Source organism: Mustelus asterias, chromosome 10 (assembly GCF_964213995.1).
Source record: "Mustelus asterias chromosome 10, sMusAst1.hap1.1, whole genome shotgun sequence".
Lineage (NCBI taxonomy): Eukaryota > Metazoa > Chordata > Chondrichthyes > Carcharhiniformes > Triakidae > Mustelus > Mustelus asterias.
The window spans coordinates 98,815,527-98,959,705 of NC_135810.1; the positions used below are offsets into that span (position 1 = coordinate 98,815,527).

General features: G+C 44.1%; 1 protein-coding gene across 1 annotated transcript; it reads right to left on the reverse strand.

Annotated features, from left to right (window-relative positions):
* Positions 1 to 15,605: 15,605 nt before the first annotated feature.
* On the reverse strand, positions 15,606 to 67,529 carry trpc4b (transient receptor potential cation channel, subfamily C, member 4b). The gene is made up of 10 exons (XM_078222861.1): positions 67,152 to 67,529; positions 60,697 to 61,215; positions 47,211 to 47,547; positions 38,626 to 38,765; positions 34,878 to 35,200; positions 31,593 to 31,788; positions 30,828 to 31,034; positions 30,662 to 30,703; positions 17,921 to 18,010; positions 15,606 to 16,364 (listed from the first exon to the last, which is right to left on the reverse strand). The coding sequence occupies exons 1-10, from the start codon at positions 67,527 to 67,529 to the stop codon at positions 15,606 to 15,608; spliced, it is 2,991 nt and encodes a 996-aa protein (XP_078078987.1).
* Between the last annotated feature and the right edge of the window lie 76,650 nt (positions 67,530 to 144,179).

The following is a 144,179-nucleotide window of genomic DNA, read 5'->3' on the forward strand; positions in this document are numbered from 1 at the left end:
TTCAGCCGGCAGACATTTGATGGGCTGAATTGCTGTCTCCTCTGCTATTATTTTCTATAACTCTATAGCCAATCTCCTCAGTTCATCCATTGAGACGCTCGGAAGGACCGTTCATATGTAGTTAAATAAGACATCCAAATAATTCTGCCATTGACATATGAGATGAGGATGCAGAATCTTGTCCATTGACATATGAGATGAGGATGCAGAATCTTGTCCATCGGGATTGGGGGTGATCTAGGAAATTGGATCAGGAATTGGCTAGCGGACAGGAAACAGAGGGTGGTGGTTGATAGTAAATATTCATCATGGAGTGCGGTTACAAGTGGTGTACCTCAGGGATCTGTTTTGGGGCCACTGCTGTTTGTAATATTTATTAATGATCTGGATGAGGGTATAGTTGGGTGGATTAGCAAATTTGCTGATGACACCAAAGTCGGTGGTGTGGTAGACAGTGAGGAAGGGTGTCGTAGTTTGCAGGAAGACTTAGACAGGTTGCAAAGTTGGGCCGAGAGGTGGCGGATGGAGTTTAATGCGGAGAAGTGTGAGGTAATTCACTTTGGTAGGAATAACAGATGTGTTGAGTATAGGGCTAACGGGAGGACTTTGAATAGTGTGGAGGAGCAGAGGGATCTAGGTGTATGTGTGCATAGATCCCTGAAAGTTGGGAATCAAGTAGATAAGGTTGTTAAGAAGGCATATGGTGTCTTGGCGTTTATTGGTAGGGGGATTGAATTTAGGAGTCGTAGCGTTATGTTGCAACTGTACACAACTCTGGTGCGGCCGCACTTGGAGTACTGTGTGCAGTTCTGGTCCCCACATTACAGGAAGGATGTGGAGGCTTTGGAGAGGGTGCAGAGGAGGTTTACCAGGATGTTGCCTGGTATGGAGGGGAGATCCTATGAGGAGAGGCTGAGGGATTTGGGATTGTTTTCGCTGGAAAGGCGGCGGCTAAGAGGGGATCTTATTGAAACATATAAGATGATTAGAGGTTTAGATAGGGTGGATAGTGATAGCCTTTTTCCTCTGATGGAGAAATCCAGCACGAGGGGGCATGGCTTTAAATTGAGGGGGGGTAGTTATAGAACCGATGTCAGGGGTAGGTTCTTTACCCAGAGGGTGGTGAGGGATTGGAATGCCCTGCCAGCATCAGTAGTAAATGCGCCTAGTTTGGGGGCGTTTAAGAGATCCGTAGATAGGTTCATGGACGAAAAGAAATTGGTTTAGGTTGGAGGGTCACAGTTTTTTTTTTAACTGGTCGGTGCAACATCGTGGGCCGAAGGGCCTGTTCTGCGCTGTAATGTTCTATGTTCTATGTTCTTTTCTATTTGAACATTGGCTAATAGAAGTCTCACAAGGCTGACTTTTGTCATGGCTACCTTGGATTTGAAATTGACCTTACAGAGTTATGACAATACCACACTTTCCATGCCAGTTTCTATATGTGAAAACTGTTAATTAAAGCACCAGACTCTTCCTACATGATTTTGCTTTCTCCTTATCAATGTTTGCCTTCTTGAGAACTGATAATAAAATGTCAATGTAATTCATTGGCACTCTGGGACATTGTGAGGACATGATAAGGTTGATGCAAGAATGCCAGCCTTTTTATGAAGGTTTTTCTTGTCATTTTCTGCATCTATGAGTGAGATGGTGGGCAGCTGGTGACTAGGAGGTACGCAAGGGCTGGTATTGGGGTAATTCTCCCTCCCTGTGTGGGGAGTGTTCACCTTCCAATGATTAGATAAGATTGGAATCTTGTGAGGCTTTATATGTGCTAATCTGAATCTCACTGTTTTACTGCATATAAGTCAAACCTCTAGATTAATGTTCCACCCTGATGCTCCTGTGCTGGGTACAATTTCAGAACCACAGCTCATTCTATTATCATGGGTATGTGTGAAAGACAGAACCATTGAGATGCAGTTGTCAGTGGGGAAAACTACAGGTTTGAATCAGTTATATCACATCATTTAAATGTACATTGTGAGGAACATCTAATTAGACTTATAATCATCGAATCATAGAATCCTACAGTGCAGAAGGAAGCCATTTGGCCCATCGGGTCTGCACTGAGCACAATCTCACCCAGACCCTACCCCGTAACCCCGTGTATTTACCCTAGCTAGTCCACTAAGGGGTAATATAGCATGGCCAATCAAGCTCCTGACACTCAGGGGTAATTTAGCTTGGCCAATCAACCAATTGCACATCCTTGGACTGTGGGAGGAAACCAGAGCACCTGGAGGAAACCCACGTAAACACAGGGAGAATGTGCAAACTCCACACAGACAGTGACCCACAGCCAGAATTGAGCCCGGATCCCTGGCACTGTGAGGCAGCAGTGCTAACCGCTGTGCCACCGCGCCGCCCATAATGAACTAAGGTTTTGGGGAGCAGTTCAGTTACAGGCTTCAATGATTTTTTTTCTGGGTTCTTGCTGCAGTAAAGACTGCAGAGGTAAATCCACAGAGCCAACTCAAAAAGATTGGTCCTGTAAAAGATCGAACATGACGTGCTTCTTTCATTAATGTGAGACTGGGTCATTCATCCTTCGCTTATTCGAAAGAAGGAAAAGTAGGAAATACATTTGAGTGCCAACTGAATGGCTGATCGCCAATTCAGGAGCCTCACGTGCCTGGCACGTTTGGCCTGTCATGGTTCACTTGGGGGCATTTTCTTGAGTTTTATCCTGGTTGAATCCCACCTCAGTATGGCTGCCAGTGCCAGCAGGAGATGCGCTGATTTTCCCACTGGCAGGAGCACTTCAACATAATTCGGGAGAATCACGGCCAAAGTAATTAAACAAAATATTTGGATGAGGTGTGAATGGCTGGATAACAAATGTCCAGATGAAAAGGGGAGGAATAAAGAAGGAAATAAACAAAAACTAAATCAGCAAAAAAAGCAAATTAAAATAGAAGCAGGCAGAGGCTATGAACTAAAATAGTTGAACTCGGTGTTGCGTTCAGGAGTCTGGAGTGCCGAGTCGAAAGATGAGATGCTGTTCTTAGAACTTTGTCAAAATACTGTAACAGGCCAACGACAGAAAAGTCGGAATGAGAATAAGAGGGAGAAATGAAATGACAAGTGACAGGGAGCTCAGGGTAAGCTTGGGAACTGAACAGAAGTGTTCCACAATGCAGACACCGAGTATCGGACTTTCATGCCTCCATCCATGTCAGAGCGGAGGCAGGTGAGATTTAAAAGTGACAAGCGGGCCCAAATCCAGGATTCCATTCCCCATTCCCATCACCAGCTATTGTTAACAGTGGGTGATAAGGATATGGGCAGTGAGCTTGCATGCTGCACTCCCTACCTTGCTGGCTCTGTCAGGAGGCTTGGATTTTAGACCTCCCTCCACTATTTTCATGGAGTCAGACCTGTTTTGGTAGGCAGCACGGTTCATGGCATGTCAGAGGGTTTGTCAACCTTGGAGAAATCCTACTTTGGAGTTGACAACCTTTTGACAGGTAACTTGAAAAGCTGTTGCCTCCTTCATATGTAATAATGTAATGGTGTACGATAATTAGATATGTTATTAATACAATAGTTTTTGACATGGCTTTGTTCAGAATAAGTAAGTGACCATTAAATTGACCAGTACTGGGACAGTGGAAAAGTCTTCAGATGCATTAGGGAACATTATCCCATGGATAAAGTGCTTTACAGCATTGAATGGTGTTAAGATTCAGATTTTACTACGTCAATTGCACCCTGTACTTTGAATGTTTTCATCAACTGACAGGTCGGCCATATGTTCACCCTGTTCAGCAGTAGAATAAATGGTCCCCTGGACAGCTCCATCAGCCATGCTGAGCAATCCTCTGTTGAGGAAAAAGGAAGGCATATCGGAAGTGCTCGTGTGGATGATTGCACTGTCTGAACAGATACAACAGAGATAGAGAAATTGGGAGAATGGAATAGAGTCCTTACGGGAAATTTCCTCCAAAGAGGTGTTAAGCACACTTCCTCCTTTTGATTTTATGACATTCCCAAGCTAATAGACAATTTTACAGGTCATCTGTAGGTGGGAAAGCAGTCAGGTGAACCTGTAAATTAAGGCACCGGGCCATTGATGGTGTGTCCATCACCTGCACATCTGTCCTCCACCGCACTGTGATTTTAAGAGTGACAGGGTAGGCATCTGGTGTGTCATCCACCTGTGGTCTAATTGAAACACTGAAGTGGGCTGTTAATGTCAAGTTAAGGATCTCATCCTGCCACCACTCAATTCCATGGGCTTCTACCTTAGTTAATAGTCTCACATGTGGGACTTTATAAAAGGCCTTCTGGAAGTTCATGTAGACAACGTCTATAGACATTCCCCTGTCTACTACCTTAGTCACCTCTTCAAAAAATTCAATAGGGTTTGTCAGGCTTGGCCTATCTGTCATGAATCCATGCTGGCTTTCCTTGATTAACTGAACATTTTTGAGGTGTTCAGTTACCCTATCCTTGATTATAGACTCCAGCAATTTCCCCACCATTGATGTTAGGCTAACTGATTGGGAATTCCCTGGATATCCTCGTTCACTCTTCTTAAGAAGCAGAGTGACATGAGCAATCTTCCAATCCAGGGGGACGACTGCTTAATCCAGGGAACTCTGAAAGATCCTAGTTAGGGCATCAACAATGTGCTCTCTTACTTCCTTTAACACCTTCAGATGGAAATCGTCAGATCCTGGGGATTTGTCACTCTTAAATTCCATTAATTTTGTCATTATCGGTGTTTTTCTGATGCGCATTGTATTTAATCCTCAGGACTTCTGGCAAACTATCCTCCTTTTTTGCTGTAAGTACTGAGGCAAAGTAATTATTTTACATGTCTGCCATTTTCCCCGGTCATTAAAAATATCCTCACTTTTAGTCTTTAATGAACCAACATTTTCCTGACCACTCTCTTTCCCTTTATATAGTTATAAAATTTCTTCTTATTGATCTTATATCTTGAACTATCTACAGCGGTGACTTTCCTACACTTGTGTCTACTTTCACCCATGTCAACTAGGTGTCTCTCACTTCCTACCCTTCCTTATGTTCCCACTAAATCTAGGTGCACTCCCAGGATCCACAGCTTAGTTGGGGAGGCCTGTTGACATCAAAGCCCTGTTGCCTGAGATGACATTGGTGAGCGTCTCCTTGTGGCCTAGACCTTACGGGTCTTGGCCTGCTTTCGGGCAACATAAGTGTTGCAGTGCTGCCTTTCTTGGTGTGTGGGGCTGGAGTTATATAGCTCACAGATATGGGGGAGTCAGATGGGCTGGACACCCCCGGGGTCTCCTGGGTGGGAGGCAGCGTCCCAGATGATCCCTGTCCCTTTGGGTGCCCGATGACCCCAGTGCTCCTCCATGGGATTGAGGGGGGGCTAGAGGGGCAGCTGGACTGAGGTCCAGAAGCCCTGCCATCCACTGGAGCTGGCGCAAGATTCCCACTAGTGCCTGCACCATGCAGTTGATACCCTGCACCATGGAGCTCATGCCCTCAGACATGGAGGTCATGAGCTGAACCATGGTGTGGGCATCCCCTGCCATGGAGTGCATGTCCTGTGCCAAGGTCCCTACCACGTCACCACCTTCACAGTGTTGGCCTTGTTGCGCTGCATTGATGTCACCGTCTCCTTGGCCAGAAGGTGATGGGACTTCTCCAGTCTGACTTGCACTCCAATGCTCCCATCGCTCAGGACTCTGCCTTTGCAGCTCTAGCAGCTCTGGAATGACTGGACCCAGGGAGGTGACATTAGTTCATTACAGGGGACAAAGGATACTCACTTAATAATCTTGAGGATTCTCATGTTTGTCTGCTGCCTCCACTTCACCAGTAGCGCAGGCATGCTCTTCCTCCTTCTCGGCCATCTCAAGTGCTCTCTCCTCAAAGGGAGTGACAGTTCAGAGCTCCCGCATGACTCTGGCTGGGCATGCTTGCTCATGCTTGTTGTGGTTGAGTTTGTCTTGCAATGACACAGATAAGGAGAGTGTAGACGGGTGTCGTGAGATTGAAGATGGTGATGAGGTGTGGTAGGCGTGGGACTTAGGTGATAGCTGGAGTGTGAGGAGCATAGCAGATAATGGGGGAACAAGGTTGACTGGTGGAAGGGGGAGGTGGGCCTCGTGCCTGGCGTTGGCAACCCCCGAGGTGGCTGAGTGAGAGATGGAGTTGGGGGTGTGAGGGGTGTGTGACAGGGTCCAGTGGGAGACTGGAGGTGGTTCATTTACCCTGGCTGAGGAAAGCAGATCATTCATTTTTTTCTGACACTGCTACCCCGGCCTCTTTTGCAGTGAGCTGGCACTGAAGGGCTGCCGCTGCATCCCAGGTGAGGGTGTGATCTTGCAGGAAGGCCTTCTTCTGGAGCAGTGGCAGAGTGTACTCTGCTTCTGCTTCACATCATCTAGCAGTCTGGTCAGGGTTTCCTCTGAAAAGCGAAGTGCAGACTTCTTGGCTGCCATCACCTGGAATGGATCTGGAACAAGTCCAGTGATTAGCTGTGGCAGAGTGGGTGAGTCAGAGGGAGCATGCCGCAAGCATTGCGTGATTCTTGTGGGCATAAAAGTTTTACTGATGAGGCATAAGATTCAGTCACAAATCACGTCAGAGGGAATCACTCTGTTTTTCACATCGGAACTGACATTTTGCCTAATTATTGTAAAAGTGCACATTATTTAGCAGAGGTTGTCCAATCGCAGAATTATATCTGATGTTGGACACTGTGAATTGTCTTTTTGCAAGCACAGGCCGGTTTCATATAGTCTGTACCTTGTACCTGTCGAAGAGACATGCCTTTTAATACGATCCACCAGTCTTTGGGGATGTATGACCTACATACCTGGCATCATATAGGCACTGAAATTCATATACTACATTATCCATTTGTGTAATCAGCACAGGTCATTTTGACTTGATGACAGCATCCTGTCAGTGGTGAATTCCACTCCTGTTGTTACTGCATTGTCATGATGTGGAGCATTGTAGCAACCTAAAACAGCTAGCTTCACCTGTTCAGGTTTTGAGATATCTTGCCCTTCCAGGATAATCTGAGGTAGACTGGGAACTTTTCAGGGCTGAAAGAGATGACCTTAGGCCCATTCATGAGTTTGCATGACATATATCGCAAAATGATCCAACCAGGGTAGCCATTATCCCGCAGAATGTCTTTGATGGTCCTATTTTGTATTCTTGCAATTATACTGATGAGTGTAAGGTGACAAGCTTTGACAAAATGTATTTCAGCAATACCAATTAATTCTTGACATGCTCTTCTCATGTATTATTTGTACTTTTTCCAAGAAGGTTTATTCAACAGAATTGGTGTCTCACTGGAGGCTACATCAGTTCTGATAAAAAGTCTTACTCCAGCAAGTTTACATGGGACTGTAATTACTTCCAGGTATGGTCATCAATAAATCAGAAGCAGGTTTATATTTTTAAACTTTGCATTGATCCTCAATATTTAGTGAATCAAAATAACATTTCCCTAATCCATTTGTTCCACACACTTTTGAAGTACAAGTACCCTCCAGCACTGCACAGTTACGAGTCTGGAACTAACACATATATCACTGGACTGAAGCTCCTTGTGATCAGTATCATTTCTTCAAATTCATAATTTTCATTCTATTCCACAGATTTTGCAATCATATGTTATTTGAGCATTTTGCCCCTTCATGATGGCAGTTCATCATATAATGAAATCTGAGACACCTTTTAACTGTTCCTTGGGCATTCCTGGCTTTAATTTGCCTATATTTTGCCATTTGAATTCTGTTTTTTTCAGTAATTGGCATGTTTGCTAATGGTGTTTTCATCCTAATTCTGCCATTAAAATCCTCCATTGATCATTCCAAAATCTGGCAATCACTGAGTCATCTATTCTTTGTATGTAATGTCCCATTTGTTCCACAAAGGCTGAAAGAAATTATAGTTCTCCTGGGAGTTTTTTCAAGGCATCTGATCCAACAAGGTCTTCCTCTTCAGGAACTGAACTGCAATTAAAGCCAGGAGCCTCTCCAAAGGAGACACCTTAACACAATCCAGCAATATAAATGCTAGTGCCGATCCAGGACTTGGAGTTTATTGAATTTTATATACGGTATGTTAAAGTCCATGGTATTTTCTTCCATGGAATGAACATTTCTTTTTCAAATCTATCGAAGTCTGACCATGACTCACTTAATAGATCACCTTTCTTCTAGATTTCATCCAAGAATTGTAATAAAAGATCTACACCTCATCAATTTCCAACTGATTGGCATCTAGCTCACAAAATACTTCATTTCTAACTTTACTTCTGTTAGGAAGTGACAGCGCTGTGTTTCCTCTTTGGTAGGGATGTAGTCTGTGTCCATATAACCACTTCATCCTTCCATTAGCCCTATGGTCCAGACTCTGAGAACAGTGGAGGCTAATCATAGCCTGACAATTTACATTTGTTTTCTTCCATTTTCCACATTGGCTACTGGGATGGTAGTATTCTGTCTGATTTTTGTTTCTGAGCTTCCAACTTCACAATTAGACAACCATTGTCTACTACCACATTGTGTCCCAGAAAGTTAAGTTGGTGAAGGATAGATCTGGAACCAATCTTTACAAACTTATATTTATTTACAGGGTTACATATTATAAGCATATACCTCCTAGTCAACAACCACAGTTTGTCTGTGTCTATTTACAGGGAATTAAATGAATCCCCAGTTAATGTCCAATATCCACATACAATTAACATTGACAAACGTACACAAAGCAATGTCTGTGCCATGACCATGGGAAAGTTTGCAATTGAAGCAGTTTGCTTGCTCTTCCTGCTTCTCGCTGGCAAGAAAGAATGAGATGCAGTTAGCTTTCATGAATCGAGACTCAGTGATCTCCCATATGCAATGATGATTGCTACAGGTGGCAGATTTCAGTGAGGATGACCTTACTGAAGCACAGAGCTGAACAAATTGCTTCACTCTGAGATTCAGGTAAGAGGTTGTTCCCTGAACATTCTGGGAGGATATGACCTCTTGCTGAGAGCCCTTCTCCCCATTTCTTCCTCACTTTCCAAACACCTGGTGCTGTTTTTTGTGTCCTCTTGTTCATTCTCCAAGTTATGTTGTATTTTAAGGGGAATGGTTAAGAGTGCATCTATGTGTGAAAACATTTAATTTATGCAGAAGCCTTGAAGCCAGCCAAAAACACTGTGTGCACCAGTCACACCCCTCTCAGCAGACTTAGGCAACTGTATTAACTAGGGAAAGGGCCAAACACTTGTTGAATCCGAGTAACAGACAGAGGAAGTCAACCAGCAACTGGCCTGTAAACAGCTGACAATTCTTTTAAATAATGCTGGTGGAGGGTCCTTCCTGTTGCTGAACGTGTGGGCAGCTGCGTGAAGTGAAGAAAGGTCTTTAGCTGAGCATTGAGTTCCAAAGTAACACCACTAATGTCAAATCAACATTGCATGCTGATTGATGTCATGATCCGCCTGCCCTACACTCTTCCAACTGTTCCCTGCTAACGCCCTCACCGATATGGTCCCTGGCATGACATAAACTAAAGTGTGGGCATGCACCAATAACACCATTTTGGATGCCAATTGGCCCCTGTGCTCCCAACCCGAAATTTTAAATGCTGCTATCATGTTGTTTCTGTGATTTACACATCAAGTTAATAATCGGAGCTTCAGCCAAACAGTTGAAAAGACCAAAATTTAGCTTGATGCTTTTTAAATTGCTGATCTAACACAACAATGATCAGGAAGCATTTGTGTTTTTGCACATAACAGGAGTCACTGCACTTCAAAATAATTTATTGGATATGAAGCACTTTGGGATAATTCTGAAAGATGTCATAAGGTGCTATATAAATGCAAATATTTTTAAAATAGTATATACAGCAAGTTCACAACATGCCCAGTTTTATTAGAAACCGGTGTGATGATTAAAAGTCATGAATGTAGTTTGGATAAAATCTAGTAAAAAATATTGTATATCATCGAACTGACAACTTAATGCACATGGGGAGGTGGCAGACAGGCAACATTAGCACGAGTGACGTAGGAAATAAGAAAATCTAATCTCTGGAATCAATCAGTAAGCCAACATTATCATCACATACTACATTTTGAAAATACTTCAAAGTTTACAGCAAATGTCAGTTGGAATCTTACAGCAAGGTGCATAACAGAGGGTAGAATTTAAGGCACTTGTACATGTTGATAAAAGAGAGGATGCAGACCTTCTTGTGAAAAATGCCAAAGGGTCAATAGTTGTTATAATTGACCATATTTGAAAGATGAACCCATTGATTGGCTTGCAGTGCGCAGAATGCATTTTAATTTCAGAAGGGCATGCACTTAATGTCCACATCTCATATAAATCGATGACCTGTCGCTAAAGGTGCAATGCATACCTAATCTTAGCCAAATGCAAGCATGCATTTTGGTGGTTTTACTACGAAGAAGTATAAAGGAGGCTGATAAAATTAAAAAGGTAAAAGATAGGGACTTAAAATTGAACCATGAAATTCTTGTGGGTGAGCTCCTAATATATTCATTTGAGAACCTTCTCGATGCTATTTTATTAAAGATGTTAATCCATTTATTTTAAAGTCTTTAATGTATCTAATCAGATTCTGGAGATAAGGACCTTAGAAGAATGCATTGGCATTTATCCACTATTTACCCTATTGCGAAACTTCAGAGCCACGGTACTTCAATGCATATAGTTCTGCACTACTCATGATTTCTCTAATGTAACTCTTGATGCTTCAATTTGCTAGATTTAAGAATAAAATATTAAATCACCAAGTCAATACAACATTGGCACAGTAAACAATCGTGCAGCTAAGCTGCTGATCGTACATTACAATAAATTATTATAGTACTGAGGCAGAAATTAGAAAATAGGGTTTTGGCTGGAAGTACTGCACTAATTAGATATGACAGTTCCAAAATAAAGCTTAGGAAGTTTAGTTTAAGGTTTATTTTGAAGGTTTGGGTTTCTCTTTAAACGCCAAGCATCTTTTGAAGGACCCGAAAGTTAACAGTGGTTCAAATGTAATCAAGACGAGGAATGAAAGTACTGGAAACATAGCTTTTGCAAATTATACAAAAGGTGAAAAACTGAAATATCCAAGAGTATTAGCGTTCATATTGTATCTCCTCTCCCAGTTAAATCAACAAAATAAATAAGACTCCCATTACTAGATCCTAACTCCTGTTTCGTTATTTCAATACTAGTTAAGGCCTCTCAGAACTAAAACTGCCAAAGATATGTCAATTACAGGACAATGCTTTCATTCAGTCATAGGATCTATATTTATAAAGCTTGAACTCACCAGCTGTTTTACTAATGGTCACACCTCTAAATTCAGTGACATTTATGCAGGGGTTCCTTATACTCTTGCCATAATGTTGGATCATTGGGAAAATTCCCATGGGAATTCCAGGTTGATGCCTATGATCAGGGCTATGGTCTAATATGTTGCAGTTGAGAGCTTAGTGGTTTAATGGTTACAAGCAGTACTTTAGCATGATGTATTAGAACTTCTCTAACTGCTTTATTAGATACTATTCAAAATTATTAATTTCTATAATTTGGACACCATTTAAAAAATTACACTGAAGCTACTGCATGTTACAAAATGATTGTATATATCCTCATATACATGTACATGGATAATCAGTTAACTTGTACTAGCATTTTAATCTCTCTGAGTATTTCTGTACTCATTGACGGTGTTACTTGCTATAAAACAAATGATATTAGCTATTCCAGCAACTCCAGCATTCACGCACTGGCTTTATGTTGAGATGTTCAATTTGGGAGTTTCACTCCAGTGTTGACTGTCATTTAGACTTGACTATCTCTAAATGTCTGAGTCCTCATGGTTCTTGGCTATTTTGTTGATTGAAGGTCTTCAAAGTGGCAGGACATGCTACCTCAATTTCAGGTGAAGTCAGCAGCAACATATATCCTGTCCAGTAAAATGTATCTCCTAATGAAGCAATTGCAACTGAGACTCAAGTTGTGTTGCCCAATAAGTTGATGGAATAACTGAACGGAAGCAGCAAGTGGGAATAATGCAACCGGCAATTAAGAAAATAAATACATTTTAAAGCTTTGAGTTCAGGATCATGCTTCCAACCGAACTAAACAATTATGATACAATGAAAATTAGTGTAAGACTGCATTGTAGAAGCACTTCTTGTGCACCTTTTGTACAGAATCCAGGAAATCAATGCTACAGTTTGATTCAGGAATCAAACAATAGATTCAGAGTTTATACTTACTTCAGTATTATAGCTAGAAAAGATGTGCGTGTTAGGTCAATTGGCCATGCTAAATTGACCCTTAGTGTCAGGGGGATTATCTAGCATGGGGTTATGGGGATAGGGCCTAGGTGGGATTGTTGTTAATGCAGGCTCGATGGGTGGAATGGCCTGCCTCTGCACTGTAGGGATTCTATGAAATGCAGTGGCTGTGACAGGATTGATCTGCCTGGTCGTTTGCACTTGCATTAATGCCATCCCAAATCGCTGGGAGAGGGGGGCATGTTGTGGATGGGGAATGGCACTCACACCAATAACTATACACCTGGAACACCCACTCCACAGAACCAGTAGGATTTCGGAGTGATGCTGCTCCCTTGCTGATCTGAACATACAACAATTTTTCTTGGATTAATTACTAATTGACTATGACACTGTAAGACCCAGTCCAGCAAACATGCCTGCTACCCTTCAACATTGCTGGTATGATGGGAGAGTGAGTTGGGGCGGGCGGGAGGGTGAATTTGGAGAAGCAGCGCTGGCCTCATTGACAACAGAAATTATCATTCGGGACAAAAAGAAGCAGGAATTTTCTTCAAAACAGCTCATGAATCCCATGCTTCGGACTCAACTTACCCTCCCCCCACCAATATTTCTACCATGATTTTTACTTATAACCTTGGCCACAATACATTATCAAGGTACTTTTTATGAAGGTTTGAAATTACACTATTTTGACCAAATGTTCCCTTGGCTGTGCACAAATTGTGGCCCAGTGTGGCCTTTGATAGATCTTGCCAATGCTACTCCAAGATTGAATGTGAGAACATATCAGAGATGAATGCCATTTGGAGTCTGCTTTGATGCTTTTGAGAAAACACTTGTCATCTTCTTGACTTCACAGTCTGCAATAAAGCTGAGGCCAGGAGCTCATTAGAGTAGGGGTCTGAATGTACAGGACACCACTGCATGACCCAATGCTTCATGTATCACAAACTTATTTTAGAGATGGTTTATGTGTAACTGCTCATGTTTTTGACTGGAAATGAATGAATAATTATCGCCTTTATATTTTTACTGAAGCTGTGGAACACAATGTCAGATCAGATTCAAAATGAGTCTGGAGGAAAAAAAAGAGGTTTAAATTTTGAGGAAAGGTTGCATAATCTTGTCTTTTATGCCATTGAGTAGAGGAGATTAAGGGGTGATTTGGCTGGTGTGTTGAAAATGTTAAGATAATTTGATAGGCTAGATATACATAATCCATTTCCTCTAGTGGGGGAAATCTAGAACAAGGGGACATAAGAGTTAGGCCAGTTAGGAGGGAAATCAAGGAGCACTTTTTCACTCAAAGGTTAGTCATGGCACCCATTAACTCCATCTCCCAGATTGCCTGGATCTACTACAGGTAGCCTATCACTGCAACAGGTTCACAGCAGACGCCATCTCCCAGGCCCTACACTCAACCTTGGGAACACCTGGATAACAAGGACACTTATGTCAGATTCCTATCAGCCTTCAACATCATTATCCCAAGAAAACACATCTCCAAACTCCATGGCCTAGGGCTCAGCTCCTCCCCTCCCTCCACGACTGGATCGACTTCCTAACCCATAGATCGCAATCAGTAAGGATAGGCAATGACACCTCCTCCATGATTATCCTCAACACCGGTGCTCTGCAAGGCTGTGTCCTCAGTCCCTTACTCTACTCTTTATATACTTATGACTGCGTGGCCAAATTCCACTCCAACTTCATTTTCAAGTTTGCTGATGACACCACTGTAATGGATCGGATCTCAAACAATGGCGAGACGGAGTACAGGAAAGATATAGAGAATCTGGTGAAATGGTGCGATGACAATAATCGCTCCCTCATTGTCACCAGAACAAAGGAGATAGTCATCGACTTCAGGAAGCATGTGGAGGATATGCCCCTGTCTATGTCAACAGTGATGAAGTGGAAATGGTTGAGAGCTTCAAGTTTCTAGGTGTCTGCACTGATACTATAGTTAAAAAAGCCCACCAATGCCTCTACTTTCTCAGGGGGCTAAGGAAATTTAGCATGTCCTCTATGACTCTCACCGATGTTTACAGATGCATCATAGAAAGCATCCTTTCCGGATGTTTCATGGCTTGGTATGGTTCCTACTCTGACCAGGACCCACAAGAAACTAAAAGGGCTGTGAACGTAGTCCAGTCCATCATACAAACCAGCCTCCCATCCATTGACTCTGTCTACACTTTCCACTGCCTCGGAAAAGCATCCAGCATAATCAAGAACCCCATGCATCCCGGACATAGTCTCTTCCACCTTTTTCCATCGGGAAAAAGACATAAGAGTCTGAGATCATGTACCAACCGACTCAAGAACAGCTTCTTTGCTGCTGCCATCAGACTTTTGAATGGACCTACCAGATATTAAGCTGATCTTTCTCTACACCCTTGCTATGATTGTAACACTATATTCTGCACCCTCTCCTTTCCTTCTCCCCTATATACTCTATGAACAGTATGTTTTGTCTGTATAGCGCGCAAGAAACAATACATGTGACAAGAATAAATCAAACACAAGGGAGAAATTTTGAACTCTCCTCCCTCAAAAAGTTGTGGATGTTGGGACAATTGGGAGCTTTCAAGACTGAGACAGGTTTTTGTTAGCTAACAGATATGGAGCTAGGTGGGAAAATATAGCTGAAGTGCAAATCAGCCTTGATAGAACCTGAATGGCTTACTTCTATTGCTAATATTCCTATTAAAGTATCATACTATTTTGTATGTTTAAGCAAATGTTTGTGCTTAGATTTATACTATGAGATTTAGTTAAACAATCTAGGAGGCTAATGATTTTTAAGAAAACCTATGCTGCATGCTCATAATGTGCTCCTGACTTGGTACTTGGGCCAAAATATATCCAGAAAATTAGAAGACTTCTACATCCCTCATACTGTTTCCATCTACATACTTACAAATGGTACATGTGCATCACCTGAAAAATAAGTGATAGTTTTACATTGAATTTTTATATCAAGCTTAACAATGGAAACAAGACTGAAAAATAGGGTACTACCGTTAGCAGTTGGACCTCCACTTTCAATGGCTGCAATATTTCTTCGGAAATATCAACTTTTTCTCCCTGATTTCTACCCATATAAATTAGAGATTGTCAATTACATTTTTCCAGAGTTCCACAGACACTCTCAAGAACACAAGTTATGTGCAAAGGCTACATATATGAGCACTGATAGAATAATCAATAACTTAAAGAAACAAGCATTGCTAATATGAGGGTTTACCATATCTTCTTAATATAATTCTTTTATTATTATTCTCAAAAGCAATTTGCAAAATAAATAATATTATAATCTAGTTGTCACATAATCACCCTGTGTCACAGTCCATTGATTCGCACTGTCTTCATTCCCTGAATCCTTTGCCAGAGTATCCTCTGTTGTTTCTGATGAGTGAGCACTGGTGTTGCCATCTGGAGACTGTCTATGTGAAAGTACATGTACCTTTTCTTCCGTATCTGGCTTCCATGTGTTACTCATATTTAGGCCTTTTATGTCTGGGTCAGTCTTGTTGACTGCCATTGGGTCCAGGTCTCTCCTGCCCTCACAGTCAGAGCTTCCTTTGCTTTTCAGTAGGCATTCCTCTTGAGTAATTTCCTCAGAAACTGTGTAAATCCTATTGCTACTCTGCTCTGCATTGCATGGTTTTGTTCTTTTTCGAAAGAATCCTAAATTTTTAATAGAGTCTTTAACAATACTTTTATTGGTTTGCTTTTCCTTGGATATATCAGTTGCTTTGGGTGTGGACCCATTGCTTAAGGTATTACATGCTGCTGGAGTGTCTGATATTTTAGACATTGGCTTTGGGCAAACCAAAGAGGTTAAATCATAAAAGCTTAGCTTGTTCTTCTGCTCATTTGCACTCGTTACTTTCTTCGTTGAAACCGTCACGTGGTCAGTTGCCCGATCTTCACTCTTAAAAACTTCATTGGGATCTGATATTCTGGACGCTGTGCTAAATGCAGCAGCCTGTTTACCAGGGAGCTTGTTTCCTTTCAGAAGACCCAAGACCTCGTAGCGGAAGCTGGAAATATCTTGTTTCAGTTCCTATAACCACACAGCAAAGGTCTTTTACTTTAATGTATTTAATGATATCAAAAGACAGTCAGTAAACAAATATTTTCACAAAACGATCAGGAAATATCCATTTGCCAATAATATTAATACTTCTCCATTATCACTCCGCTGCTAATATCAATAATAATCAGGGAAACTTCAAGTTGCTCAACCACGCTGTGCAGTCAGCATGAAACCCAGCCATAGATAAAATAAATGGTATACGGTTCCACTTTAGCAGTGGAACAGCACTAGTTTCTTTAACCTAACCTATTGCACCACAATAAGTGTTGCATTGCTGGTCTAATCTATGTACATCCACCCCAGCTGAATCGTGATATTTTTAATAATTATAAATCGGCAATGAATAGCTGGCCACCTACTTTATAATTAAGGATAATTGAGACTTCTTCCCACCCTTAGCAGTAAGTTAGAAGCAGAACAAGTTGTAACATCAGATATTTTGTGAACTGCCACTAACGCATTTCAATTCATATTTGAAGTTTTACTGTTGCTATCATATAATAATTTCCTTTCAACTGAAACTGATCACAGAATCCTAGAATCGCTACAGTGCACAAGGAAGCCATTTAGCTCATCGAGCCTGCACCAACTGCCCTGCCTGTCTGTCCATCCTTGGGGTTTTTATGGAGCTCTCCCTTGTTCAGGCAGATCAGCTGCAGGCAGTTTGGGCAAGTCAGGCGCCCGTTAGAGCATTCCAATGAGTTTAATGCAGTTTGTCTTGTTACCATGGAGGGGAAGCCAAGTCAGCGCTTGCAGGTGTGCTGATGGATGAGGGGGTGGGGGCGAGAGGAGGAATTTGTGCCCGTGTTATAGTCGGGGACAGGGGAGGGAGATGGTCATATCAGTCAGCCATCGGAGCCGGGAGGGGGTGGGGGGAGGTGGGGGGGGGCGGTTGGTGGTGATGAGGGGCCATGTGCAAGAGGGTCCTGGGGGTGGAAGTCCGGGGTGGGGGGAGGGGGGGAGGAGAGGGGGGGTGGTAAGGGGTCGGTAATGTTCCGTGGGAGGGTGGGGGGGCGGTGTCTCTGATGTCCGTGGGAAGGGGGGAGAAGAGGCCGTATCTGCCCTGGGGGAGGAGTTTTGTGAGCAGAGCTTTTTTTTCCGGTTTTCCTGCGCTTGTGCAGTTTGTGACTCCGATCTGAGCTGCTGTTTGTCTGGCAAATTAGGCCCTGCCCACTGCCTCGAGCGGCTAGAAACCGTCTAACCCATATTTTCAAAGACTGAGTGCATAAAATTGGGTGTGAAAACTCGCCCGAAAAACGGATCAAGAACTCTCCCGTTTTCAGGCTAGCTGGACACTTAGAATAAAATCTTGCATAATTCCGCCCGGGGAGAATGTGCAAACTCCACACAGGCACTCAGCCAAGGTCAGAATTGAACCCGGGTCCCCGACACTGTGAGGCAGCAGTGGTAACCACTGTGCCACCATGCTGCCCATGATCATTGCTAACTTTTAAGTTATTGCAACTGTCACTGTAGTTCTCTTCCTAGGCACAGAATTTGGAATACAACAGTCAGAAAATTACCTTGAAATTCTCTTCAGTCAACCCTTCCTCAGTTTTGGCATCTCTGATCATTGCAGCGACATATCTTTTCACCAAATTTCTTATAACTTCCTGAAAGACAGGGGTAAACAAAATAGGAATTAATTCATTTTACAGGGTACATCAAAATAAGCCTGTTCTCATTTATGAATAAATGTTTATACAAATGTACTGTTGTCTTTATATAAAACTATCATTTTGAAAACATTAATAAAGTGCTTTCATTATAACAAAAGTTACTGATTTGCTGCAAACAGATGGTTATCATGCCATTTAGAATAAGAGATTGTGAGAAGTTATGAGCTTGTTGAAAAAGGATTTTACCCTGAACCACCCCCCCCCCATGCTTTCGGTGGGGCAGGGATGTGGGGAGGGCACGTAAAATATGTTGGGCGGCTGGCCCACTGCCTTCCCCAACCCCGAACTGGTCCCCTTAATCTGGGAGTGGTAAGACACTCGCTGGCTTGCCTGCCCAAAGGCCTTTTGAGGAACTTAAGAGCCCACTTAAGGTGCTCATTTTGCTTCCACCTGGGCCGCACGGTGGCACAGTGGTTAGCACTGCTATCTCAGAGCTCCAGGGACCCGGGTTCAACTCCCGGCTTGGGCTACTGTCTGTGTGGAGTTCGCACGTTCTCCCCGTGTCTGTGTGAGTTCCCTTCGGGTGCCCCGGTTTCCTCCCACAGTCCAAAAGACATGCAGATTAGGTGAATTGGCCATGCTAAATTCTCCTTCAGTGTACCCGAACAGGCGTCGGAGTGAGGCGACTGGGGGATTTTCACAGTAACTTCATTGCAGTGTTAATGTAAGCCAACTTGTGACTAATAAATAAACTTACACTGTTTCAAAAAAAAATAGACAGTAGCAGGTGGGCAAGAGTGGGAAGGCTCTTTAAACAACCTTGTTGATAAGGTGGGGAAAGTAGAGAAAGCGCACATCACTTGAGGTGAGGGGTGCTCTGTGCCCATTCGGTGCACCCCTCCCCCGACAAGTTGTTATCTCCCCTTTGTTGTTCTCCAGCTGGCCTCCAGAACCCACACTCTCCCCAGGTTTCCTGATCCCACCTTGTCCAAAGTCCAACACTTGCCTTCTTGGCCATGTCCTCCTCATCCCGTGGCCTCTCTCCAATCCCAGCAGCAACCACGATCGAGTTCTGGTGCTGCTGGAATTGCGAGTTCTGCCCACCGATCAGATTCGCCGGCAGCCCTCTTGAGGATTGGAGTTCCTCCCACTGAGGGGCAAATATCCAACCTTCAGATTGATTAGGCTGCCGGCAGTGTGTTATTGCTACAAGGTGGCCTTATTCAAAGTGGACCTTCCTTCCTAGGGGTAGAGCAGTACGCCAGTTCCCCTGTAAAGTTCAACCCACTAATTCAAAGGGTGCGCACATAAAGTATATTCATCAGTTACACCTGGAAGAGCACAACAATTTTCTGCTCCTTGTGATTAGTACAAACAGGGTGTTCTCCAGGTAAGGCTGGAGCACAGCTGATGGCTGCACACTCATCAATCTCAGGAAAAGGGAGACGTAGTGCCATCTTTCATCTCCCGTGCTACTTTAAAGAGTTCAATGCCATCAGAATGAAGGGTCATCATCAACCTGAAATGTTGGGCTGGCAGCACAGTGGCACAATGGTTAGCACTGCTGCCTCACAGGAACCCGGGTTCAATTACGGCCTCAGGTCACTGCCTGTGTGGAGTTTGCACATTCTCCCTGTGTCTGTGTGGGTTTCCTCCGGGTGCTCCGGTTTCCTCCCACAGTCCAAAGGTGTGTGGGTTAGGTTGATTGGCCATGCTAAATTGCCCCTTAGTGTCAGGGGGATTACCAGGGGCTGCGTGGGTGAGATTGTGGTTGGTGCAGGCTCGATGGGCTGAATGGCCTCCTTCTGCACAGTAGGGATCTTATGATATTGTTCCAGTGATGCAGATCCCCTCATTTCACTGGTTGTAGAATTGAAGGGAACCTCTCTTTGCTTCCGAGGAGGAGGCCTGATGCGATTAAGTGCCCATCAGGCACTTCATTGGCCAGTGTCGGGCCTCCCACGCGATCAGGCCAGCAGTGGGGTGGAACTCCTGCCCCAAGGAGTAGAGCTACTGGGAGTGGAGCTGCTGCCAGCAATGCACAGTAGGCCCAGCCCCTGGATGCGGGTGAGTCAGCTGGGTGGGATAGGGGTCACATGGAAGGGGGCTTGCTGGAAAGTGGGAGGTATGGGACATGGTGGCAAGGGCAAGGGGTGGCTTTCACCACCCAAGGCCGCAAACACAATCCCACCCTCTCCCCCACCAGCATCTCATTCCAGTGGGCTCCACTAAATTCAGCTTGTTAACTCTGTTTCTCTCTACTGATGTTGTCTGTCCTGCTGGGTATTTCCAACATTTTCTTTTTATATTTCAGAATTCTAGCATTTTCAGTATCTTGCTTTTGTACTAACACTCAGTTTCCAGGTTGATGAGCAGATTGTAAACCTATCCATCATTTCTGTAGATCTTATTGTACTAGATTTGTATCACAGTATTATATTAGCTTCTAAATTGCTTTGCCATATGTCCTGGTGATAGAAAGTCATGATGCTGCTAGTATTCACTTTATATCACATCACACAGTTCCTTAAGCTACAACAACACACTGCATCTATATAGTCCCTTAAATTTAGCAAAACATCCAGGTTGTATTAGAAAGAGGATCAGATACTGAGCAGGAGTATCTGAGTAGGAATAGTGAGATGACTGAGGTGTAGACAGATGTAAATTTTCAAAAGGACTGGTAAAAGGAGAAGATGTGTGACAAGGAGAGAGGGTTCAAAACGCAGTGGGCGATTCTCCCAACAAAAATCTAAGTGTCAAATATGCATGAAAACGAGTAAATCACACTGATTTTTTCAAAATTAATCTCCCAATCTGTGCACTGCAGAGAGCCCTAGCGTGAATCCCATTGAGAATCAGTGGGCGGAGTTTTTTCCCACTGGAGAGGCTGGCAGCATAGCGCTGAGTGGGGCCACTGCGAATGCGCCGATCTGTCAGCGCCGAGATCAGCACATGCTCAGTGGCCCCGCACTGCCGGCCTCCCGATCGCTATTCCCCCCCCAAACCATGTACGGGCCAGCCTCGAACAAACACCCCCCCCCCCACCCGCCTTGATCTCCTGCACCCCCACCAGCCCCGATCTCCCAATCCCCCCCCCAACTAGCCCAACCAGCAGCCCAGACTCCCACCCCTTGCATTTCTGACCCCCCACCCCAACCCTGGGTAGGCTGACCACCGCCCCCCGCCCCCGATGGTCAGCCCCGATTGCTAGTCTCCAACCCTCAGTCACTTGCCCGACTGCAGAGTAGCAGCAGGACCTCCCCCCCATCGATCACTCCCCAGAGGCCCCCACTCCCATCAGGCCCCATCCCCTTGGCACTGCCCTACGCCTGCTGGGCAGTGCCAAGATGCCCCTGGGCATTGGCACTTTGCCCATTGGGCAGTGTCAGGGGCCCAGGTTGGCACTGCCAAGGTGGTAAAGCCTGAAATCAGGAGGAGGAGGGCGATTGATGGGGTTGGGGAGGCGATGTCTGCTGGAGTAGGCAAGTGACAATCTTCCACTGCACTATGTACTCTTGTATATAATGGGAGATCATAGTGCATGTGCAATAGCACTCTCCAACAGTCAGCAGCCAGCTTCCTGGCATGAATAGACTCCGTCCACTCCTGCTACTGGTGTGAATCACAACTCACCTCATTTATTTTTCTAAGTGTGATAAAATTTCTCGCCAAAAAAAGGGCATGATTCTCTCCTGTGAGGGAGGGTTGTTTTTCAAACTGGAGGCCTGTGACCAGTGGTGTGCCTCAAGGATTGGTGCTGGGCCCACTGTTATATGTCATTTATATTAATGATTTGGATGAGAATATAGGAGGCATGGTTAGTAAATTTGCAGATGACACCAAGATTGTTGGCATAGTGGACAGTAAAGAAGGTTATCTAGAATTACAATGGGATCTTGATCAATTGGGCCAGTGGGCCGATGAATGGCAGATGGGGAGTTTAATTTAGATAAATGAAAGATGATACATTTTGGTACATCGAAACAGGGCATGACTTACTCAGTTAATGGTAGGGCACTGGGGAGAGTTATAGAACAAAGAGATCTCGCGGTACAGGTTCATAGCTCCTTGAAAGTGGAGTCACAGATGGTGAAGAAGGTATTCGGCATGCTTTGTTTCATTGGTCAGAACATTGAAGGCAGGAGTTGGGACGTTGTGTTGAAGTTGTACAGGACATTGGTAAGGTCACACTTGGAATATTGTGTACAGTTTTGGCCACCCTATTATAGAAAGGACCTTATTAAACTAGAAAGAGTGCAGAAAAGATTTACTAGGATGCTACCAGGATTTGATGGTTTGAGTCATAAGGAGAGGCTGAATAGATTGGGACTTTTTCCTCTGGAGCATAGGTGGCTTAGGGGTGATCCTATAGAGGTCTATAAAATAAAGAGGGGCATAGATAAGGTAGATAGTCAACATCATTTCCCAAAGGTAGGGGAGTCTAAAACTAGACAAGCAGGCAGTGCAGGAAGATGCCCTTGAGGAAGACAGCCCCTCAATTTTCCGATGTTGAGCTTGCCAGGTTGCTGGAGGCAGTGGAGGCAAGGCAGGACACCCTCTTCCCTTCAGCAGGATGCCATCCAAGAGGATGAGATGGAAATGCAGCCTGGGAGGTGGTGGCGGCATGCATTGGTTCCAAGGCACTGGCCAGGAGAACTGGGGAGCAGTGCCACAAGAAACTGATTGACTTCATCTGGGCAGCAAGGGCGAGTGTTTTACCTCATCTAGCATCTTCCCCCTCAATGACCCCCCAGATCTTCCTACTCCCAGCATCCTGCATGTTTTCAGCCCGTGTCCTCCAAGCACTTCCCTTCTCCCATTCAAGAGTATCACAACCCTTGCCATCTGAGGGCCATCCCCTGAAACCCGCAGCACTCGTGCCATCAGATTTCACATGGTTCCTCCTGTCCCTACAGGAGAAGAATACCCATAATCGCCGGGAGGGGGCAAAGACAGGAGGTGGTATGTCAGAGGTCCGTGTCCTCACCCACTTTGAGGAGCAGGCACTTGCGGGAGAGGAGGGCATGTAGACCATCAGTAACAGCAAGATCAGACTGGAACACAGAAGTGAGCACCTGCCAGTCCTCCACTTGTTGGAGAAATCTCAAGTATGTTACATGCAGTCTAGATTCCTCTCCCTCCCTTGCACTTAGCCCATTGTACTGTGTTGCAGGAAGTGACTCCGATGCGCCTGGGCCATCTGGCATCGCGGCCCCCACTGCTGTTCCCACCCATCCCGCCCCGGCAGGTCAGAAGATTCCTTGGAGGAAGCAGATGAAGGTCCAAGGTCAGCATCAGTTTTGTCTCAGCTTCCACTTCGCAACTCACTATCTCACATCGGTAGGTACAGTTAGTGGTGAGGCATCTGGATCACTCTTTGGTGCGCATGACACATCTGCTGATTTACAGGAGAAGGAGGGAATGTCCAAGGCCTCTGGCACGCAGGGGCCTGCTGGAGACAAGGACTCAGCTGGCCCCAGGCTACACGCTGGGCCTCTGCGATCACTCCTCCCTCAGCTGCTGAAGGTGCAGCAACAGAGCCAGGGAATGCAGGAGGGGTTGACAGCAACACTGGACCGACTGCAACGCTGTTGGGAGGAATCCCAAAGCTTTCAGGCGGACCAGCTATTGCTTGTCTTGTGTGGTTCCCAGGCCAGCACTGCAAGGGTGGCATCCATGGTGGAAAGCATGGGGCAGGAGATCCTCACCATGAGTGGCAGGCTCCAAGCGATGGCTGAGTCACAGCAGGCCACAGCTGAGGGCCTCAAGAGGTTTTTTAAGATTCAGCGGCCCATGGCTGAGAGGCTCGAGAGCTTGCAGGGGACCCAGCGGGACAGCGCTGAACACAGCGGACTATGCCTGCAGCCCTTGAGAACGTGGCCCACTCACAGAGGGTCATAGCTGAGGGGCTGGAGAGCATGGCCCAGTCTCAGAGCGCACTTGCTGCTGCCATTGACAGGTGGCCCCTGGCTCAGAGGGCCATCGCAGAGGGCTCGACCACCATGGGTAGGACGCAGGTGGTCCTCCAGGACTGGCAGGACCAGGTGACGCTGGAGCTTCTGGAGCTCACTGCAGAAGCACTGCTGACCTATGGAGTGACCCAGAGGCCCCCAGGAACCCAAGGGAGGAGGAAGGGCTCGAGCTTGTGCCAGGGCCTTCCACCCAAGGGACAGCGGCTGTGGCTACACATTCTGACTCTCCCCTTCCTGACATCGGGGCAACCCAGAGGCAGCGTGATGAAGAGGATGTCATGGATATGTCCCTGACACCTGGAAGCTGGCCAGGGCCCTCAACGTCCAGGCCCTCCAGAGGGTGATTGCCAAGGTCATCACAGGTCTCGAGGGTGCGGTAGGCAGCTGGCCAATTCCACCTCCGATGTACATCCTGGGGAAATGGTGAGACGTCATGGTAGGTCACGTAAAGTTAAGAGGTTATGGCAGCACTAAGATGGCATGGGTGAAGGGCAGCACTAGGTAGATAGAGTATTTAGGCACTTTAAAATCTCATGTTCACATATTTTTATATTCTCACTTATTTTGAAAGCACTATTATTGGCAACAATGAATGTTATTTCACCCCACACATGTGACTAAATTGTCTTGCATTAGCCTCTAACAGAGATGTACTTACCCCAAAAGTCACCGGAGGAACCCTACATGCTGAAGTCAGTGGGGGAGGCCCCTCAGCGCACTGCTACTGAGAAAATCAAGGTACTCAAATAATTCACTGGCTACAGCAGGTGGCATGCATTGGCAGTGACTTCCAGCATCTGCCATGGCACCCCAGAACCGATGAGATATTCTCCCCAACCCACCCGCCCCGGGGCGGGGCCCCGTATGGGGGTTTAGTGCTCCCTCTCCCACCACCCAGACGCGGGCCCAAGTGCAGCGTGCATGCGGAGCTCAGGAAGATGTCAGACTAGTTTACACCAGGGCATCATCACAATGGCATGTATCATCTCCCTCCTATCTGCCACAGAAACTCACTAAAACAGCGTATCCAGGCCCACCACTCTGGCATTACAACGTTGCAGGAGATTGTAGGACTCCAAAGAAGAGTGGGGGCGGAATGGAACCCACGTGTGGCAACACAGGCCCCTGGTTACCAAAGCGCATGGTAATCAGGGGCTCCCTTGCCACACTCGCATGCCTGAACCTTGATGCCGCCAGCCCTCCAGCGCCTGGGTAATGTTGCTCGTCGTCCTCCTCCTCCTCCTCTCCCTCTTTCTCCTCCTGCTGGGTGGCCTCCTACCCATTAAAGCCTGGATGGTCTACCTCTACATCCTCCTCCTCAAAAAAGGTCTCCTCACTGCTGTGCCAGGTTGTGTAGGGCACAGCACGCCACCACAATGCAGGACAATATCAAGGGGTATATTGGAGGGCCCCGCCATAGCGTCCAGGCACCTGAACCGCATTTTGAGGAGCCCTATGCACCGCTCCACTATTGAACAGTGGCAATGTGGGCCTATCAGGTCTCCACATAAGTCTCAAACCTCCGCACAAGTGTCATCGGCCAAGTCTGAAGCGGGTACTCCATGTCCCCCACCGAGCCAACCCTGCACCCTGGGCTCCTCTTCAAAGACCTCCAGGACATCAGAACTCCTCAATATAAAGCTGCCATGCATGCTGCCGGCGTGTCTGGTGCAGACGTGAATGATATTCAGCTGATGGTCACACAGCAATTGTACATTTATCGAGTGGAAAGCCTTTCTGTTCATGAATCTTCCTGGACTCTTCACCAGGGCCCTGATGGCGACGTGGGTGCAGTCTATAGCCCCCTGCACATTTGGCATCCCCATGATGGCTGTGAATCCTGCAGCCCGGGCTTCCTGCTGGGCCTGGTCCAGGTTAAATTTAATATACTGGCCAGTCCGGGCATACAGGACATCCGTGACCTCCTTCACACACTTGTGGATGGATGGTTGGGAAATGCCACAAAGGTCTCCACTGAGGGTTTGGAAGGACCCGCTGGCGCAAACGTTTAAGGCGACTGTCACCTTCACAGCCACAGGGAGTGGACGTCCACCTGTGCCCCGAGGTGCCAGGTCATGCAACAGATGTCACAGGTGTCGCACTGTCTCCTTTCAGAGCCGGAGCCATCGGCGGCATGCGATGTCCAACAGTTGCTCAAAGGACACTCGCGTACGGAACTGCCAGGGTATCCGCTCCCTCCTTCTCCTGCCGTCCCCCCTCGGGGCAAATGGCAGCCACGTCCTACCTCCAGTGGCCGTCTCCCTCTAATCCTATGGGTGGTAATGCCTGGGCCTCCTCTGCCAGGAATTAATCCCCTTGCTCCTCCTCCTCAGCTCCAGCAACAGCCAAAAGAACGGCAAGATCAATAGGTTGCATTGCAAAAGTAATGACGGGTGGGGGGTGGGGGGATTTGGGGAAGGGGAGAGACAGATGGAGAGTTTAAAGAACTATGCTCACCCCCAGCCTAGCAATACACACTCCCCATATACCCCCCCCTCCCACAGATTGCCAGCACCATACACTCCCCCATACCCCCCACAGGCCCCAGAAACACACACTCCCCATACCCCCCCCCACAGACCCCCAGCAACACACACTCCCCATACCCCCCTACAGACCCCCAGAAACACACAGAGGATGTGTTTTCCTGACCGATCCGGCTGCAGTGAACGAGGTCGGTAAGGGAGGTGAGTTGGGATGATTGGGAGTGAAACTCGCTAATTACATTGTGGTGAATGCAAAAAAATGAAAATTGACATTTCACTCATTTTGGGCGGGCTCCCGATCATGCCGACTTTATTTTTCTTGGTAAAATGGGAATGGGTGTGAAAACGGGCACCATTCCCGCTAATCGCATCACGCCGGATTTTATAACATTTTCCCGCCACAAAACGGGTCGTAAAATTCCACCCATTCAATCTTTTCATGCTTGTTCAGCACTTAGAATGTTTTTGGTAAGATCGTCCCCTGGGTCAACACAGAGAGCACTGCAAGAGGAAGGGTAGAACAGGCATTCTAGTTTTGGGATAAGTTTATTTTCTCTCCCTCCTTCGGTCCTGTTCGTGCACTGCCAAAAAAGATTCAGGACTGCACAGAGGAACTCTGATGTCCAGAGTTTTAAAATCCTCCTACCAGAAATGCAGGCGAATTATCCAATCAACTCGAATTCAGTATAAAATAAATGACAAGCAAACTCTCAAAGTTCCATCAAACTGAAACATTTTTGGAGCGACTGCCAATTTGCCACATCACTTTCCAGGAAGTTTACTGGGAAGTTAATTTACACTTGTATCCGAGTGAAAACAGATCTCAGGAAATGGCCGGTATTTAGACCTCAAAAAGACCGAACATAAGAAAGTAAACCAGAGGACCACATGGTCCATCGAACCTGTTCATGATGACCTTGGGCTAGAACTCCACTTTTCGGCTCACTTCCCATATCTTTTGATCCCGAGAGGCTAACAATCTCTCTCTTTCAGCCTTAAATACATTCAATGATGGCCCACAACCATCAATGGTAGAAAATTCCAAAGACCCACAAACCTCAGAGTGAAGACATTTCTCCTCATCTCAGTCCTAAATAATTGGTCCCTTATCCTGAACCTGTGTCCCTTTTTTCTCTGTTTTGACAAAGGGTCATCTGGACTCGAAATGTCAGCTCTTTTCTCTCCTTACAGATGCTGCCCAGACCTGCTGAGATTTTCCAGTATTTTTTCTTTTTTGGGTTTCAGATTCCAGCATCCGCAGTAATTTGCTTTTATCACCCCTTCTCTCAATTCTGCGATCAGGGGAAGCATGTACATCTCAGTATCCACCCTGTCAATCCCCTTCATAATTGTGAATGGTTCAATGAGGTTACCTCACATTCTTTTAAGCTCCAGAGAGCATAGAGCCAATTTACTTTGCTGCCCAATACAGGACCACTCTCTCATCCATTTGATAAGGTACTGTACAGATAAGAGTCTATGGTGTTGGGTGTAGTATATTAGTATGGGTAGAGGATTGGCTAACTAATAGCAGGCAGAGAGTTGAGGTAAGAGGGCATTTTCAGGATGGCAACCTTTAACTGGTGGAGTGACAAATGGATCAGTGCTGGGCCCGCAATTATGTGTGTGTGTGTATATTAATATATATATATATATATATGTTATATATATATATAAACAAGAGAGAGAGAAATTTTGCGGATGACACAAAAATAGATGGGAAGGCAAATGGTGAAGATGATACACAGATTCCATGAGGGATATAGACAGGTAAAGTGAGTGGGGAAAAGCTTGGCAGATGGAATATAATGTAAGAAAATGTGAAGTTGTGCACTTTGCTGGGAAGAGTAAAGGAGTTGAATATTACTTAAATGGAGAAACACTGCAGAAAGCTGCAGACAGAGAGATTTGGGGGTCCTGTGCATAAATCCCAAAACGTTAGCATGAAGGTTCAGTAGGTAATAGGGAAGACGAATGGAATGTTGGCTTTTATTTCATAGAAATATAGAAAATAGGAGCAGGAGTAGGCCATTTGGCCCTTTGAGCTTGATCCACCACCATTCATTAGGATAATGGCTGCTCATCCAACTCAGTAACCTATTCCTGCTTTCCCCTCATATCCTTTGACCCATTTAGCCCCAAGTGCTATGTCTAACTCCTTCTTGAAAACATACAATGTTTTGGCTTCAACTGCTTTCTGTGGAAGAGGATTCCACATGCTCACCACTCGCTGGGTGACTAAATTTCTCCACACCTCAGGCCTAAATGGTTTACTCCAAATTGTTAGGCTGTGACCTTGGTTCTGGACTTCCCTGCCATTGGGAACATCCTTCCTGCTTCTACCCTGTCTGGTCCTGTTGGGATTTTATAGGTTTCTATGTGATCTCACCCTCATTTTTCTAAACTCCAGTAAATATAATCCTGACCGGTTCAACCTCCCCTCATACATCAGTCCTGCCATTCCAGGAATCAGAGTGGTAAACCTTCACTGCACTTCCTCCATAGCAAGAACATCCTTCCTCAGATAAGGAGACCAAAACTGCACACAATATTTCAAGTGTGGCCTCACCAAGGCCCTGTATAACTAGCAAGATATCTCTGCTCCTGTACTTGAGTCTTCTCGCTAGGAAGGTTAACATAGCATTTGCCTTCTTCACCATCTGCTGCACCTGCATGTTTTCAAAGGGAATAGAATATAAAAATAGGGAAGTCTTGCTAAAATGTACAATGCAATAGTTAGAGCACACCTGGAATAATGTGAACGGTTTTGGTCCCTTTTCTAAAGAAATATATATTGGCACTGGAAGAAGTCTCACAACACCAGGTTAAAGTCCAACAGGTTTATTTGGTATCACGAGCTTTCAGAAGGCTGCTCCTTCATCAGGTGAGTGGGACATCTCCCCACGCCGGCACCTCCACATCATTGACGCTGGAGGCAGTCCAGAGAAGTTTCACTAAGTTGATACTGGGTATGGAGGGAATTTCTTATGAAGAGAGGTTGAGTAGGTTGGGCCTGTACTCATTGGAATTTAGAAGAATGAGAGGCGACCCTATTGAGGCATATAGGATTTTCAGGGGGCTTGGCAAGGGATAGGGTAGATGCTGAGAGGTTGTTTCCCCTTGTGGGAGAGTTTAGGACCAGAGGGTATGAATGGCTGAATGGCCCACTTCTGCTCCTACGTCTTATGGTATGGTGAATCGTTTCTGTCCTGCCTCCAATGCAAGTAAATCCTTCATTAAATAGCAAGATCAAAATTGGACAGTTTTCCACGTGTGGTCTAACCAATTCAGTTGTAGCAAGATTTCTTTATTCTTGTACTCCAATTTTTTGCAATAGTGGCCAACATGCTATTTGCTTTGATAACTGCTTGTTGTATCTGAGTGCCAACATTTTGGATTCCTTGTATGAGTACACCTGAGGCTCTCTGAACATCAATTCACCAGTTACAAGCCTTTTAAAAAATATTCTGCATCTTTAATATCATGAGCAAAGTGAATAACCTCACACTTACCCACATTTTCTATCTACCACTTTGTCGCCCACTCACTTAACCTGTCTATATCTCTTTGTAGCCTCTTTGTGTCCTCCTCAGAGCTTGCATTCCTGGGGGAATGGCTTTGTATAGTCGGTAATTTTAGATACACCACTTAGACTTTTTGCCTAAGATGGCCAGTTTCTCATAGAAACCTATAAAATTCTAACAGGCTTAGACAGGGTAGATTCAGAAAGAATGTTCCCGATGGTGGGGGAGTCCAGAACTAGGGGTCATAGTTTGAGGATAAGGATTAGAACTGAGGTGAGGAGAAATTTCTTCACCCAGAGAGTGGTGAATGTGTGGAATTTACTACCACAGGAAGTAGTTGAGGCCAGAACGTTGTCTGATTTCAAGAAGAAATTAGATATAGCTCTTGGGGATCAAGGGATCATGGGGGGAACAGGATCAATGAATTCAATGATCAGCCATGGTCAAAACGAATGGCTCGAAAGGCCTACTCCTGCTCCTAGTTTCTATGTTTCTATTAATAAAACAATTAAAGATTTACACAAGTATGGGATCTGTGGTAGCACTTCGTGAAAATAATATGACAGATAAGGAAGGAAGTAGAGTATTTCGCTGACTCACAATGCTTTATTAACTTGATTGTTACAGAAAACCAAAGCATTCTCGAAATATTTCCCTTACCTGGTACTGGTGATTTCGTCTCAGATTGTTAGCTGCGCGCCTCTTCAAAAGATAAAACATACAATTGAGTAAATAAGTAGAGAAACACATATTGGAAAATTGAGCATTTTAGCATTTATACAGTTAACAACTGGTAAAATACGCAGGAAGAAAATAAACTTCCTACCCCGAGAGAGCCAAGACTTTCAGGTTTCTTTCGCTTTTGCTTGCAGAAAATTTTGAGGCATAAGTTTCTTCGAATCCATGTTATTAAATACCAGACTGACTTTGGACTTGGAATAATGTTGAAAGGAGTTGGAAGAGTTCCACCTTCTTCGAAATAACTCATCCAAAGCTTTGTCCTTGCAAACTTCCATTCGATATCTGCATGGTCCTACATAAATCAACCAGATTAGAATGGTGACATTTGTAAATGGTCTGTTGGACTATGCATGAATTGCAGCCTCCCACTCAAATATCTGTTTTACTGCTTAAATATAAACGGGTGTTGGAACCTCCACCATAAAAGCCTGATAATCCTTTCATGTTAGTGGTTTATCATTTCCATATCCTTTTGTGTTAAATTTAATCTGCAACAACCATGTTTTAAACCTGTATGGAAATTCAATTTTGATATCTCCACAATAGCAAATCCAAATTAGCCAAGGTTAAGCTTTAAAAAAACTGGAAAATACTGGAAAAGTACAGAGAATATTCAATGTATGAAGACCCGTGAATATTTCGGTTACAATCAGAAATGATCAACTGGGTCACGTTTGAAATGCACACTTCTCTTTTAAATGCCAATCTGCCCTTTTTGTTTCTATTGTAGACTTCTAGTATTGAATTTTTATTCCTTGATATATACTTCATTTCTTGAATGAAATATATGTTATCATATTTTAAATAATTCTTTCTTTTTAACAGTAGAAAATATCCAGGAAGAACTCACCGCAATAAGTTGGTAAGAATTGTTCATCATGGCTATCAGCATGTTGAGCAAAACCACAAGGGAGATCACACTGTATGTTCCAAACATGGTGGCACCTACAAACTCTGTGAATTCATGACGAGCCTTCACATTTGTCACATAGAGGTTAATGAGACCAAATATTGACCAGAACAGTGATTGGAGAGTTTCAAATAACCTGCAAAATGACAACAATCAGAATTTATAGACACAGGAGCAGTAGGAGTAAGTCGCTTAACCCTTGAGTCTGTTCTGCCTTTCAATGTAGTCACTGAAGGGACTACAAGCAGTACCTGAGAAGGAGAAGTGGAATCCGGACTTAAACGTAAGTCTAACCAATGGGCCTGGCTGGCAGACTCAGCCTGAGGTATTGGGGAGGGAGAAGGGATGTTTTGGGGGGGGGGGGGGGGGGGGGGGAAGAGGTAATGTTAAAGGGAGTATATGAATTTGCGGGGTGCCGCTCAAAGGCAGGGAGGCCTCCCCCCCTCAAAAAGAGAGACACACCCCTATCCTGCCTGACAACACCCTGGACTATCTGTCCTTCCACCAACTTCCCCTGCCACACTTAAGAAACAGTAAGAAGTCTAACAACACCAGGTTAAAGTCCAACAGGTTTATTTGGTAGCAAACGTCACTAGCTTTCGGAACAGGCTGTCCCTTCGTCAGGTGGGTGAGAGTTCTGATTACAAACAGGGCACAAAGACACAAACTCAATTTACATGAATGATGATTGGAATGTGAGTCTTTTAAGACGGTCTGGGTGGGGGCGGGAGTTAGTCGGGTGTCAGGTAAATGGGGACCTGACAGGTGAATTGAAAGCCGCAGAGGCAGCTCCCTGAAGACCGTCAGGAATTGTGCGGAAGGCGGAGGCAGCTGTCTGGAAGGGATTGAATACTGTCCTGTTGTGGAAAGTTAGGGTGCCGTGCACAGATGTGAGACTGGCAGAGAGCCCAAACAGTCATGTCATCAGAAATAGAATTGTCAAAGCAAAAGTGCCCATTGATTGTCCAATCCTGTTGGCACCATGATGCAGTTCTCCATCGTGTGGCATGAAGGAGTGTGAGCAAAATTGAAGTAAATGGGAATCAGGGAGAAAACCCTCCGCTGGGTTGGAGTCAGACCCAACACAAAGGAAGATGGTGGTGGTTGTTGGAGGTCAATCATCTCAGATCCCTGACTTCACTGCAGAAGTTCCTGGCATGGTGTCCTGGATGCAACCATCTTCAGCTGCTTCATCAATGACCTTTCTCCCATCATAAAGTCAGAAATGGGGATGTTTGTTGATAATTGCACAATGTTCAGCATCATTCACAACTCCTCAGATACTGAAGCAGTCTGTATCCATATGCTGCAAGACCTGGGCAATATTCAGGCTTGGGTTAGCAAGTGGCAAGTAACATTTGCATCACACAAGTTCCAGGTAATGACCATCCCCAAAAATCGGGAATCTAACCATTGGTCCTTGATATTCAATGGCGTTACCACCATTGAATCACCCACTGTCAACAGCCTGGGGGGGGGTTCCCATTGATGAGAAACTGAACAGCCATACAATTATTAAGATAAAAGCAAATTACTGCAGATGCTGGAATCTGAAACAAAACAGAAAATGCTGGAAAAATCTCAACAGGTCTGACACCACCACCTGTGGAGAGAGAATAGAGCTAACATTTCGAGTCTGGATTCGGGCCTGCTGAGATTTTCCAGCATTTTCTGTTTTTCAGCCATATAAATACTGTGGCTACAAGAGTAGGTCCGTGGCTGAGAATTCTATGGCAAATAACTTGCGACCCACCAAATCTTGCCGATCATCTACACGGCACAGGTCAGGAGTGTGATGGAATACTTTCTACTTTCTTGTATGAGTGGAGATCCTCTTGAAGAAGCTGTGTATCATCCAGGACAACACAGCCCGCTTGATTGGCACCCCATACACCACCTTCAACATCCACTCTTTCCAATCCCAATGCATTCTGGAGCATTGCATACCATCTACAAGGTGTACTGCAGCAACTCACCAAGGCTCCTTCAATATCAACTTCAACACCCACGATCTTTACTACTTAGAAGGACAAGGGCAACAGATGCATGGGAACACCACCAACTTAAAGTTCCCCTCCATATCACATACTATCCTGACTTGGAACTGTATTACCATTCCTTCACTGTCACTGGGTCAAAATTCTGGAACTCTCTCCCTAACAGCACAGTGGGTGTACCTATACCATATGGACTGCAGCAATTCAGGAAGGCGACTCACCATCACCATAAACACTGGTCTAGCCAGTGATGCCCACATCCCATGAATGACTCAAGAAAAATCTGGTACTGGGTGTTGGACAAGCCATCTGACAATTTAGAAATAATGGAGAGGGTCAAGAGAAGTGGTGCTGGGGTAGAACTGGGTGTTATCATATACATGTGGAAATTGAATCTGATCTCTGTTGCAGGACAGTGTTGTCAAGGGACACGGAGATGAGGAACGTGGTTTCCCAGAATAGATCATTGGGGGACACCAGAGTTAACAGTGCCAGAGTGGGACAAGAAGCCATTTGATTCTCTGCAAAATTAAAGAGTTAACCATTTGATCAGTGCACATTATCTTTTTCATAAAAGAATCTTGCACACTTTACTTCTTTTATCAGTTCATAAATAACCAAGTAACTTGAATGTACTGAAGCTGTGATAAGGCTGATGATAAAACAGATTGTTCCCTTACTCATAGTTTGAACCAGAACAAAATCTGCTAATTCTGTTTATACATTCAATTATGAAGATTTAATGTCAAACTCATGTTGTTCAAAAATTTATATCCATTCATAGAATTGTACAGCACAGAAGGAGGCCATTCAGCCCATTGTGCTTGTGCCAGCTATTGAATGATTCAAGTTCTCCTGTTTCTTTTCTATAATATCGCAAATGTTTCCATATCAAATATATATATATATCCTATTCCCTTTGGAGGTTACTCCTGGGTCTGTTTCCACCATCTTTAAGCTAATTAACTTGAAGCGAATTTCCATACCAATTTGCTGTGTAAAAATATTTCTCCCCCTGCCAACCCACTGTTGGTTCAATTTTAAGAATAGACTGAGACTTTCCCTTATGGTTTCAATACAGAGTCTGTACAGATATGGAGATGATTTACGAAGTGCATGCTCCCTTGTGAACCAACAATGTACAGTGGAAACTTTGGTACGAACTCAGCAAGTTGCTCCCACGAACTTAACGACACATTGCAATTTGAACGAAAACAAAAATGCTTACGTTGAAAAGGCATTGTTCTGCTTTTCACACCTTATTCCTTTGCAGTTATTTGGTTCCTCTGATGCATTTGTCTCATAATAAAAGTATAATTGATTCAAACCATTTGCAAAAGCTAGTAGCACCAGGCAGTATATGAATAAGAACTTCAGAATGTCCAAGAGCATACGTCCAAGAGATATTTGCAGAGGTCCCAGATGAGAGTTAGCAGTGAATAGTGAGATTAGGCGAAGGGAACTGAAGATGTTTGCAATGGCAAATAATGCCTCAGCAACCAAGGTGGGGTGCCACATTTCCCAGTCTTCCCGTTGGCGTGAACCACTATACTTTAAAGAAAATAACAGTGTTAGTATAAAACATGTCTCAACTTCAACGAGCTTCGTATAGGTTAATGGCAAAGCATTTGTCCTGAAAATAAAACATTCCATTGTGCAAATCAGAAAATATTCGTGACGATCTATGTTTAAAGAAACGTTTGTTTTGTTTTACTGACCTATGCAGTCTAAATATAAAATCTGCAATTATTAGCATATATCATGTATCAATTTCAAAATGTAAGAGCATAATGATTTGCAGTTTAATTATTGTCATCAAACCCCAAATGACATTCCCAATGACTGCCTTCTCTTACTGTTTTAATGATTTATTGGAGCAGCTGCTAAGCATTGTATCTGCTTGCTTACAGGTACTGTGTGTTATATAGATTGTATTTTTAGAGGTTTTTACATCCAAAGAGATATCTTATTTTTTTGAGAGCATAATGATTACTGCTGTGAAAATCACTGTGTGTTTAATTGATCTGGAAATGAAGCACAGGGTAATCTTTTCTTCAAACTCTGGTCTAATTATAGGATACTGTTAAATTAAAGATGGAAAATAGAATTCAAAATAAAGCATTTGATAGATGATGGTGTATTTGACTTTTCAGAAGTATAATTCTATATTTTACTAGACAGTTTTGAGCTGGACTACTTAATCTGGTTACTTTTAATCATTTGGATCTGTAAGACTACATTCATCAAAGACAGTTAAACTAAATATTTTTTTTAAAGAAATATAAATAGTAACGAAAATACAAACATTTCAAAATCTTCATCAGATAGGAATTGAAAAGCCTGCTCTTAAAACTATTCATACAGAAAATATTAAATTATAATTGTAAACATCCTACATACAAGATATGATTCTTTTTCATCATGTGGAAAACAAATATGTTTTAATAATTTCCTTAGCTATGAAATGTGATCTAATTCCTTATTAAAACTATCTAAACAATCTCAGTTATACACTGAAGGCAAGATTTTGTGGGTAGAATTTTAAGGATGGCGAGCCCGAGAGTCTGCAGGTAACGCACTGATGTCAACTCCTGAAAGCCTACTGCCATTTAACACTCACATTCACCCTTGGGCAAAGAAATGGCAGATGGAGTTCAATCCTGATAAATGCGAAGTGATGCATTTTGGTGGGAATAATGTAGGGAGGAGCTACACGATAAATGGAAGAACCATAAAGGGTGTAGAGACGCAGAGGGACCTGGGTGTGCAAGTCCACAGATCTTTGAAGGTGACGTCACAGGTGGAGAAGGTGGTGAAGAAGGCATATGGCATGCTTGCCTTTATAGGAAGGGCATAGAGTATAAAAGTTGGGGTCTGATGTTGCAGATGTATAGAACGTTGGTTCGGCCGCATTTGGAATACTGCGTCCAGTTCTGGTCGCCACACTACCAGAAGGACGTGGAGGCTTTGGAGAGAGTACAGAGGAGGTTTACCAGGATGTTGCCTGGTATGGAGGGGCTTGGTTATGAGGAGAGATTGGGGAAACTGGGGTTGTTCTCCTTGGAAAGACGGAGAATGAGGGGAGACTTAATAGAGGTGTATAAAATTATGAAAGGCATAGATAGGGTGAATGGTGGGAAGCTTTTCCCCGGGTCGGTGGTGACGTTCACGAGGGGTCATAGGTTCAAGGTGAATGGGGGGAGGTTTAACACAGATATCAGAAGGACATATTTTACACAGAGGGTCGTGGGGGCCTGGAATGTGTTGCCGGGCAAGGTGGTGGAGGCGGACACACTGGGAACGTTTAAGACTTATCTAGACAGCTATATGAACGGAGTGGGAATGGAGGGATACAAAAGAGTGGTCTAGTTTGGACCAGGGAGCGGCGCGGGCTAATTGTTCTTTGTTTCTCGTTTCAGGGCTTCATTCTATGATCATCTTGCTGGTGCCAGTACAGAGCGAGACTGCGGATAGTTGGGAACCTGTCTCGGGGGCAGGGAATTCAGATGGTGTTCGTAAAGCAGAAGTGGAAATGAATAGGGTTGGGAAGCATTTTCTGATCGGGGCCAGTGTGATCTCCTGGACTCGTTTCGATCGCCTCAGGGGGTCGGAGAGGAATTTCCCAGATTTTTTTTTTCCCCATATTGGCCCTGGGGTTTTCACTCTGGGTTTTCGCCTCTCCCTGGAGATCACATGGTCTGGAATGGGGGGGTGGGGGTGAGTTAATAGGTTGTGATGAACAAAGCATAGTAGCTGTGAGGGACAGCTCGGTGGATAGGATATTAGGATGTAGATAGGCTGGAAAATTGGGCGGGGATCCTGGATTCAGGATTCAATCCTGGACCGGGGAGCGGCGCGGGCTTGGAGAGCCAAAGGGCCTGTTCCTGTGCTGTATTGTTCTTTGTTCTTGGAAGGAAGTCTCACCCATGTTGGCCAATAAGATTGATTGACAATTCTCCATCCCGGTCAGGAATTCTGCTGCATTGGCCAGAGGCAGTGATCTGGGAATAAGTCTCAGGATTGGTGGAAAGGTAAGTCCTGGGGGTGGGAGGGTAAGGGCTATCCTGGGGGTGGGGGGGAGAAATCCCATCATTAAATTTTACACTCCCTCCCCTCCATCCAGCCTCAGAACCAACCTTAGGGGGAGCATAAACTCTGCTCTGTTAGTACCTGCATGTGGTGAGGTGTGTGATATTGCGGGCATGCATCCGAAAATTGTGGGTTTAGTTTCCAGGCAGATACTAAGTCTATCCTCAAATCTTGATACATGGTTAGAAACCTAGATGATGGAATTACATTTTCTTGTGCCTGAAACCCGATAAAAACGTTTCATAGCCGACTGAACCACGAATTATTAATCTTGCTACCGAAACGTTTTTGAAAGTCTTCAAAGTTGACATTCTGGCATTCTTTTTATTGTTTTGCTTCCTATTTCTGCATTCGCATTATCCTGTTTCCATTGCTAGCACATCTCCTCTTCACTTGGTTCTCTTTTCTCTCCTCTTGCCATTCTTTGCATCTTGTTTTTACTTTCTTCTTCACTTGTTATTTTCAGTTCTCTCTAACTATTCAGCTATTTCCTTTACTTTTCACTTCAATTTCTTTCATCTTGTGCATTCCTAGTGCTCTCCCTCTTCCTTTCATTTCTGTTTTGGTTAATCCTCTATTTAATATTTGTCATTCATCTCTCTGTATCATTCCTTTTACTTTATTTCACTTTCTTTCTTCAGTCTCTTCATACCATTTCTTTCCGTCACCTATCATTTAACTCTCCCGGAGCAAACCAAAAATCATCCTGAAGCAAGAGTTTGTTGCTTTGAATTTTTTAAATAAGTTTATCGCAGTTGTAACTTTGTTAGAATCACTCATGTCTTTCAGTTGCAGCTTTGTCATGTAAGAAGTTATTTCTCTACTGAGGTGTTTGTTCAGTTGGAGAGTTCAGTTTCTGAGGATGGGAAGAGTGAAAAAGAAATTACCTTAACATAAGCAACAATTTTAAGAGAAATTGTTGCTAGGTATAAAGAATTCATTACAAAATCCATAAGGTTCCACCAGTCATGTATGTAGTCCTGAAGTCCACCATCCCACATTTGCTTTACTTCACCCCAAATGAAACCTGTTGCCAAAGAAAAGAAAGGCATCTGAAAATGTACTCATCAATATTCTTGAAAAAAACTCAAAATACAATGAGTAGCATGCTAATATTTATATCAGGAATTGAAGAAATTCAGAGTTTGGAAAGACCCTGCAAATAGTCACTTTTTTGATCGGCTCAAACTCATCTCTCCTTATCTTTCTATCTGCGTGCAATTTCTCAAATGATAAGAAAATGCAATAGAATCCTATTCACAGTAGTTGATTTCAGAAGCAGTTTTTTTTTTGTCAGAGCAATACTATGAGTGATAAATCCAAAATTGTGGACTGATTAAAAAAAATTAAACACACATGAACCTATTGGACATAACAAATGACTATTTCTGTTGTTAACATTAAGAACAGTGGGTAGATGTTAGTCCAACATTCGTTGGTAATCTGGCAGGGGAGATTTCCTGCCTATTATAAAACCCGTCTGGTTTTCATTTCACTCATACTGGTGATAAAAATTGGGTAGGTTCTATGAATGGATCATTCGTCCATTCCTACAGATTGCCACCCAGATGGTAAAAAAAAGACTACCCAAATTTGGTTTTCAGTGTATCATGATAACACTTTAAGTTATGTTATTTGGATTTTTAGTTGGACATTTTTCTTGCAAGAATATAATAAAATAATTTTTAAATTAATTTTGTAACTGGCTGCTTGAGCGTTTTCTGAACATTGTTGTAACCATGACAATAAAGCACAATTGCTTTATGAATAGGCTCCAGTGTTAGAATGGAAAGGTTCACCCATAACTGTGAGAGGTTCACAGTCATAATCTAAATTGCATATTGAAGAAAGTGTACACCTATATCTTTAAACATACCCATCAATATTGAGGCATTAATATCGTCCAGGACACCAAGGAGAACTTCCCTCTTCTTCTTTAAATAGTGCTATGAAATAATTTACATTCACCCGAGAGAGAAGACGTCCAATAGGTAGCACTTCCAGCAATACTGCGCTGGAGTGTCAGCTGGGTTTTGGGCCTGTGTCCGGAGTCAGAATTGAACTTATAGTGCCCGATTTTACCATCACGTTGCGCCTATTTTCGGGCGGGAAAACTTGGCAAAGTCAGGCATGAGGCGAGTAGCGTGATCTGCGCCCATATCCGTGCCAGTTCCTCCTTTACCAAGGCCCGAAAATGGCCCAATCGGGACTTCACCTAAAACGGGCGTGACGACCATTTAAATGCATTTGCATGCATTTAAATTGACTTAATGGGCTGCACGTCCAACCGTACCGGCACTCCCCCCTTTACCACTGCGTTCACCCATCCAGAATCGGCGCAAAACAGACATGCTCCACAAAAGTCCGATTTGAGTCCTCCTGTTAGTGAGGAGGGAAGTGCCAAGCGTCCGATGGCTCTCTGCTTGAGATCGGTGGGGGGAGGTGGGTCCGACGGCTCTCTGTTTGAGATTGGTGGGGGAAGGGGGGGGCTCCGCTGCCACTCTGCCTGAGATCAGTGGGAGGGGGAGGGGGGCGTGATTTGTCTGGGTGACAGGAGGGGGTGGGGGGATAAGGGTGTCAGTAATGTTGTGGGGGTGGGGCAATGTCTGTGGGGACCAGGGGGAGGCATTATCCAGCCCGGTAGGGCTGTGACAGGGGAACTGCATTCTATCTTTTTTTTCTACGCATGCGTGGTTGGAGGTGTCGATCAGAGTTGCAGGATTTTGGGCGCGTTAAGCCCCGCCTTCAGGCTTCTGCAGCGTGATTCAGAATTGCTGATATTTTTTCCAGGCAGAGTGTGTATGGGGGCGCTTGAGAACAGGTCTAAAAATCGGATCTGAAATACTCCCAGTTTCAAGTCCGCCCAGCACTTAGAATCAAAATGGTAAAATAGAACATAGAACAGTACAGCACAGAACAGGCCCTTCAGCCCACGATGTTGTGCCGAGCTTTATCTGAAACCAAGATCAAGCTATCCCACTCCCCATCATCCTGGTGTGCTCCATGTGCCTATCCAATAACCGTTTAAATGTTCCTAAAGTGTCTGACTCCACTATCACTGCAGGCAGTCCATTCCACACCCCAACCACTCTCTGCGTAAAGAATCTACCTCTGATATCCTTCCTATATCTCCCACCACGAACCCTATAGTTATGCCCCCTTGTAATAGCTCCATCCACCCGAGGAAATAGTCTTTGAACGTTCACTCTATCTATCCCCTTCATCATTTTATAAACCTCTATTAAGTCTCCCCTCAGCCTCCTCCGCTCCAGAGAGAACAGCCCTAGCTCCCTCAACCTTTCCTCATAAGACCTGCCCTCCAAACCAGGCAGCATCCTGGTAAATCTCCTCTGCACTCTTTCCAGCGCTTCCACATCCTTCTTATAGTGAGGTGACCAGAACTGCACACAATATTCCAAATGTGGTCTCACCAAGGTCCTGTACAGTTGCAGCATAACCCCACGGCTCTTAAACTCCAACCCCCTGTTAATAAAAGCTAACACACTATAGGCCTTCTTCACAGCTCTATCCACTTGAGTGGCAACCTTTAGAGATCTGTGGATATGGACCCCAAGATCTCTCTGTTCCTCCACAGTCTTCAGAAGCCTACCTTTGACCCTGTAATCCACATTTAAATTAGTCCTACCAAAATGAATCACCTCACATTTATCTGGGTTAAACTCCATTTGCCATTTTTCAGCCCAGCTTTGCATCCTATCTATGTCTCTTTGCAGCCTACAACAGCCCTCCACCTCATCCACTACTCCACCAATCTTGGTGTCATCAGCAAATTTACTGATCCACCCTTCAGCCCCCTCCTCTAAGTCATTAATAAAAATCACAAAGAGCAGAGGACCAAGCACTGATCCCTGTGGCACTCCGCTAGCAACCTGCCTCCAATCCGAAAATGTTCCATCCAGGAAATCCAGGAAATAGGGCCCATTATCTTCCAACTCAGAGGCCCATTGAGCCACAGCTGACACTAGAATATAGAACATCCATTAAATTCATGGATAGGTTAATCAACATATCTTCAGTTCACATATTTGTAAGTTTGAAGTTATACATTGCATTTAAATCAAGGTATCCAAACTGATGTCAATCATGTATCTGGGACAGAAAGATGGAGTGAGGTGTAATATGTGACTAGTCTCCTTCATCCTTTGTCCTGTGATATTTCCGACATATCTGTATAATGGTCTTGACGCAATTTTTCCAAGCGCACATCAACTGTAAATATGCATTAAAGTCAATGGTTGGAAAACATGATTTTCTTGATGTGTGTTGGAAAGGAAACGGGTCTAAAAAAATTCACTATGTATAACAAAGAATAAAAAGAGCTTTGAATAACTCCAGACCTCCTGATAGTATTGACGTAATGGGATTGGAAGGGGGCAGTATATAATTACAGATATCAGGGAAGCAAGGAGCAACAACAATGTTTATAATTGGCAGTGAATTTTCATAATAAGTGGGACAGCATTACAGTAAGATATGTTTCAGAATCGACCAGGGAGAGATAGGAAAATCACAAACCGTAATTTCAGGTTTAGGTCAGGTAAATGTTAGAGGCATGGGAAATGAATTGGCAACAGTAATTTGAGTTAAACTCTTAACGTGTAAACTTACATAGGAACAGAGAGCAGTATTCAATGATATTTTTGGCACGTTAAAAAAACAGTGCGCAACCCTATAAGGCAAAGACTCCACTTGTGTCCTTCAGCAACAACGGTAAACAATTATAAAGTTAAAAGATGCAAAGAGTAGTCAACATTTTGCCATCTGGAACAGCTTTTGAAAGCAACAATAGGACAAAGGAAGTAATGTATGGTGCAAGAAGAAAATATTTTTTAAAATTACAAGGGACATCATAGCTGACGGCATAAAAATGTTATAAATATATAACGAGAAAGAGTGATAAAGGGGAATGTGAGCCCATTGAAGGCAAATGCAGGCAAGACTGTAAAGGACAATATCGAAATGGCAGATTTGTTAAATGAGTACCTTGTATCCCCTTTCACAGTGAAGGAAGAGGACAAAATACCAGCAGTACAATGGAACCTAAAAATAATTCAAGGGGAGGAATTTAGTAGATTTAATATAGGCAAAAAACTGTAATGTAGAAAATAATGGGATGTAAGGTAGACAACTCTCCGGGACCTGATGGTTTCCACCCCAGAGTTTTAAAAGAAATAAATGAGCAATTTGCAGATGCGGTAATTTTAATTTTCAAGAGATTTCGAGGTCAGGAATTGTGCCTTTGGATTGGAAAATTGCAAATATCAATCCATATATAAAGAAAAAATAGGTAATGGCTACTTTTCATCAGCTATGGGTGGGTTACTGGAATCTATCATCAGAGATGGAGGGTGGTATTTAATGGAGGTGACAGTGATCTTGCCCGTTGGCTAGAGAGCTGACGAAAGCTCTGAATTGCCTCTTCTAGAGAAGGTCTGCCACATTAAATGCCATTCCGCACGCCTTCTCTGGGATCAAAGATCCCGGAGGCAGATGTCACACCTGCCAAAGAGGTGCCAGCCAATCAGAGGCTGGTAGCTCTATGGAACAGCAGCACCATCAGTGAAGAGATGACTCCTACCAGTTTGACAGCCACCTGAGGCCTGGTATCGTCAGTGGATCCCAGGCCACAGGTGAGAGATGGCGGTGGGGGGGGGGGGGGAGGTGGTTGTCACAGGGGAGGAGCATGGAAAGAGCGGTGTTGGCAGCAAGGGCCAGGGGTGACTTACAGCACAACGCCCCTCCCCCCCCCCCCCTCCCCTCGATGCCAGGTCCCTTGATCAGGCATTGAGTGTCAACTGAACTGGGAGTCTGCGAGCAAGCCTGCACATGTCTGCTTGTTGTGCACCCCACATGGCACGCTGTCCACCTGTTAATAACTGTGGCAGTGGGATAAGGTTCTTAAGCGGGCAGTAATTGCCCATTAAGGACCTCATTGGCAGCAGAGCAGTGAAGTCATCCATGGGCCTTCCTGCCTTCGGAAGGCAGCAGAATTTCCAACTGCCATCAAATTTGCCATGGGGAGAACAATAAATTCTGCCCTGAGTAGCTGAACACTTGGACAAGCTTGGATTGAACAAAAAGTATCAGCATGAATTTATGAAGAGTAGCTGCATTCTTGTGAAGTTCACTCACATAAGTGATTGCCAGCGGATGTTGCTGACATAAAATTCCAGGAGTTTTGAGTAAGCAAAGAGATTATTAGCAAGATGAAAGCACACAGAGCTGGAGGTAACTTCGTGACGTGGGTTGATAATTGGCTGGAAGGCAGGGGACAGAGAGGAGGGAAAAAGGGGATGTACGCTGATGGATAGTGTGTGGCAAGTGGTATTCCTTGGGGATTTGCACTGGGACATTAGCATTTTGTGGCACATATCAATTACTTGGATTAAGGAATAAAGCAGAGTATATACAAGTTTGTAGTTGACGCTAAGTAAGGTAAGTAGTTCAGATGAGGAAGCTACAAAGGGACACAAACAGACAAAGCGATCGGGCAAAAATATGAAGCATCTGTAACAATTAGTATTGCTTACCTTGTTCTAAACTTAGTGGTTAAATATGACTCATAGTAAAGGCTTAGAAATTGCACAGTGGTAACACTGTGAGAGCATGTTATGTGTTCATATAAAATTTTGGTCTGTTAGTTAATGGTGGCATTAATGCAAACAGGATCTATCCTTGAAATGTAAATGCCCGGGTTTCTGCCAGGTATATGCAAACAATGTCTGCCTGAGGCCCCTACTTCAAGTTTGGCTTCCCTGAAGTAGCCCATGATAGTGCCATCTCCCACTGGGTTAACTCAGACTTCGGGACTGTCCACAACTGACATGGTAAGCTTTCTACATTTACTTGCCTGAATGTGGATTCCTGAGGAGCACACCCGACCTCACATCTGACCACCTCGCACATCTTCCAGCCTCTGATTCTGACCCCCTCTTGGCCTCTGATCCCGCCTCACAATTCTCCTTTCCCAACTCGGACTCTCATCCATTCCAACTCCCTGGACTATGAATCCTCTCCCCAGGCCTTTGGTCATCTTTAATCTTCTATCACCCTCATTCCTCGCTTTACTTACCTGAGGGCTGCTGCAATGCATTCTTGGCCTTCTTTTTGTTGGCCGGCTGTTCTTGCCATGCCAGCTACACCGTAAGGAGGCTCAAGGTCCAATATCAGATGCACCTCAGGCTTTATCATTCTGGCACAATACCTAATAATGGGCCTCCCTTAATTTCTAGGCCCAGGTTTTGAAACAGTGGGGTCAGATTATACTGTGTATAACAATGAATTATAGAAATGAAATAAAAAAACCATCAACAAAGACACTCATGGTTCAGCTTTAGTGAATTGACATTTAAAGGGTAAAAAGTAAATGTGTTCTCCTGGTAGGTGATGCACCATGCTAGGAAATTAAATTCATGAAATTTATCACGGTTTGCAGCCATCATCTCAGATCATTTACCTTAATTTCATTCTGGCCTTTGATGCTAATATCCTTCATTATAATCAAGATGCAGGTCGATGTTACCAGTGCTGAGCCCACTGTGTGATTGATAGTACATTCAAATCTATCCTCCATAATGTTTGCAACTTGCAGTGCTCTGTTATGTGAACTAAACCACATTAGTCTACTCAATATAATGAAACATTCTGGAAAAATTCTATGTGTGAAATGTAAGGACAGCTAAAACTTAACCTTTCAGAGCCTTTTATTCAACTGCTTCATTCTTTTCCCATTGAACTGCAAAGAAAGTTGAAGTAGGCTGTGTTGGTGTTTATCCCCCACACATGTCAACAGCCCGACTCATTGGTTCTCATCCTCCTTCCCTATCACTTTACCTTTTTTCCTTCTACAATATGGCTAACCTAACTAAATTAACTTTTAGTTTAGTTCCATTTTATATGTTTTTCAAAATTCCGATTTTGTCCTTTCCTTTCCTGGAATTGGCAATTTGCCAATGTGGGTATTCGCCGTGAATGAGAATGGTTGTCCTTGTCCACCTGTGTAGACTATTCAATGTGGGAGGGAATTCACAGCTGAGGGAGTAGTGATCAGTCGCAAGAACCCCAAGTAACTTGTCTTCTCCTTAACCCGGGCTACTGACACTGATGGGTGACACAGTGGCAAGCACTGCTGCCTCACAGCACCAGGTACCCAGGTTCGATTCCTGGCTTGGGTCACTGTCTGTGTGGAGTCTGCACGTTCTCCCTGTGTCTGAGTGGTTTTCCTCCGGGTGCTCCGGTTTCCTCCCACAGTTCAAAAGATGTGCATTGGCCATGCTAAATTCACACTTAGTGTATCTGAACAGGCGCCAGAGTGTGGTGACTAGGAGATTTTCACAGTAACTTTATTGCAGTGTTAATGTAAGTCTACTTGTGACACTAATAAATAAACTTTAAACTGTATTTTTTCCCAATTTCTGCTTTACTGCAATCGGCTAATTCAGGTCAGTCAGGGCCAGAAGCCCATGATCCGGTCACCGAAGAATAGATGCTGAGAAGTGCCTATCCTTGAGATCTGGCACTGCCAAAGCTGGTAGAGTGGGGGAAAATCATAGAATTTAATGGTTTGGCACCCACCCCAATTGGAGTATATCTTGGGCACACTCCCCCTCCTCCACCCCAAGGGGAGAGTCTAGGAATCTTGGCATAAGCTGGTTGCTGCAGGTTGTTAGAATGTCCCGTGAATCTGCTTTATAAGGGGTGAAATAATCCATTTGAACCTATTCAGGGTCAAATTCACGTCTGGGTTCCCATCTGGTGTCCATTTCTATCAGTGGTCAAACATTCATTTAATGTGCTGTCGATCAGTGTTCTGTCATGCCAGGGATGTGCGACATGTCCCTCCCAAGCTGTTAGACTTGTTTGGGGAGGTGAGAAACAACCACCGACAAGAAGTGGAAGGTCGGATATAAACTCAATACTTTCTGCTGAGTCATAGATCTACAAGTGCTTAATGCCTTCTTGTGATTCAATTAAGAGGCCAGTCTTCCTCTATAAATGCAGTGCTAGTTTTAAAATAGAATTCAACGGTAGCACATATCTCACCATAATTAAGGACCCTTACAACCCGGACATTCTCTCTTCCACCTTCTTCCGTTGGGAAAAAATACAAAAATCTGAGGTCACATACCAACTGACTCAAGACCAGCTTCTTCCCCGCTGCCATCAGGCTTTTGAATGGACCTACCTTGCGTTAAGTTGATCTTTCTCTACACCCCAGCTATGACTGTAATACTACATTTTGCACTCTCTTGTTACCTTCTCTATGAATGGTATGCTTTGTCTGTATAGAGTGCAGGAAACAATGCTTTTCACTGTATACTTGTACATGTGACAATAATAAATCAAATCAAATCAGCTTCACCAGACTCATCCGAGATTCACACTTTGACTGTGATATAATGTGGTCTAGCCCACCAGTTTACATATTAGTGGTCATATGCAAATAAATTACCTAGCACCCAAGGAAGTATCATCCATTCGACGATGGTTGGTGGAGGACCTTGCATGTTTAAGTCTGTTCGATCAATGTGCTGAGATGCCAACAACAGCAGGAAAAGGAAAGTCAAGTAGGAAGCAGTATGACAGATAAACTTAATGAATGGTTTTCTAATGAAAAGGCCGAATGTGCTTTTTGGTGCTATCAAGTAGCACACAGAAAAGCCTGGAAATAGTAGTCCGATGCCGATGCAGGTCAAGAACTTAACGATCCAGTGACGTCGTCTCCAGCCGGGAAACTCGTCGTACCAGCGGGAAGCAAGGAGCTGCTGACAGTTTGGTTGGGCGACAAACTAGAAATCAAGACAAGAATTATACATTGTTTTAAAAAAAAATTGCAGAGGAAATTAATGCACAAGAAAAAATATTAGAAGGATAAATTAAATAAAATAAGACAAAGCACAGGTCCGTAATGTGTAAGCCAGCATACTACTTTATTTATGACCCATGTTTTCACAGTTTCAAGTGTGTACTTTATGTCTACAATTGAGATGTAGGCTTTACGTTGAATCAATTTCAACACCACGCTCCCATCCCCACCCTGCTGCCCAATATTTTCCTTTTGTTGTCTTGAAAGCAGTGTTTGATAGTGAGGGCAGATTCACTGGCACCAGCCTACCTGCAATAGTGACTTTTCTTGAAGTGAGTCCAAGCACTCTATTCAATCATGGAGGGATTGCAGAAAAATTCTGTCTTCATCGCACATCCACCCAAATACACTCCAGCATTGGATTGCGATCGACTACAAAGTGTTTATTCCCCCTCCTTACCCAGGGGCATGGCTACTTTAAGCAATCTTGATGGAGAACAGTCTGGTTAAGCTCAGATCAGCGGAGACTAGATAGCAATCATAGTGTGGCTGTATACCACACTATGAAGTGTATATACCCACTGGTGCATCAGGTGATGTACAATGAGCCAGACTTTTTACAGGGTGGAGTAAGAACTCCATTGGTCAATATGTACAACATTGCAAGTGTATAAATAAAAGTTTTCCATCTGGTATTTTTCTCAAAATTTAATCTAGAGGTAAATACTAAATAGAATAAATCTCCAAATGTACATTTGCAATATTGCCACACATCGTGACCAAAAGAATTTCTGTCCTGATGGGACAAGATAACTATATATGGCATATGAGGGTTTAAATAAGAAGTGACATTGAGTGTATTGGTGTGGTGCAGATGTCAAATCTCACCAAGTTAAACTGTGAAACTGAATGGCAATGTATGAACTAACACCTAGAACAATAGTTGCTGGATTGTTCAAGAGAATCACATAAGAATATAAGGAAAGGAACAGGAATGTATGAGGGGGATTCTCCAGCCCTGTCAGGTATCCCACAGGAATCCCGCTGAATGGGGTGTCGGCCAAAAGTTGGGATTCCTGTCAGGTGTGAAGGCAATTGTGATTTACCCGACCTGCCCCGCCAACCCCAAATGGGGGACTGGGCGGGAACCCAAAAATTATGCAAATCCGCTAACTGTAATACTATTAGGGGGCTGGATGGCCCATTCAGCAGCCTCTCGCCATGCACCTTCCTCCCGAGTGGGAAACCCCTAGTAGGCTTTGGTGCTGGTAGTGACCAGCATGGATCTGACATTTGGACCCTGAGGGTGTGTCAAGGAGGTAGGTCCAGTGGCCCTCTGCTGCTGCCAGGCAGCAGAGGGTGGGTCCCGTAAGGCTTCTGGGGGGGGGGGGCAAGGAGTTGATCTCTGTACTGTCCCCTGGGATGAGGGACCATAGCTGTACTGCTCCTTCCCTGGCAGACCTGGACATCACTCCTGGCATGGTGATTTCAGATAGCTCTCCGGTCAATATCTTTATTCCTGCCTGTCATTTGTGAAAACTGAAATGAACTGGTCAGTTTAATCTCCATGCCCCCTGGTCACCTGGCAGGCTTGTAAATCACAGCAGCACTCCATTCTGCATCAGTGGGCACTTAGTCCCGATTCAGGTGAATCACTCCCTTAATCTCCAAAATGGAAAATTCCGCCCTCTCACCAGGATTTAGTTTTCTGCACTTTCCCCAGGGAGATAAGAATCACCAGTAAATGTGACACATCGCTGGACAGTCTAAACCTTTCACCACTTCAAAATAGTCAAACCTCCACAATTCTACGCCAAATTTGATACTTCTCAAACTCTGTACCAACTTTCTGGGCGCCACCTCAGCTGTCTTAATGACATGACTGCAACTTCCAACTAGTCCGTTTCGTGTCAGCCAACACAAAACTCCATTCAAGGCACCGGCGTAACAAATGAAACCTGAAGTATCCGGGGAGCAAAATGCATTCAATGAGAAATAATCAATAATAATTTTTGCAATTCCATTCATTCATTCAATAGTGTTTCACTTTAGTTTCTTTTTTTGCTTTACATGGTGGGCTGGTGAGCGGGAGGAGGGAACAAGAGTGGGGTTGCATGGAGTTTTGCAAGATATTATAGGATTCCTTAACCAAAAAAAGATTGTAAATCACTGTCACGTGCATGGTAATCATCTTCCCTGGAGCTTGAGAAATGAGAAATGGTTCTATTGAAACACACACAATTCTTTTGTCCCCAAACGGCACAATCAACGGGGCTCTCCTCCACTTCAATGCAAAGTGCCCCCTCTCCTCCATTCACTGCCAGGTCCTCCTATCGCAGTGCAAGCATCCCTCCCCCATGCCAAGTGCCCCCCTCAATGCCAGGTGCGCCTCTCATTGCCTGCTATCACTGCCAAGTCCCCCCTTCAAAGCCCTCAGTGAGGTTCTCTCATTACTTCACCGGCGAGGGGCGGGGAAAATCAGGAAACACGGATGCCTCACTATGTGCACAGCTCACTAAAGGTCCCAATTTATTTATTAACTGGGTGAAATTTGCCTGGGGTAGAGAAGCAATGTTCGAATGATTTACCATCAACTTTTTTGGCTGGTTTTTTGGGTGTAAAACGCAGTAAAATAGCGTGTTGGTGGCCACTGTTTCATACAAGGCAGTAGAAACTTGAATTTTAATGAACCTATAAAAATGACACTAAGTACGGTGTTTTCTATAGGCCGCCCAATAGTAACAGAGATGTTGAGGAGCAGATGGGGAAACAGATCCTGGAGAGATGTAGGAATAACAGAGTTGTCGTGATGGGAGATTTTAATTTCCCAAACATAGATTGGAATATCCCTAGGGCTAGGGGTTTGGATGGAGAGGAGTTTGTTAGGTGTGTCCAGGAGAGTTTCCTGACACAGTATGTGGATAAGCCTACTAGAGGAGAGGCTGTACTTGATCTGGTGCTGGCTAATGAACCTGGACAGGTGGAGGATCTCTCGGTGGGTGAGCATCTTGGGGATAGCGATCATAATTCTATCTCCTTCACGATAGCATTGGAAAGAGATAGGATCAGGCAGGCTAGGAAAGTGTTTCTCTGGAGTAAAGGGAAATACAGTGTCATCAGGGAGGAAATTAGACGGGTAAATTGGAAGGAGGCATTCTTGGGGAAAAGTACCGAAGGAAAGTGGAGGATTTTCAAGGAATGTTTGTCTGGAGCTCTGCATGACAACGTTCCGATGAGACAGGGGGGTGTTGGTAGGGTACGGGAACCGTGGTGCACGAAGGTTGTGATGAACCTGGTGAATAAGAAAAGAGAGGCGTACAGAAGGTTCAGAGAGCTAGGAGGTGTTAAGGATTTAGAGGAGTATACGGGATGTAGGAAGGAGCTTAAGAAGGAAATTAGGAGAGCGAGAAGGGGTCATGAGAAGACCTTGGCGGGTAAGATTAAGGAGAATCCCAAGGCTTTCTACAAATATGTCAAGAGTAAAAGGATGAGATGTGAAGGCATAGGACCCTTAAAAGGTGAAGGGGGAAAAGTTTGTGCGGAACCGTTAGAAATGGCAGAGGTGCTTAATGAATACTTTACCTCGGTATTCACGGTGGAAAGGGATCTGGGTGGTTGTACTGCTGGTTTGCGATGGACAGAAAGGATCGAGCATGTGGACATAAAGAAAGAGGATGTGTTGGAACTATTGAATGGCATCAAGGTTGGTAAGTCGCCGGGACCGGATGGGATGTACCCCAGGTTACTGTGGGAGGCGAGGGAGGAGATTGCGGAGCCTTTGGCGATGATCTTTGCATCGTCGATGGAGACGGGAGAGGTTCCGGAGGATTGGAGGATTGCAGATGTGGTCCCTATATTCAAGAAAGGGAACAGGGACAGCCCGGGGAAATTACCGACCGGTGAGTCTAACCTCAGTGGTTGGTAAGTTGATGGAGAGGATCCTAAGAGACAGGATTTATGATCATCTAGAGAAGTTTAGTATGATCAAAAGTAGTCAGCACGGCTTTGTCAAGGGCAGGTCGTGCCTTACGAGCCTGGTTGAGTTCTTTGAAAATGTGACCAAACACATTGACGAAGGAAGAGCGGTGGATGTGGTCTATATGGACTTCAGCAAGGCGTTCGATAAGGTCCCCCATGCAAGACTTCTTGAGAAAGTGAGAGGGCATGGGATCCAAGGGGCTGTTGCCTTGTGGATCCAGAACTGGCTTGCCTGCAGAAGGCAGAGTGTGGCTGTGGAGGGGTCTTTCTCTGCATGGAGGTCAGTGACCAGTGGAGTGCCCCAGGGATCTGTTCTGGGACCCTTGCTGTTTGTCATTTTCATAAATGACCTGGATGAGGAAGTGGAGGGATGGGTTGGTAAGTTTGCTGATGACACCAAGGTAGGTGGTGTTGTGGATAGTTTGGAGGGATGTCAGAAGTTGCAGCGAGACATAGATAGAATGCAAGACTGGGCAGAGAAGTGGCAGATGGACTTCAACCCGGATAAGTGTGTAGTGATCCATTTTGGCAGATCCAATGGGATGAAGCAGCAGTATAATATGAAGGGTACCATTCTTAGCAGTGTAGAGGATCAGAAGGACCTTGGGGTCCGGGTCCATAGGACTCTTAAATCGGCCTCGCAGGTGGAGGATGTGGTCAAGAAGGCGTACGGCGTACTAGCCTTCATTAATCGAGGGATTGAGTTTAGGAGTCGGGAGATAATGCTGCAGCTTTATAGGACCCTGGTTAGACCCCACTTGGAGTACTGCGCGCAGTTCTGGTCACCTCATTACAGGAAAGATGTTGAAGCCATTGAAAGGGTGCAGAGGAGATTTACAAGGATGTTGCCTGGATTGGGGGGCATGCCTTATGAGGATAGGTTGAGGGAGCTTGGTCTCTTCTCCCTGGAGAGACGAAGGATGAGAGGTGACCTGATAGAGGTTTACAAGATGTTGAGAGGTCTGGATAGGGTACACTCTCAGAGGCTATTTCCAAGGGCTGAAATGGTTGCTATGAGAGGACACAGGTTTAAGGTGCTGGGGGGTAGGTACAGAGGAGATGTCAGGGGTAAGTTTTTCACTCAGAGGGTGGTGGGTGAGTGGAATCGGCTGACGTCGGTGGTGGTGGAGGCAAACTCGTTGGGGTCTTTTAAGAGACTTCTGGATGAGTACATGGGATTTAATGGGATTGAGGGCTATAGATAGGCCTAGAGGTAGGGATATGATCAGCGCAACTTGTGGGCCGAAGGGCCTGTTTGTGCTTTGGCTTTCTATGTTCTATGTTCTATGTTCCCCTTTAACGTTAATTGTTAAACCACTCTACTGTTTTTAAAACAACTAACTGGACATAACCAAACTCCTGCCCTTACCCTAAACCCAACCTCTGCCATCTAGTAGGCACAAGTTAGGAGTGTGATGGAATGCTCTTCCCTTGCCTGGATGAGCTCCAACAACATTCAAGAAGGTCAATACCATCCAAGAAAAATCAGCCTGCTTGATTGGCACACCATCTACCACCCTTCAACATTCACTCTCTCCATCACCAACGCACATTGGCAGCAGTTGTGTACCATCTACAAGTTGCACTGCAGCAACTCACCAAGGCTCCTTTGGAACCATATCCCAAGCCCATGATCTCTATCATCTCGAAAGACAAGGGCAGCAGATGCATGGGAACACCACCACCTGCAAGTTCCACTCCAAGCCACACAACATCCTGACTTGGAACTACATTGCTGTTCTTTCCCTGTCGCTGGGTCAAAATCCTGTAACTCTCTCCCTATCAGCACTCTGGATGTTCCAATAATACATGGACTGCAGCAGTTCAAGAAAGAAGCTCACCACCAACTTCTCAAGGACAATTAGGGATAGGAAATAAATACTGGCCTTGCCAGCAATGCTCACATCCTGCTAATGAGTAAAAATAAATCCAAGGTTTACTCTCATAGATGTTGCAATCCTATAAACTGTAGGGTGGTCTGCCTGATATTAAATTAAGGTGACCATCTAGACTTCAGTATGTAAAGGTTGCTCCTACTTTTGCTGGCATATAAATTTTAACTGGTGCTGAGGGGTGTCTATTAGGTATTTGTCCCAGTTGAGTTACCTCTACGGAAAGTATCTGTCTGGATTGGCAATTAGATTGCACAATGTTACAAAAAGAAGTAGGATGAGGAAATGGATCAAGATCAACTGAAATCTCTCTCTTAAATTGAAGCATCACAGAAGGTGTCGGTCCCTACCATTAGATACTCATCAAGGTTTGTAAACTATGAAGGTGTTGGATTTAGCCACAGTTCACAGATCCTTATCTAAGGTAGGATACAATGGCCTTATATGGGTGCACCAAAGGTTTTCTAGGATGAGGATAGATTGAGCACAATAAGGAGAGATTGAGTGCAATAAGCTTATGTTCCCTTAGAATTTGGAAAATAGAAACATGATTGAAACATATAGCATTTCTAAGGAGGTTGTCAGAGTAGGTGCGGGGAAGAAGTTTCCATGGCTGGGATGTATTGAGCTTGGGTTCAAAGACTCAGAGTGAGAGAATTAAGGGATTGAGATGATGAGTAGTCTTCATTGTGAATCTTTGGAAACTCGAGGGGAGTGGATTGGCAGTTATTGAGCACATTCAAGACTCAGATCAGTAGAGTTTAGGAAAAAGAAATCAGGGGATACAGGGAAGACACGTGAAGACCACATTGCATAGAAAATCAGCCATGCTCAATGACAGAACAAGCTCAGAAGGCTAAATGATCTACTTCTGCTTCTAGTTCTTAAGTTCATACGGTTGCATTTCTTTCTAGAAGGTTTTAGAGAGATGTGCTAACTTCTGCCTGCAGACCTACAACTTACTTCAACCAGAATAAAGGCATTATCTGCACTACTAAAAGCCATCTCTGTAATGAATTTAGAAGTCATCATTTCATTCCAGGCGCCTTTGTTACATCAGCCAGGCAGCAGTTCACCATTTCATAAAGAAGGGTGACAATTGTCCTAAAATATAATTCAGCAAACGTCTCCACTTTCATTGTAGCTAGTTGTATTTTACAAACAACTGCAATGAAGAAAGTCATACTACGCTTATCTGCACTGCCTTTCATTGAGGGGGAGGATAAGTACAAGAAGGAAAGAACTTGGAACAGGATAGTCAGTGCAGTCAGAGAAATGAAATTAAAGTTGATACACCAAGTAAAGTCAATTCACACATTTGTTGTCTATCCCCAAACCCGCCAAAGTTCCTCAGTGTTAAAGACTTCTGCCAATTTCCATCATAAGGTAGAACTGGACTCCACAACTGGACTGTGAAGAGTTGCAAGCTCGAACTCTATGTAGCCAAGCTATATTACAGAAAATATTCACAAAGTTGTCAAACAATCCACAAAGCCCATATACCACTGCTTCTACATCCTGTGTTCACCCCATATGCTAGATAATTTATTTGCATCACCATCTAGTTTATGAGGTGCGGTGGTAAGACAAGGTTGAGCAGTGAATGGTTGGAATGGCTCCCCGGGATGACTCATCTCAATGAAGCAGCTTATCTGAGAGAGACCAGTTTCCAATTCTCTTGCAATGTCAAGGAATGGTGGGCCTATGTTTAAAATTCCTTCTTATGGCAGTACAGGAAACCTTACGGAAGTGGGTCCACTGCCAGTCTCTACGGAGATAACACCATATGTGTTTATTCCTTGCAGATCATTGGCACTAGACAGAGGGACTGGTTGGTGCCATTACAGATTGATTAGTTGCAATCAGGGATTCACAGGCATTCAGGCTGACCCTCAAGATGACTACTAAATGGGTGATAGCTGACACTTTGGAAGCCACCAATGTCCTCACTGTCTACTGCTGGCACTTTATTGTTCCTGAAACCTCTTGAACTCGTACTCTCTCCAATGTCTTCCATACATGATGGCACTTTCTAAAATTTACACTCCTATTTCTCCGTCATCTCAACTACAGGCATGGAAGCTCTTTCTATGCCTTCACATCAGAACAATGCATCCCAGTCAGAAATAAATGTTCATCAATTAATCCCCAATCATGGCCATTTTGAACACTGGGGCCCAGACTTTTCATCCCAAGGCAGGAATCGTGGGTCAAGCCTGTTCCCAGCATGGTGATCTCGCCTCCTGCCTGACAGTGCCTACTTACAGTATTTTCATGGTGGGGCGGTGGGCATGAACTGAAATTGGGGCCACTGCCACCAGAAGCAGACCTGAGGCAGAGTCTGAGGTGGGCACATGCAGAGGTGGGCAAGTTACAAGGCTTGTTACCATTCCCAAGCTTAGACAATAGAGCGGGTGTCAATCAGAATTTTTTTTTCAGAGATAGAGGTTGGTATAAGCCAAAACTGGAATAAATCAATTCAGTTGGGTATGAGAATGTGTATGCACCAGTGTTTTTGTCCAGCCAAGATATCACTGGTCTTAACTGTAATTGTTTTTAAGAGATAGAAATTCATATCAACTGTGATCAAATGAAATATTGTGGGAACAATTCCAAATGAATGATGCTAGTTCAATGAACCAAATGTTCCTTTCTCCTCTGCATTTCACTATTGATCTGTGCCTGGAGAAGTAAGGCATCCAAGATTTTAACTATAATATTATCTAAATATCATAATTCAGATGCACAGAAGCTTACAACAATGCAATGTATACAGACTTGGTGAAAAATCCTATTTGTATTGTGGTTATTTTGATAATTTTATATCAACAGTTGTTTGATAATACAGAACTTGAGTATTACTGAAAAAAGAGACATGACAAAGCTTTTCCTCTCATCAGCACACTTTGCAACAATGCCAGTATCAGAGGAAAACAACAATTTATCGCATACTGTGCCAGGAAACAGAAGTAGTGGATCAGCCATGGTAAGTGCATGGGGTTATGGGCAGGGTGTGGACTTGTGTAATATTCTCTTTCAGAGAGTCAGTGCAGTCCTGATAGGCCAAATGGCCTCTTTCTGTATAGTGCCGATCTGTGTCAGTGGACATTGCCCAGACATGTCCTTCTCCCCTCGAGGGGTATACTTACCTGGCACCCCTGGCCGGTTCCTGTCAACTGTTTCACATTCTTAAATAACTGTTGTGAACTTCGTTGACATGATGCTGAAACCTCATTATATTACCGGCAAGGGGTGGGGAAAATCAGGAAACAAGCTTTGGAATTCTACCGCATCGCCCGCCATGGAATCGGAGCAGGCAAGAGGGGGAACAACGGAAATGTTGGTTGACCTCAGGCTTTAAATCGTCCCCATGGTTTTGTTGGATGTTAGAAATAAGTTATATGTACCTTAGTTCTAAGTCCAGAAAGAGCGTGAAAACAGGAGAGCTTCAGATCTGTTTTTTGGCGAGTCCAAACGTCGATTCATATGTACTCTGAGCAAAAAATGATTCCTAAATCTGTTTTCCGCCTGCAAGGAGAGTGTGCGGAGCCTACATTGCATGAAAGCCAGCCGATAGCAGCAGAGTGCGCCATTGCGCATATGCAGATCTCTACTCTGTCTCTACTCTGGCATAAGCTGTCACTGCCTCTGCTGCTATCAGACCGGCCTCTGTGGCCTAAACTTGGCAACCCCGCCCCCCCATCTGCGCTACTGTGGTTGTTCATGAACCCCCACCACCTGGAATAATCGTGAGCCATCCTTCACACCCAGAACAATTGCTCCCACCCACCCTGCCCGGAACGATTGCCCCAGGTCGCCTCTGCTAGAGTGATTGCTCCCACCACCCTCCCTGCCCCACTGACTGCAATGCAGAGTGCGCAGTGGTCCCCCCACCAATCAGCCTGCCCTGGTTTGCCCCCCCCCCCCCACAGGCCCTGGGCAGTGCCAGTGTGCCAGGCTGTCACTACCATGGTGCCAAATTGGCACTGCCCAAGGGGCACCCCTCTTCTAGTCCCCGACCTCGAGGGGCTGAAGGGGGGTTCAATGGCCTCCGGTCCCACCGGCAAGGCCATTGTGTCTGGTCCCCATTGATGGAGGACCATAGATAATCCTTGAGAACCTCTCCTGGTGAGGTCACACAGCCAAGTGAGCCCAGGCAATATCGTCCCGGGCTTGCTACTTCCATTTAAATTATATTTAAATTACTCATTCAGCCTCGTGTTGATCGCGGCAGATATCCGGTGCCGGTAAGATTGTGAGAAGCGAGAAATCGGGTGCAAACTTCATTTCTCGGCTCTCTCATGATCTTCCGGCTCATCCCGCCCATTGGTTGGTGGGACACAATGGTAAGATTGTGAGAAGCTTTGCCTCTATTGTGCTTGGAGAGTTTATGGCATAAAAAGTAAACAAGAGCTTGGAGAAAAAATGAGCTGTTGCTTAGCAACCAGAGGTCACTTTTAGAGAAATGATCTTGCAAGTTTTAGTTTAACTGAGCCCATTACCAGCAGGAGCTTAGAACCTAGAGAGAGAGAGAACAGCTCTCTCAGCTCTGCCAGAGTAGAAGCAGAACAATGGAGTAACGGACAAGAAAGAAAGTCCCAGAGAATCTAAAGGACAGTTAGTTCTCAAAAACAAGGGATGAAAAGAGAAGGTCCAGGAACTTTGAAGTCAAAGGAACAAAGAGGAACTGGAATTGGAAAAGGGTTCAGTTCACTAAAGTTAGAGGCAGAGCCAAAAAAGACAGACCTGGTGAGGCTGATTAGTGAGAAGCAGGAGATCATACATCATCATAAGGTTGTTGATACCTTCCTATAGCCTGTGAAGCAATTATGAAAAAAATGATGGCTGGAGCCCTGAGAAATTGTGTGGGAAAGTTTGAAAGCTCATGGCTATTGAAGACAAAGTAATACTGAAAGAAGAGTTGGAATTCCTGGAGGTGGATCCTTGCTGAAAGCAGCTGAGTGAAAGCATTGTTTGTAATAAGATTCTAAAGTGTACTTTTTGAAATTGGAGTTTAGAAACTCTTGTGGAACAATCATCTGGGGGAGGATTTTGTGTCATCCATCACTTGGTTTCAGAGTGGGATATTGTCTGACCAATTAGCCTGTTGGGTTACGGGCACTGTCTGTTCCTAAGAGCATTTTGGCATTAAATCTATTATGTAACCTGTGTTATCCTTAAAATTTGTGTACATTTCTGAAGATTAGTGGGAGTGCTGTAGTAATGTATTATAGTCAAACTCTCCATGTTTAATAAATGTAGGTAAAAGTTAACTAGCAATCCTGTGGCTGTGATCATCCACATTTTCTGAAAAAAAGTAAAAGTTACCAAAATAATTCTAAGTACTGAACGAGTGTAAAAACAGAAGAGAATCACACCCATTTTTTGGGTGAACTTCCAGCCGCAACCGTATGGCACTTAAGAGAAAGAAATTAGGCAAAGTGTGATTCTTGCCAGTAGAGGGAGTGGATGGAGTCTATTCAAACCAGGACTGCAGACTGCGAGAGGGCATTATTGCCTGATCTTCCAGTGCAGTGTGCAAAGAGTAGACAGTGCATCGGGAATCTGTCACTTACACTCAGACATTGCACCCCCACCCCCTCCTATCGTGACCCCCCCAATTGCCGCTCCTGATCATGACCTCCCCCCCCCCCCCAGGCAATCACCACCCACAATTCCTCCTTCTGCCAATCACTGCCCTGGTGATCCCACCTCCCCTTAGGTGCCACTCCTTTGCACTGCCCAGTGGGTGTACCAGGGTGGCTGGTGGGCACTGCTATGGGCCTGGGTGGGCAGTGCCAGGCTAGGACTGCCCATGGCAGACAAGCTCCTGCCCCCAATCTCCCAGGGGGCCCCAGTTACAGAGGCAAGGCCATACCATCTGGTCCCCCGTTGGTGGGATTGTTGCCAGTGATGATCTCCACCGGCGAGGCCTTTAAGGCAAGTGAGCCCGGACGATTGCATCCCGTGATCACAAATAATATTTAAATAGCCTACTGAATATTTAAATCAGCCTCTCGCTCTTCCCGGGCACGAGGCTGATGATGCTGTCAGATTGGGGCCAGTAATCTCGCGAGAGGTGAGAAATTGGGCGCAAACGCAGATTCTCGCCTCTTGCGTGATCTTGCTGGCTTGCCATGCCAATCGACCAGTGGAGTGAGCTGGTAAGATTGACTCCACAGTCTTTTGGTCCAGAGCTCTATTCTGGCACCTTCCTGTCTAGTAGTATCAACTGGGATCGTAACCACCTGCATTGGTCAATAACAGGGTGCTGCCGTAAAGCCAAAAAGATGTTCTGATTATCACACAAATGAATGATGTGGTATGTGAATTTCTGTGCCAGTGTGAACTTGGTATGTAAGTCATACTTCCCAAACTGGTGAATCGTATCAAACAGCATATCCATTCCGCTGTTTGCAATGGGCAAAGTACAGACTGTACTCAAACAGCCCATGCTTCCAAAACTCAAAACACATTATCCAACATCAGATGTGAATCCACAATTGGACAATATTTGTTCAATAATCCTCAACGTGCTAACATCTATACTGACAACCAATTTAAGATTGTCAGACGGGATCCCAGTGTGGCACATTTCCATGTACTGGAAGCTACATGTATTAAAAAATAGGGCACTGTTTTTTGCAGACTAAAAGAACATGAACATACATTGTGCTCGTTTCAACTAAACAAAATAAGAGACACGCATTCACTGATTCATTCCCATGGGCAATGCTTTGACAAATCAGTGTCAAGCTGCCTGCTTTAAATTTTAAACAATGCTTGGCAGTTAACTGTCTGTCATCATCACCTGGTGAATTCTCCATATCACTGTCTCTACCAATCAGACTCCACTTACTAACCAATCAGCACTCTCTTTTCACACAGTATAAATTGTTGCTTAGCCCTTATACTGGTATTGTTGCAAAATGTCTGGATGATTGCAAGATACAAAACTTCGAGATGTCTCTATTTTTCAAGCAATACTCAATTTTACATTAATTACTGTGAAAAAGTAATATTTTAATTTAATACAGTACGTTTGCCTCCGATTTGCTTTTCTCTCTGAACGCTACCAATTTAATAAGCATTATTCATGAAGATGGAAAATAGATAACTGCAATATATTTTATATGAATCCACACTTTATTAAATCTTGAAAGGTGCAGACCCAATTACTCACTTATTTCTAGTACGCTCAGTTTTCTGATCTTGGCACCAAACATCAAAGATTAACAACAGATGATTTCCAGAAGTCTTACCTCTTTCTGATGATACTTAATTGCCAACTTTAACCTGGAAAGATCATTAGCGGTCTGCACTTCCAGAATGCTATTATCATCCCTATAATTAAGAATAATTTCTAATTCCCGGGAGCTCCTTGTCTGGTCCAATAAATCTTTTGCGAATGATTCGCACTGATGTGATAACTCCTCATATTCCGATTTAAATTCATTTTCCACTTTACTTAGTTCCTGAAGTTCCCAGCCCAAGTGAAATGCAGTCAGGAAGGGGTCTTCACTGGACAAGGCGATTAAAGATGGGCTTGCTAAGGCTTTGTATATGTTCAACCTTGATCGTGAATGGCGCAGACTATCAACATCGGAGCTGGAAACGCACTCAACACAGTTACAACGAACTTCATGAGGCTGTGGTATAGAAACCCCTCGCTGCACAAGGAGCTTTATTATTTCATAATTGTTGGTGTGGGCAGCGAGAATTATTGGTGTAATATCTGGTGTAAATTCTGAAAACTGTTTATCCAGCAGTATTGGTGGAACCTATGGAACAAAACAGGAAATGCATCATCAGCAGAAAACACTGGGGTCGAGTTACCACTTGTAATAACAGTGAAATCTGGGCAAAAATTGGATAAACCAACGCATAAGATCAGGGATTTATAATATCAAGTAGGTTACTCTCAAAGTCACTTGCTTCATCTTTTCTACAATCTTTTTTACTGGCTCAAGGTTCAATTGCCCCACAAATTGAGAGGGCCAAAATCCCGAGATTCCGGTGAGTGCACTGGTTTGGGCACACTCTTCAAACTGCACCCGTTTCTCAGGAGCACAGCGACTGGTACACAAGTTTCAAATGTTTTTTCTGATCAAAGACTTGTTCATTTACTAAAAAACTGACTACTGTGTACTAGTGACATTAAAAATGTTTCAGTGTCGCCTGATTTGGTAACTTTAATGATTTAAAGTCAAGTTACTCACAGGGTGGAGAGGAGATTCTTATTAAAGTGCATATTTATGGTGATAAACTCATTTTCAGCTATATTAATACAATTATGCCAGATTGACACTCTTAAGCACATTGAGGTAATGGAAAGAAATAATAAGAAATAATTATGTTCGACTGCCCTGCCTGGCTGCGCTGGTTCGTGGAAAATTTTATGGATAGTGATTTTGCAGAAGAGCTTTAGCGGAAACTTGAACTGCAACCTAACCGGTGCCGTTTCCAGATTGCAAGCCTGTTCCATCATTCAATTAGATCATGTCTGATCTGCATCTTAACTCCATTTACATGCTCTTGACCTACATCCCTTGATACCCTTAGCTAATAAAAATCTGTCAATTGTAGCGTTGTAAATTTCAATGGACTCAGCTTCCACAGTCTTTTTGGGGAGAAAAATTCCGCTGCTATTATGTGAGTAAGTGCCTCTCGAAGAATTAACTTTAATGTATGTCTATTCAGTAAATCTTCTCTCACTACTGCATTGATGTTTCCTCTCCATTTCACCTTGATGCCATTCCTACAGATTCTATCAAATTAATTTAATTACATCACACACAAAAAGACATTCTGTTCACATCGTTATCAACCACTTAAGGTGGTAGTCCCAGTGAGATCATTTTGCTATCCTCTTGAATGAGGCAGAACTCAAATTTAAACTAGTCATAATGCTTGGCAGCTATGAAATCCCATGAAGATTTCAATCTTTATACGCCTTGAAATACCAATCTCCAACATAGCAGCTTAAACGACAGTAAGTGGCCTTTGTGTCTGTGTTGCTACTCCAAAGAATTTATTGCCATTCCCCTTTCCTTTGCCCACAATGTCCCATAAAATTTGCACTTATTCATTTTCCTTATAAAACCTACAATGGATTCTGTTTCCAATATTATATCCATATCATAGCTATACACTGTGTTCAAAAGTCTCCTTACATCTCTCTTCCTTTTTTTTGTGGTAATCCTATGCCTTTTGGACACCAGTTTACCAGTCAAATTATTGCCTATCTACCTCATCATAAACCTTCATCACTTTGCACCTCTTGGTCAGATCTCAGTTTTACTTTCTCCATTCCAGCAAAGAAAGCCCCAGTCTTATTAGAAATAAAACAGAACATGCTTGAAATACTCAGCAGGCCAGCCAGCATTTGCAGGCTGAGAAACTAAGTTAGCAATTCAGGCAAGCAATCTTTCATTAGAGAAAGGTCAGAAACCTGAAATGTTGGTACCGATCTTATGGGGTGTGACAACAGGGATAGCAACCTGGAATGAAGGGAAAAAAAACAGGTTCCTCTCAGCCCCTGCTGAATTTAACAGCAGAATCTGATCAGCACTTGGGAATCCATTTCCCAGCTGCAGGTAGGCCAGGCTGCTAGGTCTGTAACAACCAGCTATAGCTGGAGAACGGAGTGAGGGGAGGGAGAGATTGTGATGCTTTAAGGGACATCTACATGGGGCTTTAGAGATTAGTGAGGGTGCCAGTGCCAGGGCCTTATATCGGGCATTGGGAAGGGTAGATGTCATCAAAGGGGGCCCAGAGAGATCAGGGGGACAACAATGAGGAAACCATAATAATCAGTGGAGGAGTGGTGAGGATCAAGGGAAACCAGTAGAGTACATTGCAAACAATGAAGGACATCGGCTTGGTATTGGGCACTGGGTAAGATATTTCAAATACTGGAGCAGTTAATAAGTTTGCTTGAGGGGGGGCCCAAAGAGAAGGACCCCTGATTTTCCCTGACCCACAAGCAGTGCTAGAAAAGCACTTATCCTGCTTAATGCAACAGTTCTTACCCTCCTTGAACTGCTGGGTTTCCTAACGTTCAGAAAGCCTGGTCAGTCAGCATTAAAGCTGGAGTAGATTAAATATGAGACATGCAATTTCATTTAAATATTTAGAGGAGTGACTTGCCTACTGGGAGAAAGTTGGTCACCTGCCACCCGACCCCATTAAAACTGGATGTGGGTAGTTTCAAGACAGGTTGGGTTCAGATTTGAGATTCTTTTCACTTCTTCTTCCCATGCAGTCCAAATCCACCTGTTTTGGGTCTATATTCCCCCTGTTAATTCTGTTTCTCTTTTCACAAATGTTGCCTGATTTGATGCCCACTTGACCATAAATTGAAGATTTCATAATAAAGTTTGGTGACAGTGAAATAAAGCAAATTAGATGTTGGGTGTTTTAAAGGTCAGTATGGTGCTGAAATAGTGAGTTATTTCTTTCACTTTATAATTCACTGATGTGATAGCACTCAGAACAAATTGTATTGTGCTGGTCACGGTAGCGAAGGAAAGGAAAAGAGCCACCAGGATGATTGAGGAGGTGAAAGGATTGGTTATAATGAGTGGTCATATATATTGGGCAAATTCTTACTGGAAAAGAAATAATTGTGCGGTGATCTGATTGCTGTTTTTACGATCCTGAAGGAACAAGATAATGTTCATCATGATAAGCTATTTCAGTTTACCCACAGCATTAGAACTAAATTCAAAATGAGTCTTTGGAAACAATGGGCTAGATTTGGCTGGCAAAATAACAGTGGGTTAAAAAGTTCACAACACTGTTAGTGCACAGTTGGCAAGGATGAGATTGCCGTGAGTTAAGAATCGCCACAAATTGCTGGATAATTTGCGGCGCTCCCCACTTGGCCTCACAAACACTGAAGCTCATCATTAACCTCCCCCATGAGTTTCTCGAAATTGTTGCATTTGTGTCTCAAATGTGAAGTAAACTCACTGCAGAAAGTTAGCGCTGCTTTTTCATGATTTAAGAATCCTTCCAAGACAACATTTATGCTTCTGCGTTATCCGCTCAACCTTGGAGACCTGAGAAAGGGAACAACTGAAAATATGGAGTCTCACTCCTGCATGAAGCATACTCTTCTTAAAGGTCTCACTAACCTGGTGGAGTTTTTTGAAGAAGTGACTAGAATGGTTGACGTGGGAAGGGCCATGGATGTCGTCTATATGGACTTTAGTAAAGCGTTTGACAAAGTCCCTCATGGTAGGTTGGTGCAAAAGGTTGGATCGCATGGGATAAAGGGGGAGGTCGCTAGATGGGTGGAGAACTGGCTTGGTCACAGAAGACAGAGGGTGGTAGTGGAAGGGTCTTTTTCCAGCTGCATGCCTGTGACTAGTGGTGTTCAGCAGGGCTCTGTATTGGGACCTCTGCTGTTTGTGATTTATATAAACGATCGGGAAGAAGGTGTAACTGGGGTGATCAGTAAGTTTGCGGATGACACGAAAATGGCTGGACTTGCAGATAGTGAGGAACATTGTCAGAGGCTACAGAAGGATATAGATAGGCTGGAAATTTGGGCAAAGAAATGGCAGATGGAGTTCAATCCAGATAAATGCGAAGTGATGCATTTTGGTAGAACTAACGCGGGGGGAGCTATACGATAAATGGCAGAACCATAAAGGGTGTAGATACGCAGAGGGACCTGGGTGTGCAAGTCCACAAATCCTTGAAGGTGACGTCACAGGTGGAGAAGGTAGTGAATAAGACATATGGCATGCTTGCCTTTATAGGAAGGGGCATAGAGTATAAAAGTTGGGGTCTGATGTTGCAGTTGTATAGAACGTTGGTTCGGCCGCATTTGGAATACTGCGCCCAGTTCTGGTCGCCACACTACCAGAAGGACGTGGAGGCTTTAGAGAGAGTGCAGAGGAGGTTTACCAGGATGTTGCCTGGTATGGAAGTGCTTAGTTATGAGGAGAGATTGGGTAAACTGGGGTTGTTCTCACTGGAAAGACGGAGGATGAGGGCTGACCTAATAGAGGTGTATAAAATTATGAAAGGCATAGATAGGGTGAACGGTGGGAAGCTTTTTCCCAGGTCGGTGGTGACGTTCACGAGGGGTCATAGGTTCAAGGTGAGGGGGGGGAGGTTTAACACAGATATCAGAAGGACGTATTTTACACAGAGAGTGGTGGGGGCATGGAATGCGCTGCTAGGCAAGATGGTGCAGGCGGACACACTGGGAACGTTTAAGACTTATCTAGATAGCCACATGAACGGAGTGGGAATGGAGGGATACAAAAGGATGGTCTAGTTTGGACCAGGGAGCGGCACGGGCTTGGAGGGCCATAGGGCCTGTTCCTGTGCTGTATTGTTCTTTGTTCTTTTTGTTTCATTTCAAATGTTTCTTTCTGCTTCTTCATCCTCTCTTAACTCAATCTTTCTTCCTCTCTCTTGACATTTCCACCTACATCCAACTTGACACAAATCCATCCTATTTCCATCTCCATTGTTTATTCGGTTTGATTCTCTGCATCTTTGTATTCAATTGATCAAAATAGTTTGTTAATGCCATCATTTGCCGAAGTTCCAGATATCTCATTGATGTTGCCACACCATTATTAACTCACACGTCCAACAATTTGCAATTCTATTCCAAAATGAATTAGAACTAAAAGGTGAGGGAAAATATCTAACTCATGGCACTCACCACAAGATTCCTGTTCCAGCTAATCCTGGGCCATTATTTCAGTGAACGAGTGGCAAATCTATGGAAGAAACTCCATCGGGAGACAAGGGATCCAAATAGTATTGATTCATTCAAAAGCACATTAGCTCGGTTTAATCCAAACAATTCTATTTTTGGGGTACATTACATGAAGAGTTGATATGACATATGTTAAGTGTAGCATGCTTGGAAGTTAGGGGGTGGGGGGGGGGGGGTAGCAGGTCTTTGGACTTATGGGTTCCCCAAAATTTCCAGAACTGGGGGTTTTCCTCACCTCATCACTGGCTGTGTTGCAGACTAATTGCTAAGGATTGATTTCCGTGATTATTCTATTATTGCCGTGTCATGTGACTATCAGGTTGGTAGATGGCAAACTCGATGGAAGTTTTTTTGTTGTTGTTGAGCAATTCCTATCTTCCCAAGATGATAAATGGGCAAAATAATCAGTTTGAAGATATTCAGCAGTTCCATTTCACAGAGATAAGTGAAAAAAACACCAACCATACATGACAGTTTACCTGATGCCAGCAATTAATTCTATCCAAATTGCTTGCCTGCCCTTTCCATTTTTATGTCCTCCAAATACACTGCAACTATGCATACAGACTTAGAAGAATTGTAATTAAAGCGCTGGTCCTAAGTACTAACCTATTAAAATAACTAATTACAAATCAATTACTCCTTCATTAAAATTTTAATGTCCGTCAAAATATATCGAGTGTAGTTATCAAAATTTTATTTTTCCTTTGGCTGACTAATTGCTCCATTTGTCTGCATTGGGTCAGATCTCAAATATGTTCTACTATCTGTTCAACCCATTGCATCATACACCACGACAGCAAAATAAATTTACCAAAGCATTTTCTGGCATTGGTTCAAAATTCTTAACATCTTAACCGTACTTTATATGGAGGATTCGCTAATTAAAACTAATTGCTGTTGGATAAATGGTGAATTATTAAGATTCAATTCAGAAAAGCCATACATTCATTTCATTTTTTGACAACTTACTTGCTTTTCTCCACTAGGTTTCTTATGAATTAATAGTAGTTCTACAGCTCCAACAACTTCCTTCCTGATGGCATGGAGAAGAGCATCTCCTACGTACACGTTGAAACTCAGGAGAAGTTCGATGATTTCCAAGTTCTCGTTCTCAATGCCTATGAGAAGCGCAGTCCGTCCCAGAGGGTCAATACAATTGATGTTGATTTTAAAATAAATCTCAGCTTCTTCAAGGGCTTGTTTGACACTTGCGTAATCCCCTTTCTCAACAGCACTCAAGTAAGCCTTCTCTGCAGGAGAGAGTTCAGATTCTGCTCTCACAATTCGAAGAGAAATTCGGTCTCTGTACGGTGCATTGTCACTTCTTTTGTAGTACAGCTGAGCCATTGTTCATGCCATGTCAAAGTCTTGTCTCTTAAAGAAACGGAAAGCATAAAAATATTTTTAATAAGACTATCTGATTGGGCGATCTTTGCCATAATAGTTGAAATTAATTTTAGCGGCCAAAGGAAATTAATCCTCATGTTTTTTAAACAATCATAATTCAAAAATACTTCTTAAATTCTCTTCGCATGAAATATTATACAAATATCAGCTTTTTAAAAATATTTGTTCATGGGATGTGGGCGTCACTGGCATTTAACATTTATTTCTCGCCCCAAATTGCCTTTGAGAAGATGGTGGTGTGTTGCCTTCTTGAACTGTTGCAGTCCACGTGCTGTGGGAACACCCACAGTGCTGCGAATGAGGGAGTTCCAGGATTTTAACCCAGTGGCAGTGAAGGAACTGAGAAATCTAACATGCTTGCAATAAAATATACTAATATTCTCGTGTTTTCTTATTTCTCCAACAAGATGCACACAGCAGCAAAGTAAAAGACCATTTATAGTATTTTCAATTAGCCATTTTTCTCCAAGTATGATATTCATAAATAAATATGCACTAATGTTATACTCTGCAGATAAGAAGTATTAAACAGATGAAATATGCTTCTGGAGGCTATAAAGTTGTATGAAATCTCATAAAACAACATGAATTATATTTGCAATGCCTTCAAGAGTAAGCTTTGACACATGGCCAAAAGATAGAGTTTGCATCTTAGGATGGATGGTGCCACGGTAGTTGCTGAGAGTAGATAGAGTGAGACAGTTACAGATGTGTGGGTTCCCTGATGATCATGATGTGGATCTCTGGAGACTCGTAAATAAGTACTTCTTTAAACATTTAAAATCAACGGGGACCATAGAGGACATCTGCACTTTGTTTCTCAGGGGAAAGTGGAGTGGTGGGCCAGGGTAAACGTTAAGGCTCCTGGTTACGTAAACATTAGAGGTTTAAGGAATGTGGCTCTTGTCAGTTCAGGCAACTTGTTCCTGCTGTGGATTTCGGGGCCTCTATTTTTTATCATTGAAATGAAGCTGGGTATTTATTTCCTTTGTACCAGTATAAAATATTATTTGCTGAAAACAAATTATTTCAACATTTGAATCATTTCCAGCTTAAACACCGTTCCTAAAACCATGGAAATGATACAGCATAGCAGGCAGCCATTCGGCCCATCTTATCCATGCCCACCCAAAGACACCCTTTCTAATCCCATCTTCCTGCACATGGTCCATATCCCTGAAGCTTACAGCATTCAAGGTGCAGATCCAGGTACTTTTTAAAAGAGCTTAGGGTCTCTGCCTCCACTACCAACTCGGTAAATGAATTCCAGACACCCACCAACCTCTGCATAAAAAGGTTTTTCATCAAGTCCCCTCTAATCATGCTGTCACTTAGCTTGAATCAATGGCCCCTGGTTTTTGAATTCTCTGTAAGAGTTTTAACAACACCAGGTTAAAGTCCAACAGGTTTATTTGGTAAGAATTCTCTGCCAAGGGAAACAGGTTCCTCCTGTCTACTCTGTTTCTACCCCTCACAATTCTGTATACCTCATTCACATCACTCTTCAGCCTTTTCCATTTCAAGGAAAACAAGCCCAACCTTTTCAATTTCTCCTCGCAGCTACAATTCTCCAGCCTGGCGACTTCTAGTAAATCTCTGCACTCCCGCTCCAGAATAATTATGTACTTCCTGTAATACGGTAACCAGAACAAACAAACAAAGAACAATACAGCACAGGAACAGGCCCTTCGGCCCTCCAAGCCCGTGCCGTTCCCTGGTCCAAACTAGACCATTCTTTTGTATCCCTCCATTCTTACTCCGTTCATATGGCTATCTAGATAAGTCTTAAACGTTCCCAGTGTGTCCACCTCCACCACCTTGCCTGGCAGCGCATTCCAGGCCCCCACCACTCTCTGTAAAATATGTCCTTCTGATATCTGTGTTAAACCTCCCCCCCTTCACCTTGAACCTATGACCCCTCGTGAACGCCACCACCGACCTGGGGAACAGCACACAATACTCATCAGTGTCTTACACAGTTCCATCATTATATCCCTACTTTTGTATTCTAAACTTTTGCCACTGAAGGAGAACATTCCATATGCCTTATTTACAACTTTACCTACCTGTACTGCTCCCTTCAGGAACCTGTGCACTTGCATGCCAAGATCTCTCACTTCATCTACCCCTCTCAGTATATTCCCATTTATTGTGTATTCCCTTTTACTGTTTGGCCTCCCTAAATGCATTACCTCACACTTATCAGAGTTGAACTCCATCTGCCACTTTCCTGGCCACTCCACTCACCTATGGATATCATTTTGGAGCTTACAGCTATCCTCTATACTATCCACTATAGGGCCAATTTTGGTTCAGATAACAAATTTCCCAATCGTGCCCCCTCATGTTCAAGTCCAAATCATTAAAATATAAAACAAACAACAGGGGTCCCAAGACCGAACCCTGCAGAACACCACCTGAAACAGCTTTCCATTCACAAGGGCAGCCATCAACCATTATCCTTTGTTTCCTGTTACTAAGCCAACCTTGGATCCAATTTGCTCTATATCTCATGGGCTTTTACCTTTTCGACCAGTCTGCCATATGGGACCTTGTCAAATTTGTAAAATCCATGTAGACAACATCCACTGCACTACCCTCATCGATCCTCCTTGTCACTTCCTCAAAGAATTCAGTCAAAGTTGTAAGGCATAACCTTCCCTTAATCAAGTCATGCTGACTATCCCTGAGTAGTTCATGCCTTTCAAAATGACAGCTTATCCAATCTCTCAGGATTGATTCTAACAATTTGCCCACGACCGAAGGAAGACTGACTGGCGTATAATTGTTTGGCATTTCCTTTGTACCCTTTTTAAACAACTGAACCACATTTCCATTCCTCCAGCATCTCCTCTGTGTCTACTGAAGATTAGAAAATAATCCTCAGAGCATCTGCTATTTCCTCCCTGACTTCCTTCAACATCTGAGGGAACAATCCATCTGGCCCTGGTAACCTATCCACTTTCAAAGATTCTAACTCCTGTAGGACTTGCTCTCTTGTTATGATTATTTTGTCCAATATTTCACACTCCTGGATTACGATATCCGCATCATCCTTTTCCTTTGCGAATACGGGGACAAAAAATTCATTTAAAACTCTTCCCATATACTCTGCATCTTCACACAAGTTTCCTTTTTCATCTCTAATAGGTCCCACTTTTTCCTTAACTATCCCGTTGCTCTTTATATACTGATTAACATCTTTGAGTTTTCCTTAATCTTGTTTGCTAATATTTTTTCATGTGCTCTCTTTGATTTCCTTATTTCATTTTTTACTTGATCCCTGTACCTCTTATACTCCTCTAGCCTATCTGCAGTGATGAGTTTTTGTGAATATCATAAGTTTTTTTTTTCTGTTTAATCTTCCCCTGTGTTTTTCTAGACAACCATGGGGGTCTAGATTTGGCAGTACCATTCATATTTTTGGAGGGAACATGTCTGCTTTATACCTGAAGGAACTCACTCATTAGTGCTTATCACTGGTTTACCAGTGATTTATCCATTAGCAGGCTTGTCCAGTCCAAATCATTCTCAGTTTTGTAAAATTTGCCTTCCCCAGTTTAAAACTTTTACTCCTGATTTATCTCTGTCCTTTTCCATAACAATACTAAATCTAACCGAACTGTGGTCACTATTCCCAATATGGTCGCTCACCGTCACTTATCCTACTTGCCCATCTTCATTTTGTGATGTTGGTGTACCTTTAAGAAAGTTTTTTTTTAAAGCATGATTTCTGCAGCTCACAGCTTCAGTGATTTCATTGTTGTTGTTGGTCTGTCTACAATGAGTCCTTTTATTGCTACATCAATAGCTTAAGTCGGGGTTGTGTTTATTCTGGGATTAGTTTTACCTGCATTGTTAGGAGAAAAGGTCATGTGTTTTTGGACAGTTTCTTTTCCTTTCCAGTGGGTTTAAGGTTTCAGTTTTGAGAGTTCTGAGGCTGGCAGTTTAGTTTTCTAGTTTTAGCAGAGGCATCAAGCAAGAAAGAAGCTGAAGTCTCTGTCTCCCTGTTCTATTTAGAAATTCTGCTGCTTATCTCAAGGCAACATTTTGCCTTCCGGAAGGAAAGTGCGGCCTTCGAAAAGGTTCAATTCGAGTCAAGTGAGATTTAATCTATGCTGTGTTAAGCCTGTGAAAATGGTTTTGTCCATGAAAGGTTTTGGTTTGTTGGAACAGCTTTAATATTCAATTAAGGGTTAATACATTATTGTAGTTGTTTTCTTTTTGTTTTTTTTGTTTGTAATCGTTCAAAGTTCTTGCCCATTTTCTTACTATACATGCTTACTATATTCTAAAATAAACCTTGTTTGATAAAAGCTCCCTAGTGGGTCATTTGAATCATACCTGAAGTGAAACATACCATGCTCAGTCTAGCCAAGTTCAACATAAAAAATCTTATAGTTCGGGCGGTCTCCATAAAGCACTTTGGAGCTTCTGCCCTGACCCATAACAATTTCCAAAGACTAGATCCAGGATTGCATCTACACTCTTTGGGCTTGTCACGTATTGTTTAAAAGAAATCCTAGATATAGTACATGAATTTTCCACCCTCAATGCCCCTTATATTGTAAGTAAAATTATTCTCAAGACTACTACTGGGCTGCTCTACAGACTTCACTAGATTTATCCAGGCATTAAAACTGAGGCTTCAGAACACTAATAATAAGTTCTGCGGCGTTTCATATAAAGAGGCGAATGTGTTTTCATCCTCTGTTTGTGGGAACCTTAATTGTGCCATGACTTCCCTAATCACCAATCAACCATCCTGATACACAGTGTCAAGTGAGCTGATACAGTAGATTGTTGCATGATGGCAGTTTAATGACAGATTCCTGAATGTCAGGCATTGACATACAGTATCAGATGATTGACATTACCCACTGGCTGCAGATCACCAAAATGAAAGACTTTCCTGTTCACAAAATGTAGTGGGTTGTCATGTGAGGCTTTGAGTGACAAATTGTTCAATCAATTGCTCTTTGCAGTCTTAGAACAGAATAATTCTCTGATTCCACTGGGAAGCTATGAACAATGCAGCTGTAGAAGCAGTCAACATCTTGATGCCGTGGGAAGCTGCTGTTTTACTAATCTGGTAAGGTCACAAAACTACTACAGAAAGATGCAACTGCAAAGAAGCTAATGGCAGTGGACTTTCAACTCTTCTGGACGATGCTGCTCATCTGATGAAAGTGGGCTGTTGGTATTTATCAGTTGATATTTCCCTTTAATAATGGCGGCATGGTGGCACAGTGGTTAGCACTGCTGCCTCACAGCACCAGGGATCCAGGTTTGATTCCTGGCTTGGACCATTGTCCCTGTGTGGAGTCTACACGTTCTCCCTGTGTCTGCATGGGTTTCCTCCAGGTGCTCCGGTTTCCTCCCACAGTCCGAAAGACATGCTGATTAGATGGATTGGCCATGTTAAATTCTCCCTCAGTGTACCCGAATATGCATCAGAGTGTGGCAACTAGGGGATTTTCACAGTAACCTCATTGCAGTTTAAAGTAAGCCTTACTTGTGACTAATAAATAAATAAATAAACTTTTAAAACGCCTCCAGAGACATGTACAGCCGAGAGCGCTGTTTTCATTCAGAAAATCAAAGTAAGTAAGATCTTCCTGGTCTTTAAACTGTGGTGAACATCTGCTTGTAGAGAACAAATGTCCTCTTCAATGATCAGGATTTTCAGAACCCTGACATCAGGGACAAAGGAGGCTCCTAAGAACATACTAGTCGGAAGCCAGATTGCGGGAGCTATTATCCCAGAGATGGCCTCCGAATTGATTGCCTCCATGCTCGTCATCCAATGAAGGGCAAGCTCACGATGACTCCAGCAGTAATAAACATTCATGGTTGCTGCTATTTATTAGCATGCGCATAGTCTTTCCCATTGATTGGCATCTCTGGTTTTGATGGTTCCAGAAGGTGGCAGTGGGGGGAGGGGGGGGGGGGGGGGCGTGGGGGAGGCACCTCCATGGAATAGGCATCTTTCACATCTGGCCTGCCCTGCATGTGACTCAAAGCCACAGTGGTGTGGTTGACTCTTAAGTGGCCTAGTTAGCCTCTTAAACAACTACAGGAAAGTAAATGAGGAATGAAACTGGATGGACAACCCAGCATCGTCCTCGGTTCCGGAAACGATAACGGCACACTCAACCCTGTTGACTCTGCAATGTCTTTCTAACTAACATCTGGAGACTTGTGCTAACATTGGGAGAGATGCCCCACAGACTAGTCACGGGACAGCCTGAAATAGCCATACTCACCGAATCATACTTTAGGTCCAATGTCTGAGACACCACTATCACTATCCCTACATATTTCCTGTCTCATTTCCATTGGGAGGGAGTGGCCCTGGAAGTCCTCAACATTGACTCTGGACTCCATGAGGTCCGACGGCATCAGCTCAACCATTGGCAAGGAAACACTCAGCTGATGTATCAGTACTCCTCTGTGTTAAACTGCAGCTGGAAGCAGCATGGAGAGTGGCAAGGGCACAGAATGTGATGCTTGATGAGGGACTTCAGTGTCCATCAGCAAGTGTGGCTCAGTAGCATCATTATTGATGAAGCTGGCCGAATCCTAAAGTGGAGATGCCGGCGTTCCTGCTGGGCTGGATCTGTGGCAAGTTGGTGAGGGAACCGTCAGAGGGAAAAAACCAACTTGATCTCATTCTCAACAATTCTTCTGTCACAGATGCATCTGACCATGACATTATTGGGAGGAGTGACCACTGCACAGTCATATCATAGAAATGATCATAGAAACCCTACAGTGCAGAAGGAGGCCATTCGGCCCATCGAGTCTGAACCAACCACAATCCCACCCAGGCCCTATACCCGTAGCCCCAGTTATCTACCCCGCGAATCCCTCTAACCTACGCATCCCGGGACACTAAGGGAGAATTTAGCATGGCCAATCAACCTAACCCGCACATCTTTGGAGTGTGGGAGGAAACCGGAGCACCCGGAGGAAACCCACGCAGGCACGGGGAGAATGTGCAAACTCCACACAGACAGTGACCCAAGGCCGGAATTGAACCCAGGTCCCTGGAGCTGTGAGGCAGCAGTGCTAACCACTGTGCCACCGTGCCGTCCAAATCGGAGACAAAGGGTGCGATCTTACCAAAAAAAGTGCCAAATGAGCGTGAAAACGGGAGAGTTTCAAATCCTTTTTTTTCGGCAAGGCCAGAAATGAAATCTTATGGCACTTAGTGCAAAGAATGATGCATCTGATACCCACCAATAGGCGGAGGGTGTGGGGCCTAAGCTCACCAGAAAGCTGGTTTCTCATACTAGTGGGCACAATTGCGAATGCACAGATCCCTCTGTTGTTTGCAACAGAACAGAGAGATCTGTCAGACACCTCAACCTCCACCCCGACCGCTGGCTGCCACAGCCGATCATACCCCCCTCGGACAACGCCAGCCATTACCCGGCCCGGTTGATTTCCCCACTCCCCAGTTTGGTCGACTGCCGTCCTGGCTGATCGCCGATTGCAGAATGCGCAGCTCCACCCCAGCCAATCGTCAGTTGCAGAGTGCGTAGCCTCCCTCTCTCCTGCTTCTCTTGGTCTCACCCACATAATGGTCTCACACCTCCCCATGGACCCCACCCCCCTTTCCATTCTCAACACTGAGTGCAACAATTTTAGACCGTTAACCTCTGCCCCCGTCTTGTTTCCTTTATATCTTGGCTGGTTCGTTTGGTTTTTCTGTTTGGTTTCCCTCCTTTATTTCTCCTTTGATTTGCTTACAGACAACATGTTCATATTACCATTCATATCTCTTCTACATTCAAAAGTTAAAATTTATTTATTAGTGTCACAAGTAGGCTTACATTAATACTGCAATGAAGTTACTGTGAAAATCCCCTCGATGCCACATTCCGGCACCTGTTTGGGTACACTGAGGGAGAATTCATCATGGCCAATGCACCTAACCCGCACATCTTTGGACATTGGGAGGGAACTGGAGCGCCCGGAGGAAACCCACGCAGACACGGGGAGAATGTGCAAAGTCCACACAGACAGTGACCCAAGCCGGGAATTGAACCCGGGTCCCTGGCCCTGTGAGGCAGCAGTGCTAACCACTGTGCCACCATGCCGCCCATGTTTAACTTATGTTCGTGTTTTAATTATTTATTCATGTTTTAATTATTTACTGGTTTCATTACCACTCCTTTTTTCCTCAACTCTTGTCATTTAAGTCTTTTGCTTTCTACTCTACAATGAACCTTCCCTTTTGTTCTTTTTCCAGGATACCCCGTCTCCCGCCCCCTTCACTTGCTTAAAACCTATTACATCTCTTACTTTTCTTGGTTCTGATGAAAGATTATTGACCTGTAATGTGAACTCTGTTAGTAGCTCCGAAGATGCTGCCTGATGTACTGAGTATTTTCAGCATTTCTAATGGCTTCAGGTTCTACCGGCGAGGCCATCACGTCAAGTCCCTGTTGATGGGGAGCATACGTGATCCCTGTTGGCGAGGACCTTCACCCGTAAGACCATGAAGACAAGTGAGCCTGGACAATTGTGTCCCAGGCTCACTAATAATATTTAACTTAGACTTGAAATTGATTTAAATATTATAATTAGCCTCGCGCCCTTTCTGGGTGTGGATCACGCTGGAAATCCAGGGCAGGCAAGATCAAAGAGGTGAGAAACTGGGCACGAACCCAACTTTTCATCTCTCATGCAATTTTACTGACTCTCCCCAACCAGCGACCAGTATGATGAGCCGGTAAGATCGTCCCCAAAGTCCTGTCTGAGGATACCCTCTATTATAATGTGTGGCGCCACCACCAAGCTAAATGGGATAGATTTCAGACAGATCAAGCAACTCAAAACTGGACATCGATGAGTTGCTGTGGGCCAATAGGAGCAGCAGAATTGTATTCCGCCACAGCCTGCAGGCTCATGGCCTGGCGTATCCCATACTGCACCATTACCACCAAGCCAAGGAATCGAGCCTGGTTCAATGAAGAGTGCAGGAGGGCATGCCGGGAGCAACATCAGGCACACCTAAAAATGGGTGTCAGCCTGGTGAAGCTATAACACAGGAGGGGGGAAGGGGGCTCTGCTGCCATTCTGCCTGAGATCAGTGGCGGGGGAAGTGGGCGGGGCCCGTGAACTATCTGGGTGGCAGAGGGGTGGGGGTTTAAGGGGTCAGTAATGTGGTGGGGTTGGGGCAATGTCTATGGGGGCCAGGGGAGGCATTATCCAGCCCAGGAGCGATGTGGCAGGCGTGCAGCATTCTATCATTTTTTTTCTGCGCATGCGCAGTTGGAGGCGCCGATCAGAGCTGGAGGGTTTCGTGCGCGTTCAGCTACACCCACAGGCTTCTGCAGCACAATTCTGAATCGCTGATATTTTTTCAGGCAGAGTGCCTTTGGGGGTGCCTGAGAATGGGTTTAAAAGTTGGATCCGAAATACTCCCAGTTTCAAGTCCGCCCAGCGGTAAAATAGGGCCCAAGATAATCATAATTTTACCATTCACACCTTTTCTCCATTCATGTTTTAATTATTTACCGGTTTCATTAACAACTCCTTTTTTTCTCAACTCGTCAGTTAATCTCTCCTGCTTTCCATACTGCAATGGACCTTCCCTTTTGTTCCTTTTCCACCTTCCCCCCACCCCCCACCCTTTACGTGCTTGAAACCTATTGCCTGTCTTACTTTTCCCGGTTCTGATGAAAGGTCATCGACCTGTCGTGTGAACTCTGTTCGTATCTCTGAACGTATTGCCTGATGTGCTGTGTACTTTCAGCTTTTTGTTTTCAGGTTTCCAGCATCTGCGATATTTTGCTTTTGTTACAACGGTCATAAAATTAGCCTCACTGATCTTACCGCGTGTTCGATTCACTGGCTTGCAATTCATCGGGCATTCGATGAGAGTGCACAAAACCAGCTTAGATATATGTGTATTGTGTTGGTCATTCCTGCTGTAAGAACATTACTTAAAGAGTTAAAAGAATACAAAAACTGAATCCTGAAATGAAATCACAAAACTGCAGCTTCATACCAACATCATTCTATCAATTCTAAAGAGCTGCAACTGGAAATGCTGACGATCAGTATGGTTCACTAGTTACGGTACTAAGTAGTTCAATACTTCAGTGATGATTTTAAGCTCTGCATCAATTTAGCAGCATGCAGTCATTGCAGAATTTTCAATGTCAGATTGCTTGAAAACTATCACAAATGTGTTGCAGTGTTAGTTAAGAATTTTATAAATACAGATATAAGCTTAACTTGGACAGCAGCTTAATCTACTATTCCAAGGATCTTCAAACAGGAGTATATTAGTAGTTTTCTCAAAGATGAATTGGGCGAGGTGGTGGTGTAGTCCAGGCTAATGCTCTGGGAACACACGTTCAAATCTCACCGTGGTAGCAGGTAGGATTTCATTTCATTTTTAATTCATGGGATGTAGACGTCGCTGGCCAGGCCAACATTCATTACCCATCCCTAAATTGCCCCGAAGAAGGTGGCGGGGAGCTGCCTTCTTCAACTGCTGCAGTCCATGTGGTGTAGGTACACCCGCAGTGCTGTTAGGGTGGGAGTTCCAGGATTTTGACCCAGCAACAGTGAAACAATGGCGACGTAGTTAAGATAGGGTGACTGTCCTTGGCATCAGGTCAACATCTGAACAGGGCATCAATGAGCCCTGAGCATAACTGAAGTCAAAAGGAATTGGGGAACTTTCCACTGGTTAGAGTCATACCTAGCACAAAGGACGATGGTTGTAGTTGTTGGATGCTAATCATCTCGGTCCTGGGATACCGCTGCAGAAGTTCTTCAGGGTAGTGTCCACGGCCAACCATCCTCAGCTGCTTCATTATTGACTTTCCTTCTATCATCAGTTCAGAAGTGAGCTATTCATGGATAATTGCACAATGTTCAGCATCATGTGCAACGTCTCAGATACTAAGGGGCGATTTTACCATTTTTTTCTAAGTGCTGGGCGGCCTTGAAACTGGGAGAGTTTCAGATCCATCTTTTGGGTGTGTTTTCAGGTCCTCCCATACGGACACTACCTGCCAAATTCTGAGCAAATCTGTTGCTCACTGCAGAAGCCTGTGGGCAGGGCTTAATGTGCCTGAAAGTCTGCAGAGGGAGGTAGTGTGCATGTGCAGGCCTCTTGTGCTGCACATGCACATTCGCAGTAGCAGGGATCTGACAGAAAAGAGAGAGCTGTCAGGTCCCTGCTACTGCAGGCTGCCTGAAGCAGCTCCCCCCTCTCCCCCCACAATCGCGGGGGCCCACGGCCAAGAAATAGCCCCACTGACCTCCCCCCAGCGGGGCCCCTCTCTCTCCCTCCCCCACACCGATCCCTGCAGAGTGGCAGCGGGCCCCTCACCCCATTAGGCTCCCCCCCCCGATCCTGCCCACCACTGGTCCCTCCCCTCATTAGTCCTGCCCCTGGCACTACCTGGTGAGCATTGCCCTGGTGCCTGATAGGTATTGCCCAGGTGCCAGGGTGGCACTGCTAGTCTAGCACTGCCCAAAGGGCACCCCTCTCTTGCCCTCGGTCTCTCCAGGGGGCTCAATGACCTCCGGTTCCACTGGCGAGGCCAAGTTGACTGCTCCCCGTTCATGGGGAGCATGTCTATTCCTCACCGGCGAGAACCTTTTCCAGCGAGGTCATAAAGGGGGCCAAACCCAGACGATTGAGCGCTGGGCTCGCTAAGCAGATGCAAAACAGCATTAAAATAAATTTACATACATTAACTTGCCTCTCGCCCATTTCTGGCGAGAGGTTGACCGTGCTGGAAATCCGGCGCTCGTAAAGTGGCACCGGTCGCGAAAACTGGAGCCAATCGCTCTAAGTGCTTTATGCCCCACTTTACCACTGCATCATGCTCAAACATGGGTGCAACATAATGGTAAATTTGCCCCCTAAGCAGTCCATTTCCCAATGCAACAAGGCCTAGACAATATCCAGGCTTGGGCTGATTAATGGCAAGTAACATTTGTGCCACACAAATGCCAGGCAATGAAGACCAATGGCCAATGACAAGAGAGAATCAAACCATCCCCCCTTGACATTCAGTGGCATTATCATTGTGAATCGCCCACTATTGTGACGTTAATGTACCTTTAAGAAATGTTTCTTTAAAATCATGTTTGCTGCAGCTGTAACAGTTTTCGTTTCACTGCTGCCGGGCCAGCTGCTAGAAGTCCTTTTATTGCTCCTTCAGTGGTTTAAATTGGGTTTGTTTATTTTTACTCTGGGATTTTTTATGACCCTGTATTGTTAGGAAGAAGGTCATGAGTTTTGGACATTTCTGTTTTGGCTGGCAGCAGTGTTAGTTTAGAAGGGACATCAAGTTGAAAAGAAGTATTTCCCGCTCTCCCTGGTTTTGGAAATTCTGCTGGTAAGCTGACAGCAAGGCTTCTTGCCTTCTTGGAATAGAGAATCTGCTGTTGGTGGCTCGACCAGAGTCTCTCCCTGGTGTTCTGGGAAGCTGTTCTAACTCCAAGCTTGTTTGTGTGTGCCTCAAGAGAACTGCAGGATTCATCCAAAGGACTCAGTTCCAGTATCACGTGAACATTAGTCTTTGCTGTGGAAAGGGTTTTGTCTATGCAAAATTTTGTTTGATTGGAACATTTTAGATATATTTGTTTAGGGTTATACATTAGCTTAGTTGTTTGGTTTTTTGTTTGTAATTGATAAAAGTTATTGCTAATTTTCTTTCTATACATTAAATATATTCTTAAATAAACTTTGGTTAAAGCTCCCTGGTGGCTCATTTGAATCACACCTGAAGTGAGACATACTATGCTTATCCTAGCCAAATTCAAAGTGCAAAACTTATCATCCAGGCATGCTTCATAAAATACTTTGGAGTTTCTGACCTGAATTATGACACTATCAACATCCTGGGGGAGTTACCATTGGCCTGAAACTGAATTGGACTAGCTAAATAAATCTGTGGACAGATAAATCAGGCATCCTGTGGACATAACTCATCTCCTAACTCACCAAAGCCTGTCCACCGTCTACAAGGCACAAATCAGAAGCATGAGAAAATACTGTGCACTTGCCTCGATGAATGCATGTCCTAAAACACTGAAGAAACTGTACACAATCCACGAGAAAGCAGTTCATTTAATTGGCATTCCATTCACTACAAGAAACATTCACCCTGCATCATGGATTCTCTGTGGTCGCATTGTGTAAAATCCACAAGATGGGCCACAGCAATTCACCAAGGCTCCTTCGACAATACCTTCCAAGCCCTCTGAAATAAGGACAAGGGCAGCAGATGCAATGGGAATACCATCATCTGCAAATTCCCCTCCAAGCCATCCACCATCCAGGCTTGGAACTATATTGTCATTCTTCACTGTTGCTGGGTCAAAATCCTGGAACTACCTTCCTAACAGCGCTGTGGGTTTTGCTGCAACACATGGGGGGTGGGGGGGATTTTCCCATCCTGTTCACCAAGGGAATCGTAGCAGGCAGGGGGGCGGACCATGCAAAGATCTGTTGACCTCAAGCGGTATTTTCCAGTTTTGGGGCGAGCGCAGTGAAAACATCCGGCCCATAGACTGCAGTGGTTCAAGAAGGCTGCTTACTACCACCTTCTCAAGGACAATTAGTGATGGGGAGTTAATACTGGCCTAGCCAGTGACGCCCACATCCCATGAAGAAATGAAAAATACCAAAATTAGAAATAAGTCGTAAAATATTCACTTTTAGAGAATTTAAAATCTTTGTATACTTTTATACCAGCAACTACATTGTAGAACATAGAACAGTACAGCACAGAACAGGCCCTTCGGCCCACGATGTTGTGCCGAGCTTTATCTGAAACCAAGATCAAGCTATCGCACTCCCTATCATCCTGGTGTGCTCCATGTGCCTATCCAATAACCGCTTAAGTGTTCCTAAAGTGTCTGACTCCACTATCACTGCAGGCAGTCCATTCCACACCCCAACCACTCTCTGCGTAAAGAACCTACCTCTGATATCCTTCCTGTATCTCCCACCACGAACCCTATAGTTATGCCCCCTTGTAATAGCTCCATCCACCCGAGGAAATAGTCTTTGAACGTTCACTCTATCTGTCCCCTTCATCATTTTATAAACCTCCATTAAGTCTCCCCTCAGCCTCCTCCGCTCCAGAGAGAACAGCCCTAGCTCCCTCAACCTTTCCTCATAAGACCTACCCTCCAAACCAGGCAGCATCCTGGTAAATCTCCTCTGCACTCTTTCCAGCGCTTCCACATCCTTCTTATAGTGAGGTGACCAGAACTGCACACAATATCCCAAATGTGGTCTCACCAAGGTCCTGTACAGTTGCAGCATAACCCCACGGCTCTTAAACTCCAACCCCCTGTTAATAAAAGCTAACACACTATAGGCCTTCTTCACAGCTCGATCCACTTGAGTGGCAACCTTTAGAGATCGTGGATATGAACCCCAAGATCTCTCTGTTCCTCCACAGTCTTCAAAACGCTACCTTTGACCCTGTAATCCACATTTAAATTAGTCCTACCAAAATGAATCACCTCACATTTATCAGGGTTAAACTCCATTTGCCATTTTTCAGCCCAGCTTTGCATCCTATCTATGTCTCTTTGCAGCCTACAACAGCCCTCCACCTCATCCACTACTCCACCAATCTTGGTGTCATCAGCAAATTTACTGATCCACCCTTCAGCCCCCTCCTCTAAGTCATTAATAAAAATCACAAAGAGCAGAGGACCAAGCACTGATCCCTGCGGCACTCCGCTAGCAACCTGCCTCCAATCCGAAAATTTTCCATCGACCACCACCCTCTGTCTTCGACCAGATAGCCAGTTACCTATCCAATCGGATAACTTGTAACGTCCACTATCATCTTCTTTTGTCATGGCTTTTATTTTAACATTGTTTATTCTTTCATGTCTTTCTTTATTTATATGATCTAAATTCTCAGTGTAACTGAAAAAGGTGAGAAATATTTCCCATCAATATCTCTTATGACCTCCTGCTGGATAGATGTCAAGGATTACCACGTAACTCATCCTATTTAATTTTCCCTGAGCTATGTTCAGGGATGGAGTTTGTTTTTCATGCAGCCCACAATTATTTGATTCTCTGAAATACTGGGCTGAATTTTCTGGCGATGACAGGGAGCTGAAAGTGGGAGGCAAGACCAGACGTTGCATCTTGCAGCAGCCATTTAGGTGACTGGTGTTGGGGCTGCTGTCCAATCAGAACAGTGGCCCACCCCTAAGAACTGCCAGTCCATTCAAAGGGCTAGCAGCTGAGCCACATCATTGGGTGGAGTGGTTATTGATAAGGCTGTAACTGTAGGGATAGCTGGGGCTCACTTGGCGAGGGGCAACTTGCATTGAGGACAGAAGTGATCAGTTGTGAATAGGGGGGAAGGGATTGCTGAATAGCAGGGTTGGCCATTGTTGCCTAGGTGCTCCTTTGTGGACGATGGAATACACCTGAAGGAGGGCCCTGCATGAACGTACCAACCATACGCAGATTGGTGAATAATGTGAAATAACGTGCATTCTTTATTTGAAGATAAGTCTGGGCACAGGCAATGTTCACTGGGAGGTTGTAAGGTACATGGCTGGTCTCGACCACTGCTGCTTACAGGCTGACTAACAAGTCATTGGACCACTACATCCTATCATGTTAAGGTGGGTACTGATTGACAGTAGTTTACGATAGGCTCCTTTGAAGTTATATGCACATCAGATCACCACAGCCACTATCCCCCCAGTCCCCTCTGTTTGGGTGCCAGATTTCACTGGGTGATCTCTCCACATGCTGCAGGGTCCCCTCAAATGGAAAAAATGCCACCCGGAGGTAGAAATTGGCTCCTAATTGGCCAATTAATAGGGGCTGACAGTTAACTTTCCTGCCACCGGCAAAACAACATGGGATGGAAGATTTCAGAGAATTCCCATGATTTCTCATGCCACTTTGCAAGCCCTTCCATCTCCCAGCCAGTCGTCAACGTTGACTGACAATTCCAGTCAAAGTGTTCAGTTACTATGGGCTAAATTCCAATGTTGCTTCCAGCAAGAAAATCAGCGTATTTCTCTCCAGAGAAACAGGGGGCAATCTTACCAAAGAAATTCTAAGTGCCGAATGAGCGGGAAAACAGGAGGGAATTATGCCGTTTTTTTGGGCGAGTTCCCAGACGGAATCGAACGGCACTTAAAAAATGAAAAGCCATGATGTGATTCTCGCCAGTAGGGGAGTGGACAGAGCCTATTCACACCAGGAAGCCGGCTGCTGAGCCTTAAGAGTGCCATTGCGCAGGTGCCCCGATCTCCCAGTGCACTGTATATCTGCTGCCACCTCCCCCCCCACCCCATTAACCCCCTCTCCTGGATATTGGCCCCCAGGCATTGCCCCCTCTCAACGATTGCTTTCCCGGATATTGCTCCCCCCCCCCCTCACTTCTCTATCCCACCCCTCCCTGATCATTGGCCCCTTCTCCTCCCCAACAGACTGAGTCTGCACCCACCTTCCCCACCCCTGTTCCCCCCCCCCCCCCCAATGGCCATTGCCGGCATCCCCAGCTCCTCCGTCATTCCCAGTCACTACCACATCAAAATGAATCTCCCCCCCATGAGGCTCTCACTGGGACCAGGTTGGCATTGCCCCTTGGCACAGGTTGGCACTGCCATGTTGTCTGTGTGAATGTGTTGCAAATTGTGCCATTGTAGCGTCACATTGGTGCAGTGTCAATAGAAGGCATGGGGCCAATCAGGCATGTCACAGTTGGGACAAAGTGCAATCAAATGCAGAAAAATCTTAAATTTCCCTGTTAATGGCAGTAAACCCCAAAATATTGCAACTAACAAGACAAATAAAATCTGGAATTGTAATGAAATCCAGGCTGTTAATGGCCACAATAATGGGTTTAAAGTATGATGACACTTTTTAAATGCCTTTAATCCACTTTATTTCCCTGTGCTCATATATCATGTCTTCTGCCTCCACACACCGTGACATCTATCCTGACCTCTTTGACTTGCCTGTGTAATATCTGACAGCAGCATTAACCTCTTTCATAACCTCTTCATTTCATCATCAATAGCAGCTTCTTTTAACACCCACCAGCCATTTGATGTTCATACTGCCTCTTCTTTACATACAATGCACTGCATCTAGCAACTATATAATCCTGTCAAATCTGCAGTTTCTTCATCAGGAAGACTGCCTTCCTTACAGTTTCCTACTGTATAATTTTTGCACAGGTCTTGGGTCTTAGATAACCTTTTGGAACATAAGAAAAATAATGCCAACATAAAATAAGTATTACTTGCATTTATACACATAATGGGCCTGATTTTACCATTGCATTGTGCCCGTTTTCGAGCGCGAAAACTTGGTAAAGTCGAGCGTGAGGCGAGTGGCGCGCTCCACGCCCGCGTCTACGCCAGTTCCCCCTTCGGCCTGAAAATGGCCACGATCAGGACTGTGCCCAAAATGGGCACGACGGCCATTTAAATGCATTTTCACGCATTTAAATTGACTTAACGGGCTGTACACCCATGCTCCATAGTAGTCCGATTCAGTTAGTGAGGAGGTAGGTGCCTAGCATCTCTGCTTGAGATCGGTGGAGTGGGGGTGGGGGGGGGGGGGTTGGGTGTGTCCATTGCCACTCTGCCTGAGGTCAGTGGGAGGGGTGGGGGGGTGCAGGGGGGGGGTCCACTGCCACTCTGCCTGAGATTGGTGGGGGGGAACGGGGGACGGGGCCGCTATCGGTCTGGATGGCAGGGGTGTCGGGGGGATAAGGGGGTGGCATTATCTGGCCCGGGAGGGATGTGGCAGCAGAGCAGCATTCTACCTTATTTTTTCTGCGCATGCGCAGTTGGAGGCGCCGATCGGAGCTGCAGGATTTTGGGTGCGTTAAGCCCCGTCCATAGGCTTCTGCAACACGATTCGGAATCGCTGATAGTTTTGCAGGCAGGGTGTGTATGGGGGGTGCCTGAGAACGGGTCTAAAAGTCGGATCTGAAACACCCCCAGTTTCAAGTCCGCCCAGCAATTCGAATCAAAATGGTAAAATTGGGCCCAATCTCTCAAAGTCTTTTACAGGGACTGTTAAATTTGAAAAATGCACATATATAAATAGATGTACATTAATATGTTCTATTATCAATAGATATGTGTACCAAAAGGGGCAACAATCCAACCATTCTAGTCTTGGAACGGACCATAATCTGACCACTCCCGATACAACTGCTGTAATTCCCAGGCTGGAAACACCTGGGCTGCATATTGCATTGTTATTTTCTTCCCTTGGGGCTTCTCCACCACCAACACTAGCACCAACACTCGCAGCCAAAATGTTTAAAGTATGTATTATTATTCTGTAATTTAAAAAATCTTTTTACATACATTCATAAACATTGAAGTAGAATAAAAGTGAATGAAAATTAGTTCACTATGCCAGAATATAAATGTCAAAAGCACTGCACCCACAATTGGTCAATGATGGATCAATAAATTATTTAATTTGCGAAAGATCAGCAGACCAGGGGTCAGTTGCTCTCTTCACTCCAAAAATGGCTTAAATGAGGGCTAGCTCTGAGCATAGCTAACAATATTTTAATGTATTAATTCAGGGAATGTGGGCACCACTAGTTAGCTATCGCCCATGCCTAATTGCCCTTGAAAATCCTATGGGGAACATGTGCTTTTTAGTAGAGCACTTATTTTAACATGGGATGTGATACAACAGATGCTCAGCAGCTAAGCCAATCATGTTTCCCTTGTAATAATACTGTACAGTCACTGTACATTAGCAATCTAAAAATGCGACCAACCACATTAAAGGACAAGCCTAGATTATTCAACTGAGCACCTAAAATGAATGGGGTGACAGCAACATTAAGATCATGTAGATTAGAAAATTCATGTTACAGAAACTAGTTATCATTAAGGAAAATTATTCTAAATGCACCAAAGTGAATATCATGAATCCTCTAGTCCTCTAGCCACTTTACGATCGTAATAGCACAGCATATTAAATTTGAAGAATCCCAGAGGCAAAAGACAGTAACAACGGGGAAGTATTATTATTCTGAACTGGTCTTGTAAACCTTAAAATGAAATGCCAGTAAAAACTGGGAAATAAGAATACTGGTCTGAAGCGTCCTTTTTTCTATTGGGAGGGAGGTAATGGTGAAAAGCACTGAACCCATAAACAGAGAGTATGTTTGGCAGAGGAGAAAAGGGAGGAGTGTTAATGCACTGTCATGTATCTTGTACACCTCGGATGAAAAAGCTGTCTTATTTCAGGATATGGATAAGCAGTGAAGCATACTTGCTTCGAATTTCTCTACTACAGAAAGTAGCCACAGGTATAGACTTCAGCATAAATGATGATACACCGACAATTGGATAGAAGCGTTGCTTTTCCTTGCTGTTCTACATGAAATTCTATAAAGAAAAATAAAGCAGGTTACGGAGCTAATAGTTATTTTTGAAGTGGTTTTGCACGCAGTCCCGCAAAGGAGGGTGGGTCCTTTTCTGTGGCGTTGGGCCAACTTTCAGTGAAGAGCAGGGCCAGAGCAGCTTAGAGGAAAATGGCTGGGTGGGTGAATGCATTGCCAATCCTGAGACCTCAGCATAAATCTAGACTGATACTTAATGAAAACTGAAGGAATACTTCACTTTCGGAGAAGCTATTTTGCAGATTAAATGCGAACCAGATTCACCCCTCAAAAGTAAAACATCCCAATGAACCTTTTGAAGAACAGCAGATGAATTTTCTTAGTATCCTGGCCAACATTTTTCTGAATCAAAATGGTTTCAAAAGACAAATTACCTGGCCGTTTACTTAATTGCTGATTATGGAACTTTGCTGTGCATAAATTGTCATGATGATCTCCATTACAACAGTAACTGCACTTCAGAAGTACTTCATTGTCCATGAAGTATTTTGGGGCATCCTGAGATTATGAAAGAATATACTTTTGTAAAGTGCCTACTTTCCTTTATTTTCTTTCAAAGTGCTGCCTTCCAATGCATCTTAACAGCTCTTGTGCCAGATCCTTATTGCAGCACAGATGAACAAATCCAACACTCTACCCAATGCTCACACATTTTCCAAATGCCCATCTCTTCCAGGACATTCTGCTTTACTAATAGGACAAAGCTTTTGCCAGCTTTCGCTAAGAGTGGCTTCAAGTACTTCCTTGGCTACGAAGCACTTTGGGATGTGCTGAGGCCATGAAAGTGTTATATAGATGTAAGTGTTTTTTTCTCTTAGCAAGTACCATTTGACATTCACACTATCTAAACCAGCTCCTGGATAATGCATGTTCACACAGTCACATAGAGTGCATGCTGGCCAAAGCACTCAGTTTTATCACATCTTTTCACATATTCCTCATAATGATCCTGTTTCATGTACTTGCCATAGAAGGTCACATGCAACTTGCAGCAGTATCTGCAGATAGAAGGGGTTAGTCCAACACTGCAAGGAGAGGGCCTTTGAAATTTTCAAGGTGGAAGTAATTGAGGAACTGGGGGTGGGGAAGGCAGCTGATCTCTACAAGCTATTGATTAGTATCATCTTTTGCTTTTCATTCTTATCTCTTTAGTCAGTCACTCATTCCATCCTTCAACAACTTATATTTATACACACGACAAATTGTACCCATGCAAGGCTCTGCTTCAAGCCTGTTTTATTGTCAGCATTCCAACTTATCCTCTTCTGCTTGCTCTAGGTGTTGGATAATGGTGGTTTAGTTTGTCCAAACTATCAGCCTCAGGCTAGCGCCCTGTGGCAGTCCTACATTAGCAATCACTCACACAGACATATGGCTGGAATTTTACCAAGGCTCACAGAACGGCCGTGGGTGGGATTTTACGAGCCTCGTCCAAGCGGGGTCATAAAATCCCGGTTCTGGGGATCAAATGCAGGCGGGAACAGTTGCACAGAGGTGAGAAGCTGAAGTGCAACAGAGCGAGATTGAGGGCTCCATCAGTTTGTGAACCCAGGGCAGAGTTGCCTCTGCAGTTTCTAAGCAAACATCAACAATTCACTTTATCTCATTGAGTACTGTATGAAGAAGGCTGGGAAATAATGTAGGTTGCTGCATTAACTACATTGCCCATCTATGGACATGCCTAGACATAGACTTGTATGTATATATAATATTGAAATGTATATAATATATATATATACATATATACACATGCAGGCACACATTTGCAGCTGTTGCCACAACAAAAGCTAGCAAGAAACCATGAGTTCAGCTGTAATGTAGCCATTCTAGCAGATTTGATATCCAAGTGACCATTTCCATGCGAGTGCAGTCAATCATACGAAGGTCACTACGGAACTCACTGACAGCATGAAATTATGTTGTCTTCAAATGATTTGCTCAATCTGTACAGAAATAGATGAATTGGTGACTCTGCAAGGATGGCATACTTCTTGGCTGCAGGTGAGTGTACTGCCTTGATTAATATGTGAGAAATCGCACCCAGGTGACCTGAATGGCCCAGCAGTTAAACATTTGAGGAATAGCTGTAAAAGCGTGCAGCCACGCGAAGAATAGCTTGAATCTCAAAAGACACTCTTCAGTCACCTATCTTAACAAATTTGTGCGAGTGGTTCCTTAGCATGCTGAAATCTTCAAACCGTGCTGTTCGCTTGGGCATCGAGGTACTATAAACTCTATTCTCCCTCTTAAAGGCAGTCACATGTGGAACAAATGCCTCTCTTGTTGGATTTTGTGTCTTGTTCACTCATGTGCAGCCTACACCTGGTAATCTTGAGTTTTTTAACTCAAATTACCAGATAACAATGCCGGAATTTTGCCGCCTCGCCCGCCCGAGACTCGTAAGATCCCGCCCGAGGCCAACAGAGAATGCCGTTCTGCGAGCCTCGCCTGCCCCGATTCCGGGGCAGGTGTGCCAGTAAAATTCCGGCACGAGTTCAAATTGTTCAAAAAAAATCTGCTATTTTGTTTTTTATTTAACTTGCTAGATAATTTTATTTCTTTAGCATGACTAATGAACAGATTATCTGAGACAGACTGTAGTACTTCTGAGAATGACTTATTCCAATATTACAGCATAACTGAATCTACCCATTTATCACAAATATGTAGATGTGCATATCATTTTTGATTAAAAAATTAGGAAATCACAGCTTGAAAAAAATCAAAGAAGTTAATTTTGGGGAATGATTAAGATTTGGTACTTCTACAGATGGGTTTGCAGAACATGATATTCTGCAGATGAGTATGATAACTGGATCATATAAACTCAACTCAAATATAGATTTATTCAAATATATATGTAAGCATTGTGAAAGCATCTTTTTCGGATGTATCACAGCTTGATATGGCTCTTGCTTTGACCAAGACCGCGATAAACTACGAAAAGTTATGAACGTAGCCCAGTCCATCACACAAACCAGCCTCCCATCCATTGACTCTTTCTACGCTTCCCGCTGCCTCAGAAAAACAGCCAGCATAATCAAGGGCCCCATGCAGTCTGGACATACTCTCTTTCACCTTCTTCCGTTGGGAAAAAGATACAAAAGTCTGAGATCACGTACCAACCAACTCAAGAAGAGCTTCTTCCCTGCTTCCATCAAACTTTTGAATGGACCTACCTTACATTAAGCTGATCTTTCTCTACATCCTAGCTATGACTGTAACACTACACTCTGCACCCTCTCCATTCCTTCTCCCCTACGTACTCTATGAATGGTATGTTTTGTCTGTGTAACGCGCATGAAACAATACTTTTCACTGTACCCCAATACATGTGACAATACTAAGTCAAATCAAATCAAAGTTGTATTTGTGAATGTAATCTTAAAAAGTTTTGTCTGATTATCAAATTCATATGGAGCAAATAAGGCAAAAGAATAAATACGAAAAAGATGGCAAAAGTTGGTGACTGGTTGTGAAATTCATGTGATGCAGAGAAAGAAAGGAACTGCTATTTTTGTACATTATTATGAACACTGAATAGCAATATGCTGGTAGAAGCACAATGAGCTAAATAAGATACTTCTGTGATATAGACTATGAATAATTGAGAAAGATGTTACAGGTTAACTCATCGAAAGGGATAAATTAGTCTGTTATAAATGTAGCTCTGTATAAGGTGGGTGTCCTCTGCCCATTAACTATTAGAACACTCACAAAAATTGGTGCAACAGTTCCCTACGTTTACTGGTTCCAACAAAATTGAAGTACTTTAAAAGAATGCTTTAATGATTTTGCTATCGTGTTGCAATCAGCTGAAATCATTATGCAGTTTACAGTAGCATTAAAACACAGCAACGAGAATACATTTTTATTAATCATCTTTATTTGATAGCTGCATAATAATGCAACATCATAATTTAATGTATTAGTAAGTAAATATTTTAATGGCCTTATCTTGTAAAAAATGCCCTCTCATCTGTATATCGTATTTTGTCAATTGAAATACGATAATGGTGTGATAGTTAATCCAGTTTTCAGGGGTTGAATTTAATGGGGCAATGGGGGTCTTGTCCATCTGCTTGTGAACCAACAAGAACTCTGTCATCTCTTTAAGGGAAGGTCTGTGTTGGAGAAATTTGTAGTAGGTTAGAGAAATTTCAAATAATCAGGGATTTAAGACACTAATAAAACTACCAGCACTGAGTGAAATGACCTCAGATTAGATTCACAGTCTAGCAGGGGAACTGTTTAGAACAAAGAAAATTACGGCACAGAAACAGGCCCATTGGCCCTCCAAGCCTGCACCGACCATGCTGCCCATCTGAATTAAAACCCCCTAGCCTTCCAGGGACCATATCCCTCTATTCTCATCCTATTCATATATTTATCCAGGTGCCCCTTAAAAGTCACTATTGTATCTGCTTCTACTATCTCCCCCGGCAGCGAGTTCTAGGCACTCACCACCCTCTGTGTAAAAAAACTTACCTTGTACATCTCCTTTAAACCTTGGCCCTCACACCTTAAATCTGTGCCTCCCTCGTAATTGACACTTCCATCCTGGGAAAAAGCTTCTGACCATCCACTATGTCCATGCCCCTCATAATCTTGTAAACGTCTATCAGGAAAACAGTATGAACACAGTAAGTGATTTAAATAAATATGAGATTTGAACAAGTGGCCGCAAATCTCCCAAAAGTGCTGAATTGGTGGGAGAACTGTTCTAACTCTCGACTGTTCTGTCAGTTCAGCTTCTCACCTGAATCTCCGCACTCTGTGCATTGAAGAGGTCCCAGTCGGGAATCTCATTAAAAAGGCATGGGGGGGGGGGTTCTATTCACGCCGGAGTTTGACAGTTCTGGAACTCTGCGCATGCGCAGTGGCCCCAAACTGTCAACCTTCCGTTTGCTGGCCAGCTCAATCAGAGTGACACTCTGAAAGCTTGTGCTACCAAATAAACCTGTTGGACTTTAACCTGGTGTAAATAATCCATGCCATCCAAATTCCCATTCCTCCCCAGGGAGGACATTAAATTATGCCCAAGATTACAGCAAAAAGAGTAATTGTTAATCCATGTATTTAATTTTATTTAAACATGTACATCTGCAATATCAGATTATAGAAAAGTTACAGCTTCTAAACGACTGGGTTTAAGATCCAATTAAGAAACCAGCTGAATTCAGTGAGACAGAAATGTTTTGACTAAAAAAACCTGGGATGCAATTTTCCCATCCCGCCTGCCACGGGAATCATAACAGGCGGGTCGCGGACCATGCAAAGGTCCATTGACCTCGGGTGGGATTTTCCAGCCTTGGGGAAAATCTGCCCCTCAGTTGTAAAGCCCTTTTTCTACCCACTGGTAGAGAGTCATTACACCCAATACTCCAATTTTAAATCCAGAATAGAAAATGATAACCAGTAAACTACACGTATTTCTCACATGCGGACCGGTGTCAACATTTTTGCCTGGCAGAAAATCAACCCAAAAATGCCGAAAAGGCTGAGATGGATGGGCTAGAATTCTCAAAGAAACAATGCAGCCACACATGATGAATGAAGAATAGTCATTCTTATCCAGGGTTTAGAAAATAAATGATCCTGCAAATTAAGTTAAGCCCAACGTCCACGCCGCATTGAAGAATGAGAGATGATTTTAATGTGCATGTGTTTATGTGATGACTTCAATCAGGCAATTGAGGTTGGTCTGCTTGAATATGATAGCCCAATCAGGGAGCCCCATGTCCTGTACTTAAACAAGAGTGTCAGTCTCTTTGCACTCCTGACGCAGATACCACTTTGTGAGCACTCTATATGCTGTGGTGAGATCTTGTAAATAAAATAACTTTCGGTAACGGGACTTTCACCTCTGTAGACTTATTACAGTTTAATAATGAATATAGGAACAACACATACACAAATGGATGTCTCTTAGTTACAAGTTGAGGGATATTCATTTATGGTTGATGGTACTTTACTGTAATTTCCAAGTCAATGTGACATTCTTGTCAAGAAAGCTAATTAATTACTGGGATATATTTTTATACTCCAGAATGATCAGAATGTGCAATTCTCCACCATAAATATTGAAGAAGCATCAATAAATTATAGCAAAAGGAAAACAAGCGGTTTCATGAAAAAAGAGGAATATATGTGGGTAGGAGGGTGAAATTAGAGTAGATGGCTTAAGTGGGAAAGGATCAAGAAGAGACTTGATTGGTGAGTCTGCGTCTAAGCTGTCATGCACGACTCCAAGATATATTAAGGATATTTTTAATAAGGTGAAACAAATTATTCCAAGTTTGTTTCACCAGCAGTGTGACCCTGGCTGGAATATTTCATCTAATTTCAAGCAATTTATACTGCCTGAAGTATAATGACATTTTTGGAAATTGTTCAAAGAAAACTATTCAGGTCAACTCAAAGTTATGAGAACAGACGTTCAGAACAGAATTTTATTTATTTATTGTCACAAGTAGGCTTACATTAACACTGCAATGGAGTTACCCCCTATTCGCCACACTCTGGCACCTGTTCGGGTACACTGAGGGAGAATTTAGCATGGCCAATGCACCGAACCAGCACGTCTTTTGGACTGTGGGAGGAAACCGGTGCACCCGGAGGAAACCCATAACGACACAGGAAGAACATGCAGAATCCGCACAGACAGTGACGTAAACCGGGAATCGAACCCAGATCTCAGGTGCTTTAAGGCAGCAATGCTAACCACTGTGCCACCGTACCGCCCAGTGAATTTGTTTTCACTGGATACGTGAAGAATAAGAGGGAAGAGATTCAAATCTTTAAAATGCTGACAAGAACAGATGATGCACACATAATCGAATTCTATGAATTGATTGCAGGATTGGAAGGAGTAGGTTCTAACATAAGCAAGCATCACCGTGGCAGGAAAACAGGGCCGTCCCTCCCCAACACCCCTCTCCCTTTACGCAGGAGTGGATATGTGGAATTTTCTCCTGAAAATAGCAAATAAGGCAAAGTAATCCCTTCAAAAAAATCATTTCAGAAAATAACTAGTTAGACATTAAAGGATATAAAAGTAAGCAAGCTTTCCATTAAAAGTTATGCTTTCCTTTATGATTTTGGAATTTTGATCTCAATGAGAATGTTGCGGGAGCCTCATGACACAATGGTAGCACCCGTGCCTCTGGACCAGAAGCTCCAGGTTTGAGTCCAACACCAGGACTTGTTGACCGCAGAAGGAGCATTCAATGCTGCTCAACAGGCTAATTAACAGCTCAAAAAAAAATTTCCACCGCTTCCCCCACTATTCCTCAAAGGGTAAAAAAAAACTAGTGCGGGTGTGAAGATACACCAACAACAACACTGAAAATGCTGCTGCACAGATGGTATAATTCTGCTTGTAGTTATTACCGGCCACACATTGAATCTTTAAGTATGTATGGTACCAACATATTCTCTGTTTAACGAGATATGATTTTGTAGGACTCTGCTGTGATTAGTTTTTGTCAAGTGAATAATGGATAACAAGTAACAAAAAGCTTGATAATAATGCACACTTAATTTTTCTGCATTCAATCTGTATTTACACCTGCTCAAACATCTCCCAACTAAGTAAACATGTCAAAACAAAACAATTGCCAACAGAAAGCACTACAGATTAAACAAAAACCAGGCATGCGTGTGTAGGTGATACAAAAATAGGAGGCAGACAACATTGAGGAACAGTGCAATTAGAATCAAAAGGGTCTCCATTTTATAATTAACTGGGTTGATGAGTCACGGATGCAATTTAACATAGTTAACCAATAAATAATTGGTACTAGCTGAACTTCCTTGGAATTATCACAGAATCAGAATCTTTACAGTGCAGAAGGAGGCCATTCAGCCCATCGAGTCTGCATTGGTTCCCTGAATAAGTGTTCTACCCAGAAGGACTCCCCTGCCTTACCCTGTAATCTTGTACACTTTCTTTTCAGAAAGCAATCCAATTCCCTTTCGGTCGAACCTGCCTCCACCATCCTCTCAGGAAGCTCGTCCCAGATTCCACCCACCCTCTGGGTCAAATATTTTTTTCCTCACATCACTTATACTCCTTTTGCCAATTATTTTGAATCTGTGCCCTCTGATTCTTGATGCTTTTTTGAGTGGGAACTGTTTCTTACTATTTACCCTGTCCATACCCCTCAAGGTCTTGAATACCTCTATTAAGTCTCCTCTCAGTCTTCTTTTCTCCGGGAGAAATAGTTCCAAACTCTCCAATCTATCCCCATAGCTACAGTTCTTTATCCTTGGAATCATTTCTTGTTTACTGTCCTCTATACTGTCTCGAATCCCTTCACATCCTTCCTGAAGTGTGGCACTCAGAACTGGATCAGTGCTCCAAGTGAAGCCTAACTTCTGTCTTATACAAATTCAACTTGGCCTCCTTATTCTTGTTCTTAATGTCCCTATTAATAAAGTCTAAGATACTATATGCTTTATTAACTGCTCTCTCAACATACCCTGATATCTTCAATGATTTATGTGCATATATGTAAAGGTCCCTCTGTTCCTGCAACTTTTTTGTACTGTCTCTCCACATTCTTCATGCCAAAATTAATTACCGCACACTTCTCTGCATTGAACTTCATCTGCCACTTGTCCACTCAATCGACCAACATGTCAATGTCACTTTGAAGTTCAGGACCATCCTCATCACAGTTGACAACGTTTCCAATCTTCATATAATTTGCAAATTTTGAAATCGTGTCCTAAATACCACGGATTAAGTCATTAATATATCCCAGGTAGAGCAAAGGTCCCAGCAGTGACCCCTGAGAAACTATATTCCAAACGTCCCTGCAATCTGAAAAACAAATACTGATCACTGCCCTCTGACTGGAACTTTTTGCTCTTGTTGGGCTGGTTTGGTGACAAGAATAGAAAATATCATGAGAACTGCAAAGTCAGGTTTTACGTCAGCGTAAACGTGTGATGCGATTGTCCCCTCCCCCCGTCAGTGACGGGGCAAGTTTCCCGATGTTCAACATTGGAAGCATCATTATAATAAATTTACATATCATTATCAGGCCCCTACACCAGGCTCATCCTCCTTCCGTCAGAAAATCCATACACAGTGGCGTGACAGCAGAACGCCATGGATCATGACTGGTCAGACCTGAGCAGACCCCCCCCAGGGGAGTTCAGGTTAGTGCTACACTCAGGGAGGAGAAGGTCATACCAGAGCACTCCCTGGCACTCTCTGCCCTGTGACACTGTCGGGGCACTGCCCCCGTCGTTGCCCAGCTAGTGTCAGGGGTTGCAGGGTGAACTGGTTTGCTCGCTCTACATTGGAGCGGCCTTTTTAAAACGGTGCCACAATCCTCACGTTTCTACGTTTGCTGGCAGGAATCAGAAGCCACCCCACCATACCCGTGACTTGCATTTTTGTTTTCAAAGTGCTGCACCATATAGCAGAGAAAGCCCACCATTGATAAACCATATAGCAGAGAAAGCCATCATTGCCGTCAACTGCTTCAACACTGCTTTTTCTGCCTAACATTAGTCTTTCCTGATAGCGGGGAAAATCTCAGCCAGATGTTTTATGTCACTCAACCAATTTCTTATCCAAGTTCCTACTTTCCCTTTTATTCCATGAGCTAGAATTTTGCTCACAAGTCTGTTATGTGGCACTGTATCAAATGCCTTCTGGAATCCAAATACGCCGCATCAACAGTGTTGCCCATATCAGCCTTCTCTGTCACCTTCTCAATAAACTCCAGCAAGTTAAACATGATTATGCATAGTAAGTCAGACCAAAATGCCCTCTGCCCCTGCTCTCGTTGTGTTGTTTTTATCATTGTCTACTGTCTTAGTCTTCTTAAAAGTCAGAATTTTATGAAGGTATTGGATTTCTTGAGTGTGTTCTGGTTGGTTTCTGCAATATTACATCCTAGAATCAGCAAGGGGCAGGCCATAGATTTAGTAATGAGTAATGTGCCAGATTTAGATAATAGCCAAACAGTTTGTGAACATTTATTTCATAGTGATCATAATATGATGGAACTTAATATTGGGTGTGACCTTCCTGCTCTTCACACTGGCAAGATCTTCTGGTCCCACCAATGGTGCACCCCCGCCACGTGTTTCCTGGCCACGTGTTTCCTGGCAGCGTGGGGTGCAAGCAATGGGAAATCCATTGACAGCGGAGGGACCGGAAGATCCTGCCACTGGTCCGTGAGGTGCCACCTTCCATCGCGGAGAAAAAGGCCGTGGGAAGCCAGAGAATTCCAGCGGTAGTGTCTGAAAGGGAGAAACATGAAACAGAATCGAACATTCTACATTTAAGGCTGACTTCAATGCCATGAGACAGAGACTGTCCAAGAAAATTGAACATTTTTTTATTGGGTAAAAAGACAGAAAATCAGTGGGATCCGTTAAAAAATAATGTAACAGAATAATGACACATTTTGTACTCGGTTCCCAAAAAAAAGTTATGAACAACTGAAGAGATAAGAGACAACGTAAAAATTAAAAGGCAAAGATACAGAAATGCATATAAAAAGCACGGATCCTGGCAATGGGGAAAGATACAAAGAACAACAAAAGGTGACAAAGGTGATCTCTTTTGGGTAAATATTGCCATAACATAATTATTCAGTATATCTGCCTTTTTTTTATTTTCATTGCTCTTAATCAACTTTTTTTCCTAATATATTTGTATATTTTTCATTGGTTGATTTTTCAAATTCCTCACTTGAAGATAAGAGCTTCAAGTGAGGAATTTGAAAAATCAACCAATGAAAAATATACAAATATATTAGGAAAAAAAGTTGATTAAGAGCAATGAAAATAAAAAAAAGGCAGATATACTGAATAATTATGTTATGGCAATATTTACCCAAAAGAGATCAACATACCAGAAATCCACAGGAATATAATAGGTTACTGTAATTTCCTAACTGTTAGGGGTTGTGGATTTTATACAAAAAGAAAAAGATGTGGGGTGGAATTTTCCAGTCCCCCCCCCCCACCCCATGGGAATTGTAGCGGACCATGCAAAGGCCCGTTGACCTCGGACGGGATTTTCTGGTCATGGGACGAGCATGGCCAGAAAATCCCGCCTGTGGTTTGCACATGTAGATTCAAAGTAACAATAACAGATTTATTATAGGAGCCTGTGAAACACCCCAATTACATCACCATAAAATCATGTGACCAACTCTTAAAGCAATCGTATAACCACGTAAATATTAAACATCTCTCCCCTTTTACTTCTGTGGTCATGACAACTAATTACTACGATGTTATACATAGGATCAACAATACTCCAGACACAGTACTATGCACCAGTAATTATACACAGTTAATAAGAAAGTCAATCAGGAGGATATCTACTCCTCTTTGTTTGCATACAATGTTCTGGAATTTGGCTGTCTTTGACCCTAGAAGAATATTTTGGAACTTCAGTAGACACTTCTTCTCTTGAAACTAATTCTGCATCATTCTTGCGTGGTATAGTAACATAGATACAATCAACAGGCAACTCAGATTCAACTAAGTCTTTCGTAGTAGTATTCACGGCACAGGACACTAAAAAAGTTGGTATTTCTAGAGATGATTCTGAGAAATCATTTTGAGATGACAACAATTGGTCAGCATGGCGTTGCCAGACTAGCTCATCTTCAGTTTGAACTGTGTAAGAAATAGGACTTGTTTTTGATAAAGCTATAGGTGGTACCCATTTCTCACTTGCGCCATAATTACCCGCTCACACTTGATTTCCTTGTTGAAATGAGGGTTGTTTTGCCCTCATCTCTTGTCTAGCAACTTGAGATTGCTGTTGATGCTCTACTATTGCTGAAGTTTCTGGAGATAATAACAAATCAAATGTAGTTCTCAACTTACACTTTAAGAGTACTAATCATAGAAATCATAGAAACCCTACAGTACAGAAAGAAGCCATTCAGCCCATCGAGTCTGCACCGACCACAATCCCACCCAGGCCCTACCCCCATATCTACCCACTAATCCCTCCAACCTACGCATCTCAGGACACTAAGGGCAATTTTTAGCATGGCCAATCAACCTAACCTGCACATCTTTGGACTGTGGGAGGAAACCGGAGCACCCGGAGGAAACCCACGCAGACACAAGGAGAATGTGCAAACTCCACACAGACAGTGACCCAAGCCGGGAATCGAACCCAGGTCCCTGGAGCTGTGAAGCAGCAGTGCTAACCACTGTGCTACCGTGCCGCCCATAATGCAATGAACTTTGGGTGGTCACATAAGTCATGTTTCCATAAGTTGCCAAAAAGCTTTCCACATGACGTGATAACGAATCTTGCTCTTTTGGAACTTTTGAAGAATGTTCCAAGGATTATACGGATCTTTCAGTTAATCAATTGGTTGATGGATGATGAGGTGCAGATTTTATCTGCTGAAAACTATTTACTTCTGTGAAGTAAACTGTGAATCATTATTGCTAACAATCTTTTCTGGTTTACCAAGCCTTGCAAATATTTCATCAAATTTTTCAATGCTTTGTTCAGTTGACGTAGATCTCATGATAACAACTTCTGGCCACTTTGTGCGTGCATCAATTATGATTAAGAAAATCTATCCCTCAAACGGACCAGGAAAATCCGTATACAATCATTGCCATGGCATTTTAGGCCACTCCCAAGGGTGCAAAGGATTGACACTGTCCCACTTTTTCTTCAATCTGGGCAACCAGACCTGGCCACCAACAATAACTACATGCTAATTCCTTCATCTGGACTATACCAGGATGCCCTTCATGTAGTTGTTCAAGAATTCCTCCACACAGGCTAGAAGAAATGATCATTCAAATTCCTCACAATCGATACCTACCTTGGTCAGTCAACTCAAACTTCCTTGACACTTTTGGTTTCAAATCAGGATACATACAATGCATTTCAGCTATCGCTCCTTTCAAACCATATCCATCAACTTCCCCATCATGGGATCTTTGATCAGAGATGCCTGAAATCACCATGCCAGGAGTGATCTTCAGGTTTCCCAGGACTAGAAGGGGCAGTCTAGACTAGAATCCCAGCCTGGGAAGAGTGCCGAGGTCAACCCCTTGCCCCCAGTTTGAGCCCACCCAAGCCCCCAGAACCCTTGGGGGACAAAGCGTGGCAGCAGCAGAGGAGGCATGTGGAATTCTACTTACCTCCTTGACCTCTCTCAGGGTCCAACGTGCTAGGCCAGGGTGTCAATGATAGGGTGCCAGGGGGCAGTGCATCAGTGGCACTGCTGGAGGAAAGGGGGTGTGTGTGGGGGGGAGGTTGGCACCTGGATGTCATCTTCAAGCCTACATGGTTTGCGGGGGGATGGTGACTGAGTATTTTAGTAGTGGGGGGGAGGACGATTCCCATTTTTTGAGCAGTTGATGCTCCCTTTGCCGGGGGGAGGGCACGCTGATCTCGGTGAAGGTTTGCTGGTTGGCATGCCTCCTATTATGCATATTTTTGCATGCTAAAGGTGGGTGATTCCCACCTGGGAGGCACTGCCAGCAGTAGGGGAAAACACTCCCGTTTTCTCATGGACGACTGCACTTGTTTTTTTCCCCGGACAATCGCGGCCATTGCTTTTTGACTTCTCATATTGTATTTCCTTCTTTCTGCTTGGATACTGCTGATGGGCTCTTAACACCTCCGTCCCCATCTTCCCAAACCCAACATGTTTCCTCCCTTCCATCAAATCTTTCACGCATTAATTTTTCTACTTACCATTTCATAATTACCCTTAGTTCTTCCATTTAGCTAACCCTTGTTCAATACGCCTAATGTGCTCCTAAAAAAAAGCGTGCTAAATGAAAACACACTAAATAATAATAATTTCCCATAAGAAAATATGTAATAAGACTGGGTTATGTTCATGACCTGTAATTATTAGTTTAAAAGCTTTTTGTTTAAGTGGTAATTATATAAACTATCTGCCTGGGAAAAAACACTGGCCACAGCCTTCGACCCTGCTCTTTGCAGCTGCAATGTCCAGTGCAGCTACAACACTGGCAGCTACTTGGCAATGTGGAAAATTGCTCAGATTAATCCTGTACACAAAAAGCAGGATGAATCCAACCTGGCCAATTACCACTCCATCTGTCTACTCGCGATTATCAGTAAAGTGATGGAAGCGGCCATCAACACTGCTATCAAGCGTCACTCCTGCTCACTGACATTCAGTTTGAGTTGCACCAGGGCCCATCAGGTCCTGACCACATTACAGCCTTGGTTCAAACATGGACAAATGACTTGAACTCAGGAGTGTGGCGAGAGTGACTGCCCTTGGTATCAAGGCAGTATTGGAATGATTGTAGCATCAAGGAGCCCTAGCAAAACTGAAGTCACTGAGGCAATGACCATCTGCAACAAGAGAGAGAGTCGAACCATTTCCTCTTGGCATTCAATGGCATCACTGAATCCCCCACTGTCAACATCCTGGGGATTATCATTGACCAGAAACTGAACTGGACCAGCCATATCAATACTACGGCTACAAGAGCGGGTCAGAGACTGGGAATTCTGTGGTGGGTAAATCAGCTTCCGACTACCCACAGCCTGTCCACCATCTACAAGGCACAAGTCAAGAATTTGATGGTATACTCTCCACTTGCCTGGGTAAGTGCGGCTCCAACTACACTTAAAAAGGTTGGTACCATCCAGAACAAAGCAGCCCACTTGATTGACACGCCACCCATCACTCAAATATTCACTCCCTCTGTCAATGATGCACAGTGGCAGCATTGTGTATCATCTACAAGATGCAGTGCAGCACTCACGAAGGCTCTTTTGACAGCACATTCCAAAGCCATGATTTCTAACACCCGGATGGATAATTAAGGGCAGAAGATACATCGGAACGGGGACACCACCACCTGCAAGTTCCCTCCAAGCCACACACTATCCTGACTTGAAGTGGAACTATATCATCATTTCTTCACTGTCGCTGGGTTAATATCGTGGAACACCCTCCCAAACAGCATTCCTGCCACACAGACTGTAGCGTTTCAAGATGGGACTTCACCAGCACCTGCACAAGGGCAATTCGGAATAGGCAATAAGTACTAACCCTAACAACCCATATCCTGGGAAAGAATGGAACATTTTTTGAAATGGGTGAGCTACCTGAAAAGAACCCAAACAGAAGATTATTACAGATATACCTTTTGACCAGAAAACTGGTTGAATCAGCAAAATAAATACTGGGTTTGAGCTCTGCCATTCACCAACCCACCCAAATCAAAGATTGGAGCCTGACAGTAAGTGTTAATACATAAAATGAAATTTTAAAATGCCATACATTCAGAGCAGTCTCCCACCCAAGGGCAATGTGTTTGCCACCTCCATTGCTGCCTCCCACAGATTATAGGCTCCGAGTGAAGCAGCAGTGATGTTACCATGGCAGAATTTCCCAAAGAGATCACTATTACTTCTGGAGAAATCCAAGACAAGTCTATCTTCCACTGCAAAGAAGGTAAATAAACCAAGTCTTGCTTTATTATTGTGTTAGACTTTATTATTGTGTTGCAAATTGGGAACTGTAAGCTTTATTCAATGCGTGTTTTGACATAATCTCCAATGCATTGTAAATTTTGCCTGATAAAGATCACGAGGAATTTTTTTTTAAAAATTGAGCATAAAATTTCAGATTGTAAATATTCAGGTGGTTGTGAAAGCTGAACGCAGTGAAAATAATTCTGCAGGCTGGATTAATAGTGAAACTGAATTTTGGTGCACATCTTAACAGTAATAACTTATCAACCGTGCAAAACCTAACATTGAGGTCATAGCTAACAGCATTACACAAAGACGTTCCCTTGTATAATTCTGCTCTAAATCAAAAATGCATTATTGGAAAGCATCCTCAACTTGGGATAACTTGTATATGCTTAAGCATTGTGTCCTTCACTCCCTTGCTCCTGGGTATCACATCACTACTTTTACTCTACTTTTTCACTTGTCTTCCTTTCATGTTCTCATCCTTCCTATTAACCCTGTTTTTTTCCTAATAGTCTTCATTTACTTTCAAAATTCAAGTTATAGTCGTAGGAAAGTATTTAATGGAGACCACAGGGTTCTTGCCAGGGGGTGGGGTGGGTTGGAAGTCCCACCCGTTGAGAGCTGCCAGCCAATCAGAGGCCAGTGGCTCTGAAATGCAGCGCCACTGGGGAGGTAGTGGTTGCTGCCAGTACAACACCAACCTAAGGCCAAGTATCATCACTGGAGCCCAGGCCACAAGTGGAGGGGGGGTCGAGGAGTGAGAGTTGCTGGGGAGTAGGAAAGGGAGCTAGCAGCAAGACAGGGAAGTGCCTCACAATGGGCTTCCTCTACCCAATGCTGGGTCCCTTATCGAGCGCTGAGTGCGTCTGAACAAGGGACCCCTCCCCCCCTTTCCCAGGAGTCCACAAGTAACCCAGCAAGAGTTTGCTTGTCGCCCTTCCTGCATGACGAACTCACTGCCTGTCGCTGGATTAATACCAGTAATGGTGGATTGACGCACTTAAATGGGCATTATTTGCCATTTTAAGGGCCCCAATTAGGGGCTGGATGGACCATGGACTTAATCGAGGTGGCTGCAAAATCCCCACATGCCAACTTCCCACCTGATAAATGCCTCCTGCCGCCAAACTCACCATGGAGGAGGGCATTAAATTCTACTCTTGGCATAATTAACTGCAGAGGAGACTGCCATCTGTAAATCAAGACATAAAAGGGAGGGAGAAGCTTAAAACAATTATAAGTCACCAGGGCAAGTGGACTGAGAAAACTGCTAGAACGAAAGGCTGACAGGTCACCAGGACCTGATGGACTTCATACTAAGATCCTAAAAGAAGTGGCTGTGGAGATAGTCGATGCCTTGATTTTAATTTTCCAAAATTCCCTCGATTCTGGAAAGGTCCCATCAGACTGGAAAATAGAGAATGTAACTCCTCTATTCAAGAAAGAACAGAGTCAGACAGCAGGTGACTACAGGCCAGTTAGTCTAACATCTCTCAGAGGGAAACATTCGAAGCTATTATTAAGAAGGTTATAGCAGGACACTTAGAAAATCTTAATGCAATCAGGCTATCAATATGATTTGTGGAAGGGAAATGATGTTTGACTAACATATTAGAGTCCTTTGAGGAAGTAACAAGCGTTGTGGATAAAGGGGAATTTGTATATGTGCTGTACTTGGATTTCCAAAAGGCACATGGTGTAGGGGGTAATATATTAGCATGCATAGAGGATTGGTTGGATAAGAAGTGGTGAGTAGGGATAAATAATAGAAAGATACTATCCGGATGTATCACGGCTTGGTATGGCTCTTGTTCTGATCAAGACCACAGGAAACTATAAAGGGCTGTGAACGCAGGCCAGATCCATCATGCAAACCAGCCACCCATCCACTGACTTTGTCCACACTTCCTGCTGCCTTGTGAAAGTAGCCGACATAATCAAGGACCCCACGCACCCTGGATATATTCTCTTCCATCTTCTTCCATTGGGAAGAAGAAACAAAAGTCTGAAAACACATACCAACAGATTCAAGAACAGCTTCTTCCCTCTGTCATCAGACTTTTGAATGGTCCTATCATATATTAGCTGACCTTTCTCTTCACCCTGCAACTGCAACACTATGTTCTGCACCTGATCCTTCCCCCCCTATGTATTTATGAATGGTATGTTTTGCCTGTGCAAGAAACAATACCTTTCACTGTACTCCAGTACATGTAACACTAATAAATGAAATAGGTCAATTTCAGATTAGCAAGTTATAACAAATCGAGTGCCACAAGGATTAATGCTGGGGCCTCGACTATTTCCAATCTAAATAAATTACTTGGATGAAGAGACCAAATGCATGATTGCAAAATTTGTGGATTACACAAATATAGCTAGGAAATTGCCTTTTGTGGCCATAAATAAGTTACAAACTGGTTTAGATAGGTTAAGTGAGTGAGTAAAAAATTGGCAGGTGGAGTATAAAGTGGGCAAATTTGAACTTGTACACCTTGGCAGGAAAGTAGAAAAGCAGTCCATTATTTAACTGTAGAGATTGTGGATCTGACCAGTGCAGAGGGCCCTGGATGCCTTGGTGCATGAAGCACAAAAGGTTGGTATGCAGCGAGTGATTCAGAAGACAAATGGAATTTTGTTGTTTATTGCAAGGGGAATGGAATATAAAAATAGAGGTGTGTTGCTAAAGTTGTGCAAGGCATTGGTGAGACCACATCTGGAGTACTGTGTGTAGTTTTAGTCCCCATACTTGAGAAAGGATATAATAGAATTAGAAGCAGTTCAGAAAAGGTTCATTCGACTGATTCCTGGGATGAGGGGGTTCTTCTATGTGGAAAGGTCAGATTGGTTGGGCCTGTATCTTGTAGGGTGCAGAAGAATGAGAGGTGATTTTATTAAAACATACAAGAGAACAAAGGGAGTAGATGCTGAAATTATGTTTCCCCTTGTGGGAGAGCCTAGAAATAGGGGGCATAGTTTTAAACTCATGCACCTCCCATTTAAGATGGAGATGAGGAGAGTTATTTTACTCTCAGAACGTCAGTGGTCTGTGGAATTCTCTTGGCCAGTGAAAAGTGGAGACAGGATCACTGAATTTTTTAAGGCTAACTTAGGTAGATTCTTCATTGACAATTCAGTCAAAGGGGTTTGGGGTAGACAGGAAAGTAGAGTTGAGGTCACAATCAAGTCAGCCATGAATTTATTGAATCATAGAACAAGCCCGGTGAGGGGGTGAATGGCCTCTTTCTAATTCATATGCATGCACGTATTTGGCCCGTAGAATCCCAGCAGTGCAGAAAGAGGCCATCCGGCCCATCAAATCTCTGAAAGAGCATTCCAATCAAGCCCTTGCTTCCACTTCATCCCTGTAACTCTGTGCATTTACCATGGCTAATCCACCGAACCTATACATCCCTGGACACCAAGGGGCAATTTAACTTGGTTAATCCACCTAACTTGCGCATCTTTGGACTGTGGAAGGAAACTGGAACACCAGGAGGAAACCCACATAGACACGGGGAGAACATGCAAACTCCACACAGACAGTGACCCAAGGCCAGAATCAAACCCAGGTCCCTGGTGCCGTGAGGCAGCCGTGCTAAACACTGTGCCACCATACTGCCTATTGAGCTCATGAGGGTTGCCTGTGGAGCAATCCAGTCAGTCCCATGCCTCTGCTCTATCCCAATGGCAATGCAAATTTATTTCCTTCAAATGCCTGTTCCATTCCTTTCTGAAATCATTGAGCATTTCTGCTTCCACCACCTTCATATGCAGTGGGTTCCAGGTCATTATTACTCACTGCAAAAAAAGGTCTTCCTCACATTACTCCTGCACCACTTGCCCAAAATCTTCAGTCTGTGCTGCTAAGTCCTTGGGTGGAATTTTCCCATCCCGCCTGTCACGGGAATCGCAGTGGGCAGGACACAAACCATGCAAACGTCCGTTGACCTCAGGTGGGATTTTCCGATCTTGGGGCGAGCGTGACCGGAAAATCCTGCCCCTTGTGTCATCAGCTAATGGGAAGTGTTTTCCTTGCCTCCCTTAAGCAAACCTGTCATCATTTTGCACACCGTTATCAAATCTCTCCTCAATCACCTTGCTCCAAGGTGAACAACCCTAGCATCGCCAACCTAACCGTGTAGCTAAAATCCCTTATCCCTGGAACCATTTTGCTAAATCCCCTCTGTGCCCATTCACGGGGGTAGATTTTTTGATCCTGCCCACCATAGGAATCGTCAGAGGCGGGATGGACAATTTGATGGACGATTTACAGGTCCGTTGACCTCGAGTCGGATTTCCAGTCTCGGAGTGGGCAAGATCGGAAAATCTCACCCAATTCCACCCACATCTTTACTAAAGTGTGGTAACTGGAACTGAAAGAAATAATCTCATTTTGGCCTAACCAGAGCTTTATAAAGGCGTAGCATAACTTCCTTCCTTTGTACTCCATACCTGTATTTATGAAACCCAAGGTCCCACATGCTTAGCTAACCACAATCTCAATTTGTCCTGCTCCCTTCAAAGATCTTTGTATTTGCATCCCAGGTCCCTCTGTTCCTGCACACTTTTAAAACTGTACTATTAAAGACTATAATGCCTCTCCCTACCTCAGACACACCTTTTTGTGTTAAATTCAATCTGCCACTTGCCTTCCCATGTCCTGCTTCAGTCAATCAGTATCATCCTCACTGCCTTCCAATCCTTCAAGTTTGGTGTCATCATAAAATTTTGGATCTTATTCCGTATTCAAATGTCCAAGTCATTGCATACTGCAAAAGAAAATCCTGCCCCTGACCCTTGGAGAATACCATTGTCTAACAACCTCCAGTCCGAAAAATAATCATTTACCATGACTCACCATTTTCTATCCTTAAGACCCTCCTATTCCATAAGCCTCAATTTCATTAACCAGCCTTTCATGGGGTACTTCGCCATTTTCTTAAAATCCCTAGGTTCAATGTCCAATGCATTTCATTCATCAACCTCCTCTGTTACTTCATCAAAAATTACAATTAGTCGAGTTTGATCTGCCATTTACAAATCCATGCTAGCTGTGCATTATTAACTCAAACCTCTCCAAGTGCCTGCTGATTTTTCTCTGATTATTCTAAAACCTTTCCCATCACTGGCGTCAAACCCAACTGACCAGTAGTTCCTGGCACTGTCATTATACCCTTACTCATTGCAAAAAATAGGCATAGACACCGTCAGCCATTTTGCTATCTCTTTTTCTCTCCGTCTCATGAGTGTTAACAATTAGCATCATGTCTCAGAAGTGTGAGCAGTAATTAGCAATTACCTTTTCAGTCACCAAACACAGGTAATTAAGCAGCTTCAAAATTAAATTAATATTTTCTTGATGTTTTTCTCTCCCTCTCTCCCATTCTCCCTGACCCCAGTCACTCTCAGTTTCAGCTTAATACACTTTCTAAAGTTTATACAACACAAATGCCATGGCAGTTGTATAATCAGAATTATTTTCTTAGATTTCTCTCACACACAAAAATATTTTATGAAAAGGAATACTCAATATAAATATTATTGTCATAAGGCTTTTAAAATGTGTACTCATGTTTAGCAACATATATACACTGAGTAAAAATAGCTTGACATAAAATAAAAATATCCCATCAGAATAGATAAATTAACGGCATTGGTCTACTTTAAGTAGAGAGGAACAATGACTTTAGACTAATGAGATGTGAATGTTGTGATGGATGTGGAATAATGAGAAAAGAAAATATCTGGAACCAGTGAAGATTGTGGCAGCATCGAACAAAGTAGCCAAGAAGAGATTGAAATGTTATGGGAACCTGTTGCAGAGAGAAAGAGAAGAAATGTGGTGAGGCGAGTAATGGAGATGGGGCTGCCAAGGATAAGAAAAAGAGGAAGGTCAGTGATTAGATGGAGAGATGTGGCAAGCTTATAAGACCATAAGAAATAGGAACAGAAGTAGGCCATTTGGCCCCGTGAGCCAGCTCCACTATTCAATAGGATCATAGCTGATCTGACGACATTCCTCTCATTCACTTTCCTGTCATTTCCCTATAACCCTTGATTTCCTTACTGGTCGAGAATCTATCTATCTTAGCCTTAAATATACACAGGCTGTGAAATTTTCCAATCCCACCCACCACGGGAATCATAGCGAGTGGGGGTGGACCATGCAAAGGTCCATTGACCATGAGTGGGATTTTCCAATTTTGGGGCAAGCGTGGCTGGATAATCCTGGCAAAGAGTTCCTAAGACTCAGAACCCATTGAGAGAAGAAATTCCTCCTCATCTCATTCTTAAATTATCCCTTTATCCTGAGACTGTGCCCTCTGGTCCTAGATTCCTCCATGAAGGGAAACATCCTCTCAGCATTTACCCGGTCAAGCCCTTTAAGAATTGTAAATATCTTAATGAGATCACCTCTTATTCTTCTAAATTCCGTAGAGTCCCAAACTGTTTAATATTTTCTCATTAGACAATCCCTCCATACCAGGGATCATTCTAGTGACCTTCTCTGAACTGCTTCTAATGAAATATCTTTCTTTAAATAAGGGGACCAAAACTGCTTACAGTACTCCAGATGTGGTCTCCCCAGTACTTTGTACAGTTGCAAGAAGACTTCCCTACTCTTATACTCCAACCCCCTTGAAATAAAGGCCAACCTTCCATTAGCCTTCCTGATTACCTGCTGCACCTGCATGCTAGCTTTCTGTGTTTTGAGCACAAGTACCCCCAAGTTGCATTGTGTTGCAGCTTTCTGCAGTTTTTCTCCATTTAAATAACTTTTCTTTTGTTCTCCCATCCAAAATGAACAACTTCACATTTTCCCACATTATACTCCATTTGCCAACTTTTTGCCCGCTTACTTAACCTATCAATATCTCTTGGTAAACTGCTTGTATCCCTCTTGCAAATTGCCTTTCCACCTATTTTTGTATCATTTGCAAATTTGGCTACAGTACATTCACTTCCTTCTTCCAAGTTATATTAATATATCTTGGAAATTTGCGGTCCCAGCACTAATTCCTATGGAACCCCACTGGTTACAGGTCAGCAATCTGAAAAAGAACCCTTTATCCCCACTCGCTATTTCCTGCCCATTAGCCAATTCTCTATCCATGTCAATATATTACCTCCAACACCATGGGCTCTTATCTTATGACTTAACCTTTTGTGAGGTACCATATTGAATGCCTTCTGGAAGTCCAAATATAACACATCTACTGGCTCCCCTCTATTCACTCTGGTTGAGACTTCCTTGAAAAATCCTAATAAATTAGTCAGACATGATTTCCCTTTCATGAAGCCATGCTGACTCTGCTTGATTAGATTAGGATTTTGTAGGGAGAGATAAAGTCAAGAGATAGGAAGTAACATAGGTGACTGACAGGAGGAGATGGAGAAGGGTGATCAACTAGCATTGTGGCGACCCCAAGTAAAAGGGGAAAAGATGAGAGAGGAAGAAGAAAGTAAATGGTATTGATATATTTTTGCCAAGCGGTCACATAGCACATGCTCAGATTGCACAATCCAAATTCACTTCAGAGTCAACATTGGACACAACTACCAAGTCCACACTGCGGTTTTATGGGAGAGGCTAAAGATTTTTGAAATATTTGTGAAGATACTAAATGAAACAAAAGACATTTCATCGGACATAATAAATATTATTGTCAAATATGTACTGTCTGACATTTTTATTCTTTAAAATTTTTTGACATGTTAGAAATGTCAGTTTTTGGGGAAAAAAATGATTGAAAAAATCAGGAAGCATTTTGAACGATTTATGGAAACGAAGTGGTCAGACTGCACTATCCTAGGAGGGTATGCAATATACATGGAGATGGTGGAATGGTAATCCAGAGGCCCATGATCTGGGGACATGGGTTTGAATCATACCACAGAAGTTTGGGTGACATTAGCATTCAGATTAAATCTGGAATATAAAGCTAGTCGTTAGCTGTGAAACTATCATCTAGTGTCATTTAAAACCCACCTGGTTCACTCATGTTGTTTAGGGAAGGAATTTGCCTTCTTTATCTGTCCTGCCTACATGTAACTCCAGACCCACACTTAACAGGGTAAGGGACAATTAGGGACATCTTTTAGCATCCAACCAAATATACAAAATCAAATTAACTTAGGGACAACTCAAAAGAGGCAACCCCCTAAAAGGAGGGGAACCACCCAAAACAAAAAACAAAACGGAAAGGAAACTTAAAACATCAAATTAAAATGTGATTAAAGGGGTCAATAATACACCCCAGTCCCTGTGATGCCCGGTGGGCACGGAAGGTGCCAACTGTGCCCTCAGACACCGCATGCTCCCTTTCCAGGGACATCTGGCCGTGGTAGAGGGACAGACAGTCAGGTTGGGTGACCCCCTCAATTGTCTGCTGCCTGGACATGTAGATGGCACCCCTTGACAGGTCCAGGAGCAGGTTCAGGAGGACATCCTCCTCCCCCCCCCCCCCCTCCGCACCAGGTGTCCGTAGATCAGGAGCGTGGGACTGAAGTGCCAACAAAACATCAATAAAAGACAAGGGACAAACAGGGGTGGACAGAAAATGCTGGTTTTGCCAGTGATGCACATACCCTGAGAAAGTATTAATAGTGTCCGTCGTTCCGTGTGGCACTATACCTATTACAGTGCTACTTAAGGTCATAACCGTAGGTACTCAAAATTAATTTTCAATTAAACACATGCTTCACATACCAAATTTGAGCCATTCCCATGATGAATTAAATAAAAGGAAAAATAAAATGGGGCAGCATGCTTATCAGAATCTAGATATTTACAGACTCGGTCGCAATAAATTATGAATGTTTGGAGTTTGCGGGGTTTGGAAAGCTGTTGCACCTATTTTAACAGAAGCACGGGCAGTTCAGACAGAAACCAGAGTTATAAATGGAGAAATCACTGGATCCATGCCCGAATTCTTAATGCACTCAGAAACAGGCGAATAATCTCCGTGCAGACCTTCGTAAAATTCAGCGCTAAATCCACCCATTTTATTGGGGAGCCAATAAAAAATGGTTCGAAAAAGTCTCTCTGCTGCTGCAGCAGCGCAGAGGCAACCTAGAAATTACGAAGTGATGTTAGTAAACGAATGTTTAAGGTTTATCGTGGGGATTCAAATGTCACTGCACATATTCGAAGAGCGAACTCTGATCGCTACAATTAAAAAAGTTAAAATCGGTGGACTGTACCCGTCCCTCGAAAAATCTAATTTTGTCCATCCGTTATTACTTTGCAGCAGTGATGTAGCATCCATGGCTGCAAATAAAAACTGTTTCCCACTGGGCATCATCAGAGAGTGTTGAGGCTGGAGGTTGCAAAATGCAATTCCCTCTGGATGAGCTCCCCTGCCAAGTATTAAAAATCCTCCAAGATTCAGGTAAAATGTTGCGTTAAAACACTGTCAATTCCTCAGTGTCCTGTGCCTGATTGTTATCTAACCCATCCAGATTAAGTGGTGTTTAGCTGTCAATGGGCACCGTTTTGTACCGGTGTTTGCCAAAGAGAAAATGATCCACAAATGAGCGGTACATTTCGTCCCTCTCTCTCCACCCCCATCCCCTTCTCATGTGCAAGTGACACCATTTATTGCATTGTGTACTTTAGCAACAACAACAACAAAAAAGAACCATTTGCCGTACTTTCTTTTGGGAGGACGACACTCCTTCACAGTTCGTGGGCAAACCCTGTTCTGCTTTTGAGCAGATCATGAATTTCCCTTGGTCCAAGTGAGTTATTGCATTGGGACTGCGTCGTGGCTCTGCATAATGTTGTACTCGCAGACCCGTGGCAGCAGATGTTGTTTTGGGGAACAGATAGATACACAACGATGAATTAACAAGAGACCTGGCTCCTAATAAAGTTGACTGGGATACAGCTTCGCCAAATCTTTTTTTTTTGCATTCTCCTGGCTCGCTGTAAAATTTGGTGTACCGGAGACTGACGCAGTCAGCACCCACATTTTTAAAAAGTGTTTACTCACCACCCTGGGTGGGATTGTGGTGGGTGCAGACTCGATGGGCCGAATGGCCTCCTTCTGCACTGTAGGGTTTCTATGATTCTATGATTCACCCACCCCTCACATTTGTGTTAATTGACTGACTCCCAGGCCTTTTAAAATTCATGTTTACCCCGAGTGGATACCCATAAAAGAACCCAATAGTTCACAACTCAATGCACCGTGATGTACATTTCTTCTGCTGATTTTTAACTTTCTAAACTGATTCCTAAGGTTTTGGAAAATCCATTCGATTCTTTTTTTTTAAAGATGGATTGAGTGAGAAAAGGTGCATGCACTCTTAACTTGTTTGATTAGAACACTGGACATGCTGAGTGGAATCCCCAAATTAAAAGCCATCATTGCACAGACTGGGGAGAGGGAGAGGGGGGCGGGTGGGGGAGAAACAAACGTGAACAGAGATGTGGAAATGTCCACCAGTGGCGCCCTTCACTAAGAATAAAGCTGTACCCAACCACTGACGCACCAACTGATTTAATAGTTTAAAACCGTCTGTGAGACATCGACATAAAAGTCAACAAAACGGAGGTGGATTATCCCGGTGAAACTGTGCCACCGGCTGAATGGGCGGGTGCTTACTGGGAGAGGTGACAGAAGTCAGGCCAGTATTTAACTAGTGGACAGGATTCAGAATCCCAACACGATGCAATGGAAATAATCCCCCCTCCCTCCCCCCCATCATTCCACACAACTCTGCGCTGGTATCTGTCCACACATGTACTAAATGAAAGGTGGAATTGACAGATACAAAAAAAAATCCAAAAACATTGTTGGTTTCTCTGTCGGTGTAAACACTTGCTACAGCCAGCCCTGTGCTACTTCGCAGAATGCACACACACACAACCTGAGGATAGCCACTTACTTGGTATTCTACAGCCGCCGTCGTGTTATTCTGGGTCCACAGAATTTTTTTTTCCTTTTCTCTCTCTCCACTATTCACATCCTTGATCATGGAATATCTGCTTCAGGAAAGGTAAACTACACTTTAGAGAGCGGTTCTTTTTCTCTTGCCTTGGAACATCTCTCTCCCCCCAGTAACTCATTATTGACATAAACGGGGAGCTTCAGCCGCTCAAACAGTTCCCCCAGAGACGGCGTGACCACATTTTCATCGTTCGTCGCAGAGTTCAGTTTTCCACACTGATGAATGTAGCCTTTTGGAATCCCAAAGTGAGGATTTCTTCATCTGCACTTTAGCCAAGGAAGGAGGATGGAAAGGGGGAGGGGATGGGATAGGAGGGGGGGGGGGGGTAGACACACAGAATGAGATTGAAGAGAATTAAATTCGATTAAAAAAGCCACAATGTAGACGTTAAATACCCTCCCCGAAGCCTCCTGCTGCCTCCTCGGCGGTTCATTCGGCGCTAGGATGTGTGTGGTGAAGATTATTGAGGTGAATCAGCAGTTGTCTCCCTCTTGGTGGCTTGCCCGCTGACAGCTCTCCCTCTTCCCGCCTTCCAGTTGCTCCCTCCAAGCCGCGGCACTGCGCACGTGTGCCCCACACTGCCGCCGGCAGCCGGGGAACTCCCTCCAGCCCCAGCCCAGCCCAGCTCCTCCTCTCGCCCGCTGGAGGAAGCCAGAGCGTGCCCAGAGGCGAGTCCCCCGTGCTGCCTGCTTTGGCTGGGAGGACATCAGGTCTTGCAGCTTGTCTTCTAAAGTGTGCCATCTCAAAGGGATTAACCCAGCAAAGACAAGACACTAATCTCGGTGATACTTCTAGAGGGACAATATTCGTTGGAAAACTTGGGGCTAGTAAGTGAATGTCAGCAACTAACTTGTTTCTTTTATATGGAGATGCCGACGTTGGACTGGGATGGGCACGGTAAGAAGTCTCACAACACCAGGTTAAAGTCCAACAGGTTTATTTGGAATTACGAGCTTGCAGAGCGCTGCTCCTTGATCAGTTGAGGGGGGGTCCACTCACCTAATGAAGGAGCTCTTGATTCCAAATAAACCTGTTGGACTTTAACCTGGTGGTGTGAAGAATCTTACTTGGTTCTTTTAAATTAAGTTACAGAGAGGCTTCAGTTCTGAGGAAGGGTCATCTTGATTCCAAACGTTGGCTCTATTCTCCCTCCACTGATGCTGTCAGACCTGCTGAGATTTTCCATCATTTTCTGTGTTGGTTTAAGTCCCTCAAAAGGGTCATTCAGGCTCGAAACGTTTACTCCGTTTCTTTCTCCACAGATGCTGTCAGACCTGCTGAGGTTTTCCAGCATTTTCTGTTTTTCTTTCAGTTCCTCAGAAGGGTCATTCAGACTCGAAACATTGAGTGGGATATTCTGGCCGTCCTTGCCCCAAAACTGGAAAATCCCGCCCAAGGTCTACGGACCTTTGCATGGTTCATCCCCCTCCCTGTCCGCTATGATTCCCGTGGCGAACGGGATGGGAAAATTCCATCTGTTAGCTCTGTTTCTCTCAGCACAGATGCTGTCAGACCTGTTGAGGTTTCCAGCATTTTCTGCTTTTATTACAGAGAGGCTTGATTGGGTTAGCATGGCTGATGTGGTGTATGCGAACTTTCAGAAAGTGTTTGACAAAAGTAGCAAACCATACATTTGTTAGCAAACATATAGCCCACTGGACTAAAAGAACAGGGATAGCATGACTACAACATTCCTAAGGAATAGAAAGTGAAGTTATTTTTCAGTCTTGAGGGAGGTACACAGTGGTGTTCACCAGGGATCAGCGTTAGAATCACGACTGTTTTTGATACATATTAATTACCTGGACTTGCCTGAAAGAATGGTCAAAGCAGATTCGATGGTAACATTTGGAAGGGAATTAGATAAATCTTTGAAGGAAAACAGGTTATGGGTCTCTGTGGAAGGCACAGGAGAATGGGGCTAATTGCACAGCTTCCTTCTGTGGTGTATGATACAATGGATTGTACTATGAAGAGAACAGTAGATATCCACTCTGCTGAAAGTTATGCTGAAGAATGCGACTCACTATGGTTTGGTGTGGGGTTCTCCATCATGACTTTTGCAAAGCAGGGTGAACAGTACCAGACCATATGGACATGAAATGAGATGGGTTGTCAAAGTTACCAAAGTAAGTCCATGCATTTTTTTGACCTTACCATCTAAAATTAATCGGTACAAGATTCATCATCTGGATTATGCAGTGAGTCTGGTCTTTATAACAGTGCTTTCTACACAGCTGTTGTCACTGCTTTTAACAAATAATAACCTTGTTAATATGACAGTCAGTAATGTGGCACTAAAAGGCTTTAAAAATGATAACATTATCAACAAAATAGTAACCTGGTTAAGAAATTGGCTTCATGGCAGGAGGTAGGGAGACAATAAGGAGGGATATTGGGCAAGCATATTACTTGGCAGTATGTGACTGCTGGTGTCCCACAAGAATCTGTGTTGGGGGTTCAACTCTTCATGGCATGTATTAATGATCTAAGTTAAGTTTATTTATTAGTCACAAGTAGGCTTACATCACCACTGCAAAGTTACTGTGAAAATCCCCTAGTCGCCACACTCCGGCCCCTGTTCGGGTACACTGAGGGAGAATTTAGCATGGCCAGTGCACCTAACTAGACATCTTTGGAGTGTGGGAGGAGACCAGAGCACTCGTGGGAAACCCACGCAGACACGGGGAGAACGTGCAAACTCCATGCAGACAGTGATCCAAGTCGGGAATCGAACCTGGGTCCCTGGCAGTGAGAGGCAGCAGTGCTAACCACTGTGCCACTGATCTAGATGATGCAACAGAAATGCACAACCTTGTCTATGACACAAAGATAACTGGCATTTTAAGCAGTGTGGATGAAAACATAACACTACAAAGGGATATGAAGATATTAGAGATGTTAGAGATAAAGTGAATGCGTGATACTATGGCAAATGGACAAGACTGGTCACTGATTGATGATTCAGTGCTTCTAAAAGGATTTCAATGTGGGAAAATGTGAGGTTAGCCACACAAAAAGGATAGAACAGGGTATTTTATAAATTATGGGATGAAGAATTTTTTAATAGTGTTTCAATACTTATTTCTCCCAGATTGAATGCTTGCATGTCCAAATGCTAAGGACAGAGGAGTTCCTTTCGTGTTATGGGTCCTGGATTTTAAAAAAAAGCTCACCATTTCTCAAAGACTTGAGAACTCCTCTGAAATGACCGGCACTGTTACAAAGTGGGTTTTGGGTCTGTCTTGCCCTGCCTCAAACTTATTCAGGTGGTGATTATTGGATTTGATTATCAGCTACATTGCAGCTACTCAGTGACATTACCTGACCATCGCAGAAGGAAGCCATGTTGAATACAGTTTGGAATGGACCGGACAGTCAGGAGTCACCGGCTCTTCTTTCAGCCTTTGGTGGGGTTTGAGGTGTTTCTGAGGTGCTTCTGCATCCTGTGGCAGACTTCAGCAATTGGGAGTATATCTGAATAGCAGGAGGCTTCTAAAACCTGTGGTTGTCACTGAAATCGAGATGTTGGGGAAGGGGGTGTGGGGAGGGACGGGGTGGCATGGGGCTCAGCATTTTGATAGAGTGGAATGGGAAGGGAAGTGGACTAGGAGTTTGGAGATTGGGGCTCAAGTGGGGACACCATCATTATTTGCAGAGCCAGAAGCAGCAGCAACATCACAGAGTGGGAGCAGAACTGACAAATGAGCCAGTAAATGGAAGAACCAAGGGAGAGGCAAGCAGAAAGGTTCTGAACCAGAGACCTATTAGACTATGGGATCCTTCAACACATTTTTCTGATTTAAAATCGTGTTCATTCAAAGATCCTTTTGAAAATAAGGACATTCACAAACAAAAAGCTGCTGATGCAAGTACCATAGGTGTCACGAATTAACGGATTTCATTGTATAGCTACCTCTGGCCCCTGGAGGGAGACATGATGTGGAGATGCCGGCGTTGAACTGGGGTAAACACAGTAAGGAGTCTAACAATACCAGGTTAAAGTCCAACAGGTTTATTTGGTAGCAAACGCCACTAGTTTTCGGAGCGCTGCTCCTTCGTCAGATCTCCCACTCACCTGACAAAGGAGCAGCGCTCCGAAAACTAGTGGTGTTTGCTACCAAATAAACCTGTTGGATTTAACCTAGTGTTGTTAGACTCTTTACTCTAGAGGGAGAAACATGGATCCTCCCTGGAATGATAATTTGCATGCCTTCCATTTCTGTATTCATGTAAAACCTGTGCAAAATGGGCGTAATCAGTTGAAACACCACAGAATCTCTCAAAAACCATTGAGCAGCATGTACTGATCACAAATAGGAAGTCACAATCATTGCTTTTCCCTTTAATTTCTCTTTCGATTTATATCAAAGCATTTCTCACCAACATCTTGGTAACATTTTAGCACTATTATGAATTACCAAGTAGCCACCTATGCCCAGTAAGCAGCAAAGCTGAGCTACATTGTGGACAATGATCCAGAACTTCTCTAAAGACCACCAAGTTTTCTTGTTTGAAATTGCAGCAAGAGGAACAGACTCCTGGGTCTTTAAGCCATCAAGCTAACCAGGAATGTCAATTGTATGACCTGAATACTGCCAACTCCTTCACTCCTAGGACTATTGAGTAGTCCAAAAGAAATTCAACAATTTAACCGAATTTAACTAACCCTGTGCGCTTAGAAAATATGAGCATGAGGAGGCCTCTCGGCCCTTCTATCTAACTATCCTTCACGATGGCTACACAGCTGTTCTAACACATAGCAACTGCTTTGCACAAACCCATTGCAAGACATTCACACCCTCACATCTTTTCCTTTGTCTCTTGCACTGTATTTTCTACACACTATTTAGCTGCTAGCTGAATGCTTATTCACTTATTCCTTTACAGGAGAGGTTGGCTTAAATACTCTATGGTGTCTCCTCAAAATCAAAGACCTTAACTGCTGGATAACACAGCTCATAAACACACATGCAGCTTTTGCTGCGGTTGGCTTTGAAATCATTGACATTTACTGGTGCAATGTTCATATCATAGCCTCCATAGTAATGCCTTGGGCACACAGACTTGCAATTCCTTTCTAGGCTTTCCTCATCCCTAGGAGTTTTATGTTTATCCATATTTTTTGCCATTGCTACCTGCCGAACCAACACAGCAAAAGGGAGCTCAGCTGAATAAAAATAATAGTGAGACAAAGGAGTTGAAATTTGCATCATTATTCATCATTTATAGAAATAATGAGAAGGCAGGAAACCTGCCCAAGTTGCACATTCACTTGACTCAATCTGACTATTCTATCTTTGCTCAAAACCTTTCCAAATTACTGGCTGCTTTGTAGCAAATTCATGGGAGCTTTGTCTTCCTCGCAGGTACTGATGCAACAAGTGGCAACTGCATTGAAATCTGCTAAAGATCTCAAAGAAATAAGTGGTCAGGGACCACATGGTGGTTTTTTTGGCCTTTCATCTCCATGGAAGAACAAACTGCACTTTCCGAAGTATGCCGATGGCCGATTCTGTGACTTATTATGCAATGGCTTAATGCCACCATATGCAACAGATTTGGCTGTAGAAATTAAGGTTACCATAGCTCTCAGCATTTTCTGAATCCTTCCCGTCAGCCACAGCAGGATTAATCCAGGGGCATTGGAAGCCTAGAGTGGCCATTAACTATCACCTTTCTCTGGGGGTTAAGGGATTTGTTAGATTTTGCATATTGGTGGTGGAGCAAATTAAAGCAATGCTTGATGACATCACTATAGCACTGATGGTTTCCACAGAGCCAGGGGCGATTGATTCAACACATATTGCATTAAAATCCCCATCTGATCTCACAAAGCTATTTAAACAAATGGTTTACAATGCTGGGCTGTACGTCCCGTATGTGAAAACAGGAAGCACATGGGACTGAAATTATGCAGTTGTGGCACACAGTCAAACCTTGCATGTTTGCCCGAAAACTCAGGGTGAGTGGAAGAATAGATCCTTCGTGGTCAGATTTGCCCCTTGCTATCATGGTTGATGATGCTTTTTCACATCATGGACTCAGAAGCTGAGTCGAGATACAACTAAATTAATGAGCCCGGCAGATAGGCAGTTGAGAGTCCATTGACGTTTTAGAGAACCATTTCAGCTCCTAGGACTTCTTTGGGAGTCTTCATCAATACTCCCCAGAGAGGGTAGAGAAGTTAGTCCTTGTGAGATGTGCCCTCCAAGCTATGCCATGATGGAAGGACTGGACTTGGACATACCAGGGGAGTAGACAATAGAAGCAGAAGATGCCAGACTGCAGAAACCTAAGGCGTGTAATGTGGTGCTGCCACAGTGGGTGTCACTTTGAGAGGCCAGGCTTTTACTCAATGTCTGTACTCTTGCAGACATTGTAACCAAAAGAAGGGTCAGACACAGCTCTCTTTAATTTGAACATTTTTTTTAAAACAAAGAAGTCTCATTTAACTAGTAACCTTTAAAAGCAAATTTTAATAAATAACAGCAATTGTCCCCTAAAAAGGTTAAACTAAATTTAAACATTTTAAAACTATTCCAACAGAAACTTCACAGTATCACAGAATCATTACCGTGTGTAGGGAAGCTATTTGGCCTGTTGTGTCTGCAGTGGCTCTCCAAACGAACATTATGACTTAGTGCCATTCCCCTGCCTTTTCACCGTACCCCTGCACATTGTTTCTATTCAAATTATCATCAAATGCCCTCTTGAATGCCTCGATTGAACTTGCCTCCACCACACTTCCAGGCAGTGCAGTCCAGACCTGAACCATTCATTATATGAAAAAGTTTTTTCTCACATCACATTTGCTTCTTTTGCAAATCACTTCAAATCTATTCCCTCTCGCTCTTGGTCCTTTTATGAGTGGGAATGGTTTCTCCCTATATACTTGGTCCACCCCTTAATGCTTTTGAACATCTCTATCAAATCTCCTCTTAGCCTTCTTCCCTCCAAGGAGAACAGTCCTAACCTCTTCTGCACTCTCTCCAATGTGTTCACATTCTTCCTACAGTGTGGCACCCAAAACTGTACATAATATTCCAGCTGAGGTCCTGTAATAGCTCAGCATCTCCTCCTTGCTCTTGCATTCCATTCTCCTATTAGTAAAGCCAGAATGCAGGAATCTAAGGCATATAATGTGGTGCATCCACAGTGGGCTTTACTAATTGCTCTCTCCCCGGTCCTGTCACCCTCTATAACTTATGCACATGTACACCCTCTGCTCCTGCAGCCCTTTAAAAATTTTACCCCTTATTTTATATTGTCTCTCCAAAGCATCACCTCACACTTCTCTGCATTGAACTTCATCTGACATCTATCTGCCCCCTCCATCAACTTGTCTATCTCCTTTTGAAGTTCTACACTGTCCTCTTTAAAGTTTACAATACTTACAAGTTTTGTGTCATCTGTAAACTTTGAAATTGTCCCCTGCATACCAAGATCGAGATCATTAATATATCAGGAAAAGCAAGGGTCTCAATACAATCCCTTGGAGAACACCACTACAAATCTTTCTCCAGCCTGAAAACTATCTATGAACCATGACTCTCTGCAGCCAATTTTGTATCAACATTGCTACTGTACATTTTATTCCATGAGCTATAACTTTTCTCAGAGGTTTGTTGTGTGGCACTGTATCAAATGTCTTTTGAAAGTCCATGTACATCACATCAACAGCATCACCCTCATCGACCCTTCCTGCTACCTCTTCAAAATACTCCAACAATTTAGGTAAACACAATTTCCCCTTTAGGAATCCATGTTGGCTCTTCCTAATCAACCTATATTTTTTGCAAGTGACTTCTAATTCTATTCTGAATAATTATTTCTAGAAGCTTGCCTGTCACTGATGTTAAACTGATTGGTCTGTATTTGCTGGGACTATCCTGACAACCTTTTTTGAACAAGGGTGTAGCATTTGCAATTCTCCAGTCCTCTGGCAACTTCCCATGGGCATAGAGAAGATTGGGAGATTATGGCCAGCGCCCCTGCAATTTCCATTGGAATATTCCAATATCCTTGGATGCATCTCATCTGATCGCGTGCCTTGCCAACTTTCAGTATCAATAGTTGATTCCTCCTTATCAATTTTGAACCCTTCTGGGGACAGAGTTTCCTCATCTGTCACCATGTTCTGGATAGAATCTACCTCCTTGGTAAAGACAGATGCAAAGTATTCATTTAATACTTCAGCCATGCCCCTCAGCCTCCATGGATAAATTCCCTTTTAGGTCCCTGTTGGACCTACTGCTCCTTTTATCTCACTAGATCTAGAGAAAAGTAGCTTAATTACAAATAGGATCATAGAATCCCTACAGTGCAGAAAGAGGCCATTAGGCCCATCGAGTCTGCACCAACCACAATCCCACCCAGGTCCTACCCCCTTATCCCTACATATTTACCCACTAATTCTCTAACCTACACATCTCAGGACACTAAGGGGCAATTGTTTTTAGCATGGCCAATTAACCTAACCCGCACATCTTTGGACTGTGGGAGGAAACCGGAGCACCCGGAGGAAACCCACACAGACACGAGGAGAATGTGCAAACTCCACACAGACAGTGACCCAAGCCGGGAATCAAACCCAGGTCCCTGGAGCTGTGAAGCAGAAGTGCTAACCACTGTGCTACCGTGCCGCCCTTGGGATGGGATGGGATTCAATGGCCTCGCTCGAGCACGATCGGAAATTCCCGCCCAAGGTCAACGGATATTTCCATTGTCCGCCCCTCACCCGCTCTGATTCCATGGCGGATGGGGCAGTAGAATTCCGGTGATAGTGTTTTATGGCGATGTTAATTATTTTAGTGATTTGAAACACTATTTGCAACCAGAAACCTTTATTGAAGATGTCAATGCATGTCTGAGAGATGTTCTGCTTACATTAATCAGATATTTCTTTGCAACTTAATTATTCTTGAACTGGTTGTCATGTTCTGAGGAAGAGTCTTATTGGATTTGAAAAATTAAGTCTCTTTCTCTCTACACAGATGCAGCCAACCCTGCTGAGTTTTTCCATCACTTTCCGTTTTTGTATGGTCTAAAATCTGAAATTATTTCTGAAAATTGTTCTTCATGTCGATCCTTTTGACATTTGCCATCTGGCCAGAACAGAAGGAAAAGGAGAAACACCTGTTGGAGGAATATTCCCTTGAACCACTGCAGTCTTTGTAGTAATAGATCTTCCATAATGGTATTTGGTAGGGAATATTAAGATATTGGGTAGCCACTTGAGGGAAGTAAATGTTCAAGGTTACAGGGGTGAAGTGGGAGAATGGGACGAACATGATTGACGTATGGAGGATCAATATGGATTTGATGGACCAAATGGTCTCCTTCTGCATTGTAATGGCTCTACAACACTACATTGACTGAGTAATAATGAAAGAATCGATAAATGTCCAAGTCAAAATGCTGTGTGATTTTGAGGGGAGCTTACAGTAATGGTAAAGTCATACAGGAGGGAAATAGTGCCAGTGTAAGTTTGGCAAATTGTTGCATTACATCCTGTAGATGCCACAATGCACAGCCATAGTGCTGGAGGGATTGATGTAGGTCTAAACTTTCAGGATGGCAAGCATTTAGCGCCTGCCAACCTGAAAGCCGGAGGCAATGCGTCCCCACCGACTCTGATGGGCTCTCTGCCACTTTACGCTCATTTGAGTGTTGATTGGCAGTAAGCGGTACTTCCGTTCACCCTTGATAGAAGTCCCATCTTAAATCAGATTAGATTGGCTGACAGCTCTCCCACCCCCTCACAGCAGTAGCATGGTAGTGCATTGCCATGCCTGACCCAAAATCCCAGGACCGATAAGTCCTGGTAAGAACCAGGGATCCCGGGTGCGGAGGGGTATGGGTGCCCTGGGAGACCAGGAGTGGGGGTGATCTCAGTGTTTAGGGATAGGCTAGTGGGGGAGGGAAAGCTGGAGCTTTCAGGTCCCTGAAGGGAGGATGACCCAAATCTGAAGGGGCCTTGAGATGGGAAATCATCCCCCCCGCCCCCCAACGTTTCCACCCAAGCTTGAGATTGTTAACTTTTCCTATTTTGTCCCCTGCTCCAGCCAGCCTAAAAATTGAATGGGAAATGGCCCTTATGTGGCTACTTGAGGGCTTTAATAGGGACGTGAATGGGCTTCCCTTCCCGTCCAAGATTCTGTCCACCCACCAGGAAATTGCATGTGGGTTAGGGTGAGTGGGATCCTGGAGGGAATCCTGTCCATGCAACTTTGTCCTCGACTCCAAGGGACTGTCTGGGAGAAGAGAGAAGAGAAAAAGCTGTCCACCACCAACTTCTCGGGGCAGTGAGGGATGGGCAATAAATTCAGCCTTGCCTGCACCACCACATCCAGAGAACAGCTAAAGTGCGAGAGCTGCTGAGAAGGACACGTTGATTGCACAGTTATCTTTAGCACAGAAAATGTTCCACCCCGATTCATAACAGTTTAAATGTCAACAAAGCGTAACACTAAAAATTGTGGAGGAATTCTTCTGAGTGATAATCCTAATGCTTCAGACGTTTGTTTATTTACCCAACTCACTCGATGGTTAATGAAATATGAAGCATGTGAACTGACCTTTTAAAGAAAAGTAACTTGCACGATGCGATAGTGCAACCAAAGTGCACATTATCAGATTTTGTGTCTTGGAGCAGCCTGTAACCTTTGAAATGTGGGCCACAGAAGCGGTTAACAGGCAAACAAAAGACAAAGGGTAACGAAGTAATAACTAAAGTAATTGTAATCCTTTTTGCAATCCCAATTGCTACTCAAGTATGGGCACAGATTAGAGAAGGACAAAGGGAATGTCATTTTAGCAAGGCAAATGATCGCAATTTTGTACAAAGTGTCTTTTGTCACATCAAAACTAGTTATAGAACAGTACAGCACAGAACAGGCCCTTCGGCCCACGATGTTGTGCCGAGCTTTATCTGAAACCAAGATCAAGCTGTCCCACTCCCTATCATCCTGGTGTGCTCCATGTGCCTATCCAATAACCGCTTAAATGTTCCTAAAGTGTCTGACTCCACTATCACTGCAGGCAGTCCATTCCACACCCCAACCACTCTCTGCGTAAAGAACCTACCTCTGATATCCTTCCTGTATCTCCCACCACGAACCCTATAGTTATGCCCCCTTGTAATAGCTCCATCCACCCGAGGAAATAGTCTTTGAACGTTCACTCTATCTATCCCCTTCATCATTTTATAAACCTCTATTAAGTCTCCCCTCAGCCTCCTCCGCTCCAGAGAGAACAGTCCTAGCTCCCTCAACCTTTCCTCATAAGACCTACCCTCCAAACCAGGCAGCATCCTGGTAAATCTCCTCTGCACTCTTTCCAGCGCTTCCACATCCTTCTTATAGTGAGGTGACCAGAACTGCACACAATATTCCAAATGTGGTCTCACCAAGGTCCTGTACAGTTGCAGCATAACCCCACGGCTCTTAAACTCCAACCCCCTGTTAATAAAAGCTAACACACTATAGGCCTTCTTCACAGCTCGATCCACTTGAGTGGCAACCTTTAGAGATCTTTGGATATGAACCCCAAGATCTCTCTGTTCCTCCACAGTCTTCAGAACCCTACCTTTGACCCTGTAATCCACATTTAAATTAGTCCTACCAAAATGAATCACCTCACATTTATCAGGGTTAAACTCCATTTGCCATTTTTCAGCCCAGCTTTGCATCCTATCTATGTCTCTTTGCAGCATACAACAGCCCTCCACCTTATCCACTACTCCACCAATCTTGGTGTCATCAGCAAATTTACTGATCCACCCTTCAGCCCCCTCCTCTAAGTCATTAATAAAAATCACAAAGAGCAGAGGACCAAGCACTGATCCCTGCGGCACTCCGCTAGCAACCTGCCTCCAATCCGAAAATTTTCCATCGACCACCACCCTCTGTCTTCGACCAGACAGCCAGTTACCTATCCAATCGGCCAACTTTCCCTCTATCCCACACCTCCTCACTTTCATCATAAGCCGACCATGGGGGACCTTATCAAACGCCTTACTAAAATCCACGTATATGACATCAACTGCCCTACCTTCATCAACATACTTAGTTACCTCCTCAAAAAATTCAATCAAATTTGTGAGGCACGACTTGCCCTTCACGAATCCGTGCTGACTATCCCGGATTAATCCGCATCTTTCTAAATGGTCATAAATCCTATCCCTAAGGACCTTTTCCGTCAATTTACCAACCACCGAAGTAAGACTAACTGGTCTATAATTACCAGGGTCATTTCTATTCCCTTTCTTAAACAGAGGAACAACATTCGCCATTCTCCAGTCCTCTGGCACCAACCCCGTGGACAGCGAGGACTCAAAGATCAAAGCCAAAGGCTCTGCAATCTCATCCCTCGCCTCCCAAAGAATCCTAGGATACATTTCATCAGGCCCAGGGGACTTATCGACCTTCAGTTTATTCAAAACTGCCAGGACATCCTCCCTCCGAACATCTATTTCCTCCAGCCTATTAGCCTGTAACACCTTCTCTTCCTCAAAATCATGGCCCCTCTCCTTGGTGAACACTGAAGAAAAGTATTCATTCATCACCTCGCCTATCTCGACTGACTCCATACACAAGTTCCCACTGCTGTCCTTGACCGGCCCTAACCTCACCCTGGTCATTCTTTTATTCCTCACATAAGAGTAAAAAGTTATGTTCCTATTAAGCATCCCAACATTGTGGTAACCTTTTATGGACTAAATCTTCCATGGAGTGGCAGTCACCATTGGATTGCCAGTTCACTCCTATCTTCTTCCCATTCACTGGAGTGCTACATTTATCATCCGGCCTTCTAACCAGGGCATGCTGAGAAGTGTGGCCTTCAGTGGAGTGTCGGGTGTAGTGGCAAGTGAAGCCCCCTTTTTATGGATTAGCTGCCATACTTCAGTATGCTTATATGTCTCTCCGTTTAAATGCCACTTTGACAAGCTAGGAGAGGACATATGTGTGCAAGTGAGTGAGGGAATGGGGTGGGTTGAGGGAATCAGGGAGTTGGGGTTAGAGTTGTCGGAGGGGTTGGGTGGACAAGGGGGGCTCAGGGGGGTTATTCAGATGACCCAGAGGAGTTGGGGGGTGAGGGTGTGGTGGGTGGTTGGAAGGAGGGAGTTGAGTGGTGCATGGGTAATCAGGCGGTTAGGGAGGTCATGGAGCGTAATCGGAGCATGGGGGTTAGTCGGAAGTTGGGAGGGTCAGGAGGTAGTCAGGGAGTGAGGAGTAGTTGGGTGATCAGTGGGGACTCGAGGATAGTAGTAGGGAGGTCCAGTGGGATATTGCTGGGGTCAGTAGTATAGTTACACAGGAGTTAGAACTGGTTTTAGTCCTGCTAACTTTTCCTGGGTATCTATTCCACTACAGCGGCACGGTAGCACAGTGGTTAGCACTGCTGCTTCACAGCTCCAGGGACCTGGGTTCGATTCCCGGCTTGGGTCACTGTCTGTGTGGAGTTTGCACATTCTCCTCGTGTCTGCGTGGGTTTTCTCCGGGTGCTTTGGTTTCCTCCCACAGTCCAAAGATGTGCGGATTAGGTCGATTGGCCATGCTAAAAATTGCCCCTTAGTGTCCTGAGGTGCATAGGTTAGAGGAATTAGCGGATAAATATGTAGGGATATGGGGGTAGGGCCTGGGTGGGATTGTGGTCGGTGCAGACTCGATGGGCCGAATGGCCTCTTTCTTCACTGTAGGGTTTCTATGATTCTATGATACAAGACTTCCGATGGGTTCCCAACGTAAGTTCCAGTGCACCTCTGGGGTACAGTCCTTAGGGAATGGAAGATCTGGGCCTACAGCATGGATGAAAGTGACTAACATTCTGATTAAAAAGAAATGATACCAAAGTTTTCATCAATATCATCATCCCAAACTATCTTTATTTTGACCCTAGTGCTGAAAAAATATATTTCCTTTTAATATTGTTTCAGTGAAAATATTTCAAAAACAACAAAGGCCTTGAATCTCCTCGTTTTTTGATGCACCACTGTTACACTGGAGATTTACAGTGTTCATCAGTAGGAGGAGTTAGACATAAATTTCCTGGGCAAGTTAATTTGTAGATGCAGTGGTGCAAGTTCCAGTGCAATTATCTTTTAACAGTGCAGTGAAGAGCTTCGGCCGCAGGAAACTTCAGTGAGGAGATGGTGTGGTATCAGTGAAGACTTCTGTCTTCGTTAGATCATTTACGGACAGCAAGGTGAGGTTGCAGAGATTCTTTCCTCAACCCCCACCGAATTCTATCCACTCAAGCCATCTCCCATCTACATCTGAAGCATCTCTTGCCAGAACCATGAACAATCAAAGGCAAGTCGTGGGCAGTATTTTGCCAAACAGTTGTTAATTTTTCACAGGAAGACCCTCACGCCCCTGGAAGAGGTGGAAGATATTTGGGATTGAATCATGGGTAGTACTGCAGAAATCCCCTGTGCCATCTTGAAAGGAACCAATGATAAATTCAGATGTTGCAGACTGGAGGAGAGGGTGGTGATTAATTTAAACAGTCCCGAATCCTCCTCTCCCCACCTTTCCATTAGCAAGTTGAATTAGTCTTGTCGGTGATGGTATGGAAGTTCAGAAGTTGCAGTAGGAACAATATATGCCAGGCATTCAAACCTGGACAGGGCCCCTTTTGAGCTGCTGCCTCATGCTAGATGGAAGATGGCAGACTGATTTACAATGCAGTGTAACTGCTTCTCCCCGCTATGTGTGTGTGTGTGTGTGTATGGGGAGAGAGGGGGATTGGGGGGGCGGGGGTGGGTGGGGGGGGGGGGGTCGGGTCATGTCATGTCAGATGACTGACACTTCTTCACTTTGGCTTTGACAAAGGGTGCATATTTATTTGTCTGGGTTCTTAAGATTGTTAATGTTCCAACAATTAAGCATTTGAATGGAAGGTCGCAGGGCTCTTTGCCATAGCAAACTGGTGGACTCCAGTGGTGAACTCCCATCCACCTGATGAAGGGACAGCCTGTTCCGAAAGCTAGTGGCTTTTGCTACCAAATAAACCTGTTGGACTTTAACCTGGTGTTGTTAGACTTCTTACTGTGTTTACCCCAGTCCAACACCGGCATCTCCACATCAGGACTCCAGTTGGCCAGGTTTGGCTTATGAAATGTAGATAGCCTTTGTATGGAGGCCCTTTGAATTTGGTCTCTGCAGTCCATAGAGATCATTAGTATTCTTTCAGAGATGAGGTGCAATTCTTTTTTTTTATGCAAGAACAACTCCTATCATTCGAAGGTCACAGTCAGACATGGCTTCAGTCATTTTAAAAGGTCTTATCCATGTTTTTTTTTAGAAATTAGATAGGAGGGTATATAATGTGAGGCCTTAGCCCCGCAGCAGCCAATTAAATAGTTACAAACAGTGCTATACTGAAACTCTTCACAATGAAGATCTCACACAGATGCAACCTTGGTGTAATGACTTCAACGAGGCACATGAGGTTGGCCTCTTGGAGTATGAGCTCCCTGATTGAGGGAATGACATGGTGGCACAGTGGTTACCACTGCTGCCTCACAGGGTCCCAGGTTCAATTCCGGCCTCGGGCCACTGTCTGTATGGAGTTTGCACATTCTCCTCACCAACAAAAGATGTCCCTGATTGAAGTCAAACAAAAAGATGTCTCTGATTGAGGTCATAATTGCCTGCTTTTGACCCCTTTAATCACATTTTGATTTGATGTTTTAAGTTTCCTTTCCACTTTGTCTTTTGTTTTGGGCGGTCCACCTCCTTTTGGGAGCTGCCTCTTTTAATTTGTCCCCTTGTTAATTTGAGTTAGTTTATTTGGTTGGCCAAAAAGATTAGTCATAATGGCCTGCCCAATCAGGGAGCCTCACCTGTATGTAAAAATGGGCGTGTCTGGTCTTCTGGCACTCCAGATTCTGACTTTGTACCAGAAGTACGCTAGACGTGGAATACAGTTTCTAAATAAAGAGAATCTGGTGAAGAGACACCAGTCTCTGAGGAGTCATTACATTTGGGCAATAGCCTGAATCAAATGGAACTTTTCTATGCTCCATGCAGACAGGCTATGGAGGGTAGAACTTAAGTGGGCTGCTGGTTTTCTGCCATTTTGTCTTATTCTCCTTTCTAAATGTTGCCGCTCTTTTTCATCTATTATGATAAAGGGAAAGACTCTTAGTACTGTAGAGGATCAGAAGGACCTTGGGGTCCGGGTCCATAGGACTCTAAAATTGGCCCCGCAGTTGGAGGAGGTGGTTAAGAAGGCGTATGGTGTGCTGGCCTTTATCAATCGAGGGATTGAGTTTAGGAGTCCGGGGATAATGATGCAGCTATATAAGACCCTCGTCAGACCCCACTTGGAATACTGTGCTCAGTTCTGGTCGCCTCACTATAGGAAGGATGTGGAAAAGATTGAAAGGGTGCAGAGGAGATTTACAAGGATGTTGCCTGGATTGAGTGGCATGCCTTATGAGGATAGGCTGAGGGAGCTCGGTCTTTTCTCCTTGGAGAGACGAAGGATGAGAGGAGACCTAATAGAGGTGTATAAGATGTTGAGAGGCATAGATCGGGTGGACTCTCAGAGGCTTTTTCCCAGGGTGGAAATGTCTGCTATGAGAGGACACAGGTTTAGGGTGCTGGGGGGTAGGTACAGGGGAGATGTTAGGGGTAAGTTTTTCACACAGAGGGTGGTGGGCGAGTGGAATCGGCTGCCGTCAGTGGTGGTGGAGGCGAACTCAATAGGGTCTTTTAAGAGACTCCTGGATGAGTACATGGAGCTTAATAGGATGGAGGGTTATAGGTAGGTCTAGAAGGTAGGGATGTGTTCGGCACAACTTGTGGGCCGACGGGCCTGTTTGTGCTGTAGTTTTTCTATGTTTCTATGATGACAGAGAGTGGTGTACCCAAGGGGACTTTTATACCTACTATAAAGATGTGTGGGAGGTCAACTGCTTGAGGGATGCCAAAAAATATAGAAGTTGGGGAGGACTGTCACACAATGACAAAGTAGACTACAGGTCACAGAGAGCAAAACTTAGAAAAACAAAATTTAAAAATACATTTGTGAAGTCAGAAATCAGCAAGACAAGTATGGGGACTCTTCAAAGCTCTCAAAATTCTAAGCTTTGGCTGAATCGGTGACCGAAGGAATACCTTTATCTGCTTTGTATGGGTCTAGCATGTGCAGAGTGCAGTTGCGACACAAAAGAAAGAAATCTCCAGGCACAACAAAGCCAGGTGACTGGTGCTTCTGTATGAATGAGATGCGCAGGACTCATCATGAAAGGTGACACTTGCATCTAGCACATTAGCAGCATGTAAATGGTATAATATGCTAAATTAGAGTTTCCTTGATTTTTTTTCCAGGTCATTAGCCATATAACAGTGTAATAATGTCAAAGCATGGAAATCTAGGGTAAAGCCCTCTTTTGTGTGTCACAGGAGCTAAGAGGAGGCAAAATGTATAGGTGTTGAATTTTATTCCTGGTGCAGACAGTAAACTGATACTTGTGGATCACTTGTCGATGATGTGTCCTGTCTGATCTTTCAGTTTTATTAAAGTTAATGGGGTAATTTTCGCTTTCTGCCAGTTACAGATCGGCCTACCTGATTTTTGAAACCCATTGGAATGCAAAATTAGACAAGGCATCAAACTGGCATCTCATCTGATCTGAAAATTAAAATGATCCTTGCTGGGTCCTGAAATTCTAGACATATTAGCGCATCGTCACTCACTGTCCTAAAATAGCAACAGCATTAAAATGTAGACAGATACGGGAGGAGGGGGAGGAGATTCTCCCCAAAACATTCAAAGTGTTGGGTTTGCGTGAAAACTGCAGTAAATCACGCTGGTTTTTTTAGTGGGAGTTCAGAAAAGAACCTCCCACACTCTGCGCGCTGCAGAGTGCCTCAGCGTAAATCATGTAAAATTTCAGTGGCCGGGGCCTATTCCAGCTGGAGAGGCCATCAGCATAGCGGGGCTTGAGTGGGTCACTGGACATGCGCCGATCAGTCAAGGCTGAGATCAGCGCATGCACAGTGGACCCGCACTGCCGGCCTCCCGATTGCTGGCCAGCTCGATTGCTGGCCCTCTGCTCCTCCACGGCCTGATCGTCGGCCCCCCAAGCATGCCCGGCCCAGCCTCAACCCCTCCCCCCACCTAGCCCCGAGCTCCTGCCCCGTCCACCCACCACCATCAGTCCCGATCCCCACACCTACACCCCTCCCCGCAGTGCCAACTCCCCACTGCAGCCCCGACTCCCCCCACCAGGCTGCTCCCCTTCCCCCCCACCACTGATGACCAGCCCCTTCACTGGCTTCCCTCCCTCTGTCACTCAGCCCGACTGCAGAATGGCAGTGGGATCCTCCACCCCAACTGATCGCCCCCCACAGAGGCCCTGCCCACCCATCAGGCCCCACTGTCATTAGGCAATGCCAAGGTGCCCCCTGGGCATGGACACTTTGTCCCTTAGGCAGTGCCAGGGGGCCCAGGTTGGCACTGCCAAGGTGGCAATGCCCAAGAGGCACTCCTGGTGCCCAACATGGTATTTGCTACCAAATAAACCTGTTGGACTTTAACCTGGTGTTGTGAGACTTCTTACTGTGCCCAACCCTCTGACAGGTCGGGTCACCGAAAATGGAGAGCTACTGTAAACCCTGCTGGAGTGAAATACTCTTGGCAGCAGTCGAGGGAAGGGCTAACAGGCCTGGAGATTTCAGTCCCAGGCCCGCTAATAGCGTTTAAATAATATTTAAATTTGCATCAGTATAAATTATGCGGCTCCACGCCGATTTCTGGTGCGGAGCTGACGGCGCTGGAAATAACGTGCATTGGAGACGCGCTCGGGGCTGGACGCCCAGCGTGGATCCCGCGGATTGGGCATATTTCCCGGCTCCCTTCACTAAAAAATCAGCGCAGCGGGATCGGAGAATCGGCCCCGATATGTATATTTGGTAAGGTTTTGAAAGCATACATATTTGACTAGACTTTCCGGACACGCTCGCCCCAAAAAATGGAAAATCCCGGCCGAGGTCAACGGACCTTTGCATAGTCCACCCTGTCCCCCCACACCCGTTACGCTTCCCGTGATGGGCGGGATGGGAAAATTCACTCTCTGGTTCAATGTTACAGAGAAGTCCTTGTCCAAAACCATGGCTGATTATTGTGTGTGTAAAGAGGGTAATGTAACATGGGGAAAGACAGAAAAGGGAGCAGTATTAGTATCTAATTTGGAAAAGTACATAGCTAGCAGAGGTGGAACCAAGCTTGCAGATTCTTCTCTTGAGTTACATTGTTAAAGCACAAAATAAACCTTCATTGCTGTTTTTAAGCACCATTAAGTCAGCAGCTGATTCATCATCTCTCCTTGCATTACACTTGGAGTTAACAGGAGAAGCTGAAAGTTCAGAGTTACTGAAAGTATTTTTCATGCTTTACACATTGGCTAGAGCCAGTTAAGAGCATCATTCTCAACCTGCAGAGTGGTGATGGGCTAGAACTCCGATTAGCATTGGAGGAATGAACATAGTTTTCTGTAGAACTGGTAAATCAACAAGTTGGTCAGGTTGAAATTCTTGAGTGCTGCACGGCTTCACTCAGCAGGACCATTTCAAGTTGAAACATCTTGATTAAATTGGAATATTTGATGGCTATGACTGGAACATTACCTTCTTGTGCTATAATATGTAAGTTGCTATGTTAGGGTTAGCCAAGCATGTTCCTAAAATGTACTTTATTAACAGTACTGCAATACTCTTAGTGCATCACCTAGAACGATCCATACATTCTGAGATGCCTACCTCTTGAATTTGCCTCTTTCAGTGGGATATGCTTCATCTGTTATTTCTGCATTAGTAGATTGGACATTATGCAGAATTAATGTGTTCTTTCTCAGTGAATGCAAAACGATATTGACTGTCCTGTCTTACTTGAATAGTCAAGTCTGCAGAACGCAAAGCAGAATCAATGACATTCAATGAAAAATTTACATCTATCTTTCCCTCTTGGCTGACGGAAGAACACTTTATATTTTTACTAAATGGCTTGATGACCCTAAATGCGCCATTGAGTGACTGCACATCTGAACAGCAGACCGAAAAATTGAAGCCTTATATGAGTTCAAACTAGCCTATACTACCTGTCAGCCTGCATCTCATAAAGGTGAGGGCATTTTGGCTGGAACAGGTGCCAGAACTTATTCTACGACTGCTTCTGACTTGAAGACGTGAGGATAAGACAACATGGCAGAGTGTATGCTCCAAGAATGAAAACACTCTTACTGGAGGCTTTGGTGTAGATGGTGGAGAGGAATCGAGATATATCCCTCCCCTCACCACAATGCTACCCTTCAGCCTTTTTATTCTCAAATACCCAAGAACTGCCACCAGCCAGGCAGCAGTGGCACAGCAAGAGATGGAAGATGAGGGAGACAGTGATAAAGGAGAAATATCGTGACTAACTCCCACACTTGCAGCCACCAACTCAGATACTGACATTACCCATATTTTAGAGGGTAGCTTAGTGGCAGGATTGGCACATGCTGGGACAAAGGTGGTCTGCAGTCAGGGCAGGGGACAAAGGTAGCACAGGTGCCAAGTCACATAAAAGGACTGCTGCAGACGACTCAAATGAAGACTTTGATCAGGTGGCCTACAGAAGAAGGTTGATGGGCCTGCGCCATGGGCCTAGCAGAAAGCCTGCAGTCAAGGAACCTGGAGGAGTCCAGCACCAAAGCACAGGGCTTTTCACAGAGAATGCAGTACATACTCGACAGTGAAGAGGTGGCGGCCAACACCATCAGCACACTTGTAGAGCCAACCATATTGCAGCTTCTGATAGATGATGTCTCAGCTTGCATTGCAGCACTAGCATAGGCCACTTAAACGTCTGTGTGCTGAAGTCAGACTGAAGTCCGAGCATGGTGCCATGCAAGCTTAGACATCAGTTTGCATGCTCAGCTTGCTGCTACACATCATCATCATGCTGTCAAAATAGATGCAGGTATTACTCTTCAAAAGAGCTTGAAATTTCTCACAGCAGTCCAACAATCTGTCTTTGACAAATTACTAGGTTCGCAGAGACACCACCCTGGGGGGTTGGCAGTGGTTGCATGGAGCATAAACATGCTGTCCTCTGTCAGAATACACAGGAACATAGGTTTTAGGAGCAGGAGTAGGCCATTCCTGCTCCACCATTCAATAAAATAGTGGCTGATCTGGTTGTGGTCTCAGTTCCAATGTCCTGTAGGCCCCCAATAACCTTTGACTCCCTGACCTATCAAAAATCTGTCTAACTCTGCCTTGAATGAATTCAATGACACAGACCACCACCACCTTCTGGGAAACAGAATTCCAGATTCTATAGACCCTCTGAGAGACAAAAACAAATTCTCCTCATCTCTCATTCTTAAACTATGGGTGTGATTCTATGACCTCTAAGCGTTTTTCTTGGGAGGCGACGTGCCGTTCACTGGCAGAGGTGCACCAGCAGCAGGACCTAAGATTCCTGCCGGAATGAACAGCCAGAGAATTCCAGCCCATGTCCCTGAGTTTTAGTTTCCCCCACAAGTGGAAACATCGTCCCATTATCCACCATATCAATTCCCCTCAGGATCTTGCATGTTTCAATGAGATCATGTCTCATTTTTCCAAACTCCAATTGATATAGGCCTAACCTGTTCAAATTTTCTTCATAAGATAAGGCATTTTTTCCAGGAATGAGTCGAGTGAACCTTCCCTGAACTATTTCTAACACAATTAGATCTTTTTCAAGTAAGGAGGTCAAAACTGTAATGTGGACAAAAGCATGCGGCGAGATTTAGTGGGCATGTTCGCCATGAGCGCAAATCCCATTATGGCTGCTAAATTTTGCGGGAGATTTCGATCTCTTTTTGAGATCTTCCCAGTAAGAAGTCTCACAACACCAGGTTAAAGTCCAACAGGTTTATTTGGTAGCAAACGCCACTAGCTTTCGGAGCGCTGCTCCTTCGTCAGGTGAGTGGGAGATCTGGTCACAAACAGGGCGTATAAAGACACAAACTCAATTTACAGAATAATGATTGGAATGTGAGCCTTTACAGCTAATCAAGTCTTAAAGGTACAGACAATGTGAGTGGAGAGAGCATTAAGCACAGGTTAAAGAGATGTGTATTGTCTCCAGACAGGACAGTTAGTGAGATTTTGCAAGTCCAGGCAAGTCGTGGGGGTTACAGATAGTGTGACATGAACCCAAGATCCCGGTTGAGGCCATCCTCATGTGTGCGGAACTTGGCTATCAGTCTCAGTGACTCTGCATTGTCGTGTGTCGTGAAGGCCGCCTTGGAGAACGTTTACCCGAAGATCAGAGGCCGAATGTCCGTGACCGCTGAATTGTTCCCCAACAGGAAGAGAACAGTTTTGCCTGGTGATTGTCGAGCAGTGTTCATTCACCCATTGTCGCAGCGTCTGCATGGTTTCCCCAATGTACCATGCCTTGGGACATCCTTTCCTGCAGCGTATCAGGTAGACAACGTTGGTCGAGTTGCAAGAGTATGTACCGTGTACCTGGTGGATGGTGTTCTCACGTGAGATGATGGCACCCGTGTCGATGATCCAGCACATCTTGCAGAGGTTGCTGTGGCAGGGTTGTGTGGTGTCGTGGTCACTGTTCTCCTGAAGGCTGGGTAGTTTGCTGCGGACAGTGGTCTGTTTGAGGTTGTGCGGTTGTTTGAAGGCAAGAAGTGGGGGTGTGGGGATGGCCTTGGCGAGATGTTCGTCTCCCCCCCGCCGTGGTGTGATGCTACCCGATAACTAGCTATTTGTTTGGAAAATTCTGCCTATGGTCTCATCAAGGCCCTGTACAGCAGCAATAAAACATCCCTACTTTTATATTCCCATTCCCCTTGCAATAAATGCCAATGTTCCGTTTGCCTTCCTAATCATTTGCTGTACCTGCATACTCACATTTTGTAATTAAAACTTTGAAGTTTATTCATTAGTGTCACAAGTAGGCTTACATTAACTTTGCAATGAAGTGACTGAGAAAATCCTCTAGTTGCCACACTCCAGCACCTGTTCTGGTACACTGAGGGAGAATTTAGCATAACCAAGGCACGTAACCTGCATGTCTTTCAGACTGAGGGAGGAAACCGGAGCACCCAAAGGAAACCAGCGCAGACACAGGAAGAAAGTGCAGATTCCACACACACATTGACCAAAGCTGGCAATTGAACCTGGGTTCCTTGCGATGTGAGGCAGCAGTGCTAACCACTGTGCTACCGTAAATTCATGTAGTGGGACACCCAGATCCCTCTGTACCACCAAGTTCTGCAATCCCTCTCCATTTAAACAGTAGACAACATTCAACATAGAATGACAACATTCCCCTTCCCAATAATCAGACTGATGGTGAAGTCCAAAGCTGAACTCTCTGGGCCCAGAGCTGCTTGTGAATCCTACAAGGACATCTGCAGCCTTCTCCAATAAAGATCAGCAGCAATCCACCAGCCATGCTGCAGTCAATGGAATGACACTGCATGGATTTCTAGAACAGGCAAACCCACATGGAAGACAGATTCCAAAGGATTGCATAAGCATGATTAATTAACATTTGTAGGCAGTATAGCATGTTGTGATTTATAAATTTGGCTTGGAATGTTCACTTTCAGGTGGTTCATATTTGTGCATTGTAGCCAAGCAGACACTGACGTAACAGCAACAGGGAAGGTAAGACGCAGGACTGTTGGTGAATGGGGAATTATGATTGCAGTTCATAGGGAGATGCAAGCAACTGTGTCCATGACAACACATGGTTTGCGCAGAATCCTTCAAGTCAGCACCAAATTCTACAGCACATACTTCACTGCTTTTAAAGACCTCAACGACTTTAGGCAACTCCAGGAAACACTAAACCCTTCTATAATTGCAGCAAGAGCCAACAGAAATAAATCAGGAGATGTGAGGGACAAGTATTTTACACAGAGAGTGGGAGGCGTCTGGAACGCTCTGCCAGGGGTGGTTGTCCAGGCAGAGGCATTTAAGGGGCTTTTAGATAAGCTCATGAATCTGCAAGGAATAGAGGGATATGGACCAAGGGCAGGCAGAAGGGATTTGTTTAATTGACGTCATGTTCAACACAACGTGGTGGGCTGAAAGACCTGCTCCCGTGCTGTACTGTTCTATGTTCCACTATCTATGTAACCTGAAAATAGTTGATGAACATTTAAATAGTGCTGTTGGGGGTACATTTTTGCTGCTGAACACATGATCAGTTAGGAGTGGGGTTAGTTGGAGCACTGAGCACCAAAATGGCAGCACTCACATCAAATCAGTGCTGCACGCTGATAGATGTCACCATCTAACTATGTACTTTGGTGAATATCGCCTGTGGACACACTAAAAGCATTACCAGAATTGTGCCCTGTGCGTGTGTGTGTGTGCATGTTGATTCTATTTTGGAGACAAAACAAACCTTGTAGCGCTGAAAAAAAAACTAGGCACGATACAGCTAAACCTTGTGACCTATGGTTTTACATTAAAGTCAACTTTAAGATTGATTACTCAAATCCACTTATAGCTGATGGAACTGATTTCTCTTCTTCTCAGATTAAATTAAAACAATTATTGGGAAATGTAACCATAGTAATTTAATTACTGCTTAGCCACTTGCTTACACATTAGATTAAGTGCTTTCATCAGAATTCTTTTTCTGAGACAGCTAATATTTTTAAGGATCTCTAACCGGCAATGCAATAATGCCATGGACAACAAACATGTGCTTTTGTTCCAGTCAAATATAATGGTCTAACAAGTAAGTTTATTTAAGCCTACCGAACTGTTTCAAAACGTAATGTACAAATTATTAACTCCTGGTCTTCTCAATTTAGTAATTCACTATCAGACTGGGTAACAAGTATCTAACATATTACTTAAATAAAATATATTTCTCAATTATTTTTGATTGAAGATACTGCAAAATTAACAATGATAATTGTTGTCATGGTCAAAACGTGACAGAAAATATATATATGTTTGTTAATCAACTGGAGCATTTTATAAAATCTTTTTTTTCCCCCTGTGCTGTTAAAAAATTGAGAAATACTGAGCTAATAGTTCAGCCAGTCACCTGACGCCGTGAAGCAATTTCTAGGTAACAATGGCCATGGCGATAAGGGTCTGGATCGGCACAAAGGAAAACCTTCACAAGACAAATCTCCCATAATGGTGCTAATGGTTAACACATTATCAGACCTAACACCCAGGTTCAATGAAGGGAGAGGCAGTTAGTTAACCTGGCACAGATGTTTCCAAAAAATGACTCCAATTAAACACCTAGATTCCAGCCATGGGAATATACGTCCTGAGTCCAACAGCGAGGAGGTGTCACATAATCTCCCCCCCCCCTCCCCCACCCCTGCCAGAAGTGGCATTGTGATAATGTCTATTGGAACTTAATTCCAGCAGTTGTTGTCATGAACAGAACCCCTGGCAAGAGCCTGCGCTGTCAACCCTCAAGCCAGTGGCAGCACAAAGAACTTGGACCCTCGTCAAAGCTATCAAGTGCCATAACCTCAGAACTCGCACCTCCAAACTGCCTCGTTCTACGTGTATCTCCTGTCATACCAGCCTCACTCCTGAAAGACAAAGCCTTCGAGAATTATCCAAACTCCTCTCTGAAGGAACATTCAGTTGACTTCTGATTCTGGACTTGAGACACATGTAAAACAGATGCTTGTATTTTATTCTGGTCATGCCTTGAGCCCTCCTCCATTTTTCTGAGCTCTCGTTTATTATGTGACTGCAAAAAGGGGTGAGGACATTGTAAAATCCCTCTTGCGTGTGTGTGAAAAATAAGGTTAAAGTCCAACAGGTTTATTTGATAGCATGAGCTTTTGGAGCATTGCCCCTTCATCAGGTGAGTCTGATGGACTCACCTGATGAAGGGACAATGCTCCGAAAGCTCGTGCTACCAATCTGTTGTGACTTACTGAGCCTACCCCAGTCCAACACCGGCAACTCCACATCATGTGAAAAATAAGCCAGTGGTTAGCACTGTTGTTCCACAGCTCCAGGGACTTGGGTTCAACTCTGGCCTTGGGTGACTGTCTGTGTGGAGTTTACACATTCTCCCCATGTCTGCGTGGGTTTCCTCTAGGTGCTCTGGTTTCCTTCCACAGTCCAAAGATGTGCTGGTTAGGTGGATTGGCCATGCTAAATTGCCCCTTAATGTCCTAAGATGTGTAGGTTAGATGGATTAGTCATAGTAAATGAGGTTATGGGGATAAGGCAGGGGAGAGGCCTGGTAAGATACTCTGTTAGAGAGTCAGTGCCAACTCGATGGGCTGAATGGCCTCTTTTGCACTGTAGGGATTCTGTGAAACCAACCCTTTTTATTTTCATCTTATCTTGAGTTTGCTGTGCAAGTTATTGATAGAGAATTGGAACATTTCCAAATTCCAAATGGGGAAAATACACCACCATTTATAAAGGGGAAAATCAGGTTAATAAAAAAAACTCCTTTCTGTTTATTACGGATAGATTGGGAAAATTGGGCAGTTTAACATGACCCTCCTCCTGTCTGTGACATTGCTCGTACAATTTCTCTCTTTGCATTTATCGCCAAATCATCAATTATTTATTAATACCAATGTATTTTCTGAGCACCAAGTACCTTTTTGGGTTGTCAGCTGTCAACATTTTTACCATAAGTGTTAAAATCCTAGCTGTAATATCACTTATCCTTCTTATTATGTAATCGAGGCGATTCTCCTCAAAAAAACTGGTGTCGAATTCATATATAAACGGGAGTAAACCACACTGGTTTTTTCAGTGAAAATTTCAAAATGGATCTCCCACATTCTGTGCACTGCAGAGCGTGATTCACTCCAGAAACCAGTGGGTGGGGCCTATTCCACCTGAAAGGCCGGCAGCATAGCAACGAGTGGTCCACTGCGCATGCGTCGATCTGTCAGTTCCAAGATCGGCGCGTGCGCGGTGGCCCCTGTCGGCCGGCTTCCCGATCGCTGGCCATAGCTGTGAATCCGCAAAGCTGGCCATGCGACCCCAAACATGCCCAGGCCTCCCTGCCACAGCCCCGATCTCTGGATCTGCCCCCCAAGCAGGCAGCCCTCCCACCCCGATGGCAAGCCCTGATCGCTGGCCTCCGTCCCTCTGTCACTCAGCCCAAAATGCAGAGTGGTAGCAGGACCCCCCACCTCCACAGATCACCCACTCAGAGGCTCCTCATCAGGCCCTGCCCCCCTCCATCAGGCCCTATCACCCTCCCATTGGGCACTGCCCCCTTGGCATTGCCCTATACCCAGTGGGCAGTGCCAAGATGCCCCTTGGACATTGGCACTTTGCCCCACGGGCAGTGCTGGGGGTCCAGCCTGGCACTGCCAAGGTGGCAATCTCACAACACCAGGTGGCAATGCCCAGGGCACCCCCCCGTACCCCCCACCCCCCCCCCCCCCCCTTGCACCTGATGGCACGGTAGCACAGTGGTTAGCACTGCTGCTTCACAACTCCAGGGACCTGGGTTAGATTCCCGGCTTAGGTCACTGTGTGGAGTTTGCACGTTCTCCTCGTGTCTGCATGGGTTTCCTCCGGGTGCTCCGGTTTCCTTCCACATTCCAGAGATGCGCAGGTTAGGTTGATTGGCCATGCTAAAAATTGCCCCTTAGTGTCCTGAGATGTGTAGGTTAGAGCGATTAGTGGGTAAAATATGTAGGGATATGGGGGTAGGGCCTGGGTGGGATTGTGGTCGGTGCAGACTCGATGACCCTCAGGGGGGCCTCGATTGCCCCCCCTTCACTCCAGTGGGGTCAGGCCGCCAGCTCCCTGCAGGTGGGGAGCTGTAGTAAACCCCGCTGGAGTGAACCACTCCTGGCTGGGGGGGAAGAAGCTAGCGGGTCTGGAGATTTCAGTCCCAGGCTCGCAAATGAGATTTAAAATATATGGAAATTAGGGTCTGTGTACATTAGGCAGCTCCATGCCAATTTCTGGTGTGTAGCTGACGGTGCCGGAAATCCAGTGCTGGGAGTCATGGAGAGGCTGTGGTGCTCTGCGGGGAACCCGCGAAACGGCCTCCGCTAGAGTATTCCGACCCGCTGTGCTACAAAAGCTGCGCAGCAGGATGGGAGAATCGACCCCAACATGTCCTTTTATTTAGACTGAACAGTATACACATGGGATAGATTTTCATCTTCACTGCCTAGACAGTAATCCTCAGGGGCCAATTGTGTGCATTCTGTAGAACCATTTGAATCAATAAATGAAAAGTCAGGCAGGTTCCATCAAGGGTATGCTATATGCCCTCTCTATCTCATTCTGTTGATTAAAATTTAGTCTTAAGGAAAATATAGTGGTCTGTTGATGTAAATTCCACTGTATTGAGTTTTGAATATCCTGTTGTGGGAAATTCCAAGAATACTCACACGTGAGAGAACGAAAATCAGATTAGGAATATCACATACCCAACACTGCTGAACCATGCACCTGCAAAGAATCTGAAGCACAAGCTAGTGGACCATGATCCCATGAGCCCTTGTCAAGCGTGGAGGGCATAGCTCCTTCCATGGTGATGGTACGTCTTTTCTCCTATTGTCCAACCCGACAGTTGTTTAGTTCCATTCCAACCTGTTGAAACGCAGTAGAACTGCAGCCATGGCATCTCTCCGCACTCCCACACAGTCACCTCTGGGGTTCCTAGGGATATACCGACCTTCTCATCAACATGCTGCTCCTCTGACATTTTCCACAATATGATAATTTTCAAGTGTGTGATGATAAGACCCAGCTTTCTGCCAATTCCTCCAGCTCTATAATCATCACTGTGCTGTCAAACTGTCTGACATTAAGTCTCAAAGAATACATTTCCTCAGTGACTCAGTGATAGAAATGTCACTTTGGAGTTTTAAAGTTTTCATCCTTGTTTTCAAATCCCCCTTTGGACGTCCTCCTTCCTTATCCCTGACATCCTCCACATCTGACCTCTCGCATGCCCAATTTTAATTGCTCCATCCTTAGATGCCTGAACCCTAAACACTGGAATTCCTTCCGTGAATCTCTTCACCTCTCTACATCCCCTTCCTTCTTTTGTGCAGTCTTAAAGCCTACTGTTTTGTCCAAGTTTTTGGTGATCTGTCCTAATATTTCCTTACAAGGCTCAGTGTTTGACAATGTGATTGTGAAGCATCTTGGACTATTTTATTCTGTCATTTTATAAATGTCATTGTTGTTGAGTCAGAACATTGTAAGTTCACATCACATTCCAGAGACAAGAGCAAATAATCTAGGCTGACACAGCCAGTGTCAGTGTTGAGGGACTGCTCAACTGAAATAAGTTATTTTTTTTGGACGAGCCATTAGACAAAGGCCCCGTCTGCCCTCTTAGATGAACATTCAAGATTCCACAACACTATACATAGCAGAGCAAGGAAATTCTTCCTGATGTCCTGGCCAACATTAGTGTAACCAAATACCTGGTCATTTATCTCATTGCTGTTTGTGTGATTCTCCTGAGCCCACATTTGTATTCCCCATATTACAACAGTGACGACAATTCAAAGATGCTTTGTTAGCTTTGGTGTCTTGATGCCATGAAAGGCTGTGTATAAATGTTTTCTTTCTTCTGAAGACTAGAGAGACTAAAATTATTGGCCTGGATTTTCCAGCCCCTCCCCCACCCCCATGGGAGGTTTTCCCTTGGCAAAGGAGGCTCGCCATTGGTCACTGGCAGGATCTTCTGGTCCCGTCAAAGTTAATGGCCATTTGTGATGCTCGCCAGTTGCGCTACCAGGGTCGTGTTCGGCAGGACTGGAAGATCTTGCTGGTGGGGAGGGCTGGAAAATCCGACCCATTGTATTTGACCTCCATTAATCCCGTTACTTTGCCAAGACACATGCTGATATTGATTCTGGCTGTGGAAACCTTGGCATCTAGTTTCACCGAGAAATTATCTACATATTCGTTAATCAACTCTACATCTTATTCCATTACTGAGATTGATGGCATCCACTTCTGTTATTGCTCACTTCCATCCCATATGCAAAAAAAGCAATGTCAGGCTGAATCATTCATTCCAAATTCCAAGCTAAAGAATTTTACCTCAATTTCTGCCTGTGAAGTTCATGTATCTGACGCCCCTCACCCATAGTACACCTTGCCTTTTTATTTGAATGCCTGTTTCTGATTTTATTGTTTTCCTGAAACTATGGTAACGTTTCCTGACATCCTACCAGAATCAATGGGTGATGGATATCGGATTCGTATCACTAGTGATTTGCCGAACTTGTATCCAAGTTTGTGGTTCGGGAAAGACAATTGAAATAAAATATTGCCACTCTCTGAGTAGCTATTTCAGTTGCCTTCCCTGAAACACCAGCTTGCAATAGCTACTCAGTAGCTCTGACAGTCAAAGAGATGTCAATATTTCTGAAACAAATGTTTCACAATAATGTTTGAACAATTGCATGAAATTTCGCATCAGATTGGCAGTCACTGTAAGAAGTGAGGGAATTCATTTCCGACTTATTGAAGTGCTAAATTGTAATCATGTCCATGCTCACATGACCCATTTTGACTATTGAGACAACAGACATTATGGAAAAGTGCAGTGTTTCCAGCTGTTCATATATTGATCACTTTGCATGGATGATTGCTCCATTAAATGCCCAGTTAGAGAAACCTGGAGGATAGTATCTTTTGGTTCAATTGAAATTAGTCATATATAATCTGACAATATGATTCCTTACATTTGCAATCT

Coding starts and splice junctions, on each gene's coding strand:
- trpc4b (XM_078222861.1), bottom strand. CDS start 67,529: ATGGCTCAGCTGTACTACAAAAGAAGTGACAATGCACCGTACAGAGAC. Junction 35,201..38,625: donor AAATTGTTGCTTATGTTAAG/GTAATTTCTTTT, acceptor TTTTCTTTAAAG/TATAGTGGTTCACGCCAACG. Junction 16,365..17,920: donor TGACTGAAGAGAATTTCAAG/GTAATTTTCTGA, acceptor GTGTGGTTATAG/GAACTGAAACAAGATATTTC.